Source organism: Notolabrus celidotus, chromosome 20, assembly GCF_009762535.1.
Source record: "Notolabrus celidotus isolate fNotCel1 chromosome 20, fNotCel1.pri, whole genome shotgun sequence".
Classification (NCBI taxonomy): Eukaryota; Metazoa; Chordata; class Actinopteri; order Labriformes; family Labridae; genus Notolabrus; species Notolabrus celidotus.
In genome coordinates, this window is record NC_048291.1 from 7,880,555 (window position 1) to 7,997,649 (window position 117,095).

Below are 117,095 nucleotides of genomic sequence, written 5' to 3' on the forward strand. Positions count from 1 at the left end.
AAGAGTGAATCTCTCCTGCCCTCCAGTGGTCACACTCTGGTACTGCACTACTACATTTAAATGAAATACATTTAAAATTCGTGGAAAGTGCGCAGTAATTATTAGTTTTATCATTTCCAACAGCAATGCTCTTCAGTATTTCACCACAAAGGAGTAAAAATGTTCTTGAAAATGTAATATTAACCCTTCTGTTATGTTCGTTTCTTAGGGACAGCAATAATGTTCCTGGTTCAACTTGACCCAGGCCACTGAAAGAAAAAAAGTAATTAAGGTCAATTAAAAATATATATATATTATTATTATTATTATTATTATTATTATGAGAAAAAACTCAGAATTCTGAGAAAAAAGTCAGAAATTTCAGATTAAAGTCAGAATTCTGTGATTGAGATTTTTCTCAGAATTCTGTTTTTTTTTCTCAGAATTATGACCTTAATCTCCGAAATCTGATTTTTTTTCTCAGAATTATGACCTTAATCTCCGAAATCTGATTTTTTTTTCTCAGAATTATGACCCTAATCTCCGAAATCTGACTTTTTTCTCAGAATTATGATAATAAAAAAAGAAATTGGACCTTAGTTTTTTTCCAGTGGCCCTTATCCTCTTCCGTACACCAGTGTGGTCGTATACCTAGTGTAATGATTTGAGAACATTAATTTTCATGATAGGCTGACCCTCATGGATTCCGTGTCCAACCCTCTTCATAACATGCTGGAAAGTCTGAGGAAGCATTTTCAGCCACAAACTCTTTGACCCATGTTGCCAAAAACTTCACTTGCAAACCTGTACACTCTAAAGTTGGGAGCTTGTATCTGAGTCCAGTCAAGGCAATTCGGACTATCTGACTGAGAACTTAACGCCATCTAGCGGTCACAGTGATGACCTGCAATACAGCATAAAATCGTCAAGCTAGCGTCCGAGAAAACCGAAACCCCAATACCATCACTTCCGGTATGTTATTTCAAAGTAAAGACCAAACAAAGAAAATTTAATTTACCGAACTGAAGTGTTTTAAAACCTAGATACAGAAATATTCTAATTCTGATTGTTATTTATAAGGTTTCATTTTCTTTGTGATTTGGAAAAAAAAAAAATCTAAATTTGAGATTTCTTTTAAAAGTGTTTTAAGGTAGAATTAAAATCAAAATGTTCCCTTCTCATTTCTCTATACTGTCGAGGCTAAAGCATGTTTTTAAGACTGTTCTATAGCCATTTAAAATCTTGATTACACTACACTTAAGCACACACACGAAGCAGCCACCATGCCCCACCCTCTGCTCCGTCATCCTTACTCCCCCTGTCAGTGACGTCCATGTTTCTCCCTCACTGTCCCACTGAGTGCATCTGCTCTCCCATCTAATCTTTGCCTAAAATCACAGAGATAATCCTGCATCCATCTGTCCTGAGAGAAAGACAGAGAAAGACAGAAAAGTGACATTGTGCTGTGATGATGTTTTAAAAAATCAACACTGCTATATAAGGCATCATCATACTGTTGCCAATACATCCAGATGACATGATTGGGCTGAAATGGTGACATCATTATAAATTGCTTAAATTTTATTATTCACAAGGATATCTCACATATACATCTTTTTTACATAGAATGTTTTTTACATTTTTTAAATGTTTAAATATGGTAATTTCTTTTTTTTTAAATTTTACACTGATTGCCGCCAAACTTCCCATCAAGAAAAAGGAGGACAACATTGGAACAGCCATTAACTGAGACAAAGAGAAACTTGATTAAAAACACACCAATACAACACTTAAAAAATGAAACTGTTCACAGGAAGAATCATTCAAGTCTTTTAGACATTTCACTCAAGACAAAATATTACATTTTCTTAACCACTTTTTGAAATAATTTATTGACATACCGACACATTTCACCACTAAACCCTTGTCTCAAACAAAGAAACATTCCAGCAGTTCATATGATACCCAAACAGTGAGCTCAAGTCCCCGACCCTCTGTAAGACAAATAGAAATGTGTTCGTTTTATAACATCTTGATCAGAAAAGAGCCGTCTGCAAATGTACATTAAAATGTCAGATCATTACTGTGTGGTGTGTTGGCATGAGCAGGGAGTCCAAGCAGAAGGAGTTGTGTTTCTGTGTGTGGGTGAGTGTGTGAGTGAGTGCATGCACGTTTAATATCCGAGTATGTAGGCTCTGTGTTTTGTGCGGTGTTGTAATGTGCAGCTTGTACATTGCGACAGACTCCCCTGTATGGGAATGTCAGTGCACACTCAGGAGAAGCACATCTGGACTCGACGCTCTGCCAGCTGTCGGTGCATCAGGAAGGAGGGTGCTGCGTTTAAAGGGTGTGAGAGGAGCTGACGTGACTGTCGCAAAACCTTAGGCCACCTACCACCTGATGCTATATGATAATAGATTCCTCCTGAACTCACTGTTTTTATGGGTGTGTGTATCACACCTACAGGCATGTAAATAACACACAGTGAGCCACCATCGCTCTCTGATCACTGCGCATGGTGCACCTGACTGTGCTGCGTCAAATGAGGTGTGTATGTGAAGAGAGAGGGATGGCCCTGCTCATGAAAGCATGCTCACTGCACAATGTTTCAGCACCTGCACCCAACACAACAACACACACACACTCACTCACACACACACACACACACACACACACTCACATATAGAGATCTAAAAAGGCTCTGACCCACCAACTTAAACATTGACTCACATTAAGGTCCAAAAGACGTGGAACCAGGTTCAACAGAGAGGAGCGGAGGGAGAATTCACTGTGAGGTACAGAGGAGGACGGAGGGACGGAGGAAGGGGCAGACACTGGGACACAGACGCAGCATGTGCTGTGATGCCTGGGAATACTGTTGTTCCTCACTGGTGAGGCAGCGAAACAGCAAAGCGACTATCACTCTCCTCTTCGTTCTGGGCCACCTCTCTAATGGGAGCACACACACACACACACACACACACACACACACACACACACACACACACACACACACACACACACACACACACACACACACACACACACACATATACAATGGAGAGTCACGAATGTCAGATGATTACTCATGTGACCCATGAGCCAAGCTGGACGTGACCCAGTTAGGTCAGACCCAGGTGAGATCCAGCTAGACGCCACATGCAGCTGTGTGTACATACACACCTTTGCATATTTCGTACACACACTCACACACACATTAACAGGAGCCTGTAAAGCTTCACTCACACACTAAGACAAAATCTAAGCACCTTGTTCCTCTTTAAATGATGAGTTCACATGTTGACGAGAACATGCCAGCACACTTTAACTACACACACTTTGAACACTGTTTGAGTGGCAAAAAAAAGAACTGACTATCTGTAAATGTTTGTGTTTAATCTGTGTAATGACTTTATGAAATTACCTCAATCTCAAGTGTTTCGACACTGAGGCCCAAGAGCCGCTTCACCTACAAAACTGTGGATCACACATACACATGTAAATACAGCACGGGTACCAGTGGCTTGAAAGTGTTGCTGTAGAAGCGAGAAGCACACACACACACACACACACACACACACACACACACACACACACACATACACACACACACACACACACACACACACACACACACACACACACACACACACACACAACACCACACACATTCACAAAGAATCTCCTCAGTGATGTTGTGGAAACTCCTGACCAATCACAACAAAGCTCAAGAGCAGGATGAAGTCTGGGATATGAGTCCAGTTTTTGCAGTGAATCCTGTATGTGTTAGTTAATATTAAGTACTCTAAGACACACATGCACATGTACACACACACACATACACACACTCTGAATGGAATGAACCAGATCCAAACTTCTGATATGTGCACTGTAAGGTTTGTATAACAGGACACAGCAGGTCCGTTCAGCACAGCAGATGCTCTCTTACAATCCCTCTCCAAAACCAATCTTCCTCTCTTCGTCACCTCGGTGTTTTAGACTCGTGTCTCCTCACTCTTCTATGTCAGCTCCCTCTCCTCTTCTCCTCCGTACATGTAGGAGTTGTGTCCGGGTGGCTGAACGTACTCCTCAGACTTATCCCAGTCCGACACCCATCCAGCGCCGGCTCCCCCCCCCTCCTCCATTTGATCCAACGCCCTGTTGGCTCATGGCCCCGTACTGCCCGCCTCCACGGTAGAGCTCCTCCGTCTCATTGGCTAGTTCGTCCTCGTCGATGATGCCGCACTTCTCCTCGCTGGTGTCCTCTATGTCGGCCCATGGCTGCTTCTCTCCCGATGCAAAGAGTCCTGGTGAGGAAGAACATGATCAGTGTTTAGAGTGAGGTCTGCACACGCCTCTCAAAAACATATGACTCCAGGTCAGGTCTTACCATAGAAGATCACTCCTCCATAATGAACGACGGAGGCTATGAGGAAGACGCCCTGCCACTCCTCCCGTGTCTGAAATGATGAAAGAGGTCATAAAACATCAGAGAGTTCATCTTACATGTTTATGTTGACGTTTTCAAAGTTATATGGCATCATTTTGATACAAGTGAATGTCTTTACCTTGTGTTTGGTCATGGCTCCCACGATGAGAGGACAAACCATCCCGGATAACGTTCCTACCCCGTTTGAGATGCCCATCAGTATGCTGGCGTATCGAGGCGCGATGTCCAAGTGATTGACGTTGAACCCTTAGTGACGAAACAAAAACAGTGGCTCCTTAAAATGCTGATCGAACCTTTATTTTCTGAGGCAGATTTCATCAGCGGACTGGATATCTGGGAAATCAATTAGGGAAGGAATTTCCACAAGCATTTTAATCATCACTATCATCCCTCTCTCTCTCTTAATCTCCTCTATCCCTCCTTTCAACCCCAACTCGGTCGAGGCAGATGGCTGTCTAACATGAGTCTGGTCCTACTCGAGGTTTCTGCCTGTTAAAGGGAGTTTTTCCTTGCCGCTGTAACTTGCTAAATACTGCGAGGTGCAATGCTCATAGTGGATTAAGATGAGATAAGATCAAGTCCTGTCTATAAGATGGGATTGGATCTTATCCTGTCTTGATGTTGGGTCTTTGTTAATATAACATATAGTACGGTCTAGACCTGCTCTGTTTGTAAAAGCTTCTTGAGATAATGTTTGTTGCGATTTGGTGCTATAAAAATAAAGATTGATTGATTGATTGATTGATTGATTGATTGATTGATTGATTGATTGATTTCTCTCTCTCTCTCTCTTAATCTCTGCTATCCCTCTTTCCAACCCCAACTCGGTCGAGGCAGATGTCTGTTCAACAAGAGTCTGGTTCTATTTGAGGTTTCTGCCTGTTAAAGGAAGTTTGTCCTTGCCCGCCGTAACTTGCTAAATTCTGCAAAGTGCTCTACTCATGGTGGTTTAAGATGAGATAAGACTGAGCCTTACCCTTGATCAGGAAACCTAATGAGTCTTTATCTGCGCTACAAGAGAAGATGAGTTTCACCAGTGAGCCTGCAAGCACTCCAGCCAAGAAACAGGAAGACCCACAAAAACCCTTAAAATGCAGAGCTGTTTAAACAGTCTGACATTTTTCTGCCGATTATCAAACAAGATATGTTTATATGTCTCAATCAGTGATGTGTAGAAGTGCTGGACAGATTTGTGTAACCTTTTCCTCCTATTTCAGTCCAAGCTGAGTAAAATAACCTCCAGCTGTAGCCTTACTTTAAACATACAGGTATGAGAAAGTGAGTGAACACAAAACAACACAAGTTCTGGTTGAATCCAGTCTTCAGCATACCTGAGATAGCGAATCCACTGAAACCCACAGCCAGGACCAAGAAAGAAATGGCGACACCTTTAGTGTGAGAGTATCCCACCACCAGCAGGAGCGTGGCCTCCATCCCGAAACCTGAAGCACATCCAGAAAAAGAACACATCATGGAAACAATCTGAGAGAGGAGGACGAGGAAAACCACCCACAAGTTTATACCTTCTGTGGACAAGCAATGGTGATGTGTTCTGCAGTAGTAGCTACATGAATCTACACACATGCAAACTCTCATTCAGCCATTAAGCAGCTTTAAAATATTAATATGTTTCCTGCCCTGAAAGCTGCTGCACTTTGAGCACACTGAGCCAGGCATGCTGGGAACAAGATACAAACATCTGTGGTTGGGTTTTAAATTTGAGAAGGGTTAAACAATTACTATGAAGACATCTTTATTTCTGAAGTGATCCTCTCTTCACTTTCATATCCATCCATCCATCCATCCATCAAAATCTCCCCCCTCTGTGTATGTCTTTTTGAAGTGCTTTGTGCATGTGTGTAGATGTGTCTGGCATGGGTGTGTAAGTAGTGCGTCCCCCAGGTTGATGACATTTGCCGGTGCAGCAATCGGAGAAGTCTGATTGGTGCGCAGCGACAACCACAGGGTCGGCGAATCAGAGGAGAGAGCACCCTGCAATTCAGTTGAAGAGCCTGCTGAGCCTATCAGTCAGCGGCTGCCTGTGATGGAGCTCAATTGGATTGTGTTTAGAGACTCTGGTTAAATACAACTGTGATTATGTACTGTATGTGCTCTTAGCAATCAAGTATGAAAAGAAGAGGGATGGTAAAGTTTAATTTTAGGCACACACACTCACACACGTTAAGGTTTTGGTTGTTCGACACACTCGGTTCAGGGGATCTGTTTCTTGTATTCTTGGTTGGGTTGTCAGTTCTTAACTCTAGCTTAGTCATCTTTTTGTTTCCGGTTGAGGCAGATGGCTGCCTAACATGAGTCTGGTCCTGCTGGAGGTTTCTGCCTGTTAAAGGAAGTTTGTCCTTGCCACTGTAACTTGCTAAATGCTGCAAAGTGCAATGCTCATGGTGGATTAAGATGAGATCAGACTTAGTCTTCCCTTGAGATGGGACTGGATCTTACCCTGTATTGATGTTGGGTCTTTGTTGACAATATAACATAGATCATGGTCTAGAGCTGCTCTGTTTGTAAAGAGTGTGTTTGTTGTGATTTTCCGCTTTATAAATAAAGATTATTTGATTGTTTTCCTCATTTATTGATTTTCACCATAGACTGTATAAAATATGGACGTAGTCTCCATGACGTCACCCATCTGTTTCTGAAGCACTGTTTTGAGGCCAATTGTCGGCGGCAGCCATATTGCTGCTGTTGAGAGCGAGTGTGATGTAAACAGGCAGAGTTTTAGCCTCCTAGCCAACAGCTACAGTGTTCCCGCCTGTCAATCAAGTCAGCTGTGCCTCTCATTGGAAGACTTGTAATCTCATTATCTTTGAAAGTACGATGTAGAAAAAAAATCCCCCATACAGTGTGTGCCGATCGAGAAATGAGCTATTCAGACTACACTCGTCTTTTGTACCAGGCTGTAAACATGTTTATTTCTGCTGTAAAGAGCGTCTTTTTTAAATTGATGTGTATGGGATACAAAACAAGGTGAAGAAAACTGAAGAGGGCTAACGAGTGAAAACCAAGCGGCAACCTCGGGTCAAAAAATATGAGTCCAATGCGGGAGTGCTAAAAACTGCAGTCCATCGAGGATCCACTTGAGGCTGGCTCCGGAAGCACCGGAAACCCCTATCTCACCTTTTTTTCGTAAATAACTTTTGCTTTAATATCAACAACATCCGGTTTATGTTGCTTCCTTTCCCCCACAAGCTGGGTCGTAACACCTGCAGTTGTTTGTCTTCTTTTTTACCTTAACAAGCATCTCCTCATGCTGTTAATGAACTATTGAAACCTTGCATTCCTGTCACTTAGAGCGATTTCTTTAAAATGTGTTAATGTCTCTTATTTTTTGATCAAAATCAAAATCCAGTTGATACAGTTGCTCTTATTCGACAGTAACAATAAAGGAATTTTAATAGAAAATAAATCAGAAATAAATCAATTGGTAAAAAAAGCCCAGAGAGTCGAATAACTAATAATAGTTAATAATAATAACACAAAGATCAGTATGCAGCATTAATCAGTGGAGGTATTGCATGGAGTAGTGCACAGCAGGCCCAGTGGAACAGTGTTTTCCAGTTTTGCGCTCTTAGGTTATGGAACAAGTTGTTTACAATCAGTTTGCACAGTTGAACTAAATTATTTATAATGGAAAAGTTTACAGATTTTAATGAGAAATAAGTCTGAGTCAGACAGAGTGCCTGACACTCAGAGGGAGGAGTCCAACAGTTTGGGTGCCACAGGCAGGAATGACTTCCTGAGCTGCTCTGTGGTGCATTTTGGTGGAATGAGTTGAGCACTGAGTGTGCTCCTGTTTTTAACTAATACGTCATGGAGAGGGTGTGGGATGTTGTCCAAGATGGCATGCAACTTAGACAGCAGCCTCCTCTAACACCAGAGAGTCCAACTCCACCACCACTGGCCTTGGATCAGTTTGTTAAGTCTGTGTTTCATCCCTCAGCCTGCTGCAGCAGACACAGCAAATAGGAGAGCACTCTTGACCACAGACTTAAAGCGTTTTTGGACTGCAGGAACTTTACCCCGGAACTAGGGACTTTACCCCTGAACTACCTGCGTTTCGACCGGAGGAACCAGGGTCTAAATTTAGTTGAGGGGTAGATAATCTCCCCCCTGAAAAGCCCCTCATTTGGGGGTAGTACTTTTCAAAGGTCCTGGGACTTTCCTTTGAATGTAACGGTGTTTGTGGAGTTTACACAGTTGTTGAAACACAGAGGGAGTTTCTGGGAATGCATACTAGTTTAGTTTTTTATTAAGATTTCAAAATTGTATTTAATATAATTTTTTTTCTCCATACGTCACTGGCCTGATTTGCACAATCTACCTGGGGCTTCAGCCCGCGGTCGAAACGCAGACAACAATGGGGGCACAGGAACCTTTTAGTTCTGGGGAAAGTAGTTCTGGGGGCTAAAAGACTCCGGAACTCTTGGTCGAAATGGACCTTTATAGACCATCCATTATTCTGGTTTGACCTTCTGACAGGATGAAGATGGGTTTGACTGATGTGCATGTGCCTGGATGATTTTTAATATTCCTCTATGACCAGTTTTCTCTCTCTCTCTTTACTTTTATTCATCCTGTACCCATCATCCTCTTCAGACTCACCTCCACAGTTCATGAGCTTCCTGACATTGGTGGTGGACATCAGGTTGTGGATCCTCAGGTAGTCTGCCAACTGGCCTCCAATAGGCACGATGATTGTCATCACCAGGTGAGGCAAAGCTGACACTATCCCCACCTGAAAGGGAAGAGTGAAGGAGAGTGAGAGAGTGTGTGAGAAGTGCATTTTGATTGTAAGAGTGGGGGAAGCGATGGGAGTCTGAGGGTTGAAAAGAAAGGGTGAGGGTGCCAAGGCGGCCTATCGCTCTGTCATAAGTTGACTTATAACTAACTTTTAAAGTAACTCTTCTAGGCTGAACTTTTTAGACTCTGATTGCTTTAAACCTAATCATTTAATGTTCTCGAATAACAAGGTCAAGTCTTCATCCTTTGCTGGATTGTTGAAGGAGGCTAAAATGAGAAGAAACTCAGAAGGTGTTGCTAACCACCAGTCTTCACTACCATCAGAGAGCTCCTCCATTAACCCTCATTATCAGGTAATCTATTTTAGGGAGCATGCGATTAAAGCCTGTTGTCCTGAAATTCCATCCAGAGGCTGACAAAATCAAAATCCACACCAGTGCCAACGATATCCTCAAACAGCAGTCTGAACTTTTTGAAGCGGGACTTCCTCCGCGTTTTAATACAGTTAAACAGCTCCGAGTTCAAATCTACATTTCTGGCCCCACCCCCCACCTGTGGCTGTCCAATAGGTTGTTGCAGTAAGCTGCTGAGCCTCAACACCTGGCTCTCCTCTGTCTGTGGCTCTCACAGCATGGCACTTATAGACAAGTTGAATGTCACAGACAGGAGGCAACTGTTCAAGGCAGACAGGCTTAATCTTAATAGAGCTGTTAGCCGTCAATATTGTTAATTACTCTCTTCAGATGGATGTCTTTCTTTCTGCTGAACCTTACCCGTTCAGTTTGTTGTATGAAAAGTGTTCTATCAATTAATTAAAAAGATGGAAAAGTGTTCAATTTTATCCTGATAACCACGTTTTTTATTTTGCAAAAATGTATATAATAGCACAAAGATCCCTGAAGTAGTAGATCCTTCGTTACATGATCTGCATGGTGACATAATGCCACAAGAAAAGAAAAGGTGAGACCATAGGATGTGAAAGATTGCACTCTGAGGTGTTCTGGAAATTGTGGCTGAGAAATCAAATTTAAGTTGAAGTGCACAAAACTGCAGTTCCTCAAGTGGCCACTTGAGGCTGGCTCCGAAAGAGATTCAATCCTTATTAGAGGATCCATGTTGAAAGTTTAAAAAGAATATTGGAGCCATGAGGGATTCAAGTCTTTATATTACGTTATTTTGAAGTTTAGGGTAGGATATTGTTTGTATAAATTTTGTTTGTATAATTTTTGTTGTTTGTTTACGATATGGTTTAATGTGGGGTCAGTTAATTAGATCATTGACGGGTCATGTGTTAGGGGCGGGGATATTGAGTTCAATTAGGCCACCTGTTTTCTTTTGTTTGCAGGTAGAGAGAGGGAGTGAGCTGGGTCTCCGTACTTTTTGTTGATCGCTTAGTTTACGCCTATGATCACTATTTATCACTTATTTTTGCTATTTTCTGTTTGTGCACTTTATCATGAGTTGATTAACCTTTTTAGTTAACAAAAGGTTAAACTTACTTTTTTGTGCAATAGTGATTTTTGCTTTTAGCGCGTCTGACACTAACTAGGCCCAACCTCAGCCTCTCACCGGCTTTTGGCTCTTTGTAGTCGCTACAAAGAAGTTCTTTTAACATTGCACTAACCTCAAAACAAGTCAATAAAACTGTATCTCTGGTCTTCTGAAGCTATCTATTTAAAATATCTCTGATGTTAAAGTAAAATCTTAATAAAAAAACACCAGATTTTTTCTTGTACTTCAAGTGTAATGAAGTAAAAGGACGATTCATTTTCATCTGAACCCTGCAGTAAAACTGCAGCCTGATACATTGGGCGGCTCTCGCTGCAGGCTTGTTCTAATTGTAGAACTTAATGACTGCTTCTTTATAAAAGATGATACCTAGGAGATTTAACCTCACCTTGCTGATCTCAAATCCAAAGACTTCCTCAAAGTAAGCCGGCTGGCTGATGAGCAGCAGGTAGAAGGTCCAGCTCCTGCAGAAGTTGGCCACGATGATAGCGTAGACGGGCATGGAGGTGAAGAAGTGTCTCCATGGGGTTTTAAATTTCTGCAACCAAAAGGAATACGATATTCAGGTCCGATGACTTCCCTGAGACGGATCAATATTTACACAGTCTTTCTATCAGGTCTGAGAGATTCTCTGTGTTAGTTTGATCAGTTACACACACAGATCAAAAAAGGGTCATACCTGGAGAGGATTTACAAAGCCTGCAGATTCTCCAATTGCATCTTCAATGTACTTCCTCTCCTCGGGTGTGATTGTAGGGTGGGCTGCAGGACTCTCATAAGACACCAGGACCCAAAACAAATACCAGAATATCCCAAAACTGCCTGGGAGAGGAAGAGGCGTAGAGCAAAAGACAGGCATTAGTACAGTAGAAAAAGAGCACGTATCAAAAGAAATATAGATGCTGATGTCATCATTTCAGTCTCCAAAACTGAAGCCAAAACCTTACACTCAAAGATTTTGAACACCTGACACTTAATCACGAGAAACAGAAATAAACTGGTGAATTAATTTCAGTTAATTAAGTAAAGTCATTTGAATATAGAGATACTAACCATAGACATAGAATACTGAAGGCCACCCAGTGTATTGCACCAGTATCCCAGCTAGAGGCATGGCCACCACTGCCCCTGCATAGGATCCTAAAACAGTATCAAACATAATGGACATCAATAAAAATTGAATCTTCCCTGATGATCACAACTCCTGCATCCACGAAATATAATGATGCTCTGAAAAACAGCTCATATTCTTAGTCTTTTTGGGGTTAAATCTTTCCGTGTTCACACAAACAGAACTTTACTCTGGAGAGGAGATCTGCAGAGTGAATTTTTGGGAAATGTGAGACTTTACCACAAAAGGCTGTTGTGGCTAATCGACTTCTCTCCAGAGGAGGTGCCCATTTGGCCCAGATCCCGTGGCAGGCTGGGTATGACACACCCTGAAGGAAACAATACAGTCATGGTATAAAAACTTCTGTTTGTACATGATTCCTGCAGCTGCATGCGCACACAGACACATACTGTACCTCAACAAGGCCCTGGCATATCCTGACCAGGATGACACAGCTGTAATGACAGCGAGCAGCAGATGGAATCAGCATGTTGAGGGTGGATGTGGCCACGATGGCAAAGCCGAAAACTCTTTAAAACAAAAAACAAAGAGCCTCAGATTGATGTTTCTTTTACAGTATCAACAGAACAAAATGACATGGAGAGAAAAGAAGGAGAAAGATAACACAGGGTGGAGATCCATGGTCATGATTCCACATACGACTGGAGTTTCTTGATGTATAAATTCTGCTTTTAACTAATCAACTAATTTATAGTTAGGCCTTTATTTGAGATGAAATATTAAAATTTCAAGACACTCACCTGTTGGCGGCAAATTTTTGACATATAAAGCCACCCGGGATCTGTGTGACTATGTAGCCCCAAAAGAAGGAGCCGTGGATCATTCCCACTGTCTCAGGGTCCCAGGTGAACTGTGCCGCCTGCAGAGAGGACAAAATATATGACTCCTGGTTGAAAAAACGTAGGGAAGTGAAGTAGTGGACACGAGGGGAATCACTGCAAAGTGATGATTTCTGAGTGAGCACATTTAGAGTGAGAGAAAAAAAAGCCTGGATTCTTACAGTAGACAGAAAGCTGACCAATAAAGCTGATTCTGACTGAGAAAAAAGGTACAATTACAGAGCAGATACTTACACTGAATCATTTATATTCATTTTTTAAGTACATGTGATGTCATCAGTGTTTTCTCTCTCACATTTCATTCCTCTAGGACCAAATCTTTTGGTGCAGACATACAGACGGATACAGATTCACTCACCACAAGCACTTCCTTGTTGCCTCTGTAGACAGTGTGGTCGTTGACCATGCTCACGATGGCCACACCCAGGTTGCACCGGATGCCGAAAGAGATGCAGAACCCCAGGCCAGACAGGATGGCGATGATGTACCGCCTCGGCAGGCCGAAGCAGGTGCAGTCCACCACCGGCAGCTCCTTCTCCTCCACCAGCTCAGGGCGGCCCTCTGCGGATAACTCGATGGATTCTCCATTGGGCTGCCGTTTCTCTATCAGCCTTGAAGGAGACACAGAGAAAGAGAAGATGATGAAGATCCTGAGTCTTCCAAGGTCACTGAAGACCTTTAGGAATAATTCATCAACTTAAGCAAGCCTTTTTTTCCACAGTGCACTACAGCCGTTATTAAAAACAGCATGCTTACTATTCTGTTTTGACAACGTAACATAAGTTTGTGGTAGTGGACATGGGTCCAACCCATAGAACCCATATAAAATATGGACGTAGTATCCGTGATGTCACCCATCTGTTCATGAGCGCTGTTTTGAAGCCAATCGACGGCGGCAGCCATATTGGAAATGTGGAACTCAACCAGGCATAGTTTGATGTAAAGAGGTGGAGTTTGAGCCTCTTAGCCAACAGCTATGTGTTCCCATCCGGGAGTCAAGTCAGTCATGTCCTTATTTGGGCAAAAACTCGTAATCTTAATACCTTCTGAACCGTCGCGTTAGAGAAAAATTCACCCCCGTACAGTGTGTGCCGATCAAGGGTGCATCTCGCTTGGCTGGAAGTGAAGCTTTCAGCAGAGCGTCTGCCCCCTGGTGGCTGGCTGCAGTATAGGTCAAAAAATCCGTCTCCCATTCATTTGAATGGGGGAGCAGTCAAACTTAATCAAAATCAAAATAAATACATGTCGTACAAATGTTTCTCACATCCGTATGCTGTGGTGATATGTAGTTATTAATTGACTGTTTTGTGTTCAAGGCCTCTTTTTTCTGAAAAGTTTCTTTTTCGTTAGTTATTAGAGGTAAAAAAACTAAGTTTTACTTCTGGGTTTGCTTTGATTCACAGCCGCCATAGAGGGAAACGTCATAGGACACAGCGTCTTGTGATGCTACGCTCTAGGGCTGAGCTAGTTACTGTGGCTTTGCAGGCTCTGGCTGCACAATGGCTACGCCCAGTAGCAGAGTTTTTTTGGCTTCAGAACCGTACAACGTGAAGAGGCAGAGCAACGCTGTCCATTTTTATTTACAGTCTATGGTGCGGATAGAGACATGAGCTATCCAGACCACGCTCGTTTTTTGAACCAGGCTGTAAACATGTTTATTAATGCTGCAAAGATCGTCTTTTTTTAATTGGTGTGTATGTGGTTTCCGGTGTTTCTGCAGCCAGCCTCAAACGGATTCTCGAGGAATTGCAGTTTATAACACTTCAGCATGGGCTTCATAGTTTGAGACCAGAGTTTGCAACTTGGTCCAATCATGAGTGCAATGCATCCTGGGAGTTTGGGGAGCAGTGCTGCTTTAATTAAAGTTCTGCTGTCTGGAGTGCCAGTTTACAACAGTAGGTAGAGCTTATAGAGACTGATGCTATACCGCATCAGGCAAGGGAGGGACCCTTAGAGCTTCACTACCATCATCCCGAGTTTCTTTTCCCTTTTTTTTCAGTCTATTTTTAACTGCAGTTTAATAAAAGCATGTGCAAAAAAAATCCAGAAAAGGTTCCTGAAAGGTTGGTGCTACTTTTAAAAAGAAAAGGGACTTTAAGGAGGCTCTTGCACAGTTTTCTGACTGGTTGATAACTTGCAGCTTTCAAAATACGCTCACAGAAACATCTCCTTTACCTCGTTTTATTAACCACTTGAAAAGAAGCACCTGGGATTAAAAGATATGGGTACCTTTTGCGGGGAAGCAGATAAATGTCCGTGTGTTTCTGAGAGCTGCACTTTGCATTTTTTTTCCCCAATGTCATTTTTTCCTGCAGAGACTTTAAAATTGGTCTTCTTTTCATAGACTCCCTTTTTCACACACACAAATGGCGTGCCCATGCAGACCACATGCACCATGTTGGGGTTGTGTCTGACTCAGTGCGTCCCAGCAGGTGGAAGCAGCTGTCACTAGCAGAGGAGCACATTCCCCTGGTGTCCTCTTCTTCACGACGCTCAAGACCTGCCGCCATGCTTGATGTCCTCTCAGATCAAACTGTCCCTGAAGTAACCACATCGTAATAATGAATACACAGGTCTGTGTGTTTCAGTGTGAGGTCAATCACACTGAAATATAATAAAAGTGAAGGGATACAGAATATAATACATTTTGAGGAAATGTGGAGCCTGCACAGTTTTACAATTCCTGAACCGCAAAAAGTATCAAGAGACAGTTGTCAGTATTTGAAGTGTTATTGCTGAAAAAGCATCCATTCTATCATACATGTTTTATTGTTTGTCTCATAAGCTTTTCATTCAACCAAGGAACCCTGTGCCCCATTTAAATTCCTTTAATTAATGATCAGTTTGTCTTTAAAAAGACAACATTTTTTTTATTTCCAGGCTGTGTCTCACTTCTTGCAAGACTGTTTCTGTCACATGACTAATGCTTCTCTTTTTCCTCTGGAGTCAAACAGAGAAGTCAGGAGAGCAGCCATCTGTGTACCATAACCTCCATACTCTTAACAACACACCCTCTCCATCATGCACACACACACACACACACACACACACACACACACACACACACACACACACACACACACACACACACACACACCCCACACACACACACACACACACACACACACACACACACACACACACACACACACACACACAAACAGCATGCATATGGCAGACAGTGCACGCTTTCTGCAGATACACTTTATTCTCCGATTAATTCAGACACACCTCCACGGTGTGGGTCACAGACTGTATAAAATATAGACGTAGTATCGATGACGTCACCCATCTGTCCCTGAGCACTGTTTTGAAGCCAATCGACGGCGGCAGCCATATTGGAATTGGGGAACTCAACCAGGCATAATTTGATGTAAAGAGGTGGAGTTTGAGCCTCCTAGCCAACAGCAATGTGTTCCCATCTGGGAGACAAGTCAGTCATGTCCTTACTTGGGCAAAAACTCATAATCTTAATATCTTCTGAACCATTGCGTTAGAAAAATGTTCACCCCTCGTACAGTGTGTACCGATACAGAAATTAGCTACATAGACCTAGGCTGTTTTTTGAACCAGGCTGTAAACATGTTTATTAATGCTGCAAATATCGTCTTTTTTGAATGGGTGTGTATGTGGTTTCCTGTGTTTCTGCAGCCAGCCTCAAGAGGATTCTCAATGAATTGCAGTTTATAACACTTCCGCCAGAGCTTCATAGTTTGAGACCGGAGGATGCTGCTTGGTGTGGGTGTTTTACAGCGAAGCTCGCTCTTGCGTCAGGCTGATCTAATTAGTCATTGAGCTGAGGAATAATGCACAGAAAGAAGAAAAAAAAGCACACTCATCACAGTGATTCCTTTCACGTGATGATGAGGATGTCTGCATTCTTAAAAAGCTGTATCAAATTGAAGTTCTGTAAGATCAAAAATCAAAGGTTTACTGCCCTGAATGCTGCTCTGCTCTTTGAGCAAACATTGGATACAATTCATCTCTCCTGGGCGCTCGGCTCTCAGCACACTGGAACTCAGAGATAACTTATTCACGCACACTAACACAAGACAAGTCAGACTCTGACACTGCTTAATTATTGATGTGTTTTTGGGTGGGTTGAATTATTTACTTTAGCTTTTACACCATATTCTGTCAGTATCTATCTATCTGTTGGCCTGTCTGTCTGCCTCTCTGCATACACACTCTATTTCTATAATATGCATGTGGATTTCACTCCCTCCCCCATTCCCACAAATCAGAATCTGCATAATCTCTCTCTACACACATGCCAATAGATAAGATAAGATAAAAGACATGCAGATGTAATAATCTTTTAATTACACCTTGGTTCGTTGCGCAATATTCTTCATGTGAAGTTAAACACAATGGACAACAGGAAAGTAATACTTTGTTAAGCAACATTTTAGAATTTGTAAGAGATTAGAGAGGCTGCATCCTCTCTCTCCTGCTCTCCCTCTCTCTCTTAATCTGTCACAACATTCAGATTAGGATTACAAAAATGATTTACTTCCGGAAATGAATATGGGAGGAAAGACTAGTGCTGGGCGTGGCTCAGCAGGCCTCTCCCTCTATCACGACACTCTCCCCTGCTGAGCTCATGTCGGCCTTTGATTCAATCTTTTAGTATTTTACTCACGTTGGTTATTCACTGTTTCAAATCTAACATTTGAATCAACATTTTAATGGCTTAAAGAATTGTTTTTGCAGCAACAAAACAATATTTTTGTGCGGTTCAGTATTTAAGGTTTTAGGTTTTCACAGAAATGACTAGTTTGGCTGAGGTTGTGAGAAAAAAAACGACAGTCTAAGCGTCTGTTGTTACTGTTTCAGCTACAACACATCCAGGAACATGATCCATATTTAATAGAAGATACACTGGCCTCCAGACATGCAGCTAAAGCGAGTGCACCACACTGCAGAAAAAAGAGAGGAAGCTGTAACAAAGTCTGTTAATGTATGAAAAACAACTGATCACAAAAACTGATGTGATAGAGTGCGTTCATTTTTTTCTGTAGAATCAGTCGGCCTCATGCCTGCTGCTGTCTGTATGAAACAAATGTGCTGACTCGCCCCCTGAGAGGAGCTCAGTTTCTTACTTCACAGTGAGTGCAGGGTGCAGGAGGATCCTCATTAAAGCTCACGACAGATTGCAGCCTGACACCTTCACATACGCTACCAGCTAACGAGGCTACCCCACAGCAGAAATCACTGTTAATTACAGATGCTTCCCACTAAAGGGCAACCTGACCCACGTGTGCATGCATTTGTCTCTAAATAGCTGTGGGTCTCCCCATTTAATTTGAATGTTGTGGTTTACTTTCAGATCCCAAACAAAAACATTAATGCAGACATAATAAATCAGATTTTTTTAGTTTGCCTCTGACAGCGCAACCCTTTTTATACCTGTGCTATTGAGTACAAAAAGGCTTTGTCTCAGTGAGTACTGGTATGAGAGACGTCACACGTGTCTAGAAAAGGAGCTTTGTCCCTGGACATGTAGCCTTCGTGTGAGGCTCACAGTTCTGAGAGCTTCCTCCCAGCTGATGTAGCTTTTCTCACCGGCGTAGCGAGGACCTGATTGGTCTCAGCTGGCAACGATTAATGAGCGAGAGAGCATGAGCAGGCAGGAGCGCCGTGACCTCAGGCTCTCTGAAATATCATAATTACAACAGTCAGAGGCTCAGCGGAGACTCAGTGACACTCACACCTCAAACTGAGATCATAGCCGAGCTTCACCTGAGCTCAATAAGCAAGGCTCGGCCTGCAACATGAAACATACAACGAACATGGTCATCAACCATGATCATCAAAGAAATGAGGACTAAGTGAACTTTATTTTAATTGGTTAACCCTCCTGTTATGTTTGTTTCTCTGGAACAGCAATAATGTTTCTGGGTCAATTTGACCCGGGGCATATTCAATTATCCAAAAGTGTCAGAACCCCAAAAAATCCCTATGAACATTTTTTAAAATCTAATTCTTAACTCCATTATTAACCATTTAAATCAAGATTTAGTTAGTCCATTGGTGTTCTTTAATTCATGGTTCAATGAGGATAACTCACTCGTTTTCATTAAAATGAATGTTAAACCCTTTTTTAATGTACGTTGGAAAGCCCTTAATATAAATACAATAGTATTACATGATATTGATTTTTTTTCATTTTATTTTAAAAAAAAATCTTTTTTTTTTTAATGAAGTGATGTTAATAAATTAACACGACACCTCTTCTGTCACATGCTGCCCAGATTATTTTGCTGCATTTAGCTGGTTTGGAAGGCATATATTGCCTATAATAGACTTTAAAAAGGTCCATTTAACCCGCAACATAACGGGAGGGTTAAATAAATTGAAGTAATTTTTGAAGTGAAATGTCATTTTTTTTAATTATAAGATTATGTCTCTACAAAACTTATAAAATACAACTAACAGTCTCAAATGTAAATAAAATTTCTCCCTTGTGAAGAAATCTTCACAAGTTATGATGAATGTCTAAAATGTCCTTTCATAAGTGCCTAAAAATAAGGTTTACATGAAGATAGTTGGTGATAAATTTCATGCCAAGTGACCTATCGAACAGCTGAATATACCTGTTTTAGTTTTTTAAATTTTTATATAATTTTATTTTATTGAGTGTGCAAGGGTCTAAATACATCAGTAAATTCTGTGATTCAAACATTTAGTCATCTTAATTCCAAAAAAGTAAAAAAAACAAAACAAAACACAACAAACAAGCAAAAAAAACAAAAAACCCAACAACAAGGAAATCAAATTTAATTTCATAGATCCTGTTTGCGTTATTCATTCACATTACAGTTACATTATATATAACTGTTGTAGTTGACCGTTAATTTGCACACTCCATCCCACAGCCTAGAGTGAGAAGTTTCCTCTTTGACCATCTCATCATATTTAATGGAAAACTATCTAACTGCTTATAATTCACAGCCATTATAGGAGGTCATTCTTCAAAATTCTACCTCTTTTTTTTCACCTTTTCTGTTAAATTGTGAGACACTACATGTTATTTCGTCTTGGAGTAATTTTGCCCCAACATCTCAGCTACAACAAGATAACGCTGTGTCTGGCACGTGCTGGTTGGCGACCTGGGACCTTTGTTACCCTGTATATTAAATTCACCAATTCACAGAGCGCTCTATGTAATCCTCTCATAAGAGGATGATAGAGAGTGAGAGAGGGAGACAGCCAGGGGAGGTTGACAGTGAAAATATTATATAACGCTAGGCGCCCTGGTCATTATTTGTCCACATGTGTTCTGAATTTATCCTTCATTGTGCTTCAAGCAAACCTGTGTGCTTTTCAATCCTCAAACTATTCAGTCCTCTTGCCCCAAAAACAACCGCTCTCTCATTCTCCCCCTCATCTTGTTGCTCAGTTGTTTTGGATATATGTGTGGCAGACTGAGGTGAATTTTAATTTCTAAAATGGAGTTTCAGCACCTATTTTGTAATTTCGATAGTGGTGTCTCCCCCTTCCTCCACGAGCCGTTCACTCTCCCTGAAGAGAACAGATTGGGTCTCGGTGGGACTGTGTCACCCAGGGAGACACCCTCCTCCCCATCCTGTCACACCACTTTTTTTCCCTCTCCTGTAGAACACACACACACACACACACACACACAGACGGACACACACACACACACACACTGCTACAATGTTCAATCATCCACTTGTGTGACCTTCATATTCACTTAGTATACTCCCGTAATATAACTCCATTACAATCATCAACTGCTTACAACTTCAAACAGCTAACAATGAGATGGGTCCTGAACTTTGTTACTTTTGAATTAAACTTGTTATCGACCTTGTGCGTCTTGTAGTTTTTCTTTTCCAAACCCTATGATGCATGCAGGAATTTAAAGTAATCAAGCATTACTGGACACAAACAGCAGTCCTGCTGATAACTGGGCACGACAAACTGTCCAAAACGTCTAAACAACAGACAAGACAACCCCCCTCAACCCCCCTGCAATAGCTCTTGGATTTATGTGTGATGTATTTACGCATCCACTATGGCTGCCAGCAGATTGGTCCATCTTTACGCTTCACATCCAGTCCTGTAGCTCTAATGCTATCGCTGGCATATCACAATGTTTACACTGTAATCATTACAACCCCTGAACCCATCAATGGAAACCATATGCATCAGTCAATGCTTTAAATTAGACGTGTTATTTTTTTTTACACGTATCCGTAAATCATTCTATCGAAACACCTGAAATGACTCGTGCAAAAGGGGAATAACTGCAACACTACATTTCACAGCTTTCCAAAAATATGATACCAGTCCCTCATTCACAGGGAACCCCTCTGTTTGTGCACATGGACAGAGAAATGAAGCCAAGTAGCAAAGCTGCTACGTCCCTGGGAGTATTTAAAGAATTCATGTCAAGAGAATAGCGGGATAAAAAATACATTAACTGGCAGTTATTTTAAAACTGATTTAAACAAACGCAGATAAACATTTTGCAATGGATTTTGCAGCAGCTGCCAAAGTGGGAACCATGAAAACGAGGCAGAGGCTCATTTTTTATTATTTGAATATTTGATTAAGACCACGTTGCAGAACACTGTGCAAGGTTACTGAAAATGTAGCTCTCCACCGCAAGTAATATGGATTAAAAATGGATTACCTGTTAAAGTGTGCCTGTGTGTTTCTGTGTAAAGAAACATCGGCTCTCTAACTGGGGCTGTGCCATTCTGCTGATGCTAACATAATTCATTTAACAGTCTTCTAATTAATATGTAAGGCCGTTGTATAAAATGTGCAGTATTATAAACTTTAAAAAGCAGTTAAAATGGTGATAAGAAGACAGCTGTAGTATGATTATATTTCATGAAGCGTTGTTGAGTAGTTCTTTGGCTCGAGGAGAAGGATCGACGATATTTAAGCATTGTTAAATGCTAAAGTAGGAAAAGTGAGAGTAGAGATGGAGAGTGCACTTGACCTTACAGTGCTGAAGTTTATGCTTACCTAGTGGAGTTTAATATAGAAACAGGAGATGCATTCTGATGGAGAAAATGTTTAAATAATAGATGAACTTCTGGCTGCTTTCATCAGGAGGGATTTTGTCTGTGAGGTGGTGAGATTGCACAGAGGCATCTATTCACACAGTGTAGGGATGTCCTGAACTCAAGACACAACGTATTCGCAAAAAATCTCAACACATTTTCACCTTTTCCATCAAAGCATGCTTTCCACTGTGGGAACATTAAACCACAGTTCAGGGGCTTAGCTGAGGAAACGCCCACTAAAACCAATCTGGATCCAATCTTAAACATCACATCTCTCATAGCATCAGCCGTCTCTGTGCACATGCATGGCACACGACCAGTAAGAGAGAAAAAGCCTCAGATTTGCATGTCTGTTAATCTGAGAGACCTTGATAGGCTGAAACTTGTCTGCACTGGTATCTCAATGGATGGATGGATGGGAGGATGGAGGGAGGATGGAGGAGGAGGGAGCGGCTGAAGGAAGTGACATGGCCGGGATGGAGAGAGTGGGAGGGGAGAGTTTAGGGATTTGCGTGGCTCGACAGCTGGACTGAAAAACAGGCTATTTCAGGACGGGATTTATACGTTTGGTTGCTACCTCAAATCCTGAGAGAGCAAAGCTTAAAGCGATGGTTATTGCATGAGGTTCTATCAGTGTCTTAATCTCTCCATTTTTTACTGAAATATTGCCAACACACCAAGCTCTGCTGCAACTTTTGTGCTGATATTCCGTTAATTCAAATACATCCAGCTATTAGAAAGAATTATAGATAAGAATTATAGATAAGTGACATTTTAGGTTTACTTTAAAAACAGATTGGAAGAGAAATAAAACTGGTAGGCTTGAGACTCTAGAGGTTACATAGAGATTTCTCTTCATTACTGCAGTGATTTCAGAAAATGTGAGAAAACAGTAAAATGAAAGTCTCCTTCAGTCCAATGTTCTCTCACATAGGACAGGAAATTAACTGAAAGGAAATGGAGAGCTAAAAGCAAGAAAATTAAATGGTAAGAACTTTTACCCACTGAAAGGATTAATCAATATCGAAACAGCATAAGAATGAATTCCATGAGTAATGAACTGAGTTCTCACTGTTTATCAAAAAAAGTCACTTCTGTCAGAGGAGATGCTGAGATAATAAAAAAGTATGGTGTATCATACCAGATAGATAGATAGATAGATAGATAGATAGATAGATGGATGAATGGATGGATGGATGAATGGATGGATGGATGGATACTTGTGACTTTGGTTGAATCTGCTCTGCGCTCTCACTCAGCCAGGCTGTGCCAATAACGCACGGATCCATTATGTAACCACACTTTCTCCTCGTCTCAAACATCAATACTCTCAATCCACTTTGAGCTGAGCCAACTCTGACAAGTATCAGCAACAGAATATTTTATTATAATTTAAAACAAGACATTTCCGCAATAAAGCATCAAATCTAACCCCCCCTTTGCTCCACATGCACTCTATGACGACTTCACTACACTTTCACTGCGGACGGATTATAATTCCTCAGTCCTCATTGTTTTCTAAGCGTGGTATTCTGTGTGATATTTATCTTTAACATACTTGATACAAATAAAAAACCCTTTGATGATTTGTATGACACTTCTTTCCATTCAACCATTTTTACATACGCTGCGCAAAGCTGAGCTTTTGTCGCTACCTGCACGATGTTTGCGGCACAAACCTCACAGGCGCCTCTTTAAAAAAGGAAAATCAATAGGTTAATGATGAAACTTTTTCTAGACTTAATAGTAAGTGGAAGAAAGAGAACAGATGAGAACCTTCAGCAGAATCAACTTGCACAACTAAAACTATACCCCGCAAATGCGTGAAAACGTGAAAAAAGCCAGAAGCAGAGAAAGGGATATTCAAAATAGCTGGGTACCTGTTAATTCTCCCCAGAGTTTTTGCCGCCGCCGCCTTAAACCTGTCTGGTCTGATCTCCATCCTTGCAGCTTCTTGACCCGGCCGGTGTGCTGATGTCCCGCGCGCCCTCCTGTCCTGCCCGAGCGCGCACCCCTCTCCCTCCCTCCTTCTCTCTCACTCTCTCTCTCTGTTCCACCGGATACACATCACTCTCAGATGGGCCACAGGGGAGTGCAGGCCTTTCTGACTCACTTTTTAGAATTATGTTTGGCTCAGGGTCCGTATGGGACTGATGGACTACACTGTATAGATTTTTAATACAAAATATGTGTAAACCTATAAAAACTTACCACTAACACTTAAGATTTACAGACCAGCTGTGTTAATCTCTCACAAATGGCTTTTGACGTTTCTGTTTCAAATTGTGTTTGTGAACAAAATGTTTTTCAAATTGTCAATTGAACAGCCATATTTAATGACACTTTTTTTAATGTTGATCTTTTTCTAAAAGCACCAGTTAGGAACTTTAGGTTTGTGCTGATTTTGGCGCCCCTTTTGGAAAAAGCGGTGTGTCTTATCTCCTTGCTGACCTTGTTATGAACATGTGTAAGTATTGTTTCTTAACAAAAAAATGCCCTCTTGCTTCCTTTTTATAGTCAAACTGTCACTTATTGTGCATACTCCCAATGTGACATAGGTCTGTTTGTGCAGCGTGCAGACCGTATGCTATCTTAAATTATTTACAAAGACCGAACATCAAGACAGGATAAGACTCAGGCTGTTTTTAAAGCCACCTACTATACTACTAGTACGTACTGATTTGACCAAAATTCAGTATTGTTTCCCACAATGCACAGCGCTAACATTACTCTTCTTCTTTGGTCTTCTTTTTTTTAACAGGGCACTCAGTTTTCTATGTGCTATGAAAATGATTAAATTCTGTATAAACAAGTTCTGAACTTTTTAAATATTAAGTAGATGCTAAAAAAGTAGTTTTGCTATGAGCTTGCGCGTTGATTACTTCCGCTTTTGAAACCGGAAATCCATCTGTATCCATACTACTTTCAAACGCAGTATGCAGTACATAGTGCCTACTACATTTCTGGGTAGTAAGTTGCAGGTCGTGACCCAAATCCTAACCCTAATCCTAACCCCAAACCCTAACCCTTACCCTAACCCTGACCCTTAACCCTAATCCAAACCCCAAACCCTAACCCCAAACCCTAACCCTAACCCAAAACCTTAACTCTAACCCTAACCCTAACCCCAAACCCCAAATCCCTAACTCTATAGCGACACAACATTTAATGATACACAATAAGACAGCCTTGCATGCTTTTGTAGCTGATACTGTCGCATCAGTCTTAATCTCAGCATGTCTTATGCCGAGCTTAAAACTACTTATAGCAACTTTAAATCTCAAGATATTACCATCGCCATCATATGTGTTCATTACAAATTGCATGCTATTGATCGGTTCTTCATAAAATTAATACATGGAGGAGGGGAATTGGTTTAAATTCTGCACAGGTACCTGCAGCCTAAACAGGTTGATCATAACCTCTCCCAAAGCACAGATAAATGCATACTTTTGTAACCTCATTGCAAATTTAATCAGCATTGCTCAACAACATTTAATAAATTACTTACACTTAAAATTAACTCATCACTCCAAACTCTGAACATTTCTCAGTCAAAAATGTAAAATCTTGACTTTTGTAAAGGGACATATTTACAATCCCAAATAACATTAAAAATAAACAATATTTATAGAGTAGCATTACAAATGTTACATTCTAAGGTTTTACTTCAGGTTTCAGAGGTTATGTATAAACCATAATAAAGGCACATCCAGTCAGTTTGCTGCCATCTAGAGGTTTATTTAAATCCTCACCTATTACAGTACAATACTGCTTCACTGAGTGCTTCGTCAGCATGAGTAAAAACATTGCTGTGGTCTTATGAGGTAAAATATTACAAATATAATGCAAATAAAGTTATTTTACTGACATCTGTCATTTCACATTAAAACTGTTTCACATAAAAAAGAGAAAACAAATGCTTAAATACACGCACAAACACACAAAAATACACGCACATGCAAATTCATCACAGTTTACCTAGAAATACTCTTCATAAAGCATAGTTTTGTGTGTCCCTGCCTTACTCATTTCACCTGCCATGGTAGGGATTCCACATGATATAAGGGGAGCACATAGACAAAAGATAAACCTAACTGGACATGCTGGGGGGGCTGGTTAACCCCACACTAAAAAATGAACATGTTTGTTTTCTTCACAAAATATAGCAGCTTCTCCTTTTTCATTAGTTTGGGAGTGTTTCCGTTTCTTGTGAGGGTTTCAGGAAATGAATGAAAGTAACAAGGAGGAGTTGTAGTTGTAGAACTTACAAAATCTAAAATGCTTTTGATTTAATTTTCTATATACATGATGTATAAATAGTTATTTTGTCAACAACATAGAGCCTGCTGATCATGGTGGATGGGTGTAGCCCAGAGACTCTTCATCAGATTGAGAAGAACTCTCTTTAGACCACCCTCTCCTCTTTCAACAGGGTTGTGTTCTAATACTTTCTGAATACTCAAACATTTACTCTTTTCACCAACAGCCATGCTCACACCCCTGTATCTTCCTCCTCATCCTCATCCTCCAGCTGAGGAAGGAGCTGGTACAGTTCATGACCCAGGGGCAGGAAGGCAGGCCTGGGCAGGGCCTCGTCTTCCTCAGAGGGGGCTCTGTGGTGGGAGTTGGAATCCAGCTGCTCCATGGAGCTGCATTTGGTGTACAGCTCACGGTGCACCTCCGGGCTGCCTCCCTCATCAGAGCCAATGTTATGCCCGCTGCGGCTTTTCAGCATTGAGACGATGTAGCCGATAGGCACAGGCAAGCTGGCTAAGAGTATGAGCATGACTATCATAGCCAGGGCCCAGCCTGGGTACTCAAGGGTCATCTCAGAGGCCTGAAGAAAGCAAGAGACAAAGGAGGTCAGAGAGACACTAAGGCTGAACAATGCTGCTCAAGACTCAACCATCACAGTGCATGTGACTTATACCTTACATGTGTTTTAATAATTATAAAAAGTTGTAGAGAGAAAAACACTAATGACAATATCAAGCAGGCTTTAAGTACAGTGAAAAAATATTAACTAATCATATTAACTTTTTAACTGCATTTTAGATATTAAAGCCTGGATGTCACATAACTTTTTACAGCTCAACCAGGACAAAACAGACGTATACTTATCATCTGGTCAAAGGCTCAGTGAGACAAACTGGCCTCCACACTGAATGTTCATGGACTTAATCCAAGCCAAGAAGCAAGAAACTTAGGTGTTTTAATTTACTCTGATTTAAATTTTTAAGCTACATGTTCGTTTTATCACCAAAACAGCTTTTTATCATTTAAAGAACTTTCTAGAGTGAGGCCGTTTCTCTCTCTGAGCAACACAGAGAGACTAATGCACGCTTTTATAACCAGTAGGCTAGACTACTGTCATGCTCTCCTTACTGGTCTTCCAAAGAACACAATAAACAAACTGAGATTAATACAAAATGCAGCAGCTAGAGTTTTAACGAAGACCAGAAGGAGAGAACACATTACGCCTATTGTAAAGTCTTTACATTGGCTGCCTGTTTCTTTTCGTATTGATTTTAAAATGATGTTACTACATCTCAGAGATGCTTTTAATGTATAAACCAGGAAGGCCTCTCAGATCCTCTCTTTTAGCTGTTCCTCAGAGGAGAACAAAAACATTTGGTGACACTGATTTCAACCACTACGCTCCTAGATGATGGAACAGCCTGCCGGAGGATCTGAGAGGAGCTGATACGTAAACAAAAAACATATTTATTCAGTCTGGCTTTTATAGGGTTTAACAATTTTATTATTTACTTTCTACTGTTATATTGTTTTCAATGTTGCTTTATTATTTTACTAATTATAACTGTTTATCTTATTTTATTTTTATATATTTATTCATTCATTTATGTATTTTTATTTATCTACTTAGTTTTATTGAAATTTGTATTCTTAGTTTTATTTTTGACTCTTATCCAACCCTTTTTAAATGTATTTATTTAAACTATTTATATTCTTAATATTAGTTTTGATGCTTCAACTTATTTTAATTGCACATATTTTATTGTAGTTGGTGTGCATTACTCTCTATTTTAAAATCCATTTTGTTTTTTAATGTCTTGCCATTATTTTATTTCTGCTTCTTTGTTGTTTTCAATCACTGTAAACCACTCTGGGTTGCATTTCATTTGTATGAAAGGTGCTATATAAATAAAGCTTGATTGATTGATTGATTGATTGATTGGATGATTGATTGATTGATTGATTGATTGGATGACTGATTGATTTATTGATCTACATATTTTTTAACAGCTTGAACTATTTCTTGTTGAAGTTAATGAGCGCAGCTTGGGGAACAAATATATCAAGAGATATGTCAGTGTTTATGTCTCATGTAGTGTAAACCATTACAAGCCATTTCTAGATGCAATCATTCTGTGAAGGTCGGATGGTGGTATCTCACTGTGCTTTGGTTCCAGGCCGTGTATGTGGGTCTTTTGATGACCATACGTATCAAACTGGCAGCCAGAAGACCAACCATCGCCAGCAAGCACACATACTTCCAAAGATATTTGTACACCACTGGAGGGCGCCAGTTGAGCATAACTTCAATATCATCGAGGAACCTGCAGTGAAGGAATACTTCTATATGAGATACTTAAAAACATAAATACATATATATATATATATATATACATTAAATGATAAATAGAAAAAAATGTTAGAAATATTGGTTTCTTACCGATCTGTTCCATAAACCCAGGCCACACTGATGGTCTCAAAGATGACTACAATGACTAGTGGTAGAGTTGCAGAGTAGTCATCAAACATTGTCACAAAATAGTTGCCAGAGCGCTGCGTGAAGAGCAGTCCAAATATGAAGCCCAAAGCACAGCTGGATACTGATAGATGAACAAGAGGGAAGGCAGAGAGAGAAACATTCTGAACAAGCAAAGCTTACTATGAATACCTGATAAATTAAACTACTGTACTGTCAAAACCTTTCAAGAAATAACATTTTGTTTAACTGCAAACACATTTTTACTTGATTGAGTATTTTGTTTTTTTAATATGAAAAGATCTTCATGTTTTAACATCCAAAAAGGCCTGCTCAACCCTTTTTTTCCTCTTTTTTTGTCATTTAATAATATTTTCCTGGACAAAAGCCTGTTACCAGTGAGTAGAGTCCGGTGGCGGCCCAAGACACTAAAATTATCCATGAGAGGAGTGAGGATTCCCTGCATGGTCCCAAACATGGTGCTGAGCCCCAGGTTGAGCAACATCAGGAAAAACAGAGTGGACCAGAAGGGGCTGGCAGGGAAGAGGGCCATCACCTCGGTGAACGCTATGAATGCCAGGCCTGTGCCCTCAACCCCCTGTGACCGCACAAAAGAGAAGACAGAAAGAACAGAGGGTTGAAATCTGAACAATGAATTCTGCAAATAGTCATAGATTTGAAGATCGCAAACATTAACGCTTTCCGTCAGCTGCAGGAGACAACACCACACACAAAGCACAGGTGTAGAAGTTGAATTGGCCTCATATCCTCTGTGCTACTTTATCTGACTTGACTCTCCTGTTATATTGCGGGTCAAATTTACCCATTTTAAAGTTCCAAAAAAAAAAAAAAATTGTTAAAAGTATTATTTCCCATTTCAAATGTCACAGTGTATGAAAGGCCAGTGGCATTCAGAGGTTCCTTCCATCGTAGGTAATATATGCCTTCCAAACCAGCTTAATACAGCATAAAAATCTGGGCTGTATGTGACAAATGAGGTGTCTCTTGCTAATTTATCAACATCACTTCATAAAAAAAATTAATTCAAAATGTAAAATAAAACAAACAATAATCCATGTCATGTAAGACTATCGTATTTTGATTTAGGGCTTTCCAATGTACACTGAAAAAAAAAGTTTTAACATTAATTTGAATGAAAAACGAGTGAGTTATCCTCATTAAACCATGATCTGTGAATTAAAGAAAACCAATGGATTAAATCTGGATTCAAATGGTTAGTAATGGAGTTAAGGAATAGATTATGAAAAATGTTCATTGGGATTTTTGTGGTTTTGACACTTTTGGATAATTGAATATGCCCCGGGTCAAATTGACCCAGGAACATTATTGCTGTTCCGGAGAAAGGAACATAACAGGAGGGTTAAGTCACTTCTTCTTCATCATCCGGCTCCCAGTTAAGAAGTCAGAAACATTTTACATTAAAGGGAGATAAAAACACACATCCTGTATCTGGCAGATGTATAGAAGACACTCCTCCCATGCCTCCTGTCTTGCAGCGTAACACACTTTTCAAAAAAAATATAACCACTCTTAGATAATATGACTTTTGGTACCCCTTCTGTTTCTTTAGTGTCTCCTTTCACTCCTCTTTCACAGCTTGATTCCATCTCGCCTAAAAACTACTATATCTAGTGTCCCATATGTTTTCTTCCTCTTGCCAGCTGGATGCTTTACAGTACATCACAGACTCCTCAGGGGTCCTGGGAACTGCACACTCCTCCTACTTACTATTGTTATTGCAATGTTCATCTCCCTGTTGTTGTGTTTTTAAAGGGAGGTAGTGTCCACCGTCTCTTACAGCAACCTGTGGTAACACTTATCTCAAAAATGTGACCTTTAGAAAACTGTTTAGAGGTATGAAATTCAGACAATACTAGTGTATGTAATATAGAAGTTACTTAAAGCTGCTGTAAGGAACTTTTGATTTATATCAATTTTGGCACCCCATTGTGGACAAAGTGATACCTCGTCTCTCGTTTTTCAACAAAAACCTCACCCTGCTGTCTTTTAACAGCCAGATTTATCACACAATGTGATTTTTTGCCATGAAAACAGACGAAAAAGGATGTTTCTAAAGCCAAATGTCGATCATGTGGTCTGACACCAACCCCCTCTGAGTGGTTTAAGGAATCAAACATGACAACAGAGGAGGTATCAGTGATGTTGTTTATGGTTTTGTTTGATTTTGAAGGTCATAAAGAGGCATCAGTGTTGGTTTCAGTCTGTTTCTCAACTGGTGAAAAACTCTTTATTGTGCCTTTAATATGACTAGCTCTACTTCGATTAAGCAAAGACACTATCCCTGCCCTCTGACGTATCCCTCATTAACCATCCTCCACAAGAGATGATCTTTCTGTTTCTTATTATTTGTGAAACATATCATGATTTGTCTGGATAACTGTTTTATAACAAGAGTTTACAAAACTGTATTTCAAAGATACCTTATTCATCTCCTCCTCCAGACTGCAGTCAGTGATGTTTGGACCCATCACGGAGCTGTGCTGGCTGTACCACTCCCTGTAAGCATCCAGAGGCATGGAGCTGTGATCTGTTGTGTTGATCCAAGGCCAACCTAGTTTGACCAAGGGCTGGTTTGATTCCTGAGTCATCATGACGTTTAGAAGACCGAGATTTCTGCACAAAATATAAATAAGAAGGTATAAGAGATACGACGTGCTGTAAAAGTGAGTTGCTCTAATAATGAGGTTCATTGTTAAGAACAGGAGTTAACTTGCTTCAGGTTGTGCTGTGATAGGTCACTTACCTAAAGGTTAAGGTTAATTTATTTTGAAAAACTGAGTTTTAATGAAGTTTTGTAACTAATTTTACTTTCTTTCTTTCTTTCTTGAACTTAGATTTTAAAATATTTTATGTTTCATGCTTATGTTTGTTTAATGTCGTATTTTAAATTGGATATTTTCTGACAAGGTATGGAATTAACCTGATATTGGATCTACAATAAATGTTGGGCACACTGCATCCTGCAGGAGTGTCAAGAGGTGAGCCAGCTTTGGGCTGCGACTCGACACAGAAAAGATTCAATGTGTGAGTCTTAATCCTTGGGAAGAAGTTCTGAGATGAATCAAGTGATTAAAGGTTCATTTCGGTTAAGACAAGATCAGTTGTGATTCTGTGTCCGGCGGGACAGTAAGACTCTGCAAGTTACGGACTTCAGAGCAGCGAAGGGGGCTGATTATTTAGAATAATCTCTCCTGATTTAAATAAATAATAAGACCCAACACTGTTTACTATGTACACGTTAAGTTACATAAGTACACAGAGAGAGAGTAGATCAAACATAACTATCCGCATATAAAATGTAAATATTTGAAGTGTTTGCTGTATGTTTTTGTTGATTGTTACTGTCCTGGTTTTTGTTTTTAACTCTGTAAAGCACTTTGAATTGCTCTTGGTATGAACGGTGCTTTATAAATAAACTTTCCTTGCCTATGGTGTTTGAGAGTAGTGTTCATTTAATGTGTTACAATTAAAAGTGTATGTGCTTTCATATATGCCTGATTTAGAAAGTATGTAGTTGGTAATAGACCAATAATATCAGTGCCAGTACTAATATTTATGCACACACATGCACACAACCGTACTCAGCCACACAGCGCATAGCAATGTTCTTGGCACGGAAACCCAGCACGACGAAAACCACAAGCGAGGCCAGCACGGACGTCATGAAATTGATGCCAGAGACCATCAGAGCATCCCTGTGGCAGTTGTTGTGGACTGGGTTGTAGGAAGAATACGCAATAACAGAGCCATAGCCCAGTCCGAGGGCAAAGAACACCTGTGTAGCAGCCTGCCGCCACACCTGCACACTACCCCAGATCTCCAGCTGAAAAAACACCACAAAGTAAAGTCTCATTCAGTCTGTGTAAATGATGCGAAACAAAATGTTCTCTAAGTTCTTATTACTCTGCAAATATCGTTCACATTAGTTAAAATAAATATAAAGGAAGACATGCAGAAAGAGGTAAATAGGGCGGCATAAATATGATAAATATGATGAAACCTGTTCTTACTTTAGGATAAAACATGTAGGTGATTCCATCCATCGCACCGTCCAACATCAACCCTCTGATGAGGAAAATAATGAGCACCACGTAGGGAAAGACTGAAGAAAAGTACATCACCTAAAGTTTGGAGAAAGAAACTGTGAATGATTTCTGTGCCTGATACTCTTTAAAAGAAAGGTTTGATATTTTGGGAAATGTGCCAATTTTCACAGAGTTAGTTAAAGGGTTGATAAATGCCTCTCTCTTACGGTCTTCACATATCGTCCCATGATTAGCTTAGAAAAAGAAGTAGAGTAGACCTCACCTTTGCAGAGGACTTGATGCCCTTGATCATAGCCAGGGACACAATGGCCCAGGCAGCCAGTAAGCACCCGGTCATGATGGGGTTAAACTCTCCTGATTCCTTGATGGAATTTGTAATGTTTAGCGCTTTACGAAACCAGAAGTATGACGTCGGGGAGGAATTTGCACATTCTTTCACTGTTGATTAAGGACAAACAAGTTTAGGTGGGCTATCTCTCGTCTTCACATTATCTTGTTTTGGTCTCAGCTGTGTCAGTACCTGTGGCGTTGGTGGCTACATCAATAGGACACTGCTCCCACGGCAGAGGGTACTGAAAAGAGTTACCCATGTAGAACAAGCTCCAAGCAATGATAACATTGTAGTACAGAGCCACGTAAAAACAGACCTAGAAGAAGAAAGGGTTTAAGAACCATTTACTTCATAGATTACTTTAAATGTAAGGCAATGCAAGGCAGCTTTATTTGTATAGCGCATTTCATACATGAGGGCAACTCAATGTGCTTTACATTAAAAGATTAAAAGCACTGGAAACATTCAGACAAGCATAAACAAGCACAATTAAAATGACAAATATAATAAAACAGAAAAGAAAAGGAAAATTAGAAATATATTAAAAATTACATTGAAATTTGCATTTAAAGCGAGCTGAAATAAGCTAAGATAGGAAGGCAGTGTCAAATAAAAAAGTCTTAGTCTTTGATTTAAAAGAGGTGAGAGTTGGAGCGGACCTACAGCTTTCAGGGAGTGTGTTCCAGATATGTGTTGCATAATGACTAAACACTGCTTCACCATATTTCGTTCTGACTCATGGGACTGAAAGCAGACCAGTACCTGATGACCTCAGAAGTCGAGGTGGTTCATAAAGTAGCAGCAGATCAGCAATGTATTTTGGGCCTAAACCATTCAGTGCTTTATAAACCATCAGCAGGATTTTAAAGTCTAGTCTCTGACAGAGGAAGCCAGTGTAGGGATCTAAGAACTGGAGTGATGTGGTCTACTTTTTTGGTCCTTGTTAGGACTCGAGCAGCAGCATTCTGTATGAGCTGCAGGCGTCTGATGGACTTTTTAGGGAATCCTGTAAAGACACCGTTACAGTAGTCTAGTCTGCTAAAGATAAATGCATGGACGAGGTTTTCTGCATCCTGCTGAGACGTAAGTCCTTTAATCCTTGATATAGGTACATAGAAAGGATGTGGTATGTGCTGAACTGTATGCTGTTTACATAGTCAAAAGTTCCTTCAAGGTCAGCGGGGAGAACAGCACACACAAAATGACTGAAGACAGATTTTTAGAAATGAATGCGCATAGAACTGAAACACTGTTTACTTATGCGTAAGGTGTTGACAATGTAAAGCTGTATGGGGGAATGTGTTGCTTAAAGTGTAGCCATAACAAATTGAGACACAGTCATTAACAGGGTGTAGGAGAGAAATGAGGCCTTTGGGAAAAGAAACATGTCTAAAAAAAAAAAAAAAAAAGCAGGGGCGTCCAAAAGCACAAGTGTACATCTGTTCGCTGTATGTGGACAGAAAGTTCTTGTCCACTCTGAGTTTGCCTTGTCCCTGCCGTCGAAAAACTATTACACAACAAACTGCCGGCACTACACGCGCTGCCTCTCTCACGTTACAGCCTGTAATGGCAAGATGTCATCATCGGCCTGTCTTAACTAAACACAGTGTGGCCAGTCATAAAACAGTTGTTCAGATAGTTAACGGTGTAATGCGGTAGACTTTTAGAGATACGCTTTTTGGTGAGGCAGGTGAAGGAAAACATAAAAACTTACACATGTTTTTATTGTAGCACTTGATATAAAAGTAGTAATGATTGTCTTATCTTTTAATCTCAAACATGAAAAAGCAGCAACAGCAAACCACAGCAGTCTCACTGGGATACTGTGAGTTATGGGCGACCGTTCTGCTGACGTGTGTGAGAAAACAACCTTTTTTTCTTTAAAGAGCTTTCTAAGTTTAGAAACTTAGAAGAAAATAAGCAGAAAGATTGTTTTAGCTTCTTCCTCCCTTTTGCTCTATGTGCCTAAACTATCCTTCAACTTTAAGTTCAACTCTTTGGACATACATGAACAGTTTGATCCCAAAACCCAGAGAACAAAAATTCCCCAGAAATTCCCCAGAAATTAAACCCTCACCATACAGCTAGAGTAGCCGATCCCGGCCAGCTTTGGAGAGATGTGTTTCCAAACACCGATGCTTCCCTGGCGAATACTCTGGCCAGCTGCCAGCTCCATAAAAAACAGAGGAACTCCCACAATCAGAAGGAGGAAAACATACAGCAGCATGAAGGCCCCTACATGGAGAGAGGGAAGATTCAAAAACAGGACAAGTTGTTACACAGACACACGTGTTTAACTTACTTCACTTTGTACATCCCTCCACTGATTTTTTAAACCCCTGCATGTTTGTTGTGCAGCTTACGTTATGAGTCCTGAGTCATCTAAGTGACCATTTAACCCTCCTATTATCCTTGGGGACAATTGGACCCCATTCAATATTTAATGTCTTTAAATTAATGACCATCATCATTTTTTTGGCTTCATATTTCATGACTTTTTCTAATTTAATGGGGACAACTGGGAAAACGTAAAATTAAAATGTTGATATGATCTAATTTCATGTAAAAAAAAATTACGCATTGGCGTTCCTTGGGGTCAATTTGACCCCAGGCTGTTCTAGCTGTATATAACATTAGTAATATCAACATTTTACAAACATTTGTTTTGGTTGTTTTGGATGATATTGAGGTCACTACAACCAAGGACACTTCCGCATGTGACTGCAGGAGCTGGGATCGAACCGCCAACCTTCAGATTGAGATTTAATATTTCCAGCCACCATGTCTCTGAAGACATTAAATGATGTGTCCTGTGTCATACGTTTTGATAACATAGAAACAAGGCAGGGCCGACGAGAGCATGACAGACTCGCAGTAGTTTGATATTCTGTTTTCCTTCTAAATGCTTTAAATAGTGTTTATGCTTGAAACATATTTTATCTAAAGGGCCATTTAGGTAGTCAACAAAGAAACACAAAGTACCTGACACATAAACCTGGGTAACAATCAGTTTCTGGAGGTTTAAACTGCTGGGGTCAAATTGACCCCAAGGATAAAAGATGTTAGTAAATTTGAGGGTAACAGGAAGGTTAAAAAGTCGACAGCTTCTAGTGTGAAGAAGCTTGATCATAATTCAACCTAAAACTCTTTTGACACTCACCTCCTCCATTTTGATGGCAGAGATAGGGGAACCTCCACACATTCCCTAAGCCCACGCTGAACCCCACCTGGGCTAACACATACTGGATCTTAGAGTCCCATGCTGGCCGATCTTCATCGCCTCCGTCTGCCCCATTCACAGCTGCGAGCTGAGTTTCAGACTGGCCCTCGCCAAGCCAGGCTCTGTCTTCGTTGCTGTCCAGTGGCGGTTTCTCCGTCTTTTCATAAACAAAGAAAAATAAGTAAGATGATGAATTCAAGAGAAAATGAGTTAACCAAAGCTTCTTCTTCTTGACATGGAACAGTTCAGATATGTCAAATATGACCTGCTTGGCATGTTACTCTGAGAAGAGTCATGTGTGTAGAGAAAATGTTTACACCCACACGTGCACAGAAAAATTGAGTACGGTGTGAATCCGGTTTCAGGAGGATCACAAACATACAGGGACATGTGTTTGACTGCCTTGAATGTCTCTTTCACATACCATATACCCACCGAGTTGAACCTATCGTTTATCAGGGACCACAGCGTCTATAACAATATGCAAGGTGTCCAGTGTCAGAGGGGGTAGAATAAAGACCACTGAGAGCTGAGAGGAGGGAAGGAAAATGTATATTCTGAACTCTGCTCTCCACCTCTTGCCTGACATGTGTAAACACAGCTTTAACACATATGTGCTGCAACTCATGCAGCAGTCCAATTTTAAAAATAAACTATCGGTGGACATGGTCCATGTGGATAAGTGAGTCTCCCAGAGGAGGTCAGCACTCTGTGAACTGAAATATATAAGTCCAAGATAATTATTCTGATGTTTACATGGAGTGAAAGGCTGCCCCTGATAATAGCTACGGTTGATTCATTCTGTAGTTACCTTTGCATTGTCGTTTTATTATAAACACAGACTCTTAGTTTAAACAGTCTACACACAAATATGTACACAGGATTGATTAATGTGTCACACTTACACTTCTTCATTTTATTTTTACCTTCACTCTCAAACAGCTGAGAAGATTAGGGATGCACCGATCCGATCCTGGTATCGGATATCGGCCAGATCGGCCTCAAAAAGCTAGATCGGATATCGGTGACAAGGGGCCGATATATAGTGCAGATCCATATGGCAGATCTATTCATCTCAGTTCTATGCTTTTCTGTGTTTACAACAGCCATGTGCGTCGCCAGCCAGTCTGTGCATTTTTGCCCGGCAGAGCATGATGGAGGATAACTACAGAGACTCCACGGTTCAGGAATATGTCACGCTTCTTTTGTGGTTTTCCAAGTCAGAAAAGCCTAAAGTTGCCAAAACATGATTCTTAGTTTTATCCTCACATTAAGGAATAGAAATTGTTAAATCAATACCGGAATCGTATCGGTTACCGATAGACATATAGCAAAGCCCAGGTATTGGTATCTGGACCTAAAAAGTAGGATCAGTGAATCCCTAACTAAGATTAGTGTTACGTTACTACAACTAATACAAACGCAACAATTCATATTGCTGCTCTGTCACTATAAAATAACTCTTAAAAGCGATACCTGTTTTCATACTGGCTAATACTACTAGTAGTCATGGCTAGTGCAGAGTCAACTGTGACAAAAATCTAATAAACAACACTCAAAACACATAACTTAAAATTCAGTTTATATGCACTCCCTAAAATTCAAAATCTGAATTCTTCTGCATTTAAAGAAAAAAAGCAGAGTAACCCAGATTTTCAATAAAGAGCAATGTTATTCTTGGTGCAAAAAAACATCAGACCATCTCTGACTTGACAGCATCACAAACTACAGACACTCAAAAGAGTGTGCAAGTTCCAAAATGGCTCAACAGAAGTCAAACTAGCGTTCTGACATGACCTAGCTGGGTGATTTATTGTGTCACTGCTGGTATCAGCTGATGTGAATGGAAAATTACAGAGGTGTAAGATCCAGAGAAGGCTGGGCAAGACACATGTCCAGATCAGTCAGGTGATTTCAAGAAAAAAAAAAATACACATGCATAGAGGAGTGCGAGAGAGTGACAAAAATATGCATGCACACAACATAGAGAGGAGGGGACGTGGAAAGAGCAGTCAGCCAGTAGGCAGACCTCGGGTGAAGTTGGAAGAGTCTTGGGTGACATGTGGTGGGAGTGGGTGGGGGAACCCTTGGGGAGGTGTTAGGTTCACATTGGTTCACACTATGGGCGGTGCTGAGGTGTATGAGTGGACCATGCAGTGGTCACAGTTGTAATAGGCTGGGGAAAGGCTATTATAGTTTATTTCAACATTCTGAAGACTAAAATATCAAGGACCCAAACAGGCTTTGGTTTATTATGAAAAATTACATCTGACAATAAGATGTTTGATTAATCAGTAATTGGAAAAATGTCTATCTAATCAACAGTTTCATGATCAAGGTATTTGGGATTAAGAAAACAAAGATTAGCTGGAAAGTGCTTCTCAATTTTGCTGCTTTCTCATTTTATATCATTGACTGCCCTCTGACTTTATGGACATTGATCCACTAACTGATGGAAGTAGGCACAGGTTTCCTCAAGATGACCATTCTGAGAAAGCATAGCTATCACATCTGTGAGCTTGTAGACAAATGTAGAGAAAGTTAAATCCTGTGTGAGGTCAACTTTTAGTCTGCCGAAAAACTGATATGAACTCATTTGTACATTGCTATAAAAAAAAGAGGCTGTCTTCTTCCAAACAAAAATATTTACTATATATCCAACTTCAAACACAGAGGTGGAAATAAACCATACGCTTCCTGTGCCACGCTACAGTCTTCAGCGAAGGTACTACAGTATTTTTAGGTTTCTATACTTAGATAACCCCAATTTAACTTCTTACCCCAAGGGCTCCCTGCCCAACACGCACACACGCACACACACACACACACACACACACACACACACACACACACACACACACACACACACACACACACACACACACACACACACACACACACACACACACACACACACACATACATTTATACATTTATACATTTATTTATACAGTTATACATTTGTGCCAATTGGTCAGCCACAATCTATCTCTGGGTACAGTTGGTAAACAGAGAGCCATACCTCTGTACTAAGTAAGTCTTAGTAGAATAAATGCAGCTAGGCATGCAACAGTGGTCAACACACTGACCAATCTCTCAAATATCTTTATTATCTTTATGTGTGAAGATCATTTTAGATGAATGATTGGATTCCAATTTGAGAAAACGTAGTTAGACTGGATGCCAGCGGTATTTTGGAGTTACTGTCAAACTGTAGTAAGAACTCAGAGAGGTCACCATCATTCAAAAGCTCCCAGACTGTCATCCCTCAAATCTAATACTTACTACTTTCTCTTTATACATGTTTATCAGTGACTTGTGCTGCGACTGTTACAGCAAAAATAAATCTTTCATTGTGAATTAATGTTGTTTGTTGCATTCTGTAATCTATGACTTACAGACTCCTCTTGATAAGATAAGGAGTCATATTTAATCTCTGTATTTACACAGTAAATATAGCCATGCTTTTGTATTGTGAGTACACACTCATTTTACCATGTCAATTATGAGTAACTACGGTCAGAATGATGAGAGATTTTGATCTTTAGGGTGTGCAGTTAAAGCTAAATTCAAAATGTGCACTTCAAAGTACTGCAGTACGGTTACAATTCATGTTGGAAATCTGTCTAAGACTGCATTAGACTATAATATGAACATGTAGAGGAGTGATGGAGTGCAGAGTTGCACAAAAAAAGACCCTGAGTGACCTCTAAAAGCACCATCAAGTTATTTCTTAACGCTCCTCTGACTAAGTGAGAACAATGCCTTAAAAGAGATTACAGTTTACAAAGATCCTTATCTCTATTTTCAAACAGTATACCTATGTACATGTCAGCTAATAAATGTTCCTTAGAAAAAAAGCGCAGGCTCCTCAGACCACATTCGGGTTTTCTCTGCAGCTGATATGAAGCCTTAATCTAGCTGGACAGCAGAGGTGTCAAGTAACAAAGTAATACTTCGTTACCTTACTCAAATAGAAATTTGGGGTTTCTATACTTTACTGGAGTAATTATTCTTCAGCCGACTTTTTACTTCTACTCCTTACATTTTCACGCAATTATCTGTATTTTCTACTCCTTACATTTTAAAAATAGTTACCCTTATTTCTTTTCGGCTTGTTTTCATTCCGGATTGTCATCATTCAAAAAAACACATTTATGTACATTTACATTCCAATAAAGCCTGTTGATAACATGCCTGTGAAGTTTGACTATTTGCACCATTACTAGGCAACTAGTCATCATATCTTCCTCTCCATGAAACATATATTGTGTATTTGCATTGTATGAAAATGCATTCATTTTTTCCTTATACAGATTGTACAAATACAGATTGATTGATTGATTATTGATTGTTTATTTCTCTCTCTCTCTCTCTCTCTCTCTCTCTCTCTCTCTCTCTCTCTCTCTCTCTCTCTCTCTCTCTCTGAGTTGCTTATGAGAGAATTTGGGACATGCCATATTTGTGTTTTTGAAGTTGCTGCTCCTTACTTGCATCTGCCTAATTTAAGTGTTTGAATTCACAGTCACACACATACAGCATATAAAGAACTGTTTTATGTGTTTACATATGTTGTCAAGGATCTTTTAGAAAACATGACCCAGTCCTGTTCCTGCTTGCAGTTACTACAAACTTCAATAAACAGCCAGAATAAAGTCCCTTTCACAAACGTACTTTAACATGTCGGTGTCATGTTTGAAAAGGAGCCGAGGACATTTTTTTTCTGTAAGAGGCTATCTGGCAACCCACCAAAACAAGACCCTACTTCATTTCTGTAACACATCCATCTGAGCTGCAGAGTAAATTGAAGCACGGTTTATTACATGATGTCATTCAGCAGCTCTGAGGTGATCAGCTTATCAGAGATCTGCCCACATTAAATAAAGGGACACCGGCGAACACCATGTACACACAGAAAACACATATATCACACATGCCGCGCGCGCACACACACACACACACACACACACACACACACACACACACACACACACACACACACACACACACACACACACACACTATTACATAACCTGTGCAGCCATCAATCATAAACACACTTTCTAATTTTACAAAAAACAAAGTTTTTCTTATTGCCTCACATGACACCAATAAAACATCATGCATCCCATCATGCTGTATTTAGAAAAAAGATTGAGCTCAGGTTCTGACTTCTTTCTGTGTATTGTGCATTGCTCTGTTTATACTCAGAACACCTAATAAAGAGAATAAGTCCTTAAATGTTAAATATTTGGCCACAGTCTGTTCTGTGCAGTTGTACAGTATATATGTTAGTATCCACATGTCTTACAGTGACCTTCCTGCAGATGTACTGATAGTTGTGGGGTGTGGGATCTATCTGTCCTTAAACATATTGAGCAGCAGGACTTGCTCCTGTGAACACATGTTAAGAGTATCAGCTGCACAGAGGAGATTATCCAGTGGCAAACTACAGCCGTAAAGCCTTTGACTGCTTAAATAACAAAGATATTTACTTAGTGACGTAAAATTATACAACATATAAGTCCATAACCCCCCACAAGAAAAACAGCAATTAAATAAATGGACGATGCGATATTAAAAGGATTATATTTTAGTATTTAGACCCATGCAGCCATGTTAATAAAGTGTCAAAGCAGGAGGACGCTGTGTTGTGGACATACCATGCTGACAGCAGAGTTCAGTTTCCAGCAGCCCTGCTGTTCTCTCTGTTCGCCCCTCTGCGACTTAACTAGTTTTCAATTTTCCTAATAAGACGGATCTTTTTCCTGGGGAGAAAACTCTCTACCGATTAGTTTGACAGCTTCTGGACACGTTTCTGGAGTTGGAACGAGCTCTGCCGTCGCCAACCCAAGAAGTCATGAAGGAGAAGTTGGTGCAGCTGAAACCAATGAGAGGGCGGAGGGGGCTGAACGGACCGTCCCCAAAACGTCCAGGGGGGCTGGACAACCCAAGAACACAGATACAGGGAGACTGACAGACAGACACATACAGACACAGCTGAGAGAGTGTGAATGTGTGAAGCCTGCAGGTTTAAACAAACGTGTGCTTCTGTGGTAGGAAGTTTGAAATCACCCGAGTATACCTGTGCTTTGATTTATATATGGATTTTACAAGAAACCATTTCTGTACGTAGTACCAGGGCCGTCGCCAGGAATTCTGGGCCTCCTGAAAGGATATCTCAGTGGGCCCCATCACCACAGCCAACCCTACAAAATATAACATTGCTGCTATAAAACTGGTTTATTTACATTAAACAAAATATATATGCTTAAAACTATTCTGGTTAACTGACTCAATTCTAAGCTACATATCAATATATATATATTTTTTAAATAATTGTGTAAAACAACCAAATGAAACTGCACAATATTGACCTTCAGACTGTCCACCTCTTTAAACAAGATTATTTGAAGCCAAGTGATTTGTTGAAGAACAACAAGGGGGCATTATTTGGTATAATCTAACCTCATGAAATAAAATAAAACTCTAAAAACCTAAAGTTTACTTTCAATCAGATTCAGCCACACCTGATGCTGTGATAATATGACAATTCCCCACATGGGACACACATCTCACGGAGCCGGAGAGAAATTCCAGAATGGAATTCTGAATGTTTTTTTATTTATTCAGACAATTTGAGTTATCTTATTGCATATTAAATTTCACCTCATGCATTTTAAAATATTTAATTTGATCTCTTAGGATTCACACTGTGTAGATATGTGCATCATTTTACACTAACATAAAAGTGGAATTTATTTGTGGAGAGATAGTATAGTACAAGTTATTTGCTCACCACATAATCTTCAAATTTGAAACACTAAACTGTCTAAAATGTTTCTTTATTATTATTTTTATTCCTAGTAATTCAGCAAGCAGCAAATCATCCTGTCTTTTGTCATCCTGGTGGTTGGAATTGAGCATGTGCAGAAAGAGTGTTATCTGTTTAGCATTTTCTGTGACCTGTTGCAAATGTCCCCAGTCTCCCATACATTATATGCACTTATTAATATAAATTTAATAAGTATAATCCCAATGTAACAGCTGTCCAGCTAATGTCGATGCAAAGTTGGCACCATGTGTGATATTTGTTGTTGCATAGTTAACTCTATCATTCATGTCACAAAAGATGTCAATAGACGTCCTAAAAAGTGAAGGAAAAGTCTTAATCATGTTTTAGAGAAATAAATTGTTTTTTCTTTTTTCCCAGATGTAGGCCCAATATCAACTTATTAGTGTATCAGCTAGTGTATGTGCAGCATTAAACATTGAATGCATTCAAACATCGATTATGAAACAAATTGGAGTCATCAGTGATTACGAACCAGCAAATGTTAAAATGGGACACAAAGCAGTTCTCTGTGTCACACAGCCGAGCCAAACAAGTTCAATACAAATATTCAGACAACTGTTGGCTGAACTCAAGGAAAAAGATTACCCCCAAATGTGCCAAGATTTAACACTCATTCACTTACACAAATTAATAAATCTTGTTACAAATGTGATTTGTGTTTCTCAATAAGCCTGTGGCTCCTGCTGTGTGGGTCACTGACCAGATTTATCCCAGGCCACTTTCAAATGTGTATAAAGTGATAGAGTAAATTCCCTCACTGAACACTGATCATATTCAGAGCACTATATAGAGAGATAAACAAGAAATATTTGTAACATGAGCCCTCTGCTGTTTGGGCCTCACAAGTTTATGACACAGGTGACACGTGATTAGGAATTTATTTTAACTGCCATCTTAACAGGACACATAACCAAAAATAACAGGGAAGGTGTCCCTGTTATTCCACTCATGTGTGTGTGTGTGTGTGTGTGTGTGTGTCATTAGAACAGTCTACAACACTGTTTGGGTGCAGATCATAAGCGTCCTTCTACGAGTCAAAGCTTGGAATGAATGCAAGTGTTGTAGCAGTACAGTAAATCTGACGCTAATTATGGCGATCAACTGAAAAGCTCTCAGGCTTTGCTGACCTGTGATAGCTTAAAGTTATGTGACACTTATTATGTAAGAAAGTAATACATGCAAATTCTATGGTGGCCTTGAAGGGCAAAACACAACATCATTTCACAAAACACAACATTTCACAAAACACAACATTTCACAAAACACTATATTTCACAAAACACAACATTTCACAAAACCAAAAGGGCACTCCTGAAGTGAAAATGTTTCTTCCAAAGTGAAAAATCCTGAAAAGGTTGAAAAAATTTCTTATGAAGCAAAAACTTTAAAAAAGTGAAAATTTGACTTTTGACTCAAAAAAGTGGAAATTTCTATTCCGAGCAAGAAACTTGAAAAAGTGATTTTTTTTCTACTAAAGCGGAAAAATTTTAAAAAAGTCAAAATTTTTCTTAATTTTTCGTCAGAAGCAAGAAAAAAGGGAAAAGGTGAAAATTTCAGTTATGATGCGAAAAACATGACAAAAAGGGACATTTTTTCTTCAGGAGCGAAAAATCATGAAAAGTGTTTTTTTTTTCTTCTGAAGCGAAAAAAAAACAACTAAAAAATGTGAAACATTTTTGTACAAATTAAAATATTTTTTAAAAACTTTAAAAAGGTGAAAAAAAAATTCTGAGGCGAAAAAAGTGAAAATATGTCTTCCGAAGCGTAAATCGGGAAAAAATTGAAAAAAAATTTAATGAGCAAAAAGAACGGAAAAAAGTTTTCATACTTCCTATTTACTTCACAAACCAGAAAAAAGTTATCAATCCCCCCTCTTATGTACCTAACCTTAAAAAAACACCATGCCCCCCTTACGTTCCAAACCTGAAAAAGTCATGACCCCCTTACATTAAAAATCTGAAAAATGTCATCATACCACCCCCTTACATTCATAACTTGAGAAGTTATCATATCCCCTCTTAAGTCCTGAATCTGAAGTCATCATAGCCCCCCGTACCTAAAAAGAAGTCCCTGTTAGAAACTTACTTACTCTCCTCCTCTCAACGACCTCCCAAAAAAACTGAAACGACATTTATCCAGGGAAAAATGAACACCTCAAAGTTTCAAGAAAAACAAAGAACTTTTCATTTTCAAATGCTTTAATAAAAAACATTTATCCACTTTTTCCCCTCAAATAATAAAAACCCAGGAAACTTCACAAAATCTGACAATTTACATAAAAATCAACAGGTTTCAAAACTGTTCATTCAAACACCCTTTAAATGTCTCTTCTGTCTTAACAGAAATACTGTTGAGTTCAAGCTGCGGATCAACACAGAACAAGACACAAAATTAGATCATATATTATTTTATTAAAGGGTCACTCCATGTAAATCACAAAAACATACTTTACATCCACCCCCTGTCATTCTTTAAGACATTTCTGCTCTTTAAACCAATTCCTTAATTTGATCAATAATCTGAGTCACTCCAGTCATGATTGTTTTATGATTTGGTTGAACTGACCCTTTAATTTAACATAAATATGTTCCAGCGGGGGCCCGTTTCAGTAAGGGGTATCAACATACTCTTGAGTCTTACCCTAAACTCTGAGTTGAGAAGAGTTTCCGGTTCCAGACCGGCTGATTTGAGCTTTTTGAATCATCTTTGAGTAGGTTCAACGAGACTTCAGTGCGTTCACCGTGACAATAAAAGAGACACCATCAATAGCTCATCCATTTCTACCCCCCTTGATGCAAATCCTAATGCAGTCATATGGTGAGTATTGATCATTTCACAGGTGAAAACTGGTGGGATGGTATTCAACCTAAAATGTATTTCTATTTAGTTGCAGTCCGGATGGAGAAAAGCAAAATTGGAAGCAGCTGAAAATGAAATATAAGACTATAGATCAAATATGTAAGGCTTAGGCGTAACAGACTCACGGTGGGACCTAACTTTATTATTTAACAAAGTATCATTTAGTGTTTTTTTTTTTTAAATGGGATGTGCTCCACATCACCAAAATTGTAAAGAAAAAAACCATCAGACAACACAAATGATCTGCTCAGATGTAAGAGCACGTCCATGATGGGTGCTGTTAGTGTTCCAACATCCTCTCCCTATGTAAATGTAACTCCCTGTGGAGCCACACAGCCCCTTCAACTATTGGCTCATCTATAAAAGGACATGAAAAAATAACACGTTTTCATAGCTAGCATGACTTAAAGACTAGAGTTACCTTTCTATCTCAGGTTTGAGTTACCTCCTCTCTGAAACAGAAAACTCAGAGTTCCCTCTTATTTCAGGGTTAACAGACACGGGGTTCAAACTAATCCTGCTTTGTGAAACGGGTCTGAGAGCAGTAAGCTGTGAGGTTTGCATAATTTTGTTTGTCAGGCATGTTGTGTTTGTTGATCTTTAGTTTTCACTTTGCATGAGCATAAAAAAAGATTCTCCTACATCTGAGAAATAAATAAAAGAGATGAGGAAAATGGTTTCTGTCATAGATCTCTGTTGTGGTTTAAAGAATAATTAAATATTATTAATATATATTCATATTTATTTTAAGAAATGAAGCTTAACACTACATTTAAATACATTTAGTAAAAAAGGTCAGAAAAAGTCTATGAATGGACATAAATAATCATCAAATCATATTTTAAAGTGCAAACAAGCAGCCTGCTTAAAATAAATGTGTGTGTGTGTGTGTGTGTGTGTGTGTGCGTGCGTGTGTGTGTGTGGCGAATGCAGCTCTAACAGTGATAGAAGTACAAAGTAGTACAAGAAGTACAAAAACTGTAGAAATAAACATTATCTTATATAAAGAGATTATCTATAAACAACAAAAACGTATTTGAACTCTATTATTATGTTCAAAATAATAATCTGTGTTTTTGTCGACAACAAAAGGAATCACACACACACACACACACACACACACACACACACACACGCACACATCCACACACTCTCACACATACACAAATGCATTAATCAGTGTTATAAACAGCAGAGGTGAAGTCAGGCAGAACTAGTCGAACCCTGAGCAGATCTGTGGATCATTCTGAAAATCAGACAAAACATAAATTACTCCTAAAAGTCGACTTTATCAAGTTCAAAAGTTATTTTTACGATCTGAAGAATACTTTCTCAATTGTTTCATTTGTTTTATAAAAAGGTCAGGAAATTTGAAAATGTCTCAAACTCAGATATGGTTCCTGTTCACTTTAAACATAAATGCAGCATTTTATTCATATAACTTTGTGTTACAGCTGACCTGAATTACAAATATAAATTTTGATTTCAAATCTTTATAAAGAAAACTACTTTAAAAAAAGATAGAGTCACAGAGTGAATGAAACATGAGCGTACCTGTTCCCGTGTCCCGTTTGTGTCATCTCCTGCGTCGTTTGTCCATTCGAGTGAACCATTTATTCTGTTCAAAAGACACAAAGAGTGATGTCAATAAACTCAATATGCTTATCTGATTTTAAAGGTAGTTTATGTTTAATGTTACCAGGATCAGACTGGAGGGTCAGAGGTTACACCGGGCTTTTATACATAAATAAAAATACATTATAGAATGACTGTATATTTAAATAACATTATAACACAATTAAACATTATATCAACAATATAATGTTATTATAAAAACATAACTTTAAACACCATAACTATAGCACATTATGAAAAACATCAGTATATAATATAACTACACATAATTACCCATTTTTATCACAGTAAAAACAAATTCAAAGAAAACATTAATATAACATTGAACAATAACATTCAAATATTAAATAATTATCACATTATAATTTGACTATAATTAATTATTTAAACACAATTTATTGTAATTATAATATACATAAAATATTATATTAGCATTATTAAACTTTCAAATAACATAACTTTCTAATTTGATTATGGCAACTTTATCAAACCATTACTTCAACATTATTAGTAAAACTTTATTTAAATATTATTTTTTAAAATTCATTTTCAAAAATATATATATTTAGCAACATATTTAAATTTGATTATTATATGATTTTTGGGGTTATAAGAAACTTTAAAATCCTTAAATTGTTATTGTATTATTATAATACTTTTTTAAGAGTATTATCATTGTATTATGAAATATCATACCATATTTCATATAAATACAATTTTTTTTACATTATTATAATAATTTTATTGCCCTTTTTTTTAATTAATTAAAGGGTTCAGAGTATATTAGAGGTATTTGAAAGTACAGCAGTGCCCCCTGCTGGCATCTCAGCCCCTCACAGTTCACCTGTTCTTACCTTATGCTCCGGACAGAGAACGGAGAAGTTTTCTTCGTTTAACACACAACCTGAAACGCACAAAGACGCACACATGGATACAAAATAAACAAGTTATTGACACTTTGAAATCTTAAAGACTGGGATTGTAAAACATGAAGTAAAAATTATCTATAACAATTCTGTCATCATCTCCTCAAACATCATTTACAGACAGAATAAGCACAAGTGACCAAATTACTTGATATATGTACGTCTACATCAATAAATACATATATTTTATATCATTTTATTCTGCTGTGTTTTCAAGCTGTACCTGACTGGATGGCACATCTGTAGTGATAGTTTGATGGACAGCTCTTCTGAAAACATCCCATAATGGCACCTGTGTGACTGCAGGCTGAACACAACTGAACACAGAAGCAAACACATTTAATCTGTGAATGTAAGAAAGAATCATATTAAACAGTCATTTAATCTGCAGGATTAAGTTTCTCTCCATGTTCACTTTCATGATCTAAAAATAACTCTCCTTGTTTTAATGTTCAACTGAATTCAAACTTGAGCTGAGAGAAACAGCTGTCTGATTTAGTCAAACCATGAAAAAATCTCAAACACTACAATATGTAATCTACAGAAACATGACACTTGTTGTTTTTGTTGGTCCTCCTTTCTCGCCCTGACCGTGCAGTAAATTTAATCATTTTAGATTTTGGACAAATACTGTATGAAGTGTGTTCTTTGGCTTCAAGAAATTATGAAAGTTTATTTATTAAAATCTAAACTGATTTGAACGACCATCACAATGTTCCCTTTCAAAATAAAGTCATTTCAGGATTTGTAATCTTCTTTGTGTTTCCTTGTAGAGCTCAGGAGTAAAAACTTAAACATTAAGAGGAAACGTAAAACATAAATAAAGAGTATGACTTTGCTCGACATCCATATAAAAGCAGATTCAGTTATTTAGTTTGTTGTTTTCTAACATGAGGTTTGATGACAATATTGAAATACATTACTGTATTTATACGTCTAATCAATCGATTATTTCTATACTTAGGTTAGTTTAAATATTGATTGAGATATGCTTTCTGACTTTTAGTGTATTCTCAACCGACTTTAATCTATTCAACTTATTTTTTTCAGTTCTGTTGCGCCTACACACACACACACACACACACACACGCACGCACACGCGCACACACACACACACACACACACACACACACACACACACACACACACACACACACACACACACACACGCACACACCAACAGCTTCACTTTCTTTTGTGCCCCACCTCCTAAACTTTCTCTTTTCTCCATGTGACTGAATCTGTCAATATTTTTGAGCAGCGATTTTTCATTTGATCTTATATGAATAATAAGTAAAATGTACACATGCACCCACGCACGCACGCACCCACGCACGCACGCACACACGCACGCACGCACGCAAGCACCCACGCACGCACGCACTTCAATCACCTGCTTGAGATTACTATCTGGAGCTGATTTGTTCTGATCTGATGTGTGTGACTCACAGTTCTCTGAGCGAGCTGAGCCGCCTCCAGCAGGCCGTACAGCTTCCCCCGCACCAGAAAGACCCCAGTAGACCAGATCCCACAGTCCTCATGGATCCAGCTCTCATCCAGGTGAGGAGACACCTGAGAGGTTCTACCAGCAGAGCAGAAGAGACTGTCAGTGGAGGGCTTCACTGAATCACTGTTATCCAGTCCATCTACACCCTGTTTCTGCTCAGTCTCACAGTCCTGCTCCTGTTTCTGGGTCTGGCCCTTGTAGTCCACAGGCAGGTTAACGGGGACATATGGCCCGTGGAGATCTCCCAGGCTCATGGTGTTTGCAGTCTCTCCACACAGGCAGCACCTGAGCGAGGTCTCAGCCTGGCTCTCTGAAGAGGGCCGACTCAGCTGGAAACAGGAGGAGTTTGGGACAAACCCGGACAGAGACATAGTCCCGGTCTGCCACAGACGTCCCGCTCTGGTCTTCATGGTCTCCTCCTCTTCTCGGTAGTTGATGACAGTACAACTCCTCTGCTCTAAGTGGATGAAGGGCTGAAAAGATCCGGACTTCTTCTCCTTCTTCTCCGCTCTGATGTTGACGTACCTGAATTTGATCTCGGGCTCAGAGGGAGGAAACCGATTGGACGCTGTCGCCTTCGAGCAGCGTTTTTTCCTCCGTCTCTTCACAGGTGTCTTTTTTTCTACCGACTCTTTGTTTGACTGCACTGTTTTGATTCTGCTCTTCTGTTTCGGCTCACTTTTCTTCATCTCTTTAGTTTTACCAACACTTTGAGGCGTCTTTCGTTTACAAGCGATACTTCTGGACTCTCTGCAGGGGGTAGGCGGGGACTCTCTCTTCACTGGCGTCCTCTTTGTTTTAACGTCAGTCTCAGACTCATCTGAGTTACAGCTCTGTCTCTGTGAATCGTTCTGCTGCGAGAGTGACTCATCTGCATCAGAACTGGACAGTCTCACGGCATACTCCATCAGGTCATCCGAGTCTCCACTCTCGTTGTAGATACCTACGGCGTCGTTTTTGGCTCGTCTCCTCAGGGCACTTCTTGGCGTGCTGCACAAGGACACCGAAAATTCAGAGACAGACTTCCTGATCCTGGAGCTGCGTCTCACCTCTCTGTTTGGAGCATCTTCAGTCTCCATCCTCTTACAGAGAGACGACTTCTTCTTCTTCTCATCAGAGCCTGAAACCTCAATCACATCGCTGTCCTCACTGGAGACGTCCCCCATGGACTCAGCAGGGTTCCTGAACGCAGAACTGAGATCTGACAGGAGGACGACGGGCCGTGCATGGTGGACGGGGATGTCCACTGAGCTGTCTGAGGACTCATCGGAGTACGAGCTTTCAGGACTCGGGGAGCTGAGTGGCTGAGGGAGGTGGCAGCAGCCTCGTCCTCCATCCAGCGAGGACACGGCAGGGGACAGCGGCTCCACGATGTGTCTCACACCATCCTGGATGAAGGGGCCGCAGAGAAGCGGCTCTTTGGATGAGGACACAAGGAATATCACATCCGAGCCGCTGTCGCTCTCCTCCCCTCCGCTGCTCTCGGGACCCGCACCCCCAGTCTGGTCTGGTCCATAGAAACCTTGGTGCCACAGGCCGCTGTGAACTCCATCTCTGTACAGTTCAAGTCTAGGATTAAGCGTTGAGTTCATGTAGTCACCTAAAGACTCGGGGCTCTGGTCAATGTCCCCGCAGAGGACATGTGGACCAGGTTCCAAGGGGTTGTAAGAAGACGAGGGTCTTGATCTGTAGGAGGGGCTGATCTCTGAGGAGGGGCGGCGGTGGTACCACTCAGGCTTCTTGGCTTCAGTGTGTCGGGGGGTGAGGGCGGGGACAGAGAAACCCTTTGACAGGTCCATGACCAGGAGAGATGAGTCCTGAGAGGACACGTCCATCACTGAAGGACACACAACAGGTGACATCACTGACAGGTGATCGTTATTACTGCTTCATTACTGCATTAAAGAGACAGGCACACACATCAGTCTGCTGCACTCACTGACACTGACTGACTGATAACCCAATAACCTGCTGAACAGTTTCTCACTTAATCAAATATATTCTGTGAGCGACCAAACATGGTCATAAAAATGTCCCTGAGTCTGCAGTCAAGTTTAGACTATCATGTCCTTTAAACAGGTCTGATACCTGAAGACAGATATATGAACCATTCATCCTCATCATGATAACATGAGATACTTTTTATTGATCCACCTTATGGAAGATCACTTCTTACAGCAGCCGAAGGATCAGAGTGAAGAAGTGCGACAGAGTGATACATAACAGAAATAACATTAAATATATTTTGTTCGTATTAACGTTATCAGTTTACTTTTATAATCTCTTAATAATTAAAAGATACATGAATATAGAAGAACCAGAGGTGTGTCCAGACTTTATGATTGGGGGGGGACCAACTCGGGCTCTGACCTGTGCAGGGGTGCTCTGAAGAACACACACATAAATAGATAAAGGAAGATATAGGATCGAAATTAAACTTCTACTCATCACTTTCAGAAGCTCTACATAGACTCGCCCCATACATCACAGATCTACTAACATCCTACAAACCCAGCTGCTGCTTACGTTCTTCAGGTACATCTCTCCTCTCTGTTCTCCCTTCTTGCCTTGTCACCAAAGGACGATTGGGCGTTTTCGGTCAGGGCCCCACAAATATGGAACGCCCTACCTGAGGATGTTTAGTCGGCTCTATCAGTAGTTGCTTTTAAATCACTCTTAAAAACGTACTTTAAAGAAAGGCATTTTTAGAATAACTTAGCTGATCTTAATGTTTGTTTTGTTTTTAATTTGTTTTATTCTGAATCCAGTTTTACTGTTTTATTGGCTCAATTGTTTTACTCACTATAATTTCAGCACAACCTCACTGTATTTATTATGTACTTTTAACAGTCAGGTCATACACCTAATGTTTGTCCTTGCTTTTAATGATATTTTAATCTCCCTGTACATTTGTACCCTTGGTGTAAATCACTTTGTAACTGTGTTTTGGAAGGTGCTATATAAATAAATTCATTATTATTATTATTGTTGTTATTATTATTATTATGAATATCACTGATTTAGCCTGCCTCCACTAATCATATCCCTTTAAACACTAACATTTAGGTATCATATACGATACATTCTGTGTATAGTATAGGGATGTAATGAAATCAAAATCTCAGGATACGATAATAACTCAAAAATCTTTATCTATTGCAAATCTTTTTAAAAACACAAATGTTATTTATTTAAACTTTGGCTCCAGAGCGTTTATGAACCCTCTGAATCGTTTACTGTTGACCACAGAAATCGTCTGTAGGTCTTTGGTTATACATCTCTCTGTGGTTCCCAATTACTTCTGCTGTACTCCACTGCCACAGATACAAATCTACACTTTCTGCTCGAAATAACTTTCCTTTCACACTATCACAGGTCCACAACAGTACTGACACCATAGACTGTAGAGAATAATTAATGGATGTAGTATCTGTGACGTCACCCATCTGTTTCTGAAGTGCTGTTTGGAAGCCAATCGGCGGCAGGAGCCATATATGCTGAAGTCAACCTAACTTAGTGTGAGCTAAAGAGGCGGGCTTTGAGCCTCCTGGCCAACAGCTGCAGTGTTCCCGCCAATCAAGTCAGCTGTGCCTCTCATAATGGAAAACTCGTAACCTTCGAAACTACACTTGTTTTTTATACCAGGCTGCAAACGTCTTTATTTCTGCTGTAAAGATGGGCTGTTTTGAATTTGCGAGTAGGTGGTGTCCAGCCTCATGCAGACACTCGATGAACTGTAGTTTTTAACACTTCCGCTTGGGCTTCAATTCTCGCGGGTTGCCGCTTGACTGAAACACGTGTCTCTCCTCTCTCATCATGGGCAACGTGAGATCTCTGGCTTATAGGATGGACGGGCTAACAGGACTATCCAGGAGTCAGACAGAGCTTCGGGAATGTAGCATGGTGTCTCCAACCACAATGTCTCCATCGACGGCTTCCTGACTGTCCGGGCAGACCGGGATAGCACCGAGAGCGCTGTGGGGCTCCGACCATATTATCTGCACAAGGAGATCTCACATGTCATACTGGTAGCTGTTTACATCCCCCCTCTGCTAATCCGACTACAGCGTCCAACGTTCCCAACGCTGCCATAGCCAGACTCCAGACAGACCGCTCCAGAGGGCCCTCTTCCTGATCTCCAGGGACTTCAACCATTTATTTGTTACATAGCTTATTCTGTCCTCTGTATTTGTATTTATATCTTATTAATTACTTTCTTCTATTAATATTATTTGAGACTGTTATTTATTGTGTATAGGAGCAACTTTAATGACTGAATTTTCCCCCAGGATAAATAAAGTATTTCTGATTCTGATTCTTGCGATATCGAGAAACTGAAAATTTGTTACACCCTAAAGTATTATATTTTAACTTGAAAAAATAATACAACACAGGCATCATATAAATCTTCCAATCTTCAATCTTTAAGAACTCAAAAGAAGATGTTTAATTGCAAAGAGGCAAGTAGTGGCTTGCATAAACAGCCCAAGTAGCTGCTTTAAATAAGTCCCGCCTCTGACAACGAAAATAGCCAATGAGAGTTGAGAATTTTTGAGTGGCACCAGAGGGGGTCAATCAGATTTCAAAAGGGGTCAGAGCCACCATTTTCCACCCTCTATACATGCCCCTGTTTAGAATTCAAATATGAATAGATACAAACAAATGTTAAAACCGGGTACGTAACATTATTCCTTATAACAAATGATTTATTACACACTTATTTAGATAATTGTAGTACTTGTAATAACAGTAATGATAAATCATTTAAATAAATCATCTATAATATATTGCTGTTAAAAAGCATTGATATGAGGACGTTCAGCACAGCTTTGTGACCGTAGAACCGAACAGGTAGGCCTGTGTAGATGTTCTAACCTACCTGTAACACTGAAGCTAACTGACATGAAGAGGGAGACCAGTTTAACCCGGGTTAACTATCCAGCAGCAGTCTAACAGTTAGCAGATAGCGTTAGCTCACCTCGAGGCTGCTCCTGGTCCGATGGTCCTCACAGGACGAGTTAAACACAGTCTCTGCCCCTCGTTCAGGTCTGTAGCTGGGTTAGCAAACACACCTCTCCATCTTCGTCATCATCTTCATCACTGCATGTAAACAGCAGCAGCAGCGCGAGCTCATGCCTCGCTAAGCTAGCTCCATCCGGTGAGAACAAACTGAACGAAACACGAAGAGAAAATCATTTCAGACAAAGAGTAGGAGATAACTGCTTCTTTATTAAAGTTAACATCATAGACACCTTCTTCTTCAGTGTCAAAACACACCGTAACACCTGTCTGACACCGGAAGAGAACCACTGGTTTCAAAATAAGAGCTCCAAGATGGCTGCCTAATTTCTACTTTCTGAAAAAAATTAAATAAAGAGCGTGAAAAACTTCAGTAATGTCCTTCTATTTTTCCCTTTAGCTAACAGAACACAATACAAGCTAAAGTGATAATGTTAAGCACGAAAGGTGACATTTTTCATGATCTTACATCAATACAAACTAAACAAAAATAACAATCAAATGCTTGTGATTCATTCAATTATTTCTCAATTGCTAAAACACATTTCTTGGCATCCACCATGCTTTTCTCGACACTATAAGCACAAAACCCAATTTTCAAACTACATTCACCAAACCTCTGACTCTTCCTGCAAAACCAAACAATGTTGTCAGATCATACCCAAAGTCAATCAAAATTAAAACAATACTGAGCAGTCATTACACACTACATCAAAAAATTGAAAACACAAAGCTCAGGACATGAAGCTCTAGAAATAATGTTTATGGTTCACAGTAGGCTAAATTAATTTTGCAACAACAACAAAAAATCCTCTTTGAATGTAGCTCATGTACAGTAAAAAATAAAGTAAAAACAAATATAAATGAGAAGCACATTGCAGTGTAATCCACGAAATCAAACTGAAGTTCTTACAGCATCTACAGCACAATCATTCAGCCACAGCATCAGGTTTACGTGCTGGGTAAGGCCACAGGCTTTCATTCACGTCACAGGACACACAAAACCCCTGGCGTGCTGGATCTAGGCTTATATTGGTTTCCTCACATCATTAGCCACATTTTGAGTGGTTGTATTTAAGCTGTGGCACCCGTGCTTGAAATGTGTTAAACTTTTGATACCTGTGCTTACCATTATGAAACATAAGTGTATCGCATTGCAACATGTGTTTTAGTGAGTGAGAATGTGTTTGCAAGTTGTGTCTAACAGGTGAAAAGTGCTTATGGTTTTCCCAAAAGAGTGACTGATTCAATACATGGGTTCAGGCCGCTAAGGAATTTGGTTCAGACAACAGGGTTTAGTGTTTTAGCAATTGAGAAATACTGTAATAAGAAGATTCAAGGTTCAAGATTCAAGAAAGCTTTATTGCCAAGTGAGCTCGCACACACAAGGAATTTGATGAATGGAACACTCATATTTAACAACAAGACAGTAAGGACACAACAAGACAGTAAGGACAATAAATATGTTAACCTAAACAAAATTTTAAATTTCTAAATAAAAATAAAATCTGTACAATGAAAGGTATAGAAGTACTTTTAAAGACATGAAATAAGTTAAATTAGCTTAAGCCAGAGTGCACATGTAGTAGATGAATACAATTATAAGATATGTTAATAATAATTTACAATTTTGCAAATGGATCTTGAGGTATTGCACCGGAAATCAAAGTATTGCACATGAATGTGAAATATCACAGGAGTCTTTAATGGTTTACAGTTTGATTGTTAAAGAAAGAAGTGTTGTTGTAAATATTCATAAAGCTGTCCAAATATGTTTGATTACATCATTTCAGTGTTACTTTATCTATCAGGTCAAAATCAGAATTTTTCTTTATAGTTTAAACTATTAAGATGCTTTAATAAGAAGGTTTTAACCTTTTCTTTAGTGTCGTAGTGTGTATTCATCAAAATTAGTTTGACTAGACTTTTAAAATACTTACACAATGCCACCAGATGTTTATTAAATCACAAAGTCCTTGACCAAATGAGGAAGATCATTTTATTAAACCATTGAGATTTAATAAACGTTGGAGAAAAAACAACATTTTTTTTTGGTTTGCTGGTGTAACTCCATGAGTTTCCCCGTTGTGGGATGAATAAAGGAGTATCTTATCTTATCTTATCTTAAACTTTGTGGTTTAGCAAGTATGCAGCTTGTTAATGCTGATTTTTAACTGTTTTGTGTGTGTGTAACCAGCCATTTTCATGAGAATATTGTAATATATACATATTTTTGTGTGCACAAGACAATTACCTTGTGTGCACAGTATGAAAATGAGCCCCTTATGGAACTTCAGTGGCTCCATAAAATAAATAAAAACCACAAGCACTATTTCAACCTGGTGGTCAAGATAACAAAAATGTTGCGTGTTTAAAATCAATGTTAAAAAAACATGAATAAAGAGAATATTGTTCTGGGTATTTTAAAAAAGTAATATTTTCCTACAACAGTAAATGTATTTAAATAACATGATTTCACAGATTAAATAATAATGCACAGTTTGATAACAGGATGAAAGATCAAAACCGACATAATCAAACCATTCACTGTAAAAGTTATCTAAAAGAATAACAATTGCTCAATGGTTGTACATACAAACATTTTTATTAGACATTTTTATAAATAATATAATATAAAGAACTTGTAGTCCTATGAGTGTTTCAGATATCTCATGAACAGGTTCATTAGAACAACAACAAACAGACATTTTGAACATGTTTAATCTTTAAAAATAGAGGTTACAAGAAGTGTGACATGCGATTGTTTTGTGAAGCTTTTGTATGCTTTAAATACGAAGCAGGAGGTGATATTAATCATAAATAAAAACAAACTATAGAATGAAGTTACAGTGAGTTATTATTGTATTTTTCAGGTGTAAGTCTGGTCCAGAGCACAGTGAGCCAGCCTTAGGTTCTCTCTCAGTTCATGCGTCTCTCGCTCAGTTTTGGCTCTTAGGACGTTCAGCTCTGTTAACATCTCTTTGTATTTCTTCGTGGCGTTTCTCTTTTCCTGTAATGTCAGAAAAAAATGACTGGTTTAGTTTCTGTTTACATTTTCAAACCTTGTTTTATCAGGTTTTACATTATAGGGAGACAATAATCTTTTGCACTGAAGATGTGAAGGAGTTTGAAGACAAATCATTTTTTTTTTTTTAATAACTTCTCCCTCTTAAAAGGTACTTCTGAACCCGAGCCCTAATCAAACAGGTGTTGGGGTATTAATTGCTAATATTTTCAGACTGTTTTTGGGTTACTCTCCTGTTGGCAGCTGAAACATTCTCGCAGCATAACCCTTTGGGGGCAATAAAAGTGATTAAGATAAGTTGACTAAAAGGTCTTGTTTGTATCACTGACAGACTCAGTTTGTTATTCCTAGAGTCTGAAAACATTTCAGAAAGGATCCCTACTGAGATTAACCTTTTCTTTTAAGAGGATAAGGATTTGATAACCAGAAACAGCTGCCACATCACTCTCTACAAAGACACTAAACTCTATGTACAAAAACAGGTATTTAACTACCAGATTAAAGGAGTCATTGGTCTACCAATGCCTCGATCAGTTACTGTAAATATGTCATGTTATTCTCAGGTTTGATTTCCAGTTGCTGCGTGTCTTACACTCTGAGCAGTCTGCAGTTCGTCCTTCAGAGATGTTGTCTCCTGTATCAGACTCTGAACCTCGGACTCCTTCACTCTCAGAGTGATCTAAAATGAAAAGATGTGATGATCAGCTTTACATAATCAGAGAAAAGTTGTAAAAAGTTCAAAAAGAGAAACACTGGAATGACACATAGCAGCATTATAAGAAGGTGGAAAGAGGACTACACTTTAGGCCGTTAAAATGAAGTGGAACTGTAATAGAGTGGAATGACCTCTTCCCACATAGAGATGCAGAGTCATTGTAATTATTTGCTGCAGGTGCAACTGCAATTATAGCAGTGAACACAAGAGAGAGCCAAGCAGCTTCAATAAACACAGTCAGTACTGTCTCAGTTCATTCTTGGTTTCTTTCCAGAGATCCTGAAATAATCCAAGACAGTTACTTCAGTACTTCTTGCTGGTAGAAGTACTTAGAATCTTTTCATAATGAGAGGTATTACAAAACAACTAATTATAACCTGTTGCAGAGTTTAATGATATTTTAAAAGAAGAACTGAATAATGTAAAGGTAATTTTTTTGTCCACAAATGACATTCAAGCACAACTGAAATATAAAGAAACTTGTTGAAGTTCTTGGCAAACTGTAGATTTTATCACATCCAGCAGTGACTGAGACATTAAACTTGATGTAGGGACGCGTTTGTTCACATGATTAATGAGAGTCTGATACTAACTCTGTTTTAGCTCTGACTTATATATCTACAAAGAAATATGTCTGTCTGTCCTTTAAGCTGCTAAATGCTAAGTTCAGTCAATTTTAGAAGCTTTTGAAATATAAATAAAGATAAGGATTTACAAATTGAATTCAGTTTTAAGTTTGTGTTCTTAGTTTCATGAAGGGAGTTTTCTTTTTGTATAAAAGATAAAAGACGGGGGCGCTGGTGGCCTAGCGGTCTAAGCGAAGGGATCGCCGGCTCAATTCCTGGCCGGTCGACCATCTCCTGCATGTCTTCCCCTGCTCCCCACTCCCCACATCTCCTGTCTCTCTTTAGCTGTGCTATCAAATAAAGGCAAAAAGGCCAAAAACTATAAATAAAAAAAAGATGAGAATCTTCATTTTATTGTGATGTACTTCTCTTTCTATCTGCACAGGTGTGTCTGCAGAGGAAACCTTACCTCCATCTCATAAACGTCCATCCTCTGACTGAGTGGCAGGTCATCCTGCTTCACCTGAGAGCACAGCCTGGTGATCTCTGCCGCCAGGTGAGCACTTAACTCCTGAACAGGTCACAGAAAAACATGATGAGTGTACACAGCTGATTGACCTGTGTGTTTATAAATCCTCAGAGTCATCAGCCAAAAACAACCAAATTGTGTGTGTGTGTGTGTGTGTGTTTGTGTGTGTCTCACTTGGTTCCTGGTCCTCAGGTGCTGGTTCTCTTGCTGACACACACTCAGTGCTTTCCTCTCCGCCTCCAGGGCCTGAACAAGATGGCCGACCTCCAAACACCTGAGAGAGAACTGCTGAGAGAGCACCTGCAGCTCCCTCTGAGAGGAGGCCAGCTCCTCCCTGCACACACACACACACACACACACACACACACACACACACACACACACACACACACACACACACACACACACACACACACACACACACACACACACACACACAGAGTTAGAATATTAGATAGTCATCTTTAATCAGTATTCTGTCTCTAGTCTGCGATGAATGGTGTGTACCTGTGCCGTCTGTATATTTCTTCCAGGGGAGTGTTTCCTGAGCTGCACTCACACTGATGTCTCCTGTTCTCCTCCTGAAGCTCCACACGGTGTGCATTTTTTATTGCCTCGATTGCTGACAGGAAAACACAGGCAAAATAAACTTCAACTGTTGACAAGTAAACTAATAGATGAAAAACACTGAACAAGAGAACAACCCATATGTTGTTAGTACAAGAAATTGCAAAATAAGACAGATTACTTGCCTGAAAATTAGCTATAGAAACTGTTGAGTTCAACCCCATACAGCTGTCATATTATATTACATATATTTGAGTTATTGAGACCAGAACTGATTTTTGTACCAGGCTGTAAACATGTTTTTTCTACTGAGGCTCTATGGGGAGTCACCATAGACTATAAATAATGGACGTTGTATCCGTGACGTCACCCATCTGTTCCTGAGCACTTTTTTGAAGCCAATCGTCGGCGGCAGCCATATTGGAAATGCGGAACTCAACCAGGCATGGTGTGACGTAAAGAGGCGGGGTTTGAGCCTCCTAGCCAACAGCTATGTGTTCCCGTCCCGGGAGTCAAGTCAGTCATGTCCTTATTTGAGCAAAAACTCGTAATCTTAAGATCTTCTGAACCGTTGCGTTAGAAAAAAATTCACCCCTCATACAGTGTGTACCGATACAGAAATTAGCTACATAGACCCAAGCTGTTTTTTTTAACCAGGCTGTAAACATGTTTATTAATGCTGCAAAGATCGTTGTTTTTGAATGAGTGTGTATGTGGTTTCTGGTGCTTCTGCAGCCAGCCTCAAGCGGATTCTCGATGAATTGCAGTTTATAACACTTCAGCATGGGCTTCATTCTTTGAGACCGGAGGTTGCCGCATGGGATTCACTCACTTTTGGAACCGGCCTCTAGTGGACACTCCAGGAACTGCAGTTTTTCCACACTTCAGTGCTAGCTTCATAGTTAAGTGATTAAATTAAACCCAAAATGTATAAAATATCTGATGCTGTCCCTACTGACCAGTTGCAGTGGCAGCGCTCTCCTCCTCCAGCAGTCTGTCTCTCTCCATCAGGAGGCGCTCCACCTCCTGATGGTGTCGACGCTGCAGCTCCTCCACCACCTTCGAGTGCGACTCCTCCATGGAGCCCAAGCCCCGCCCACAAGTGGCCTGAAGGGAGAAAAGAGAACTTCACTGTATTATTTCTTTATAAAAGGCTTACATTTAAGCTTCATTTATTTAAAAGGTTTTACTCTTTTGGAAGGAAGAAGAGACCACAACCTCTTAGACTGTCCCGTCTCTCCATAAATGAATTAAAAGCCTAAAAATAAACTTTAAAAAGTATTCAATACATAAGAGTTTCAACAAAATAACTCTCTACCTTCAGTTTGTCCATCTCTTTCTCGTGTTGCCTCTGAACAGAACTCAGTTTCCCATCAAACCCCTCTTTCATGACGAACAGCTGCTCCTCCAGCTCCTTCACGAGTCCTCTCAACAGCAAAATCTCCTCTATGTCTGCTTCTGCGGATTCTTCTCCTTTCATTGAGTCCTCCTCCATCTTCTCCTCATCTTTATCCTCCTCCTCCTCTTCTGCCTGTTCAACATTTTCCTCTGAGATAATTTGATATTCCATCTCAGTCTCAACGTCCTGTGTTTGAGTCTCTTCTGTCTGACAGCTTGAGTCTGTCTGCTCCCTCATCGATGATGATGATGATTGTTGCTCCCCTCTGTTTGTTAGTTTTTCCCTCAGCTCTTGGTTTTCTTTCAGCAGGTCGACACAGTTTGAGCACAGAGAAGGAGTAGAAGAAGTTGGGGGAGTCTGTTTTTTGTCTTCAGGTTTTCTCTCACACTTTGACTGAAGATGATTTAAACGACTACAGGACAGAGATTCAGCAGCTGCAAAGAGAGAGAGCCTGAACCAGGAATCATCTGACAGTTGAGAGTCTGAAAGTCTGGTGGCCAGCAGGTGGAGTCTATCCTGGATGGTGGAGCTGATGGAGGAGCTGACGGAGGAGGCAATAAGATTCAACAAAGAAATTTTCATCTTTGTGACATCTCTGAAATGAATTTCATCTGTCCTACAGATTAAATTTATATCCATCAGATCTTTGCCTTCACCTGTTTCAGGAATTAGACTTAGCCCTAAACACAGTATCTGCTTCTCCACCATCATCCTCTCCGTCACCTCCCTGAGGAGCTCCTTCTCTGGTTTCTCCTCCAGGTCTTTGGAGCCATTTGTCTCAAGTTTAGTGAGCATGGACCTCCAAAGCACCTCCTCCATCTTCAGCTGACTCTTCATCATTGGCTCTTCCTCCTCATCACTCAGGCTAACCTCCACCTCCTGCATCAGCTCCCAGAGTTTATCCACAGCCTTCATCCTCTTCATCATGTCCTCAATCACTGCACAGATCTTTTCTTCAACAGAAACTAAAACTCTGCTGCTCTCTTCATCCATGTGACTCCACCCCCTGAATTCAGGCTCCGCCTCCTCAGTCAATTGATGGTTACATTTCTCCACCTCCTCAATTTCAGTATTCTGCATGTGAAGCCCCTCAAAGTTCTGCTCTGATTGGTAAGGCTGTGTCTCAAGCTTCACCTCAGGTTCCTCAAAACACTGAGGGCGAAGTTCCTCCTCTTCCTCAGTGTCCTCCTTTAGCTCCTCCCCTTTTTCCGCAGCATCGCTCACCTCTAACAGCTCCTCAGTCTCCCTCAGACTTTCAACAAGGGAGGAGATCAGACTCTGAGCCTCTAGCAGCTCCTGGCTCCTCAGAATTAGCCCAGCCTGCAAGACCTCAACCGCTTCGCTTTCCTCCTCCCCCTCCTCCTCCTCTTCTTCATGGAGGTGTCCAGGTTCTTCACCAAGGAGGTGTTGGAGCTCTTCATAAGGGAGTTGTTGGGTTTCAGAGGACCTCCTGCTAATCTCTGCCCTCAGGCCCTCAATCTCATGGTTAGCCTCGGTCAGCTGGTGCAGCAGCTCCTGGTTCCTCTGGTTCAGAGCCTCCTCCTGGCAGAGGAGCAGCTGCATGTCCTGTGTGAGCCTCCTCTGCACCTCATGGTCTGGAGGAAGATGCTGCTCCACACAGATGCTCTGAGGGGAGTCATCAATGTCAGCAGACTGATCAGTGATCAATGATGACTCTCTGATATCCATTATTATGTCTGAGCCGTGAACACGCTCACAGCCCTGATGATTCTGCAGGTCTGAGTTAGTCTTTCCCTCTATGTGTGACACAAGTGATGATGGTGACGATGATGAGGGTGTGGTGCCTGTATGAAGCAGGTCTCTCAGGTTTCCCTCTGAGTCAAGCAGCAGGATGGTGGGTGTTACAGGAGGAGTTTTCACCTGCTGTGAGCTCTCTCTGGTTCCTCTCAGAGCCTCTACTTGGATGTCTGATGATTGGTCATGATCGGTTGCTGCCTTCAGCTGATCCTCTAGCTTTAGTCTGAGATGCTCTGAGTCTTCCAACCGAGCCTTTAGATCCTCCACCTATAAAAACAAAAAACTGTTCTGTACATAAGATGTCTCACATCTGAAATCTGAAGCTACAATAACTTATTGATGATATGATTTAGAGAGATTATAAAAAGAAACATCATGATGTGAAAATCAAGTGTGTCTCTCACCTTCGTCCGGTACTGGTCCAGGAGCTCCTCAGAGTCTCTGCTCTCAGTAAAAACAGGAACACTATTCTCTGGTCTGAAGAAAAGCGTCTCCACCTTCCTCCAGCACTCCTCCACTTCCTCTTTCCTCCAGCACTCCTCCTCTGTCCTCTGCTGTGAGTCTGGACTCAGAGACAGGTCCAGCATGCCCTCATACCTCCTCCTTCTCTCTTCCTTCCTCCTCCTCCCCTCAGTGCTCACGGCTCCATTTCTCTGAGGGTCCTGACTGGGTTCAGTCTGAGACTTGAACCCAGTCCAGTACAAGGTCCTGTTCCGTCCATCTTTTCGTCTCTGCGCCACACTGACATGTTTAATCTGAGCGTCTCTCTCTGAGGACGGGGAGTCCAGAGTCAGGTCGGGTCTGTGGAGGAGCTCAGGTGAGACCCGGAGTCCAGGTAGACTGTTCAACACAGGACAGGTGAGTTTGGATACGAGAAAAATATCAGAGTATACAGCAGGAATCATTCATTAATCAAACTTACTAAAAATAAATGTGTCAAGTGAACAAATAAATGTGTCAATAATTAATGAAAAAGCTCTCTTAAAAATCTAAGACAGCTTTTTCTACATTGATTATAACTAGTTTAAAATTCTGTTTTTTATCCTGATTTTTCCCACATTGATATTTGTATTTAATGTTACCTGGTGACATCAGGTGCGTTTGCTGGATGGACGTTCCTCATCAGAGCCTGAATCCAACTCCTGCGGCTCCCTGCTGTCATGGCCGACAGCGTGAAAACACCCTGCAGAGTCTGTGAGGTAAAAAACATTGAACTTCCTGTTAACATAAAGCATGTCTTTTTGTTTTAATGCAGAAAAAACATGATTTTATATTTTCTTTGCTATCAAAGAGTCCTTCTTACTTGGATCAGGAACCCATACGTCCTCTGAACGTCACACTCAGAAACGTTATAACAGTGTGTCAGCTCGATTTCTCCTTCAAGATCTGAGCACTGACATAGAGAGAAAAAGACTTCAACATTTCAAACTACACTACATTTGATTTTAAAACAACATTAATGTGAACGCACCTCTTCGGCTAGAGAGTCCCTGTAAAACCTCAGAGTGTTCGTCGACAGAACAAACCAGAACTTCTTCCACTGCAGGAAACACAGGAGGAAGTAAAAAGATGTTATGTAAAGAAATAATTTGAATAAATAACATAAATCAATATAAATGACACTGAAATGTTTACCTGCTCATTGTCATCCAGTTTGACCATCCAACCTTTTTTAAAGTTTAATAAATCCAGCTGTGGAAACAAAACAAAACAGTATAAACTACAAATAACTATTACAGTCATTTATTAATGTGATCTATTTATATTAAGGGTGTAAAGTGAAACATTTTTAAAAGCAAACTCAAGACCTACCTTTTTAGTCTCGCTTTAAACTGAGTTTCATTCTTAAAACAGTTTTACGTCACCTTACTTTATTAATTTATTATCTTTTTATTATCACAATTTAGTCACTTTTTGAATTATAGCATCTCAGTTTCTTTTACTGGTTTAATATTTTAGTGTTTTATTATTTTAGTAATTTATTTTATTTTGGTGAGCTTAGTTTCCTGCGTTGAGTTTTAACATCTTATTTTACCTCAAGTGTTTCCTCATTAAGATAACATGAGAGTGTTTCAGTGGCTGTTCAGCAAATTCTTTTTATTTATTTGTATTTGTATTATTACTATTATTATTTTTGCATATATTGTGTTCTTAACCTTAGGATTGTGGGTTGGGTTTGGGGTCGAGGCTGGGGTTGGGATTAGGATGGGGGGAGGTCTTTTTATTTATTTCTTATTTTTATAATTTGAATTTATTCAATTTAAATTGTTTTTATTTACAGCACGTTGTGTTACAATGTCATCGTATGAAAGGCTCTTTATAAATAGAGTATGTTTGATTGAGTGATTGATTGGTCGATACATATTTATACAGAACTGGCACTTCTGGTTAGGGGTCAAAACAAAAGTCATTAAAATCCAAGGTCCCCACATGAACCACAAAACGGGAGCACACACACACACACAGCATGTGCAGCTTGACTTGTAGGCTACTATAAGACAGATTTCAGTACAGTGACTGTCTTAAGAAATCACCTCAAAGTATACTGAGTTAGAACTCTCTTTAACCTGAGATCAGCTTTGTGCTGTGAACTTAAACAGATTGTTGGTGTGTGTGTCTATAACAGTAATGAGTGGTAGCAGCAGAGTGAGCAGAAAGTGTAATCACAATTTGAGTGCAGGAAAAAATACATATCAATACATATATAGATTGGGCATTTAGTCAGCAGCCCTGTCATACAGTCTTGATCCTGAAAACCCGTTTTTAGCTGGGTAGTCTGTGTCCTGTGAAGTAAACAATTGCACAGTGTCTGGCATTCCTGTGTGTGCATTCTTGTGCATGTATTTTGTGTGTTTCAGTCTGAACTGAAAAAATCTGAACCAAGACTTAAAAAACAAAAACAAAACTGAACCAAACTAATTTAGCTTGTGCCATTACACCCTTAATTAATAAATATTTACTTTGATATGTTAAAAACTCAGCCATCAGCCGATAATATTTTAAGATAAATTGTCAGTGTGTGTCTCACGGTGGTGACGGTGTCAGTTGTCCTGCTGTCCAGAGACCTGGTCCTCCTCTGAGGGGGTGAGACGCAGAGCTGAGTGAGATCTCCGCAGGATGGAAGCTTCTGTAAAAAAACAAAACATAGTAACATAATAATCAATATCTGAATAACATTTTTGTTCATTTATAACACTATCATTCAAATGTAAATAATAGTCTCACTTATGTTAGCATTTATGTCTTAAGAACATCATTTATATCATTTACAGTATATCATAATAAAATTATCATTTATATCTTAATGATGGTAAAATCAGAAGAACATTATCATTTATGTCTGAAATACTTTTTCCTTCATTTTGAATAACTGATTAAATTAAAAATTATCATTTTAATCTGAAAATCATTATTAATATGTGAAAGACAATCCTGTCTATATTTATAAATGACCTCATCATTTGTCTGAATAACATTATCATATTATTTTTAACAAAATCATCATTTATACGTGGGGTAATGTTATTTTTTATATTGAATAATTAAAGCATTTGTATCATTAAAAAAACATTCTTGTGCCGTAAAATGTTATAAAATATATTTGAATAACATTATTATGCCCGAATGACATTATCATTAATATTAGAATGACATTATCATTAATATTAGAATAACATTATCCTTAATATCTGAATGACAAAATAATTTTTATTTGAATTACATAATCATTACTATCTAACTGACATTATCAATAATATCTGAATTACATTTTCAATAATATCAGATGACATTATCATTAATATTAGAATAATATTATCGTAAATATCTGAATGACGAAATAATTTATATCTGAATTCCTTCTTCATTTTAACTGAATGACATAGTCGTTCACATCTAAACAACATTATCATTTCGCTGATTAACATTATCATTTATGTCTTAATATCTTTGTCATATATATCTGAATGGACGTGGTGTGTTGTGTGTCTGCATAAGTTTGTGTAGTGAGAGATGCCCTGAATGTTGGTCAGACGTCAGATGGAGGATCAGGGCTGCACTGTAGGGGGCCGGGGGAGGGGTTAATACTGTCTGTAAAACTCACATCATAAGTGAAACACATCCCCACACACACACACACACACACACACACACACACACACACACACACACACACACACACACACACACACACACACACTCCAGCATCTCCCATTTTTAGAGAATATCCGTGCAGTTTCCTACATGCAGCTCACAGTGAGAGATTATCTCTGTTTGACACACTCTCTAAACTCAATATTGTGTATGTGTGTGTGTATGTGTGTGTGTGCGCACATGTGCATGCGTGCATGTGTGTGTGTGAGTGTGTGTGTGTGTGTGTGTGTGTGTGTGTGTGTGTGTGTGTGTGTGTGTGTGTGTGTGTGTGAAGGGAAGGCTCTCGTAAAGTGTTGTAACGTTTTGTTGTGTCTTGTTTTTGCTCAAAGGAATCTTGGAAAAACTCTGTCAGTGGAATGTCTCCAAGATTACAACACCAACAAAAGGACACACACACACACACACACACACACACACACACACACACACACACACACACACACACACACACACACACACACACACACCTCAAAGGATAAAGTTTAGATGGAACCTGTTGTGAATGGTGGAGTCTGGACCAGGTGTAGTTACAATCTGACCCATTTAAAATAGGTTTACACACACACACACACACACACGCGCACACACACACACACACACACACACACACACACAGTTTGATGAGGTCAGATTCTCCGTTTACCTGTCGTCTCTCTCTCCCTGTAACACCTGGAAGTGTGAGTCAACAAGTGTGTGTGTGTGTGTGTGTGTGTGTGTGTGTGTGTGTGTGTGTGTGTGTGTGTGTGTGTGTGTGTGTGTGTGTGTGTGTGTGTGTGTGTGTCATAAAATCAGAGTGTGATGTTAAATAACGTGAGTCACTCTCTGACTGTTTTATGGATAAACTGTGCACAGACTTGCAGACGTTATATAACACGCTGCTGCTGACTGATGTGTAAATGCGAGTTGTTTCAAAGAACATGCCTACAGGATGACTTACAGAGGAGATCCTCACCCCCACCTCCACCTCCACCTCCACCTCCACCCCTCTATTACAGACCAACAACATGTCAGAGGAAAAACATCATGACACTGCCTAAAGACGTATGTTCACAGTATGTTGTGAATTGTGTCTCAGATAAATCAGCTCCAGCAAGCTCTCCTGCAGAGGAACAACCTGTGTTATGTTCATGTTGTATCCTCGTTGTTGTGTACTTGTTGTTACCTCTCTTGTGTTTGAGCGACTCTCTCTCCCTCTCTTCCTGGAAACAGCTGACTTGTCTTCCTGCCCGTCCACTCCCAGCATCGTCTCTGAAGAGTCACCACGTCTGAAATCACAAACAGATGTTGGGTTATTTTTGTTCTATAACATTATTACTCAACATTGTAAGCATGAGAAACGTCGCTCAGATATCTGATCACAGCATATGAGTAATGACAGTTATTCAGAGTAAAATATGTCAGTGCTTTTCTTTAACTGAATTGAATACATGTGATACATCAGCATGCAGTCGGGACTGAAACTATGAGAGTTTAGAGTATACGATCAGCAGTCTGATGAGTGATGGAGTGATGTCATGGCTTTAAATACAGGGGTGATACACTCTGTGCTATCTGTTTACACATTCCCTACTCCTCCCATTTTACAGCACTCTAAGGGCCTGCGTCCATTAACACACAAACAGAAAAAATACAACACACAACATCATGCTCACATATTACATCATCTAAATCTGCTGGATTCCTCCCTAACCTTCTGTCCTGGTCCTGATCCATGTTTAGAACCTGGTTTCGGTCTTGTGTCTGGTTCTGGATCTTTGTTCTGATATTGTTCCTGTCAGCCTCTGTGTTCCTGCTCAGCAGGTCAGGTGAACAGACTGAGTCAAACAAACGTTCTTCATCCCTGCAGAGCGGACTCACACTTTGAGATGCGTCGTCTGGATGTAAAGAGAGACAAAGTTTGAGAGAGATTAAAAAAAAATGTGACATTTAATGTCTGTTTGAGGACCTGTGTGAACATGTGTGTCTGACCTGATCTGGACTCCCCAAGACTCTCTGAGGATGAGAAACTTTGATCTGTGGCAGCCATCTTTGCTGGACTGGGCTCCTGATGTTTGTCGGAAAAATAAAAAGGTTATTCATTATCCACCCTTCCCTACAAGAAGCAGCAGTTATGTCCCCCTCTCATATACAGTTCATGAGCTGATCAGCTTTTATCTTCTATGATACCTGGGAGGTCACAGGCTCCACTTTACGTTTCTTCTTCTGGTTCTGTTTGCTGGTATGCAGAAAGCTGGAGAACTGATCACTCCACCTGCAAGAAGGGGGAAGAGGAGGGCTTGTCAACATCACGTATCTTTTATGTAATCTACTGGTTGATCCACAGACCAGCTGATTTATATTTAGTTTATATAGTTAGTTATATAGTTTATAGATTGATCAGTGTCCATACCCGTTGATGATGTCTTTGCTGTCTCCTCTGATGTAAACTTCCTGTTGTGGCGTGGAGATGCACAGAGCGTTCCTCTGACCTGTCCTTGCTTCTGCGTTGCTTACATCAGAGCTCACAGTCAGATTCATGGTCCCCTGAGGAAGAGTGCTCGGCTACAGGAGAGACAGAACATTATCTCTGAAAGTCAGTTGCTAAATCATTCTCATGTAAAGACTCGACTGATCAGCTGATGAGTGAAACACAAACAATGAGTTAGATTCATGGTCCCCTGAGGAAGAGTGCTCGTCTGATGTAAAGAATTGTATTAACCCAGTGTCAGGAGACAGATAGAGAGTTGACTGATCAGCTGATGAGTGACGAACATTAAACTGACGGAGTGATCTGTTAAATAAGACATTGAAGAGATTGAAGGGATCACACAGTGGGGGGACATTAAATGAGAGGATAAACCCAAATTATCCTCGGTGGTCTGCACACGACATCTGGATCTCAACATGCTGGTCCTATTATACCGTTGCAGCAGATTCACTACTTGTTAATCTCAGCGTTTCATCAGTATGATGATGTTTGTTGTGCGTCACATGTATGTCTCAGTTGCAGTGTCTCACCTGTTCATCAAGTGCAAAGCTCAAACAGCCGTCTTCGTACAGGATGAAGAACCGTCGCTGCCATTTCTGAGTAAAAGACGAACAAAAACGAAACAAAAAGAAAGACATGGATTTTGTTTGATTGAAATTGAGTGAATTGACAAATAATAATCAGTCAAATCTGTGTGTTTCAGTGAATCCTCATGGTGCTGTACCCTGGATCTCTGCACAGGGTTTTCAAAGTCTGTCCCCTCAGGAGCCAAACACAGCCAGCCTCCGTACACCGGCCTAACCTGAAGGAAAACAGGTAAACAAGCAATGTCACATGACTCATGTAAGTATAGAGTTTACAGAGTTGATGGGCAACTGACAGAAAAAATTCAAAAAGTCAAAGTAGACTTCTTGAATTTGCTTATTTTTTCAAACCAAAAGTCTAAAACTCAAAGGTATCAATTTAACTTTAACATAAAAAGCAAAAAAAAGTTTGACAAACGTTTGATTTTCACACAGAAATGGTCAATCTTAAAGAAAATATTTTCTCCTTTTTTAATTGTTAAACATGTTTGTAAAGTTTTGTTTGTGTCAATTTTTTGGTTTATTGTCAGTTCCATAGCAAGATCTATGGCTGATTTCCATTAAATATTTGATATCTGATGGACATTGTGTTATTTTGTACCATATTATATTGTACTTTTTGACAACAAATGAAATGTGTATGCAATGTATGCAATGAGAACCAAACCAAACCAAAGGTTGTTTGGTTGTAGTTGTTTCTGTTTTTTGTAATTTTTCTGTTTGTTTCCTCTTTAATTTTCACTGTCAAGTTAGACTACACTTTTTTTTTGCTCATATCTCCTTTATTTCATATTCTTATTATTGCTATTATTAGATTTTTGACTTATCTATTTTCAAACTGAGAATTCCAATTCCATTATAATTTATATCACTTTTTATGTCTTTATTTCCTTTATTTTCATAACATGTTAAAAAAACAAAAAAAACGAGCACAAATGATTTGCTTTGACTGTAAGAAATACAAATATAATTATAAAAAATAGATCAAAATGTGATGTTTGTATCAAACTATTTTATTAAACTACTCAATTCATTAAATTCCCTCTCCCGTAAATCATTTGTGTCCAGCCCCTCATTTAAACACAATGTTGGTTGGATGAATCAGTTCAGGAGGCTGTTGAGCGTTAGCCCACTAAATATATAAATAAGTACAAACACACAAATTCATAATCCTCTCCTTTGTCCTCTACCCAGGCAGTCACGTGTGTTCTACTTTGTGTCACTTACTTTACCACAAACACAACATCACAAATAAGCAAAAAAAACTAAAATGAGACCACGTTTCTGTGTCTTGATAGGTTTAAGTGTGGGTGAACACATCAAAAAGGTGTGAAATGAAACTTAAAAACCGAACCTCATTAATCAACACGCTACATAGTGGAAACATCAGGTACAAAAAAAAAAAAACAGCATCCCAAATTGTAAATTAAAGTACCTTTTGTGTCACACATGATAAAATTGTAGATGTAAGTTACCTGCTCCATGTTTTTGTCGCTCAGAAGGTGGAGTTCTCGGGGTTTAAAACAGTTCTGACATTTACTTTTGTTAAAAATATTCTCCTGGAATTTGTTGCACGGACTCGTTGCCCTGTTGGCCGACATGTTTCCACGGGAGAAGTCGCTCCTCTGTCGGGTAAAGATCCAGAGTACACAGCTGTCCTCCGCCGGTTCTCCTTCTGACTGCAGCGGTTTAACATCTGTCAAACACTGCGCGAGCTCCTGATGACTGATGACGCAATAGATGTGACAACCTGACGTAACAACATCCGGTTAAAACCTACAAAATAAAACCGTAAACAAGTTTACTGTATACAAATAATAATAATAAAATGAAAAAAGTACCAAACCAATTTGGATGAAAGCTGTGTTTAATTTAAAATTGAATTAAATTAAAAAACAATCTTGTACAGAATTCACATAAATGTACTTATTTTATTATCTATCACCTACATTTACGTTTTAATGTAAAACTACCTCTGCACTACTCACCACTGCACTATTATCATATTATTTTAGCCTGTACATATTAGCAATGCCTATTTGCTGTTCTTTTTGTGTTTATAGTTGTTATTATTATTATTATTATTATTATTATTATTGTTGTTATTATTATTATTATATTTTTATTTTTATTAGGGCCCGAGCACCGACAATGTCGGCGAGGCCCTCTTGAAACCCGAGTGATTATTCTTATTATTATTATTTGTTTCTTCTTTCTTTCTCCCGACTTTTGAATCCCCAATTTGCTTGCCTTAACGCGGTGCAAAAGTCCCCAACCGTTGCACATGCACCAGGCCTGGCGAAAATTTCGACATTTTGGTGGTCCAGAAAAAAAATTCCCCAAAATGGCTCAACGGCGCCCCCTTGAAGTTGGAAATTTGAAAAGGCTAGCCCCATAATACGGTTCAACATACATGCATGAAATTTTTTTTGGTAAGGTGTCATGCCAAGATCTACAAAAAATCCTCTTAACGTCGTGGTGAAATCCCAACAGGAAGTCGGCCATTTTGATTTTTCTGTTTTTGACCCCATTATTTTGTGTATGTATTTATGTAAGCTCCTCCTACAATTTTGCTCCGATCAACTCCCAACCACACACATTTTGGAGTAGACAGATTGACAATCAAAAGTTATCAGACAGAATTTCTCTAAGTCAATTTTTGTGGGCTTGGCACCTCGCTAAACTTGGAGTACATTTTTTCAACCGCTATAGTATGTATTTATGTAAGCTCCTCCTACAATTTTGCTCCGATCAACTCCCAACCACGCACATTTTGAAGCAGACACATTAACGATCAAAAGTCATCAGACAGAATTTCTCTAAGTCAATCGGTGTGGGCGTGGCACCTCGCTACATCTGGAGGACATTTTGAAAATCTCTAAACAGTTATATCTCTCATATGCAATAATGGATCAGGCTCAGACCGGTCATGCATTATAAGTGCCCCAGCCTGAACGCCTCTATAGGCAAATATACACCAATATCATATAGCGCCCCCTACTGGCAGCAGAAAATCACATGTCCTACAGTTTTTGTCCAATCAACTCCTGCTTCGCTCACAATGTAGTTGTCACACTGCAGATGAACATTTGTCAAAGGACTCTTCCTAAGTCAATGGATGTGGGCGTGGCCACGCCTCAAACTCTGATGTCTCGCCATTAAACAGGAAGTACTTATAGCTCCTTCATACAGTGCTCAATCTGTTTGAACTTACATACACATGATCAGGGTCCATCCCTCAACATACCTATGGACTCGTTTGTCTACTACAGCCATAGCGCCACCCACAGGAAATACATGGTACTGACATTTACATACAATCTCCGATCTCTTCCAAATTTGACATGTTTCATCATGGGCCCAGCCTGAACTCATATACATACACATGTTTGTCATATCAATAGCGCCACCTAATGGACACAGGAAGTATTTACTCTCAGAACATGTTTTTAACATGCTTGTGATCCCAACTCTTTCTATAATGATCTGTGATGAACAATCCTTCAGAACATAATTAAAGACACAGCAGCACCTACTGGTGACAGGTGGTACTGCAATGTACACTATGCTGATAACTGCACAGGTAAGCTCACAGTTTCAGCCTAGGCAGCACAGCAACACCTGCAGCACATCAGGCGGTGCCCTAAATCAGGCGGTAGTGCACATCTGGGACTCGCGCACATCAGGCGGTGCTTGAACGAGGGCCCGCACATCGCCGCTTGCGGCTTTAATTTTTATTCTTGTACAAAGGGAGCACAGCTTACCAAGTCAAATTCCTTGTCTGTTCAAGCATACTTGGCCAATAAAGCTGATTCTGATTCTGATTGTACGTTTTCATGTTTCTAAACGCATGACTGCATCTTTGGAACAATTCCTTACTGACCACATTTATTTAACAATGAGAAACAATATCTATAACTTCCGTGATTATTGTATTTAATGTATAACTGTGTCAGCCACCGTACAGGTCAAATAGTAGCAGTTTCACACTCAGACCACCAGAGGGCAGAAAACACTTTGGCACACACTGAGAGGACAGACACAAGACACACTTCCACTGAAAAGTTAAAAGTTATTATATACAGTATTTCTCCATTTCACTGTTCCTAAGCCAGAGAAGCACTAGAAATGCAAACATAAATAGCAACCACTACTGCCAAAATTGATTATCTTAAAGAAGCTGAAAGGTCAGGGAGTAACCCTTTACAGCCTGACACAGCTCATCCATCAGCAGCTACAGATTCTATGTTAAATGTTAAGCATTAAAGTTTGATTTATCCTCAGGAGTAAAGAATACAGACATTTCCCCTACCGACATATTTGTTGTTTTTTCTTTTTTGCAATAAAACACCTCATGAAACTTTGAATCACCGTTCACTGGATTTTTTTATCTTTTACTGCAGCCTGTGCATGTGATGTGGATGCCCGAACCCCCTGGTTACATAAATAAGATTTTTTAAGTTTTGCCACACTGAAAACAGAGCAGATGTCAGAAGAATAATCTCACAAAGACTCAGAGTGGATGAAAGCTTTTATTAAAGGCAATGGCAGTGGCAGGGTTTGAACAAATAAAAAGTTTCTTTTTTTTTTTTTCGCCATCAAAAAAGCTCTTAAAGAACAGTGACTGATTTTTATTGTTTGATATAATCTACATTCAAATACAGTGCATTTTCCTTTTAAACAGATTGTTAGCTGTGTGCTGACCAGTGGGGTCCAAATATTTTCACAAATTACAGTTATTGTTTATATTCTGTTTAAATTTGTGTTTAAAAGCACAAAGATAGAATTTTATAATAAATAAGTCATTATTTAAAAAATATTTCCTTTTAGAGATGCAAAAAAAATCACAGCAAGTACAAAGCATTGAATATTAATCAGTTAACTATCTACAAAACTTAAAGGTGCTTTTCTTACAATGTGCATATCTGCTTCATTATTTTGAATGGAAACAAAGATAAATAAAAAAATGTTAATCTGATATTGAACAAAAATTATAGATTATAGCTGTGACAGTTTAATAAGCCCTTCCCCTTAGTTACTCTTGCTATATGTGTTAAGACATAAAAAATTTCAGACAAACAGACAAAGAAAAACTCCTGGTCACCTAAAAGCTAATCAGCAAACAAGCTAACCTTCAGCAACCTTAATTAACAGAGAAGAAAAGGTTCATTCAGCTAACATTTTGTCCTTTCACATTAAGTTAATGATGGCAGTTTTAAAAAAGATCTTTAATTTGTACCTTGCAGCTACATTTACGGTATTATGCTAAAAAAACATAAACAAAGCTCAAGCATGTCCCGGCTAAAAGTTAGCATCCAAGTAGAACATAAAATTAGGATATTGTAATAGTTTGTTTTTTTTGACAAACAGAAACCCGTCATGTAAGCTAATGTTTATCAAACATCAGCCCATGTATTTAAATGAGGAGAAATTGAGTAATCTGAATATGTAACATTGTGTTGTCTGATGTAAGTTGTTGTTTATCTGTTAGCATCCCCAAAGTTAATAATGAGAAGGAGTGATTTGCTAGCATTAGCCTAATGGCTTCCAAGACCAGCTTCCACAACTGGCTTTCACATGGCTGAAAAATGCTTGGCATCAAGCCAATGTAACATTAAGGAAAAATGTTTATATCCCTGTCTTAGGGTTAAAAGTTATGGAGCCAAAACAATGACTTTAATGTTTGGTATTGAAAATAAAAGTTGGCATTGAGAACACACCATGAAACTGAAAAAAGAAACATTGGCATTGAAACACTTGTATTGTAAAAAAATTGTAACGGCATCAAAACAGGTATTGGCATTGAAAACACACCCTGAAACTGAAAAATCACAGACATAAAAGTAAACTTAAGACTTACCTTTTTAATCTAGCTTTTAATTAGGATTAGTTTATTTTTAGCCCTGGACTGCATTAGTATTATTACTTCATTATTTTTATTATTTTAATCAATGCTTTTACATTTATTTATCTTATTTATAAAAAAAAATATTTATTTCATAAATCTAATCATTCATCTTTTTTATTTCTTGAGTTTGTCTGATCTTGTTAACTCTACCTTATTTTTTTAACCTTTCTTTCAACTCTTACTTATTTTATTAATTTTGATGTGTTGATTTTCTTTTATTTTTAAGCATTTTATTTATAATCATGCCTTTTATAATTTTACCATTGCTGTTGTTTTCTGTCTCTGTGTTATTCTGTGAAGCACTTTAGGCTGCATGTTTTTATGTATGAAATGTGCTATATAAATAAAGTTGAGTTGAGTTGAGACATCAAATATTATATTATTTAATTTCTAGATTTTTTTTTAATATAACATTTCATGTCTGTGATTTTAACTTCAGTGAAACGTTTTCAATGTCAATACCAATTCCAATGTTTCTTTTTTCAGTTTCAGGGTGTGTTTTCAATGCCAACACCTGTTTTGATGCCGTTACATTTTTTTACAATACAAGTGTTTCAATGCCAATGTTTCTTTTTTCGGTTTCATGGTGTGTTTTCAATGCCAAAATTTATTTTCAATACCAAACATTAAAGTCCTTTTGGATCCATAAAAAGTTAGCTAGTTAAGTTAGTTGTTGAATAAATACTCAAGAGACAGACAAACCTCCTAAAATTAGCCATGTAGCATCCAGGACTAACTATAAACCTACTTTTTTAGCTGACTGACTAGCATTCATACTCCCTGGCTTTCAACATTGTGCTAAGCTAGCTACTCTGGTCTGTAACTGCAGAGTGTATTTACATGGACACTGCTATGTAGATGTCACTTTTTGGTCGACTGCCCTTTGATGTCCTTTGGAGCAGGATGCAACCATATTTGGATATCTCTCCTACGGTTTATGAAGTAATTGTTGGAGCATTGGCTTTGGTTGCTAAGCTAAGGTTTAAAAATTGTTGTTCAGGGGGAGGGGTTTAAAAAACAACCAACAACCATAAAGTTAGAAATCTATTTCAGATAAAATAACATTTATCTGTGTAAGCAGTACTGGTTATAGCATCATACAGGTTTATAGAACATTTATATTTGATGTATAGAGGGAAATATTTTTTTGGAAAAATAAATAAATAAAATCATTTTTTCCTCTCAGATAATTAAAGTTTGTGCTCAGGAGAGATTCTAAACATTTGACAAGGTTTTTCTCGTACAGTGCATTCTTTATAAACAGGTACTGTGAGTTATTATCAGGCAGTATAACTTCAGGTTTCAGATACATGTCACATTCATTCTACTACAAATATCATAAATACTACAGAATTTTTATCTCAGTAAAGGTTTACAGAGGGGGGTATGAGACTGAGGCTTAGAACTGAAACACTTCGCAGTCCAGTTTGTGGAGTGGAGTATGAGGTTCAAGTCTTTTCTAGTCTCTAAGGACTCATTCACAAACTCAGAGGAACAAACAAACTGAAGCTTTCAAACATGAAGCAGGGACTGCGCTGTGCTTTAAAACTCGTGTCTGTGGTACATGTCTGGGTCATAGTATTTGGTGACAACCACTCTGTTGGCAAACTTACGGCCTGTCAGAGCCTGCATGGCTTTCTGACCGTCTGCAGACGAAACATACTCCACAAAGATCTGAAAAAAACGACAACAAAACAAACAAGACAGTCGAGTTATAAAGGTACAACAATGTGAGAAAGGGATTTCAAGAGTTCAGTTTATTTGTCAAAGATTATTTAAATGTAAAGTTTAGACATCTTCACAAAGAAACACTCTGCAAATGAGGAGATTTCTAAAAGAGAAAATACTAAGAAGATAAACACAAACTGGTTTGAAGTATTGGTTTATATTTTGGTTTTAATGTTGGCTAACTTTTAAAACGGTCACAAAGCAGCTCTCAAGCAGTTAAGACTTTAAAATAAATCAATTTAAACAATCAGGTTTTCAAAAGTTTCCTTGTAATCCCAGAAACAGCTCAGTGAGTTGTGGGTTGGATAAATCAGGTAGCTTTCAGCCTTTCTAGAAGTTCATCTCCTCCCTACGATCACAAACTCTCTTCTTTAGTTCAAACATGAGACAGGCAGAAATTCTTACCTTTCCACAGCCGGGAACTTCCACGCCATCGACGGGCCGAGGGATCTCGATTGAGCGTACACTGCCGTATTTGCAACACTCCTCTCGGATGTCCTCCAGGATCTCCTCGTAGTCCTCGTCATCAACCAGCTCTTCGGGCATCACCATGTTAAGGAGGCACAGGACCTCTGTGGGCATGCCTGAGTTCTGCAGCCTCTGTAGCCCTGGGACCTGCAGCGTCACTGGGGTCTCTATGATGGAGGTCTGCAGAAACACACATTGGTATAGACTGAGATCTATACAGATACTGCAAGAGACAGGACCCAAATCCAGACACAGCATTATTCCAATTGGAAATTATCACAACATTTGAAGCCTCCGCTTTTTTCTGATTGGCTGTGTTGTTTGTATTTGTGTTTGGTATCTGAATTTGTTTTATCTTTTTGGGGGGTTAAGTCATCTGCATTTGGGTTTGGTGTCTGTAATTGGGGTTTCTGTATGTGGAGGACGTTTCCTGAGTTTGGGTTTGCTATATTTAAGAGTGATATCTGCATTTAGGTAAATGTCTGTATTTGTGTTTTCAAATGTGCATTACATTTTTTGTGTTTGGGTTTGCTACATTTAATTTTGGCATCTGCATTTGTGTTTTATGTGTGTGAACTATGTTTCATGTGTTTAGGTTTGCTATATTTAAGAATGATATCTGCATTTGGGTTTATTGTCTGTATTTGTGTTTTCTGTATGTGCATTACGTTTTCTGTGTTTGCTGTATTTAAGAGTGATATCTGCATTCGGGTTTATTGTCTGTATTTGTGTTTTCAGAATGTGTATTGCGTTTTTTGTGTTTGCTGTATTTAAGAGTGATATCTGCATTCAGGTTTATTGTCTGTATTTGTGTTTTCAGTGTGTGGACTATGTTGTCTGTTTTGGGGTTCCCCATATTTAATTGTGACATCTGCACTTGTGTTTGATGTCAGTATTTGTGTTTACTGTATGTTGATTTTTTCCTGTGTTTGGGTTGGCTGTATTTAATTTTGACATCTGCATTTGAGTTTTGTGTCATTATTTGTGTTTTCTGTATTTGGAGGATTTTTTCTGTGTTTGGGTTTGCTTTAATTAATTGTGACATCTGCATTTTTGTTTGATGTACGTATTTGTGTTTTCTGTATGTGTATTGTTTCCTGTGTTTGGGTTTGCTATATTTAATTTCGACATCTGCATTTGGGTTTTATGTCAGTATTTGTGTTTTCTGTATGTGGATCATGTTGTCTGTTTTGGGGTTCACTATATTTAATTGTGACATCTGCATTTGTGTTTGATGTCTGTATTTGTGTTTTCTGTATGTGCATTACATTTTTTGTTTGCTTTATTTAATTGTGACATCTGCATTTGGGTTTGATGTCTGTATTTGTGTTTTCTGTGTGTGAATTATATTATCTGTTTTTGAGTTTGCTATATTTAAGAGTGATATCTGCATTTAGGTAAATGTCTGTATTTGTGTTTTCAAATGTGCATTCCTTTTTTTGTGTTTGGGTTTGCTACATTTAATTTTGGCATCTGCATTTGTGTTTTATGTGTGTGAACTATGTTTCCTGTGTTTTGGTTTGCTATATTTAGGAATGATATCTGCATTTGGTATTATTATCTGTATTTGTGTTTTCAGTATGTGCACCACGTTTTTTTGTGTTTGCTGTAAGACTGATATCTGCATTCGGGTTTATTGTCTGTATTTGTGTTTACCATAGACTGTAAAAAATATGAACGTAGTATCCGTGACGTCACCCATCTGTTTCTGAACGCTGTTTTGAAGCAGATCGGCTGCAGCAGCCATAGTGCTGCTGTTGAGCCAGTGTGATGTAAAGAGGCAGGCTTTGAGCCTCCTAGCCAACAGCTGCAGTGTTCCTGCAGGCAGCTGTGCCTCTCATTGGAAGACTAGTAATCTCAAGATCTTCGAAATTGCCGAATTAGAAAAAAATTCACCCCCCTCACAGTGAGAGGACATCGAGAAATTAGCTATTCAGACTACACTCATCTTTTGTACCAGGCTGTAAACATTTTTATTAATCCTGCAAAGATCGTCTTTTTCCCATTCCTGTGTATGTGACTTCCGGTACTTCCGGAGCCAGCCTCAAGCGGATCCTCAATGAACTGCAGCTTTTAACACTTCCACATTGACTCATATTTTTAGACCGGAGGTTGCTGCTTGGTGTTTACTGTATTTTGATTGTTTCTTGTGTGTGTGTTTGTATTTGCTATATTTAATTATGACATCTGCAATTGGGTTTTATGTCAGTATTTGTGTTTTCTCTGTGTGACCTTTGTTTCCTGTGTTTGGGTTTGCTATTTCTAACTGTGACACAAGCATATGGGTTTATTGTTGTAATTGGGTTAGTCTGGATTGTGTTGTCTGTATTCTCATCCATTGTCTATAATTGGTTGTGTAGACTGTATTTGGTCATGCTGTTTGTACTCTTGTTGTGTAACTTCATACATGTTTTTCAAACTTAATTGACAGATCTCTTAATTGATTGTCTTTGTGTGTTGCCATCGTACTCACAGGATTAGCGTTTTTAGCTCCCACGCTTGCTCTTTGGACAATCAGCTTTTTGTCTCCAAGTTGCATCCCGTTGAGTCCAGCAACAGCCTGAGAGAGGAAACACACAAACTCACAGCAACACATCAAACTACCCAGCTCATACCCTTATACTCATAAAGTGGCACAACAGTAACCTGATCTGTGGCGCAGATGTCCACATATTCACAGAAGGCATAACCTTTGGACAGAGACGTAGCACTGTCCTTCACCAGATTAAACGCTTTAAGAGGACCAAACGACGTCAAGAGCTCCTTCACCTGCGGAGAGAGTCGCACAGACACATATGAGAGAGAAAACAACACCGTCTACATATATAACTGTAAGTAGAGTATATTTCATATCTATTTATAATCATGAAAGTATGTTGAATCAAACTGGATTTCTGTCATGGTTAACAAGTGTTTCATTTCTTTGCTGATTAAAAAGAATAAGAAAAAGACAGCAGAGATAAAAAAAAAAATGATCTGAAGGTTCAGGGAAGATGAGGGGGGATAAATTCTGATGATGTGGATGTGGATCAAACCGTGGATCATTTAGGCACAGACAATTAAGTGCCAAAGAAAACAGACAGGGTAATCCGGTTGTGGGTTACTTTCCCCACAACCTGAGCATGAAAATAATCTGTTTTGATAACTAGTTTACTTCTCTTGTATTTTGAAAGCTAGAGGTAAACACAGCAGGTGAATATGTGTGTCACCTATACATTAAAGCTGAATAAAGCCCACTGAACCACCACCACCACCACTACCACCAACACAACTACAACACAACAACCACACCCTGTTAATGATCAGGTCTAAACCCACAGATCCCAGAGACTCTGAACGCGCTCCAAAGCATGATGGGAAAGAAGCAGCCGGAGGAGGCAGGGCTGTAGGAGTGTGTCCCTGTGAGGACAGATGTCTTACTTGCCTTGTGTTAATGTTGCATGGCAGCAGTAGATGATACTACTGAACAAATTATGAGCGCAGATTAACGATCTTACGGCCCCTAGCTGGGGACAGAGTGAGGGAACAAAAATGAAAGAGCTGTGAGTATCAACGCAGAAAATTAATTATAATATATATAATATGCTAAATATACCAACGCAGCACCACAGACTGCAAGAATTCAAAATAATAAAGTCAGTGAAGAATGATACAAATAGAATAAATGATAAACATCAGGCTACAGGTGCTCTGTGAGGTCAAAAATGTGACAGAATGACAGTTTGAGGATCTGACTGACTGATTTATTGAATTATTAAAAAGTCCTTAAAGCTTTAGATTAAGTGTGGATGCACAAAAAATATATTCAGACTTTTGATATTCTAAAAAAACAAAACAAAACATGAATAAATTTTTTATTTCTACATTTAAATAAGTGACTTCTTTCTATTGGTCCATTTCCGCTCTAGCTTTCTGATTTTCTTCAGTATTCTATAATACATTTCTACAACATCCAGGCAATAAAAAAAATACAATTCAGGCACAGAGAACTATCAAAATGTTAATTCAACAGCCTGCTGTGAAAATATGTCAGACTTTTCTTACCCTTCTTTACTCAGAATGCTTAACATAAGAAAGGTATGAAGCGTTAACTGAAAGAGCCACACAGTTTTCTTTACAATTCATGTTACATTGAATAAATGTATAAAGAAATGATGTAGTAATACGATCTTTGACTTTACAACCCCAAATCCAAAAAAGTGAGGACGCTGTGTAAAATGTAAACAAAAAAGTCTGCAAATCATTGAAAACCTACGTCCATAGCTATTATAATAAGAGTCGATGCAACACCATGTCCATGTGGTGCTGGTATCAAATATAAGATAAGCATATTTAAAAAATTAAAAAATTAAAAAAATTTAAAGAATGAAATAAAATGTTTCTGTTTTAACTTTGGAACATTATTCTTCGCACTATTATTAATTAAAAATTAGATTTAAATTATTTGCAAACCATCAAAATCAGTTTTAACTTTTAACACAGCATCCCAACCTTTTTGGAATTGGAGTGGTATAAACCTAAAAAATGTGTTTTTCTTTTGTAGTTTGAACACTTGTGGAAGCTTACAGTGTGATATATTAAACATTTCTGAAAGGAATAAAATATATTGAGAATTAACAGTTTATTTTCCAAAACTGTGTATTTATGCTTTTATTTTGTAGTTTGGGTCACTTCCTGTTTGAGATAGAAACATATATTTTTTATTTATAATTTGTCCTTCTCTCTTCACCATAATTCTTTTTTATTTATTTCAATGTCATCATAAAGAAATGTGATAAAAAAATTTTGCATGTTAAAAACGTGACACACACCTGAGCAGGTGAGAATAAAACGAGGAAACAGAGATCACCTGTGGAGTGAGTGTTCGGGTAAATACCTGGTCATCGTTCAGGTAGTTTGGCAGACCTCCAATGAACAGCTTGTGAGGAGAGTCAGGGACCACAGTGGAGACCACTCCTACACAAAACAACTGATGTTAACATATTTATAGTTTGACATGACCTCACTCTGCTCGTACAGGTGTCAGAAACTCACCTGGGACGTGGAACGCAGGCTGCTCTGAGATTCCAGGTAAAGGTCTGTAGTCGTGAGGTCGCCTGATCTTCAGAGACTGACCCTGAAAAATGATTCCATCGAACGCCATCGCCTGCGTCGTCTCGTCTACAGAGCGAAACTGAAGACACAAAATGAACCTGCTGCAGAGTGACGCCGTGGAGAGATTATGTGTAATAACAACAATGATAAACTGGGAAATCTTTAACAGCATCTGTAGAATCAGTAATATGAATAATTCTTCAGATTAGTGATGGGAATTCCGGCTCTTTTTAGAGAGCCGGTTCTTTTGGATCGGCTCACTACAAAGAGCCGACTCTTTCGGCTCCCAAGTGGCTCCCAAGATTTTTTCTTGTTTGAATGAATGTATGACCTAAAATAATGTTAAATTATATGTCAAATGAATAACTAATGTAAAAAACACACATTATATCAAATGTGTATCATTTAAAATGCTTTATTTATATACTCAACATGGAGCAGAGTTCCACTGAAATTAAATTATAAGGTACAGAAAACAAGACTAATCTCAATTAGACAAAAAGGTCCAATCTCTGATGTCTGTATATTATTTATAAACTTCGTTAACAGCAGGTTCCCTTCACTGTCTTTGTTCTTCTAACTGCACTGATGGATAAACAGTTCTAATGTCCATGACCTGGATGACTGAGATCCTTCATAGACAGATCTAATGTGCCTTTGCAGGTTTTTTGTGGACCCTGATTGATGACATATTTTAACCTTGCACAGTCAACACTCTGCCTTTAAACTGTCATTTAAATGTGTCTAAAGTTTACTGTGTTTCCTGCAGTCACTAGTTTTTTCACCTTTCCAGTGCGTTCTCTCTCTCTGTCGCGCAAGTTCTCCCTCTCATCTCCCTCCTGTTGGTGTGCTCACTGTGCTGTGTGTGTCTGTAACCCCTCCCCTCCCCGTTCTGCTCAATGTAGACACGTGATTGGTCAAGACGCCACCATGTCTTGACCAATCACGTGAGGCTTTAATAGAAAAAGACGAGAAAAATAAAAAAAACGGCTCCCTGTCAGGAGCCGACTCCCGTTGTTCACTTCAAAGAGCCGGCTCTTAGAGCCGGATCGTTCACGACCGACACATCACTACTTCAGATGCTGTTAGGGAATATATGTTTGTTTTTTTTCAGTTTCAATCTATTTCCTGCTTTGACAAACAAAGCTAATTGGCTGCAGCTTTATATCCAACAGACAAAGGGAGGGAGGTATGGATCTTGTCTCACTATTTGTAAAAACAAGAGATGTAAGATTATTAACTAACTCCTTTAACTCCTTCACATGATATCCTTTTGAAATTGTCAGCATGTCAAAATGAAATTGTGGTCCCAAACCTCGAGGAAAGCAAAGTTTTTGTCCTGGTTGATCTGTACAGCGAGTACAGGGTTACTGGGAGCCTGAGACAGTCCGGCCAGTCTCATCTGAGCGTTGAAGAACTCAGCCATTGACTCCTGAGAGGGAAAAAGAGAGGGAGAGATGTAACTACAGATTCAACATCTGAACAAGAAGTGTAAAAAGAAAAAAGAAAAGAAAAAAACAGCACCTCTGTCACTCCAAAGGGAATATTTCCCACGTACAGACGTCGGGCTTGTCGGGTCATCTGACTGCCGACTATGGGGACTTGTGTGGGCGCTGCAGAGACGCCTGTGGTGGTGGATGAGGCCAGCAGAGCAATGGTTGGAATCTGACCAGCAGCTGAAGAGAGACAGAGAGAGACACAGAGAGAGAGAGAGAGAGAGAGAGAGAGAGAGAGAGAGAGAGAGAGAGAGAGAGAGAGAGAGAGAGAGAGAGAGAGAGAGAGAGAGAGAGAGAGAGAGAGTAGGAACTAACCATCAGATATAGATTCCTCTGAAACCTCTGCTATGTGTTCATCATCAGAAGAAACTGATGTGATTTGATGATTAATCACAGGCGAGCTTCAAAGTCACCTGCCTCCACATGCTGGTACCTTGCATAGCTTTATATTGCATGGGTGTGATGTGTTCAAATCCCGGAGGAGGAACGTCCCAGTATTTACACGTTCTTTTCTTCCTTGTTCTCCTTGGAGAGTGGCTGTGAGACGACAAAAAATATTCACAAAATTATCCGGCACAGGAAGCATATTTTCACATTAAAAGCTCGCTCCGACATGTACCTGTGCTTCTTGTGCTCCCGTGACGACCTGGACGAGCTGCGGCGGTCTCGGCTCTTTCGCTCTCGGCTGCGGCTGCGTTTCTCTCGACTGCGGCTGCCTCTCTCTTTGCTCCAACTGCGGTGTTTGTCTCCTCGAGCAGGAGATGCGCTGCGACTCCTCTTCTTGTGGCGCTCTCTCTCTCTCTCTGCGATCAAAAGGTACCAAATGATTAAGAGACTTCTGGACTGGCAGGTAAATACTGTATATCTGCATGCATCCAATAAATGTTGCTAAAAAAAATTCTGTCAGATTTATGACTTTAATTCTAGAGAACGCTTACATCAATTCTAGAAAGATGTCAAATTAAATGGATCTCCCAAAAATTAATAGAACTAATAAGACAAGCTAACATTATAATTGGCTGTGTTAAATACTTGATCCTGATTGGTCAAAAATCTATAGCCCTATAACAATAGTGATTCATTCTCAACAGTAAAAGCTACCTGATCATACACTTCATATCACATCAGTCCACAGGAGGATTCTTACACATGTTACCACTGCCTGTTGACACTGTGGCAAAAAACATACAACGGTTACCATCAAACTGGTAAACGTTGTGGCAAACATTTTGACTTGGCTTTGAACTGAAATGTTCCCTTCATTGGTAATCTGTTGCACAAGCAGGCTGATATAATTTGTTATCATGGCAGTATTACTTCTATCATTAGCAGTGGTGGACAGTAACAGAGTAAATTTACTTGAGTACTGTACTTAAGTACTTTTTTTGAGTATCTGTACTTTACCTGAGTATTATTTAATTTTTTGGGGGAAACTCATTACTTTTACTCCACTACATTTGATAGACAAATATCATACTTTTTACTCCACTACATTTCTATCAATGCTCTAGTTACTCACTACTTTTGCTTTGCAGTCAGCTCATGGATTGAGTACTTGCTTGTGGCTTATCGAAATCGGGTAGCCATATGTCTGTTGAGCATAGAGCAAATGCAGAGCAAACTTTATTCAGATCAGTCCGTTCATTTAGTCGAGGTGATGATGGCTATGGCCCAGAAGGATGATGATTCTCTACCTGAGCACCACTGACATATTTTAACCCATGTTTGAGGTTTTTTAAATAAAGAATGATTCGTATTGTTGTAAAACTCTGATCTGTTTACAACACAAACTTCATCACAGCCTACAAACATCACCATCTAACCTGAGAAAGCATGTGGAGGTCTGTAGATAACAAACTTGTTTAATTCCAGATGAACATTTTAAACCAATTTGTCTGTGCTTGTAGTTATTTGGTTGCCATTTATATTTCATGGTTCACTTTTTTAATATTAAACAATGTGCACCCATGCATTCTTGACTGCATTCATGCTTTGTGAATATATGTTTTGAGATATTTTAATAAGTACTTTGAATACTTAAGTATTTTTAAAAGCAAGTGTTTCAGTACTTTAACTCAAGTAATAATTTGACTGAACAACTTTCACTTGTATTGATGTAATATATGACATGGAGGATCTATGCTCTGACTTAAGTAATGAAGCTGTGTACTTTGTCCACCATTGATTATTAATGTCAATAGTGTTACATCTGCTGTATAAATCAAACATTTTTTAACTAATAATATCATTTGTGAATCAAAATTGTGGGTCAACTTGTCAGTGTCGTCAATTTGTCTCCTGGTAACACTGGGTAATAAGCAGGATGATATATACTAAGTGGGTGAATTGTGAATTAGACACCGTGAGCAGAACCCCAACACTAAACCAAAATGACTGAAATTAACTCCCACTTTAACATTGAATGGAAATAAGATGAGGTAATTACATTGTTTAGATCATCACACCTCAGAAAAGTCTCATTTCTGTGTTATTACAAAGCTCTGATTCCTCCTGTGTTTTTAGTTTTAGTTTTAGTTTTATGCTGTTTAGTGTTCACTCAATAATATTTTCTTTCAGGACAAAACATGTCAGCTTCAACAGGTTTATAGACCTTTAAAATAATCAATACAAGGAACTTTTTATTTCTGCACAGATCTAAAGCTCTGCTTGCATTAAAGGAAAGATTTTGGATGTGATTTTTTTAAAGACATGATATTTTACCTTCGATTTTTAACCTTTTTGTGTCTATAAATGTTCTTTTGTACATTTGTCGAAACTTTACCACTTTACCCTTTTATGTATCAGTTACTCTGACAGCATTTTCTATTTGATTTTTATACTCAAAAGACTCAGAAAGTTGTGTAAAATAACAGGTGACATGTTCAAATGCCTTGTTTAATACTCTACATTGGTGCAGAGGCTTCTAGAAAATCCTTGATTATTAGATAAACAAAGTGAAACACATTACATAAGAGCACTGACAAAATAGATCTTTTTTTCCTAAATAATTATATAAATTTATTATGTTTACATTTATATTTTTATATGTTTGATATTATTTTTAATGAATTAATAAATAATTTCAAGTTAAACGTAACTTTTGTCTATCTGTTATTTGCTTAGTGTGTGTCCAAATGTCTAATTATAGTGGCTTCATAAATAGAGATAAAAAAAATGATTATCAAACTTTATTATGTCTGCTGAGGGCTCCCTGGCCCACCTTTTTTGGACATGTCCAAGGCTGTATACCTTTTGGTGTGAGATATTCAACTGGTTTTCAGGAATGTATGGCTGTGTGTTCAAACCGGATCCTGAGATAGCATTATTTGGGTATTCTCCATCTTTATATAATCAACGTCTCTCTGTGCAGAGCACTATCATGTATGGTATGGTAATTGCCAAGGAAGTTATATTAAATCTCTGGAAGTCTGACACTGTGCCCCAGTTCAAGACCTGGCTATCTGACCTCACCTGTGTACTGCACATGGAGAAAATCCGGTATGGCATGATGGGCAATCTTACCAAATTTTCAACATCTGGCAGCCTTTTTCTGATTATTTTGCCCGATTGGAATGGATTGGATAGTGATGCCATGTAGCATAATGCTACATGACAAAACTTTATTACCAATCATTCAGTTACATTTCTAGTATTCTTTATAATAATATAAATACCAGGATTTTGTATTTACTTTATTAAAAACATAGATCAGATCTGAAGATGTTATGCCGAATATAGAACTGCATCATGATATTTCATAAAATGTTAAATTAAGTCATTTTACCCTCGTGTTTCTTTTCAGGAGCAGACATTGGGAAAATATTGAAATATTGAGATCTATTAATCTATTATTTTTACATTGATATTCCTATATGTTTGATATTACTTTGAATTAATTAATTAATACATAATTTCAAGTTAAACGTAACTTTTGTCTATTTTTTATTTGCTTAGTGTTTGTCCAAATGTCTAATTATTGTGGCTTCATAAATAGAGTTTAAAAAATTAGGTTGTCAAAAATTATTATCAATCATTCAGTGAGTTATATTTCATCACAATAATTATTCTTTATAATAATATAAATACCAGGATTTTGTATTTACTTTATTAAAAACATAAATCAAATCTGAAGAAGTTATACCGAATATAAAACTGAAGCATGACATTTCATAAAATGTTAAATTAAGTTATTTTACCCTCGTGTTTCTTTGCAGGAGCAGACATGGGGATAGTAATGAAATATTGTGATGGAGTTTGGCAGGACGCTTTCTCAGGAAGGAGACAGACAGGTGAAGTAAGCGTGAGGTGTCACAGGTGACCAGACCTCGTTCATTTCTCACACAGTAATAATAAAAAGCAGCTGTATGAAGGGTTTACAATAATGAGCTCACACCAACATGGAGCTAAATGCTCCACTGCTCACCTGATAACCCCGCTGAGTCACTCAGTGTAAACTTCAATCAGCTCCTTTTATTCATTCATAAATCCTGAGGAGCAAACGTTAGCACTGAAAGCTAACAGAGACCAAACACCAAGCGTTTATACTCACCCTGCCGGTTCTCACTCAGCTGTTTCTCAAACTCCTCAAAATCCGACATTTTCACCGTTTTGGTACAAAAATATATCCTCTCTGTGAGGATCGATCAGCCGGTTAGTCCGCTGTGACAGTGCAGCAAACACCTCAGAGATCTGACCGGTGTCAATGTGGACACAACTAACACACACACCGTCCGGTTTGACCCCTTCAAAATAAAAATACTGACACATACAGCATGCATACCACCTGTTCAAAACCATCGATCAATATGGACAGTGCAGCCCCATCCCCTCCCATTGCATTAAAGACACATTGCACAGGTGATGTAAGTTTGTGCATAAACAGAAGCAATCTGGCACATGGAGCCACAATGTTAAGGTCCCACCCATTCCTCTAACCGAAGCACACATTGAATCTACTGATAAAAATGTCCCTCAGATCTAGGGTTACCAACTTTCTCACTACTAAATAAGGGACAGGTGCACGGTGCCATGGTGGTGTGAGCATGATGTGTGAAATTAGCGTATATTCTGATTCTGATTCGACTGGAAATGCAGAAAGTGTGTATAATCCCTTTAATCCTTACTGTATCATTATGTAACCTCATATGAATAAACCTCAAAGAAACAACAATTTGGCTCTTTACATAAAAAAACAGGCAAAATAAGAATTAAATGCAAAAGGGGAGTATGACTCACCAAATCAACTTTTTCCATGGATACTTTTTGCTGCTCTTGACTGACTCAAGCAGTCCTTTGTCTCAAAGAACATGTTTGAGTTAAAAATAATAGTCAGATTAATAACAAACTACAACTACATTAAAAGTACTTCATTAAATCTGATGATGATGACAAAGTGGTAAGGAAATATAAAAGAAGAAGAAGAAGTAGAAAAGGGAGTACAGAAAATAAAGGAATAAGAAGGATGAAGAAAAGGAAACAAGGAGGTAGAGGAAAGAGAAAAGTTAGATAGTGAAGGAAAGGAAGAAGTCAAAGGGGACAAGGGATGAAAGGATGAAGAAAAAGGATGTAAAGGAATAAGACAAAGGAGACAAGAGAGGAAAGGATGGAGAAAACGGAAACAAGAAAAGGAGATGATGAAGGAAAGGAAGAAGAAAAAGAAGATTAGGAAAAAAGAAAGAAAGAAAGAAAAAAGAGAAAGAAAGAAGAAAAAGAAGACGAGGAAAGAAAGGAAGAGGAAAAGGGAAACAAGGAAGGAAGGGAGGAAGAAAAAGGAAACAAGGAAGGTGAGGAAGAAGAAAAAGGAAATAAGGAAGGAAAGAATGAAGAAAAATGATGTTAAAGAGGAAGACATGAGACAAGGGAGAAAAGGATGGAGAAAATGAAAACAAAAAAGGAGGTGATGAAGTAAAGGAAACAAGGAAGTTTAGGAAGAAGAAAAATGAAATAAGTAAGGAAAGAAAGACGATAAAGGAAACAAGGAAGCTAAGGAAGAAGAAAGAGGAAACAAAGAAGGTAACAAGGAATAGGAGAGGAGAGAATGAGACGGGAAAGAAGTTGAATTGTTTTATCTAAAAAATGACAACACATGACTTGCTGTTTTTCATTGATTTGATTGTATATAATTCATTTTACAGTTCTACGGGGTTGAAGTAAGACCCCCCTTCACTCTTGACATGCAGACATGTGAACAACATACATGGAGAGTCTCAGGGTCAGCTGTGCTGCTAAAAACAGAGCTCAGCTCACATTCAGTGTCTCTGCAGCGGGAGGGATCTGTCAGCTTGGAGGAGCGGTGAGAACTAGCTGCTGAGACTGCAGAACTTCAGAGGACAGAACCAGGACACTACAACACCAAGCAACACCTGGTACACCTGACATACCTTACACACAGTAAGTGTTTCTGCTGTTTAATTTCCTGAAACATTGAGGTGAGTTAGAAAAGATCAGCTGTCAGAAAGAGGTGAAAATGTCATTCAGCTTTAAAGTGACGCTTTGTTTTTCAATTTTCCAGTAAACAGCTGCAGCTCTAAACATGACGCTTTTCCTTCCCTCTTCAGTCTTGTATTGAGTTTACATCAGTCTTGTGGTTGAATTCTCTGGCTAGTTTTCACTGTGACTCTCTGTGACAGACACTGAACCTATTTACGGAACAGTTTATATTTAGAAGTTATTCCTGAACAGCCGGAGCTGCTGTGCCAAACTTTAAACCTTCACACAGCCTGTGAAACAAAATACAAAGAGAGTCGTCTTTATGATGAGAAGATAGACTGCATTATGGGGGATGTGTAATAAAAAACAGTGTATCCAGGTTTACAATAAAAGCCTATCTGCTGGTTGAACATCAGACTGCAGGTAGTATTGTTGTTGTGTTGCTTGTTTTGTGTCTTTGTTGTCACAGTGTTTTTCTATTTAAAACCGTTTTGACTCTCTTTGCTCATTGTATGTCTACTTGTAGTTTATGCTCACTTCTGATGTGGCTGTTTTGTGTCTCTTTCAGGTTGTTTTGTGTCTCCTGTCAGTCTTTTTGTCCTTTTGTTGTCGTCTTTTATCAGAAATGTTCATGTCTTTGTGGTAATTTAAATAACTCTCAATTAATAGATGATATCAGGGACCTAGGTTATTTGACATCTGATCTCTGTTTTCAATAATCCTGAATAAAGCACTGCTACTGTTACTATTAAAAAAAAATAAACTTTATTACATGAGGTGATGATTTTCACAAGTTTAATGTTTTTCTCTTATTTGGACACATTACTGATGTGGTTTTACCCTCTTACTTAACCTATAATGTAAGGTTGTGGTTAAATGTCTTGTCTGTTTTTATTTCAGAGATTAGTTTGATTAAAATGGTTGTAGAGGGTGAGATGGAGTCCAATATTACGGAGCCGGAGAGCTTCTGGGTATGAAAAAAATATAATTGAGACATCTCATCCCATCTCATCTGCATCCCCAGAAGATTAATATTCATCTGTAAAGTATGTTTTACTATTGAAACATGCTTCAATGAGTAAAACACGTTAGCTAACATGACCTCCATGATGACGACTTCAACACTGCTAACTGTGTCTTTAATGTAGAGTTCTATATTTTGAGCCAAAAACGTTCCTTTGTTTTCATTTGTGTTTTATTAACAGTGTTCATATTCAAGGATTGATGCCATTCTTCTATCTTTAAATCTTTAATGTGGCATATATCTTGTTCATTAATCATAGAAAAACACAAGAGTGAATAATGCTGAGGTCAGACTACACAGTCCTTTCATGTATTATGATGGGCACTGTGTCAGATTAGGCGATTGCAGAGCCATACATTTGTGCCGTGACCTGATCAAAAGATATAACAGACTACACAGTGGTGCCCAGAAAAACATCACCACCAATGCGATGACGTGGAATGAAGAGGGAATGGGCTAGACAACACCTGGAGAGAGCACTGTATCAGACTATGGGTTGCCAAGGGGTGGACAATTTCCAGAAAGTTTCCATTAAATTTCCATGGGAAGTTAAGCTGGGGAATTTTGGAAATATTCCAAATTGGAAACTTTCCATGGGAATTTATGGGAATTACCTGGGAATGAGGGTAATTTAATGGAAAGGTATCATATCCAAGCATTAATATTTGTTTTTTATAAGCAGACATCCATCCAAAATAATACAATTAAAACAGATTTATTTGTAAGTAGAACTTTATCAAGTGTTAAATATTTTATTGAACAATCAATTCTTTCATTGAAGGACAAAAACATGAATGTTGAGTTAAATATTACTCATCCCCCTGACCGAACTCATTTAAAAATTTACAAAAATGCCATTCAAAATGTTAAATGAAAAGAGGCCCTCTTCCTCCAAAAAAGTCCCATTCAACATGCAAATAAAAAAGCATCTTCCCTCAAGCTTCTCAAGCCTAGCCTCTGCAGGATTCTAGAAATCATCTGTGCATGTGATGGAGGAATGCACAGTGCATGTAGGGGGCGTGGTCTCAATAGCCCTGCAGTGAGCAGTGGGCTATGTGCATGTGATTGACCAATAGCATAGATATTCAACTGCTTGCATGAAATCTGGTTGTTTTAGTCAGGTTTATGCTAAAATATATTTTCCTCAACTATATTTAAGTTCCCTATCAAGAGCCAACCTTCGACTTAATAAGTTCCTGGTTTATTCCCGTTAATTCCCATGAAAAGTTTCCTATTTGGAAAATTCCCTTTATTTTTCAACCCTGATGTATTTAACAGCATTATTTCAGCTAGTTGTACCAAATGAACTGCCAACTGAGTGTTTATACTGCATTCGTCTATCTGTGCGGAGTGCTCAGTCAGTTCTGTGAGGTAATCATCACGGTGCAGGGTCAGGTGTGTGTGCCTGATTACTCCTGATTGGGAGCAGGTGTGGGGAGCTCATATGTACTCCTGGACTCCAGTTCCCGCTGCTGACTCATTAGCTCTCCCTAATGTTCTCTGCGTTGTTTGGTTGCCTAAGCATAAAAAAATATCTCCTGCTTTTTTACCCTTCTCCTTTGTTCTTATAAGAAGATTGTCCTCTGGACATTGGACAGCTCTTTCCAGATATTTTTGTTTCCTTTCAGTTGCTCTGCATCAGTGGTTTAGATTCCTCCTATATCTTTGTAAAGCTTTGTTTAATTTAAAGGAACCTATTTGTGTTGGTCTTATTTATTTATAGCACATAGTCTGACCTCAGCATAAGCTAGCTGTTTTAGGGAGGATTGTTAGCCGTACTGTTTCTCTGCTGGGAGTAACTTCCAGAAGTTTCTAGTCAGAGAAAAAACACAAAATCCTTGTTTTATATCAAACAACTCAATCCCACAAAGCATTAATAACCTGGGTGATAACAACCAGGCTGCTGGTGGTTGATTTTGTAACAGTAAGAGCTAAGTTGGCTGGACTCTTCCACTTTAAGTCTTTGTGGTAAGCTAAGATAGTCCGTACAACATACTTAAGTTAAAGCTCCTGTGAGGAACATTCTGTTTGTGTTGAATTAAGCGCCCCCTGTGTACAAAACAATACCTTATAACTCTTCACTTGTTTTGTCCTGTACATGTGTAAGTAGTGTTTTTGGACAAAAAACAAAATCTTCTCAGGCTGCCTTTAACTGTCAAACATATCACACACTGCAAGATTTAAAATAGCTAAAAACTAAAAACTCCTCACAGGAGATTTAATGTTTCCCAGAACACAGAACTCTTCCTTTAATATTTTGTACAGGCTGTGTGTATTTAACTAAAAATCAAAACTCTTCCAGGACCTCCTTAAGGAGATGGATCCGGTGTGGACCACCACGGTTCTGCTGGTTCCGTGTGTCGTTGTGTTGACAGCTGGATTTTTTTACCTGTACGGAGTGGTGATAGGTCTGCTGTCCAAAACATCTGTACGCAACAAGGTGGTTGTTATCTCTGATTCTTTATCTGGGCTTGGAAAAGGTAATGCAAACCATATCATTAAAAAAACAAAACGTCTGCATTGTGCTTGGATTTATGAATTCTAAAACAAACGTTTGTCGTCTCTTGCAGAGTGTGCAGGTGTGTTTCACAGAGGAGGGGCCAGGCTGATCCTCTGTGGGAAAAGCTGGGAGAAACTTGAAGAACTTGCTGATGACTTGGCGAATGCCTCAGACCCAACTTTGGTAGGTGTGCAAGAGGAGATGACAGATTCCTTAGTGTGATACCTGATGGATGTCACAATTTCTGACATTATTAGAATTTAGATGCTGCAGTGTTAGAGCAGCACTAATCCAATGTGTTTAAATTAAAGTACCTCAAACAGTTGTTCCTCCTCAGACATTTCCTCCTAAACTGGTTCTGTTGGATTTTGGGGACTTGGACAGCCTGCATGAGGCCATCGAGGAGATCCTTGAGTGTTATGGCTGCCTTGACGTTCTCATCCTCAACAGCAGCATGAAGCTGAAAGCCCCCGCTCAGACTGTGTCTCTGGTGACCGACAAACTGCTGATGGACAACAACTACTTTGGACCGGCCACGCTTGCCAAAGGTAGACCAGAAACATCAGAACCCCACAATAGTGTGAAGGGAAGGTGCTGCCATTTAATCTGTCGCTGTGTACGCAGTGTGTTCACCAAGTTTTTGTTTCAGGTGTGTTGCCGTCTATGATCTCCAGGAGAACAGGTCACTTGTTTCTGGTCAACAGCATCCAGGGGAAACTAGCCATACCTTTTCGAACTACATGTGAGTTTAGAGTTTTGGTAACACTGATATTCTTTATAAACACTGACAATGTGTTATAGGCCTAACCTGTACAATACAGCATATACCCACAAGGGCTATCTTCTTGTAATGTCAAATGCAAGGTGGTAAGTCACAGCTGTCTTTCAGATCTTAAATTTCTATCAACCTCAATAATCAGACAAATTGTGGTACATAACATATTTGAAAACTTATCAACAGCAGATCATAGCCTACATTTGCATTCAGCCACTTCCTAGTTAACAATTTCCTTTGAAAATCTGAATATGGTTGGTAGGTGAAGCATTTGAACAAGCAAAAATTATTATATTGCAACTGACTACTTCAGTAGCACATTCATATTCGCCTGAGGATGAATTACAGTGAGTTTGATGGTCCTCTGACATTTCTACTAGCATAGGCCAGAGGCTGATGTTTGAAGTGGTCGATGGATTGCCATGAAATCTGGGACAGAAAATCATGTTCCCCAGTGGATGAACCCTAAACATCGCTTTTAGAATCAAGAGAACAAACAGGTCCGAGTAGCTTTATATGTCAAAATCTATCAGATGGATTTGTGCACAGTTTAGTTGAAACATTCATGACCTTCAGGGGCCTGCAACTATCGGGCCAACTGCCATGACATTTTATACAGAAAGTCAAGTCCCCCATAAGGTGAACCGCACTAGCTCTGGTTGCTCTCTGCGTTTGTATCTTGTACAGCCACAAAATCTTTGTTATTTTTGTATTTTTGCAGACGCAGCCTCCAAACATGCAGTTCAGGCATTCTTTGACTGTCTGAGAGCCGAGGTGGAAGAGTACGGCATCTCCGTGAGCACCATCAACCACACCTTCATCAGTCGCTCATCCTCTGAAAACACCGAACCTACCCCCTCCAGATCTATCTGCTCCTGTGAGTCAAATCAAAGAAAAGCAACAACATCATGATTTATTTTACTGTAAAATAACATTTAGTACAAAAACTGAAAGACTGGCATGTTTTTTCTTGCTCCCCGGGGGATGATTCTCAGTGATTTGATAATCAGGACTTTAGTCTCCCAAAACCAACACTTTGGTCCATCACAAATAAGCAGATTTGGTTTCTGTTTTGTCGATAGTAGTGTGATTATTTATGATAGTTTATCTCAGAGGATGAACCATTGGTGAAAAGAGAGGTATGGGGAGCCCCAATGTTTGAGTTAGCTCTGATTATCTTTGGTTAAAAGTCATGTTAGATATTTGATATAGTATTTCAAATTGCCCCTATGCATACAAAAAATGACAACCAGTTAGCTTAATAAAGATTGGTTAGCTTTGAGAGTTAGAGCATATTTTGTAAGGATGAAAATTAGTACATTTAATGGGTGAAATATTTTATCCTCCTCTCCATCTGCAGTGTTGCACACATTAGATATTAAATGACTATTTCCAGGATTGATGGTAGTTGGAGCGTTTTTTTTATACACGTACTGTACACAAATATATATATTTTTTAAAATCTGTAATTTACCAGATGCTTTCTCTCCTCTCTCTCTGCAGTTCTGTTCTCTCAGAAACCTCTTGGTGTTTCTCCAGAGGAAGCAGTGGCAGAAATCGTGAAGACTTTGAGTAACAAGAAAAAGGAGGTGCTGATTGCTCCCTCCCTCCCAAAGGTGGCACTCTACGCCAGGTCCTTCTTCCCCAACGTCTTCTTCGCTGTGATGGCTGCAGGCGTGAACCACGCTGCTGCCTCCGAGAACATGTAGAGCTGCAGGCATGTGATGTGTTTGCATGATATGACGGGGTCAGGCTGATACGTGTTGGAAGAAATACTCCTGCAAGTCTGAGATCGTAGGCAGGTTAAAACAACATGAGCTATCTTTAGTTTTTTTCATATTTTAACATAAATGTTTTGTGCTTCATATAACTTAACTTTAATGAAAGATATTAATTAAAAACATTTACACACTGCTTTTCACCTTTTATTTTGCTGTAAAAAACCTCTTCATCAAAATATTTTCTCCATAATTTACAGTTTAACATTCATAAAATGTTCATCCAATTGATGAATAAACATAGAAATAAAGAAAATGTTGAATTTGTTTTTGAAAATGTGCACTTGATAACATTGGAACTTTAATGACAGGATATAAGTGTAGAGATTTTTTTTATTCTTATCTTTTCTCTCATCACATTATCAAGTATTTTTACAATTTCATTATTTACAGCATTACACAGCATTACTGTACACCGCGGACTTCAAATACAACTCTGAGCTCTGCCACATCCAGAAATATGATATCAGATGATCAGATGATACTGCTGTTGTGGAGTGTATCCGGAATGGTTAGGAATCTGAATACAGGGATCTGATAAAAGCCTTCAGTGACTGGAGTCACAAAAACTGCCTCCTACTGAACTCCTCAAAGACAAAGGAAATGATACAGATTTCCGAAGATCCAGGCTCTGCCATCAGCTAGTTAACATTCGAGGGGTGGACATCGAGGTAGTGCCAATCTAAAAATATCTAGGTGTACACCTGGACAACAAGTTTGACTGGTCCCTTAAGAGAGCCGCCTCTTTTTCTTGAGGAGGCTCAGATCCCTAGACATCTGCAGTGAGACGCTGCAGATGTTTTATCAGTCTGTGGTGGTAGGTGTGTTATTCTATGCTGCAGTCTGCTGGGGAAGCAGTATAAAACACAAGGATGCGAGGCAACTCGACAAACTAGTGAAAAGAGCTGGCACTGTGATTGGAACCAGGTTGGACTCACTGGGGGCTGTGGTGGAGAGATGCACACAGAAGAAGCTAGAGGCCATTCTAAATTACACAGATCATCAACTTCACAACTTCTTTGTGGACCAGAGAAACAGCAGCAGTGGACGGCTCATCTCTCTGCACTGCAGGACTGAGAGATACAGAAAATCCTTCATCCCTGCAGCCATTAGGCTTCATAACTCACTTGCCGAGATGAGCTGACAGACACCTGAATTACTTGTTTTATGTGATTTTTATAATTTGTATCTGCCAGAATTTCCCCATTTGGAGATGAATAAAGTACATTCTATTACATTCTATTAAATACATTTCATAAAAGTTTAGTTTTTTTCTAACACTTGATCACAACCTAACAGAAAGTCTTAGAATTCCAAAGAATCTCCTGGATTTGGCACCAATGATTTTTCCCCATGAAGTTTCACCAATACAGCATGTCTTTGGGGTTATTTCACATTTCTGACATGAACTCTGCCAGTCTGGTAAATCATCATCGTTGTAAAGTTAATTATTGACCTGTGTAGATGTGGCACCCCCCAGCGGCCCCTCTGTACAAACACCATGCTGAACTGACAAGTGTTCCGTCTCTTTTCCTGTAAAAATGACCTCTAAAATATGTTCCAGACTCTCTCCTTTAGCTTTTAAATTGAAGTGCTGTCCCTCCTTCAGCTCGGTTTCCTCCAGTCACAGTGTAACGGTGGAACATGATCGAACCAACCGGCGCTTCACCGTCTCTCCGGGCAGCAGCGGGACCGGTGAGCACACAAGGCCGGAGCCGACGAGCCGGTGCGGGGGGGAAATCTATAAGTTAGCCCGGCGGCCAGGCGCGGCCTTCTGCTGCAATATACATATGTTTTTGAGTTAATTTACTATTTTAATGAAAAAATACTCCTGTTTAATTGATTGTTCTCCAATTTTGACCGCTTGGACCTGTGTGATTAAGAGATAACGATCAACAAAACCCCATTTGAATATCGATTAATCGTATTTTACCCCTCATGAGAGCAAACGTTTCATAAACAATGTAATAAACTAACTTGAAAAGGTTTGTTTTTAACATTGTAACAATTCGGCATACATAATTATCGGTAAAATGGAACATTGAACACATGTATGGTTTGCTTGTGACAGCAGTACAGCAGAAAGGAGGTGAACTAAATTAGGTCATTTTATAAAGGAAGCCTGGTGTTATTTTGAACATCTGTCAAACTGTCTCACTAGGTTTTATTGGGACCAATCATTTCAGTTCAGGGGCCACATACAGCCCAAGATGATTTGAGGAGGGCCAGACCAGTAAAAACATAACATAATAACCTATAGATAACAGCAAATCAAAATCTTTCCCCTTGTTTTAGTGCAAAAAAGTACATTATGAAAATGCTCACATTTAATGAAGTATCTTTCTACAAAAACAGCTGTTGTATTTTTTGCCATGATGAGTCTCATAGTGGGCTGAACATTTTACTCTTTAAGCCCTGAAACCTGCTGTGAACACACCAAACACAGGTTACCCATTCACCTGACACACCAAGTGTTATGTTTACACAAAAGAACAGATAGATTGTGACAATGAAGAAGGTAAAGTTGATTGTTTTGGACCCCTCAGCTCCAGCTTGAACAGTTTGCTTGCTGGACAGTGTTGTATGCATGGGTGTAGTGGTAGTGTAAGTAGTTAGTGGACCATCTTATAGTGCTCTAAAAAATCTTTATGAATCTCAACCTGATTATGCAAACAGCAAGCGCCGTTCAGGTGTGCTCCGTCAGCACTATGATTTTATGTGACACCCAGAGGACAAATTTGAAACAGTGGTTACTTTAATTGAAAAAAGAGTTAGTGTCTCCTCTGTAATGTTTTCACTTTGCAAAGTCGTTCCGTGGGCTGGATTGGAAGCTATGTTGGGGCAGTTTTGGCCCGCGGGCCGCATGTTAGACAGTCCTGCCTTAAATTAAACAAAATCAGTGCTGTCTGCGCCCTTATTAGGAAACCAGAGGTAATTCAAAAAAAAATCTCAGATGATTGTAAGTAAATATTTGACTCAATCAAATGTAGGTATAGGGGGTTGTCATGTTTTTCTTTGGACTAAGTCCTTTCAAGCTCATAATAGAGTCCCCTGTGTCCTCTGTTCTCAGGGACCCCAGAGGACCAAGCCATACTGAAATACAGGTACACCGGTGACCGGGAAGTAGATCTGATGTCAACATACGTACCTGAGATATTCAGGGGCCAAGGTGTTGCTGCTCGGCTGTCACAGGTGAGACTTCAAAGACTACACTAGAGTAGCAGATGTACTATAAATCCATATTTTATTATGGTTATCTGACATTTTTTACAGGCTGCTCTGGACTTTGTGGTTGAAGAAAACATGAAGGCTCATGTCTCATGTTGGTACATAAAGAAATACATCGAGGAGAACCCGGAACATCTTTATAAAGAGCGCATCATCTCCTGACCGGTGTGTGTGACCAGTTCAAACTGGCTCTCTACCTCAGAAGAACCAAAGCCTCGTGAAGCTCACTGCACAGAAACAGAACTGAATCAGATGCATCTCAACTCTGTGCAGCATAATGAGTAAAATTATGATTTCATTTGACATGTGTCAAATTTTCCATAATAATAAAAAACTTAATAAATGTGCCAAAGTTCAGTACAAAAAAGATTATTATCCGACTATGTGAAATACTTGATTGTGATTGGTCAAAACTCCATAGTAATGCTAATTAACTCTTATCAGTAAAAGTGACACCAAGGAAACCTGATAACACATGTCATATCAAATCAGCCGGCAGAAAGGAATCCAGCACTTTTCACTGCTACCTGTTGACACTGGCAATACCGTTGGCATTCTGTATTTTATGTCCTGCAATCCAGGTGACTACAGCAGAGCTGGTGAGTGCATAGCTAGGTTGCACCTCGCTACAAATTTAAGCAATAAGCGGTACTGATAGTCACAACGGTGTTAAGACTTTTGATATTTGCCTCATTTATGTTGAAATTGGTCAGAAATGCAAAGCTCTAGGGAGAAAGAGAGCTGCATGAAGACAGAAATGCCAACATAAATAATCCCATAGAAGTCCCATTCACCTTGTCTAACACTAACTTCAGTGGAAATGCTCAAATTTATGTGAATTATAACATATAAGCAGGCTAACGTTTAAACTTGAACTGAAATATTCAGTAGTGACGGCGAGATGAAGCTTCTTGAAGCATTGAGGCTTTCCATCCAATTGGTTCACTCATGGGCCGAAGCTTCATGGTGCTCCATTTGCTCTACTGTGCCATCAAGTGGACAATACATGTAAAATAAGCACAGTGATTAAATGACACCATCCCTTTGGTGTGTGAAGCTTTGAATTGAATAAATGAATGATGTTTGTGATGCCAATACATAAATAATTAATTTCTAAATAAGGTGTCTGAATCGCGCACCAAACCCGCGAACCGGTTCCTGAATCAGTCACGTGGTACAGGGGGCTAGCAAGGCTTCGAACGTCACCACACGTCATCAACACAAGCCTCGATACGCACTTCACAGAAATCTTCCTGGATTACTCGGCACACGATTCGAAGCCTGGACAGGGAGAACACATCACTAATATTCAGTTCAATGTTAATTTGCTTGCAAGGAGGCTGATAAGCCTGGGTTTGGAAGTGTTACTTACCTTGGAAATGAAGGGACTGTTTTCTAGCTGAATTGAAATCAATAAAATAATCTATGAATCAATATTTGGTGTCGCCTTATTGATGTCTTTAGTTGGTAGCAAGTGGCAACCTCTGGTCTAAAAATATGAGTCAATGCTGAAGTGTTAAAAGCTGCAGTTCATCGAGGATCCGCTTGAGGCTGGCTCCGGAAGTACCGGAAGTCACATACACATGAATAGGAAAAAGACAATCTTTACAGCAGAAATAAACATGTTTACAGCCTGGTACAAAATAGCGTGCACAACCACCTGTCCACTATACGTTATCCCTTACTGATTAAATGTAATACTTTACTGGTAGGTAAATATGAGTAAAGGTTATCAGTTTTTGTCAACCTGAAGCCAATAAATGATGAATGGTTTCGTATTTATAGCCGTTTTTTTTAAGAATTCTTATTTAATAATGAATCTGTTTTTGATATAGGTACAGTATTCAGTGAGAGTATTAAGTCAAATGTTTTATTAACTCAGTGTTGGGATAATTAAAGTTTTGAATATGAAGGCCTAATGGATAATCATTACGTCAGCCCATATTTTACACCAATAAACCAATTTTGTAATAAAACCATCTTCAATCCTAAATTCATGAATAAATACAAAAAAGGACAAATCAGAGAGCAGCTGTTTTAAATGGAGTGAGGAGACTTAAAACATTTTCTGATATAAAATCAGACAAAGATTTATTTCATTAACTATGAACGACAGATTGAAAGCATTAAAATAATGAATCCACATGTTAAAAAGATCCCAAACAGCTGTTAGATTTCATAAACATTAACCCTTATATCACACTGTGCACCGTTAGACTGTAAAATAATCTGTTGTCTATGTTTCTGAACATACATGTGTTTATGTTCACGTTCTGAAAATCTGCCAGCAGAGACGCTGATCTGCTTCTGAACCGACACAGAAACAGCTCGGATAAATCTGCCCATCTGTTCCTGAGAGACATGATTATAGAGCACACACACACACACACACACACACACACACACACATACTCATACATACACACACCCACGCACACACAGAGGAATGTGCTTTTTGTTACAGTAATCTCTCCACATGTGATGTTAAGGTGAACATGAAGAAGAGCAGTGAGACCCTTCAACCAAATGCAACCCCCACGGACTACAAAAACTGACCAATCCCATCACAGCTGCATCACATGAAGGATCATTTTATGTGTCTGTGGTTTCCTCTTGTCTCTGTGTTCTTAGTTTGTGCGTCTCTGCAGTCGTTTTTTTGGCTCTCTGTCGTAGTTTGGTATGCCTGTGATCATGTGACTAACGGCAGGTTCGTTCTTTTTTCTCTCTCCATGATGTTGCTTAGATTTTCTCTCTGAGGCAATTTCTTCAGATTTTCCTCCTCTTGTCCCGCAGATTCTTGATCTCAGTTGAGAGAGGATGAGACAAGTCATATTTCAAATAAACTTTTATTAAAAAATACCTCCTGAATAAAAGCAGTCATAGAGGGCGTGATCAGCAGATTATTGTTTATATTTCTCTCTCTTTCTTTCTCTCCTCCCTCAGATAAAATCTCACAGCCAGATTAAATGTCTCCTGTAGTGTCACACCGAGTCACATTATTCCACGAAAAACACTCAAGACCCAGCTGCACTGACACACATCTGCTCCATGATCCTCCAAACAAACACGCTTAGTCCTGTTAGAGAAAAATACAGCCACAGAGTGCATCCTGATCCAGAATCTGAACCTGATCCAGAAGTACAGAGAGTCCACGTTCAGCAGTAAGCCTCCCCCTGTGTCTCTGCTCCGTCCTCCAGCTCCACCTCGTATGTAGTTCCCGTGGATGGTTTGATTCCGTTGGCAGGGGGGTCGGGCGGAGCCTCTGGGTCTGTGGGGTCAGAGGTCAGGTACATGTCCCACACCTGGTCGGGCAGGTCGAGCTCCATCATTTTCTGTTTGATCATCAGATTCTTCTCGATGTTTCTCCGCTTGTATTTGAACTCCATGATGGTCTTTGTGTACCTGTTGAGCGCCGTCACTGCAGAGCCCATACAGGTACCAAAAGAGCCCCATGCCAACCTGAGGACAGGAACGGAGTTAGAGTCACACGGAAGCAAGTGTTAGAACAATCAGTCAGGAATGGTTGAAATATTTTAACCTAAAAAAATAAACTTAACCCTCCTGTTATATTCGTTTCTCTGGAACAGCAATAATGTTCCTGGGTCAATTTGACCCGGGGCATATTCAATTATCCAAAAGTGTAAGAACCCCAAAAAATCCCAATGCACATTTTTTTAAATCTAATTTTAAACTCCATTACAAACCATTTACATCAAGATGTAGACCATTGGTGTTCTTTAATTCTCACAGATCCTGGATGAGGATAACTTACTTGTTTTTCATTAAAATTAATGTTAAAACTTTTTTTAATATACATTGGAAAGCCCTAAATATAAATACAATAGTTTTACATGACATAGATTATTATAATTTTTTTTATATATTTTGAATTATTCTTATTTTTTTTATGAAGTGATGTTGATAAATTAACATGACACCTCTTCTGTCACATGTTGCCTAGATTTTTATGCTGCATTTAGCTGGTTTGGAAGGCATACATTGCCTAAAATAGACTTTGAAAAGGGTCAATTTGACCCGCAACATAACAGGAGGGTTAAATGATCCTGTGGCAGGACAGTATAAAGACAGGATCAGACAGTTTTTGGACTTTGTGAAACCAATGTTTACTGGAAAACATGGAATGAGACAACTACTTGAGAGAGCAGTCTGTATATCTCAGGCTGGGACCAAAACCACATTACTACTAACAAACTACCATTGAAATACTCAAACAGAGCAGACTGACTGCTAAATTGATGGTTAGTTTGCCGTTTCCAGCAGTGTGCTTCCATCTCTCACCAATTGTGAGATGTGGAGCCATAACACTGCCTGGATGGGCATTGACATATTGTGCAGGTGAAGCCAAAGCCTGTGCATAGGTGATCTGGCAGATGGAGCAGTGGTACTGATGTCACACCACAACCAAATAACTCATTCAGCTTGTTTAGTTTGAAGAGCCGCAGTGCATTTTGGGGCAGTTGATTATGACTAGTGAGCTTCTGTGTCATATTTAAAAATTCTATCCAATCTAGTACCATTCAGGCTTTTCTCATACACAAAAAATGGCATATTATAAATTCAGAATGTACTACATACCCAGTGTGATGCTCTACTTGGTATGAAGATTATGACAGTGTGCAGTTTGGGACACAGCTTCCGGTACATTCTCAGTGGAATTATAACCAATTTGCACAGCGTAGAAATCATGAAAGGGCTCATTATGTCAAATTAATTTATTTCCTGTCTTTAATTTGTGTCTTGTTGCTCAACCATATTTTTGGCCTAAAAACAAAGCTGAGTCCTGACATCCTTACACGTTTATGTATGGATTTAAAATCATTCCAGTTTGAGTTGTACTTTAAGCAGCCTGTTATGATCTGAGTGGGAGGGAATAAAAGTTGCTCACACATAAGACCAGCTGTAGTCCCAGGTCTTTGGTCTCCAGTCCTCTGGTCCCATCGCTACAGCCAGCTGGAAGATGGTGGTGAACATCATGTGGGCCACCATCCCACAAAGACCTGAGGACACCAAATCAGGTGTAAAACCTCATTAAATGCACCTTTACATAAAACATTACATCACTTTTATTCACAATAAATATACTTCGTGTTCCACATTTTACATATGACAGACTCTGATCAGTGAGAGCTGTCCATGGTGCTGATTCTCTTTTTTGTCTCCATGTACAACCCAAAAATTCCTAAAAGATGAACTGTTTCCAACAAAGTGATATATTGTTCCCTCACAGTAAAATGAAATAATCCAGACAAGTTATCCTCCCGCCTGTCAGCACATGAACACACCTGTTGTTTATTCTGACTTTAATCTGAAACCCTTCTCATCAGGTGAACACAATCTCATCATCACAGCTGACATTTAGAGATGTGTTAGTGTCCTTTGATTGATATAAGTCTAATATCAACTCATTTTGACTCTCTGGTTTTGGACTCTTTATTGATAAATTCTCCTTCATGCTAATGTGATTGTCTCTCAGTTTGACATCGAGACATTAATGTACACCCTGTTAAATATTCAAATTATAAATGTACTGGTGTTTATCTTTAAATCAACATTCTCGCTGATCTGATGTCTTAAAATACCAAATTTTTAAAGATATTTCAGAGAACAGAGTCCGTGGCATGCTTTCATTTTAACGTTATTTTGTATTTCATGTTTTAATTTCATCCTTTACTCTCATCTTTAACTAAGGTATCTTTAACTCATCTTTTAAATCTTCAGCCTTTTTTTCTACATTTGTCTTTAACTGTAACTTTAATTTCATCCTTGCCTTCTAATTCTACCTTTATATTTTGTATTTCCTTGCATCAGGCCTGTGATGGTTGTATTTGAGGTGCACTCTGTTTTCTCTCTCATGCAGCAGTCTCTCTCTCCACAGCTGCTTTTCTCGGGATTAACACATAACAACAGGGTGGGGGGAGTGAAGGGTGGGGTGGGGTGTGGTGGGGGGAGTATTCAGGAGGGAGCTCCTCTGGGCAGGTCTTGGCTCAGTCCAAACTGCTGCATGAGCTCCAATCCGATTATTTCAGAAAGCAGTAAATCCCCTTATGAATGCAGCATGGTCAGTGAACGCAGCATGGTCAGTGAATGCAGCATAGTGAGCTGCTGTGTGTTAGCCTGACCTGCTTCCACCTCTTCCTCGAGGTTTCACCTCAAACATAACTAGCTTAAGCGTCATGCCACTTGTTATAAGGACACAGCGGAGTGGCACGCTTTGGGAATCAGTGCTTTAATTAATGTGTTCATGAAGATGAGAGAGTGATTAAGTTCACTGAAAAGTAACACCATATTTTCACAGCAGATGCTGAGGTTTGAGTCACTTGTAAAAAGCACAGAACTAATTTTAACTTAAAATGCCACAGTTTTTACACATTAAAAATTTAAGTTATGCAAAAACCATGGCAGCACTCAATTGTTATTCGTTTATCTCCTCTCTGTCATTCAGCTCATCACCATCAAACCAGCAAGACATCTGCTGTAGCAGGCAGTTCTCCTGTTTCTGTGAGGTCAGGATGAACTGGTTAGGCTAACACAGGCAGTTAACAAAGTTAAAATAGTCAGCTAAAAGAGAAGTTGACTTGGCTAACACTGGTAGCTGGCACAGGTAGCTTTTTCTGGCGACAGTGCTGACACAGGTAGTTATGACAGAAAGCTAACTGTAAGTAAAAGGTAAAAAAGTCAGAACACTCACAAACTTTTAATCTGGGCCAAGTAGTGTTCAGACTAGCAACGCATACATTTCAGCACCCTCCTTCCTTAGCGTTAAGAAAGACTTTGTGCTGGAACCCCAGATTTAAAGTCGGGAAATTACATTTTTTGTGCTGATTTCTTTACCTTTTAGATAGCCTCTGTTTAGTCTTGCATCTGAAGAAGTTTTAGTTGGAGTGTGCTCTTTTTGTTGCTTTTTTGAGTTAACAGCAAGCGGCAACCTCCTGTCTAAAAATATGAGTCCAATGCGGAAGTGCTCAAAACCACATACACACCAATTCAAAAAAGACAATCTTTACATCAGAAATAAACATGTTTACAGCCTGGTACAAAAGACGAGTGCAGTCTGGATAGTTCATTTCTCGATCGGCACACACTGTACAGGGGGCAAAATTTTTTCTAACGCTGCAAATTCGACGATATTGAGATTACGAGTCTTCCAATGAGAGGCACAGCTGACTTGTTGACAGGCGGGAACACTGTAGCTGTTGGCTAGGAGGCTCAAACCCCGCCTCTTTGCGCCACAATCGCTCGACAGCAGCAATATGGCTTATGCCGACAATTGGTCTCAAAACAGCGCTTTAGAAACAGATGGGTGACATCACGGATAATACATCCATATTTTATACAGTCTATGGTTAACAGATATGTAAAAAAATGGTAGCTAACACCTTTAGCTAAGTGTTAACAATGGTAGCCAGCACAGGTAGTGAACACTGGTAGCCAACGCAGGTAGTGAACCAGGTAGTTATCACTGGTATAGTTAACACATGGAATAAACACAGAAAGCTAATACAGGTAACACTGGGAGCTAAAATAGGTAGTTAACTAAGTAGTTAACATAGGTAGCGTATATATGCAGTTTACAAAGGTCGCTAGCCAAAGTAGCTTACAAAGGCATTGAACACAGCTAACACGAAGTTCGTAACCCTTGTTAGCTAACAGGGGTAGCTAACACAGGTATGTAAGACAAGTAGCTAATATGGTTGGCTAACACAGGTAGCTAACTCAGGAGGAAAATACAGGTAGCTAACAGATAGCTTGTGCTTGCACCCACATCACCGGACATCACATCAACAGATACATGCTGCAGCCTGCTTCCAGAGAATCAAATAGGTGAGTGTGTATTTGCACTGAGAAAACCATGTGTGTGTACTTCAAATGTCTTACCTGATAGGGCAGTACACAAGGCTGCAAAGGCACTGAGCTTCAGTTTGTTCATAATGCTGAAACAGGGACACTGCTCCATCGCCATCAGAGCGCCCCCTGCGAACAGGAGGGTGAGGTACAGGCTTTCCGCCACGATACACAACCACAGCACACCTGTACACATGTACCACAGGTGACAGGTAACAATAGTACAATGGAGGACACATGCAACACACATAATACAGGTAACACAAGTGGATCAGGTAACACAGGTTCCACAGGTAACAAACATGTTACAGGTCACACAGATAGCACAGGTAACACAAGCAACATAGGCAACAGGTTTTTGAGTAACACAGGTAATATGGATAATACAGGTTACACAGGTAACACAGGTGACACAGGGTTTTATTGGAAAAATTGTCGTAACAGATATCACAGGTGACACAGGTAACAGAGGTTAAAAAAACAGTTGACACAGTTAACAGGTGATATAGGTAACACAGATGACAAGTAATACAGGTAACAAAGGATAAACAGATAAGACAGAAAGCAAAAGTTACACAGGGGACACGGGTAATACAGGTACCACAGGTAATACATGCATTCAGTTTAATTTTAAATATATATAAATAGATTTTGCAGTTTTTATCAAGCAGTTTTATTTATTTCAGTCTAGAGTGGTTTCAGTGTTCCTACAGACACAAACAGTTTCCTCAGACAGTCACCTGTTTAATTAGACAGCAGAGTGTCACAGCAGGTGTCAGGATATCTCTGTTATTAGATTCTTCCCTCAGGTATTTATCACAGAAATCACAAAAAGAACATCTCCAAAGCAGATAGCATATTCTGTTTGATTCAGAACAGAGTGAACTCAAACCAGGCTGATGATCAGTGGGGGGCAGCCATGTTTAGAGCTGCAGACTTCAGAATTAATCAAAGTCATCCGCCTGCCTTCAAACTCAGAACATTTGAAATACTTTAAACTGTCAAACGTTCATGTTTTACCTCGTTCGTGTTCAGGTGCGATCTCTGAGAAGTCTCGACAGTCGAAGCCTGGGTAGAAAAAAATATAGAAGCATTAAAATAGTTAACATAGTGTTCCTTTCTTACCTGTTCGTAATTTTCAAATAGTTTCTGCTTGTGTTTTAGTGTAAGTTCTCTTAAAGCCCATTAGGGCCGGTCACTTGAACATTTTACAATAGAATTCATCGAAATTAATGTTACAGTTCGATTCACATGTTGGTTTGCTGATCATTTTGGAGGGAGCCAGTGCAACGCTCAGACTAGCATTAGCATTGTTAGCAATGCTACAGATCATAGAGTAAGAGTTAAGCAGATCATTTTCATGCTTTTAGCGATAATTCACCTACAGGAAACCTGCTAATGTTCTATAGCGTTTCAGAAATATTGTAATTTTTTACCATCTACTGGTTTTTGTAAAGAATTGATCATAATCCCAGAGTCTCTGGAAGCTAACTCACTCAATGAGCTTCTTTAAATTAGCATCAGTTCTTATTCGGTGTTTGTGTTTTATTCAGCTCTCTTCTCTCTGGTGTCAAGTAGGCGGAGCTCCTTTAATTGAAAGGTTATGTTTCTTACCGTTCATGTCTGCGGCCTGCTCACAGGAGAAAAAGATCCCCGTGTGAAACTTCCTCATGAGGAACTTCTCCTCTCCGGTCTCGAAGATGTACTGCACCAGCCGGCTGTCGTTGATGTTGGAGCTGTTGAAGCGAATGCAGAACCACTGCTTCACCTGTAACGGCGGCCCCGTGCAGAATGGTTTGGGCACCTTCCTGGTCCCCTCGCACCAGTAGCTTGTGGTCACCGCCGACAGGGCGAATGCAAACGCCACAAAATTGAGGGTGAGTGCCAGAGAAGCCCGCCGGCCGCGCTCCAGCCTCATGGTCGAGGCCCGGCCGAGAGGAGGAAATGAAAAGGCAACTAATCCTGGATTTCAATATGTAGCTGCCGTGTTTCCCAGCAGAAATATCAAATCTTCATAATCTTGTTGGTGTGGGGCACCAGGAGTGGGAATCCTGCACATCCCTCCGCCGGCTCTCATGAAGTGCTTCCACCTCTTTATTGAAAGATCCATTCCGTCCACAGGAACCAGAGAAAACCACGGCAGTCCACCGACGCTTCATCTGTACTCTGCCTCTCTGCTGCTCTTTCAAGTCATCGCTCCTCCTCCCTCTGATATCATCCATTACAAATGGCAAATTATTCTCCAGACTTCCTTTGAGCATATTAATACAAAAAAAGATTACTATTGGCTGAGATTATAATCCAGCCTGAGGTTCTTCCAGTTGAATTTTCTGCATTTCATGTCTGACATAAGATCAAAGTTTTACAGTCGCTGTGACATAATGTGAAGCGTCTCATCTTAAAATCCATAATCATCAAATCTCTGCTCATCTGATGTCCTGTTTTAACTCTGTACAGCTGTTTGAATCGCTCTGTTTCAACTGTGCTTCATATATGAATTCACCTCGTGCGACACAGAGTGCACAGACACATTATTCACTGAAGAGCCACAAAGAATGCAGCTTAATCTGTCCTTTCCTCCCTGCAGTTTTCCATCTCTACTTTAAACTCAGAGCCAGTCATGGTCCCTAGAGGATAAGCCCTCATCATTTTTTAATCCACTGAATTTGGTTCACATTGTGATTTTTGAGAAAAATGTCGCTGAGACTGTCAGATCATTTTCAGTGAAACCAAGTTCAGAGATTCACGTTCCCCTAAGGATTAACACTGATGACTTTTCTTTGAGCGCTATAATCGGATCTGTGCATTAACTTGTACATGACTTCTGTTTTTGAACCACAACCTGCAGAACTGACGATATATGAATCAGATTTATCTTCTAGTACGGAAATGTATGTGTGAGAATGTGCAAAACTTGTCCAACAATACACCTGCCATCTTTAGCCTGTTAGCTTTGGCATTGACTGTATTAGCATGATGGTGTTCGCTGATTGCAGTCTCATATAAATAACCTGTTCTCATGACCTGGGACAAAACTGAAATTTTTCTTCTGTCATTTTTACTTCTTCTGAGCTGAATCCGCTATACAAAAAAAAAAAAAAAAAAGAGTCACGCGAGTCAGAGGACTCCAGATCAGAGAGATAAAGCACTGTAGGATTATTCAAATTTTAGTCCTCTGGGTGATACTAAGGCATGCTTCAGTCTGAGTACATTTAAGTTTGTAGTTTGTGATAATGAATAAAATGAATCTTGCATATTTCTTATTCTATATCTGTTCAAAGCAGTATTGCCAACTTAACGACTTTGTCTCTATATTTAGCGAGTTTTCAGACCCCTCTAGCGACTCTTTTTCAAAAAAGCGACTAGTGACAAATCTTGCGACTTTTTCAGCTGTTAAATGGAGACTTTTGGAGACTGACGTGAAAGCATGTATCATTCTAACTCTTCTCAAAGAGCAGTGGATGCTGCTGTGAGTCCTTCCTAACTGCATTCAGAGCAGGAGGCGTTCATCCCTCAGCATCCAGACTGCAAATGTATCACACATGTTCGAAGACACCGCTGGCACCTACTGTCTCTTTTTGGTCCATTTAGATCATTAATGAAGATGGTATACAATAAACATCTTTAAAATGTTATGGTTGAAAAATGTAATGATTTTCTTTGATTTGTTGTAGGCTCCTAAGTGTAGTTATAAACATATTTAAGGTGTTTTTTGTCTCTCCCTAAATGCTACACGTCTCTCCATTATAATTTCAATTATGCAAATTAAGCGATGACGTAATTTTGCGACATCTTGCGACTTTTAGGACAGCCAATAGCTACTTTCCTCACTGAGGAGTTGGCAACACTGGTTCAAAGACCTGCTTCAAAACTCCTGTGAAGGTCTGATTTGAGTGAACATAAAGCAAAGCTCTTCTCTCCTGTCTTTGTGTTGAGGGTTTTTCCATCCAAAATGTGGATTCATTGTTGAGTAAATTCCTCTTTAAACTCTGGAGCTGTCCTTCGAGTGGAGCCAGAATCTCTCCTAGTAATTCTCTGAATCCAAAGAGACAAAGAGATTACTCTGAACATTAGCCTCCCTGTAATAAAATGTCAGCGCTGTAGTTGATGAAGTAGTAAGCTTGTTGTACAGTGAAAATTCCCCCCACTCATCATCTTTTACATAATAAATACCTGTTGGGGGAGGGGGGAGGGTATTTTTCTGTAGAATCAGATGTGAGATTTGAATTTTCACCCTTCTCATGAAACGGTCTGAGCATTATGTGAAAGGTTGTATGTTATATGAACGATTATGTGATGGTATTTGACAGAATAAAGGAGAAATCGCGGTTCTCTAATCTGAGGGTCTGGATTGACCCTGTCAGACCATGTACAGTGGATGAAAATCCTGTTAAATTTGTATTTATCATATGTGTTACAATGTACAGTATGCTGCAGGATTATGAGGCGTGTGTCACTTTTTTATATCACAATGTCAGATTGAAGCAGCGGCCCTAAAGCATGAGACGCTGAGGTGACTGCAGATTAATGATGACATTTGAGAGATTATACAGATCAATACTGAAAAAATCACACATATAATAACATACACAAATGTTCCCTAAATAGATATCTTGTTAACTAAAGATGTTATCTTGTTCTCTCAAGATCATCACTTGTCCTAGCAAGATTGTAATTTGTTTCCCCAGGGAACCTTGTCCCTTCAGGATAACTTGTTCCCATAAGATCATAACTTGTTCCCAAAGTGGATATCTTGTTACTGTAAGATATTATCTTGTTCACTCTAGATCATCACTTGTTCCTTTACAACAGTAACTTGTTCCATCAAAATTACGAGTTCTTTTAACAAGATCCTAATTTTGACCGTCAAGATGAGAACATGTTGTTCAAGGCTTATGGCTTGTTTTCCCAAGATCATACCATGTTCCTTTGCCAAATAACTTGTCCCTTTGAATCATAACTTGTGTCCTCAAGCTAATAACGTGTTTTCTCAAAATAATCACTTCTTCCTTAAAGATCATAAATTGTTCCCCCAAGATTATCACAGTTCCCTAAAGATCACACTTGTTTTCCTTTAGGTTAATTGTCCCCGCTTGGATCCAACCTGTTGTTGTTGTTGTCTTTTTCCCTTTAAATGTCATTATGATCCCCCAAGATGACATGTTCCCTTAAGATGATAACTTGTTCCCTCAAACCCTATATTGTTCACTCAAGATGGTTACATGTTCCCTTAATATATCCACTTGATTTCTCAGAATGATGTTTTGTTTCCTCAAGATGATTACTTGTTTCCCCAAATCCTTAGCATGTTCCCTTAATTGGTAACTTGTTCCCTTAATTAAGATTCCTTCAAGATAATGACTTCTTCCATTAAGATCATAACTTGTACCCTAAAAATGATGATAGCTTCCCATCTGATGATAACTAGTGTCCTTGAGATAGCAATATGTTCCCTCAAAATTATAACGTTCTGTATGGATGACTACTTGTTCCCTCATAACCAACCTGTTTCCTTAAAATGATAACTAGTTCCCTCAAGATGAAAACTTTGCCCCTCAAGATCATAACTTGTTGCCTCAAGAAGTGGACAAAATCCATTTGAACACTGATGAGAGTTGGTCACTCACATTCACAGATCACTTAGAAAACTGTTGTTTACTTGGCTTTATGTCTCACTTAACATTAATTTAGGTAATAGCTTAAACCTAAAAACGTTGTCTTATAGTTTTAATCTCTGTCATCCATCGTGCAGCACATCTACTCTCTTCATTTCTTTAATTACCTTCACTGGCGGTGGTTTTGGCACCACTGCAGCAGATGGTCTTATAATCTGCCCTGAGGCTATTACTCTGGAGACACAGATAAACTAATCCCATTGTAGAGGAGCAATCCAAACTGGATTCACTACGAGCACAAGCCTCCGACCCAATGTTTAGTCACGGTTGTAAATGTCCAGAAAGCAAATGGTCTTGTTTCCTTAAAAGACAACCGAACAGAATATGCTAGAGTTCATGAGACAGGGATAAAGAAAAGGCTGAAATATCAACATGGATGACTCTGGAATCAAATACAATCATGTTTCATCTAATGTGTGATGATAATAATATGAGTTATTGAGCCTGTGTGTGGTAGACAAGATCCCCCAGATGTTGAGCATCTATAGTCTCATCCTCCTGCTGTGTTCATCCTCTGTTTACTCCTCCAGTGTTTAACTGTGTCTTTAAAGGTGTCATAGTGCTGTGACGTAGTTATCCTCCTTATCTTCAGGACAGCTGTCTGGATTTAGAGAGTGAGAACCATAATCCAGTTTGGCACCTTGAGCGCTCAACAAGACGCAAAAAGATTTTAACCCCAAACTCAGAGACACAACAGTCATCACTGAGAGTCTGTCAGCAGGATGGGAAACACAAAGAGCAGCGCCCTGTCCAAAGAACTTCTGGAGGATCTAAAATCCAACACAAAGTACTCAGAGGCCGAGCTGTGCTCCTGGTATCAGTCCTTCCTGAAGGAGTGTCCCACTGGGAAGATCAGCAAAGAGCAGTTTGAAGGAATCTACGCCAGCTTCTTCCCAAACGCAGACCCCACAGAGTACGCACGCCATGTTTTCAGGAGCTTTGACACCAATGCAGACGGCACTCTGGACTTCAAGGAGTACATCGTGGCTCTGCACCTGACGTCCGGAGGAAAGACTCTGCAGAAGCTAGAGTGGGCTTTCGCTCTGTACGATGTGGACGGGAATGGAACCATCAGCAACAGCGAAATCCTTGAGATTGTGCGGGTAGTTAAAGCTTTGTTTTTTCATATTAATACTCAAAAACAGAAAAGTTTAGTGTGACATTTATTGGAAATGTACTATATTACAAAAATTAGTAATAACTTAAAACTTGTATACACATATGTCAGAATGCTTAGTATAACTTTTACTTCAATGGATGTAACAAGAAAGATAAAATATTACTCCAAACTTTTTTCTAGTACTTGAGGTTAAGAGTTTCTGTCAAGATGGATTTATATTTGCACCTTAACAATGTCCACACAATATTTATCATCATCATAAAATTGTCTTTTTAAAACTCAAAAAGCCAAAAGCCTAAACTCACATCAGGTGCACATGTTTAGAATGTTTTGCTAGCGTAATGATGAAGTTTCTGATTGTTCCGAGAATAATAAATGTTAATTACAAGCATACTTAATTTTCTTGAGGATATTATTCACCATACGTGCTGTATTTAAAATTATTTTTTCAATAATTACCCTCCTACAGTCAATATTCAACATGATTCCTGCAGAGGATCAAAAGAACCTCCCCGAGGATGAGAACACGCCGGAGAAGAGAGCAGAAAAAATTTGGGAATGTTTTGGAAAGAAGGAGAACGGTAACAAGAGATTTGATAACTTCCTTTAACAGCTGATGTAACACTTTAATAAACCATTTTGATAATGTGTTGATGCTTTTATATTTCTCTTTTTCCAGATAAAATCTCTGAGGGAGAGTTCATTCAGGGTGTGATGAACAACAAGGACATCCTGCGTCTGATTCAGTATGACGAGCCTCAGAAAATCAAAGACAAGCTGAAAGAGAAGAAACAATAAGTTGGATTTTTTAAGGGTGCAGATTAACCCTTCCCTCTCCAATGTACTTTTAAGACTGTTGACTTTCTTACATTGTTTGACTGTTTTTCTTTTTTAAAGTAAGTCTTTTTGTGTTTTAGCCAAACTGTCATTTTTTTGTCTTTTTACACAGAATGCTCAGAAGCTGCGTTTAATGAAAGACAAGCTGAAGACAGAGGTGAAATTTTGGATTCAATTTAAAACAAAGGGTTAATCTTTCATCCTGACATTGTCCATCGATATAAATAAGGACAAGATATGCTGCTAGTCAAATTCTAAATGTAGTCATTACCAGGGCTGTCAGTTTAAAGGATTTAATCATGATGCAATTTACGTCAGAAATTAACATTATATTTAATATCTTATCAAGTGCTAGTTTGTCCCTATTAGCACACCATAGTTAAGCTGTCACAGTGTCCTCCTGCTTCCTGCTACTACCGCGCTGTAAAATAACACCACAGCTCAGTTGAAAAGTCAAAGCAATACTTTGTGTCAAACAGCATCACAAAAGCCAGCAGAGAACTACTTTAAAGTGTGTGAATC

The 117,095-nt window shown here is 39.2% G+C and overlaps 9 protein-coding genes and 1 long non-coding RNA gene across 13 annotated transcripts; 4 read left to right on the forward strand and 6 right to left on the reverse strand.

The window, feature by feature from the left end:
* Nucleotides 1-3,642: 3,642 nt before the first annotated feature.
* slc17a7a (solute carrier family 17 member 7a) lies at nt 3,643-23,678 on the reverse strand. The gene is given in 14 exon segments (XM_034712027.1): nt 3,643-4,110; nt 4,112-4,286; nt 4,370-4,439; nt 4,548-4,675; nt 5,761-5,871; nt 9,050-9,182; nt 11,085-11,234; nt 11,376-11,518; nt 11,750-11,836; nt 12,048-12,135; nt 12,223-12,337; nt 12,569-12,687; nt 13,026-13,278; nt 23,592-23,678. Coding segments are annotated over 14 exon segments (1,746 nt in total). The 5' UTR covers nt 23,654-23,678; the 3' UTR covers nt 3,643-3,998.
* A 1,753-nt stretch (nt 23,679-25,431) lies between these two features.
* On the reverse strand, nt 25,432-42,003 carry slc6a16a (solute carrier family 6 member 16a). Its single transcript, XM_034711975.1, has 12 exons — nt 41,750-42,003; nt 36,027-36,243; nt 34,944-35,101; nt 33,056-33,182; nt 32,798-32,973; nt 32,500-32,610; nt 32,071-32,312; nt 30,910-31,102; nt 28,844-29,045; nt 28,412-28,571; nt 28,133-28,295; nt 25,432-26,551 (listed from the first exon to the last, which is right to left on the reverse strand). Exons 1-12 carry the CDS (start codon nt 41,750-41,752, stop codon nt 26,207-26,209), a joined length of 2,097 nt encoding a protein of 698 aa, XP_034567866.1. The 5' UTR covers nt 41,753-42,003; the 3' UTR covers nt 25,432-26,206.
* A 3,330-nt stretch (nt 42,004-45,333) lies between these two features.
* Nucleotides 45,334-55,220, reverse strand: LOC117832728 (transcription factor 20-like). Of its 3 annotated transcripts, none has more exons than XM_034711979.1 (7): nt 55,147-55,220; nt 54,848-55,038; nt 49,812-51,706; nt 48,586-48,679; nt 48,291-48,340; nt 47,356-47,419; nt 45,334-47,047 (listed from the first exon to the last, which is right to left on the reverse strand). In XM_034711979.1, exons 3-6 carry the CDS (start codon nt 51,702-51,704, stop codon nt 47,378-47,380), a joined length of 2,079 nt encoding a protein of 692 aa, XP_034567870.1. In that variant the 5' UTR covers nt 51,705-51,706; nt 54,848-55,038; nt 55,147-55,220; the 3' UTR covers nt 45,334-47,047; nt 47,356-47,377. The 3 variants fall into 3 exon arrangements, with proteins under 3 accessions (XP_034567870.1, XP_034567868.1, XP_034567867.1); XM_034711977.1 differs by having other exon boundaries at nt 55,122-55,197; XM_034711976.1 differs by having other exon boundaries at nt 54,848-55,182.
* On the forward strand, nt 54,483-60,108 carry LOC117832765. Its single transcript, XR_004635247.1, has 3 exons — nt 54,483-54,544; nt 59,640-59,750; nt 59,916-60,108. It is a non-coding gene; the product is annotated as an uncharacterized LOC117832765 (long non-coding RNA).
* Nucleotides 57,592-72,426, reverse strand: LOC117832716 (myosin phosphatase Rho-interacting protein-like). Its single transcript, XM_034711955.1, has 21 exons — nt 72,126-72,426; nt 70,791-70,868; nt 70,597-70,662; nt 69,989-70,140; nt 69,766-69,850; nt 69,568-69,643; nt 69,290-69,473; nt 68,762-68,864; nt 66,476-66,574; nt 65,083-65,139; nt 64,919-64,987; nt 64,751-64,840; nt 64,530-64,639; nt 63,852-64,287; nt 61,609-63,714; nt 61,250-61,397; nt 60,231-60,345; nt 59,898-60,057; nt 59,664-59,765; nt 58,506-58,592; nt 57,592-57,898 (listed from the first exon to the last, which is right to left on the reverse strand). The coding sequence occupies exons 1-21, from the start codon at nt 72,249-72,251 to the stop codon at nt 57,758-57,760; spliced, it is 4,590 nt and encodes a 1,529-aa protein (XP_034567846.1). The 5' UTR covers nt 72,252-72,426; the 3' UTR covers nt 57,592-57,757.
* Nucleotides 72,427-77,799: 5,373 nt separating this feature from the next.
* On the reverse strand, nt 77,800-90,053 carry LOC117832732 (splicing factor U2AF 65 kDa subunit-like). Its single transcript, XM_034711982.1, has 11 exons — nt 89,894-90,053; nt 85,964-86,147; nt 85,778-85,881; nt 85,373-85,524; nt 85,164-85,280; nt 83,789-83,927; nt 83,631-83,710; nt 81,401-81,523; nt 81,228-81,314; nt 78,692-78,934; nt 77,800-78,232 (listed from the first exon to the last, which is right to left on the reverse strand). The coding sequence occupies exons 1-11, from the start codon at nt 89,940-89,942 to the stop codon at nt 78,101-78,103; spliced, it is 1,410 nt and encodes a 469-aa protein (XP_034567873.1). The 5' UTR covers nt 89,943-90,053; the 3' UTR covers nt 77,800-78,100.
* A 4,203-nt stretch (nt 90,054-94,256) lies between these two features.
* On the forward strand, nt 94,257-97,986 carry dhrs7ca (dehydrogenase/reductase (SDR family) member 7Ca). 2 transcript variants are annotated; one of them, XM_034711995.1, is made up of 7 exons: nt 94,257-94,765; nt 95,100-95,277; nt 95,368-95,480; nt 95,635-95,845; nt 95,947-96,039; nt 96,794-96,949; nt 97,576-97,986. In XM_034711995.1, the coding sequence occupies exons 2-7, from the start codon at nt 95,115-95,117 to the stop codon at nt 97,779-97,781; spliced, it is 942 nt and encodes a 313-aa protein (XP_034567886.1). In that variant the 5' UTR covers nt 94,257-94,765; nt 95,100-95,114; the 3' UTR covers nt 97,782-97,986. The 2 variants fall into 2 exon arrangements, with proteins under 2 accessions (XP_034567886.1, XP_034567887.1); XM_034711996.1 differs by lacking the exon at nt 94,257-94,765 and adding an exon at nt 94,830-94,899.
* Nucleotides 97,987-99,302: 1,316 nt separating this feature from the next.
* Nucleotides 99,303-102,512, forward strand: LOC117832760 (protein NATD1-like). Its single transcript, XM_034712025.1, has 3 exons — nt 99,303-99,545; nt 100,921-101,042; nt 101,124-102,512. The coding sequence occupies exons 1-3, from the start codon at nt 99,392-99,394 to the stop codon at nt 101,238-101,240; spliced, it is 393 nt and encodes a 130-aa protein (XP_034567916.1). The 5' UTR covers nt 99,303-99,391; the 3' UTR covers nt 101,241-102,512.
* A 1,393-nt stretch (nt 102,513-103,905) lies between these two features.
* LOC117832743 (germ cell-specific gene 1-like protein) lies at nt 103,906-111,006 on the reverse strand. Its single transcript, XM_034711998.1, has 5 exons — nt 110,556-111,006; nt 109,962-110,009; nt 108,975-109,127; nt 105,985-106,096; nt 103,906-104,537 (listed from the first exon to the last, which is right to left on the reverse strand). The coding sequence occupies exons 1-5, from the start codon at nt 110,857-110,859 to the stop codon at nt 104,234-104,236; spliced, it is 921 nt and encodes a 306-aa protein (XP_034567889.1). The 5' UTR covers nt 110,860-111,006; the 3' UTR covers nt 103,906-104,233.
* A 4,289-nt stretch (nt 111,007-115,295) lies between these two features.
* rcvrna (recoverin a) lies at nt 115,296-116,570 on the forward strand. The gene is made up of 3 exons (XM_034712014.1): nt 115,296-115,719; nt 116,206-116,317; nt 116,416-116,570. The coding sequence occupies exons 1-3, from the start codon at nt 115,339-115,341 to the stop codon at nt 116,532-116,534; spliced, it is 612 nt and encodes a 203-aa protein (XP_034567905.1). The 5' UTR covers nt 115,296-115,338; the 3' UTR covers nt 116,535-116,570.
* The last annotated feature ends 525 nt before the right edge of the window (nt 116,571-117,095 follow it).

Coding starts and splice junctions, on each gene's coding strand:
- dhrs7ca (XM_034711995.1), top strand. CDS start 95,115: ATGGATCCGGTGTGGACCACCACGGTTCTGCTGGTTCCGTGTGTCGTT. Junction 95,481..95,634: donor ATGCCTCAGACCCAACTTTG/GTAGGTGTGCAA, acceptor GTTCCTCCTCAG/ACATTTCCTCCTAAACTGGT. Junction 95,846..95,946: donor ACCGGCCACGCTTGCCAAAG/GTAGACCAGAAA, acceptor TTTTTGTTTCAG/GTGTGTTGCCGTCTATGATC.
- rcvrna (XM_034712014.1), top strand. CDS start 115,339: ATGGGAAACACAAAGAGCAGCGCCCTGTCCAAAGAACTTCTGGAGGAT. Junction 115,720..116,205: donor AAATCCTTGAGATTGTGCGG/GTAGTTAAAGCT, acceptor ACCCTCCTACAG/TCAATATTCAACATGATTCC. Junction 116,318..116,415: donor TTTTGGAAAGAAGGAGAACG/GTAACAAGAGAT, acceptor CTCTTTTTCCAG/ATAAAATCTCTGAGGGAGAG.
- LOC117832728 (XM_034711979.1), bottom strand. CDS start 51,704: ATGGACGTGTCCTCTCAGGACTCATCTCTCCTGGTCATGGACCTGTCA. Junction 48,680..49,811: donor CTCAGCTCGCTCAGAGAACT/GTGAGTCACACA, acceptor TTCTGTGTTCAG/TTGTGTTCAGCCTGCAGTCA. Junction 48,341..48,585: donor CAGATGTGCCATCCAGTCAG/GTACAGCTTGAA, acceptor TGTGCGTTTCAG/GTTGTGTGTTAAACGAAGAA.
- LOC117832743 (XM_034711998.1), bottom strand. CDS start 110,859: ATGAGGCTGGAGCGCGGCCGGCGGGCTTCTCTGGCACTCACCCTCAAT. Junction 110,010..110,555: donor GCAGGCCGCAGACATGAACG/GTAAGAAACATA, acceptor TTTTCTACCCAG/GCTTCGACTGTCGAGACTTC. Junction 104,538..105,984: donor GACTACAGCTGGTCTTATGT/GTGAGCAACTTT, acceptor TCCTGTCCTCAG/GTTGGCATGGGGCTCTTTTG.
- slc6a16a (XM_034711975.1), bottom strand. Junction 33,183..34,943: donor TCGGCTACTCTAGCTGTATG/GTGAGGGTTTAA, acceptor TTCTTCTTCTAG/GTCTGTTTTTACGTGGCTCT. Junction 29,046..30,909: donor TGGAGGAGGAGATGAATAAG/GTATCTTTGAAA, acceptor GTGCGGTCACAG/GGGGTTGAGGGCACAGGCCT.
- LOC117832716 (XM_034711955.1), bottom strand. CDS start 72,251: ATGTCGGCCAACAGGGCAACGAGTCCGTGCAACAAATTCCAGGAGAAT. Junction 64,841..64,918: donor GGGACTCTCTAGCCGAAGAG/GTGCGTTCACAT, acceptor TCTCTATGTCAG/TGCTCAGATCTTGAAGGAGA. Junction 64,288..64,529: donor AACGCACCTGATGTCACCAG/GTAACATTAAAT, acceptor TGTGTTGAACAG/TCTACCTGGACTCCGGGTCT.
- LOC117832760 (XM_034712025.1), top strand. CDS start 99,392: ATGACCTCTAAAATATGTTCCAGACTCTCTCCTTTAGCTTTTAAATTG. Junction 99,546..100,920: donor TCCGGGCAGCAGCGGGACCG/GTGAGCACACAA, acceptor CTCTGTTCTCAG/GGACCCCAGAGGACCAAGCC. Junction 101,043..101,123: donor TTGCTGCTCGGCTGTCACAG/GTGAGACTTCAA, acceptor CATTTTTTACAG/GCTGCTCTGGACTTTGTGGT.
- LOC117832732 (XM_034711982.1), bottom strand. CDS start 89,942: ATGTCGGATTTTGAGGAGTTTGAGAAACAGCTGAGTGAGAACCGGCAG. Junction 85,525..85,777: donor GCAATATAAAGCTATGCAAG/GTACCAGCATGT, acceptor GTCTCTCTTCAG/CTGCTGGTCAGATTCCAACC. Junction 83,928..85,163: donor AAAACTTTGCTTTCCTCGAG/GTTTGGGACCAC, acceptor TTGTGTCTTCAG/TTTCGCTCTGTAGACGAGAC.